Source organism: Grus americana, chromosome 29 (genome assembly GCF_028858705.1).
Source record: "Grus americana isolate bGruAme1 chromosome 29, bGruAme1.mat, whole genome shotgun sequence".
NCBI classification, from domain to species: domain Eukaryota; kingdom Metazoa; phylum Chordata; class Aves; order Gruiformes; family Gruidae; genus Grus; species Grus americana.
Window position 1 is genome coordinate 1,657,515 of NC_072880.1, and position 133,364 is coordinate 1,790,878.

A 133,364-nucleotide genomic window follows, 5' to 3' on the forward strand; every position below is an offset into this window, starting at 1 on the left:
GTTGAATGGTATCACATCCATGTTGCATCCTACGGAAATCTTTCATCTCAAAATAGGGACAGTATTCACCCTTAGTTTCTTTCTACTCATTAACTTCCTCCTTCCACTTGCCCAAGCTTCAAAGCGCATAGCTCAGATCAGTAAAACAGGATTGCTGATTTGGCAAAACAGACTTTTGTTTGGAACTGATGATTGATCTTGTCAGGCTTGAGGTAAAGTTTTTCAAACCTTTTAGTTGCAAAGGGAGATGAAACTTGGAGACCTTTACACCTACTTTGTCAGGACACCATTCTGCTGCCTTTCTATCCCCACTTTCTTTTTCTTCAATAGGTGAAAAAAAAGTCTATAGACCACAACCCTTGGGTGCTTCAGTTATGGTAATCATCCTGTTCATGGTTACGTCGAAGCAGCTCTGTGATATAAGGGCCTTTCTGATGTTAATAGTGAGTTTCTATGGTGTATTTTGAAGGGGTGGTGGAGGGAGGGGAAACGGGACTTAACATGCTGCAGGAATCTTCTTATCCCACTTCATTCCTGGTGAATATTATTATATATTGACCTAGTGAAAACAAGACAGAAAGGGCAAGGAAACCCTTGCTTAGAAATGCTAGGAAGGAATTAGTCTCATGCACAAGTTACTCCAGAATGTACTGCTTTTGACAACTCCTTTGCTCTGAAACATCACGTTGGGTCCTTTCAGACAGTGGATCCTGGTCTAGCTATGTACAGCAGTTTGTAATAAATAAATTTACAACTCGAAAATGGTACTCAACTCCTCACCTGATGTAACAGACCATAGATCAAAGTGAGTGGTCAAATTCTGGGGTCCTCCTGCACCTATGTTTAAATTTGATGACCTTAAAGGGTTTACATGTTAAGAATATTGCTTACAACATTTAGTAATTGGAGGGCTGAATTAGATTACACATGATGATTCCGTCCTGACAGCAAAACTCATTTGAGGAACAGTGTCCCTGCTCTACTGGGAGCTGTAATGTGTACTCCTGTGGATTTGTCAGGTGGGATGGAAATGCTTTTTCTTTACTGTTTATTATAAACAGAGACATTGCCCTGGTCTCGCTCCTGAACCTGCTAGGGAAACTACAACGTGGGAAATAGAAAACAACATCAAGTCTAGACCCAGGGCAAGGTAAAGATGTCCCAGTTGAGGCACAGTGGTCTGTAGCAGATTTCCAGTGTAACATTTGCCAAGAATTTCAGGGGAGGTTTTTAGATGCCCTCGCTGTCCTCCGTGCATTGGGGCGAGGGCAACCCTCCCTCTGCACTCGCTGCAGGATGCTGTCTCCAGTGGGGATAGTAATCCTTCCTTTCACCATACCTAAAACTAGTTGGTTTCGTCTATTGGTTCCTGACAGCAGTGACTGTCTGAGCTCTCTGTTTTCATGGTATCTGGGCGCCAACCTCATTTGCATAAGCTAAGAGATAATAGAATTATAATTACAAATAATAACACTAACAAGTACAAGACATGCCCGAGATCTCCTCCCAGAGGCTGACTTAATTGCCAAGAGATATTTGGTAAATTATTTGGCCTCTGTCTTAATCATCTCTTTTAGAAATCATCAGTAGTAATTTCCCATTTCATGTAGGCATTACACAGGCTTACACAGTGCAGTATTTTACTGCTGGGTAAAATGCTTAAGATAGTATGAAATTGAAAAAGGGAAAAGTTAACTTGGAGGCAGAAGAAATCAGATGAGAATTTGGCTGTGGTGTGCACCCAAAGCGTGCAGTGATCCATGAGATCAGTTTAAATGAAATGAGTTTCATGGGCAAAACCCCAAACCCCCAGGATGTGGTCAGACCTGGAAGGCAGTAGCAGGGAGTTCTCACACTGGACTCTCCAAGTCTTGAAATACATTTGCCTTGGTCCTGCCTCAGGAATTAAATCCTTATAAAGCCAGATGGATGATAGTTAAGGTTGCCGATACAATGTTAATGATCATCTGAGTTAGGGCATACTCTCAAAGGGATAATGAAATAACAAAGGCTGGTGAAGGATGTCTGTAATCTGGACATCTACAATTTTTTTCTATCTGTGTTTACAAGGTGGATACTACGCTATGAAAATGACTGTGAAAAGTGACCATCTGCAAGTCTTTCTGATGCACACTGTTTAATACAGACCCACGCTGCCATCACACTTGAAGGTCTGAGGAGCAGGCAGAGCCAAGTCGTAGTTTCTGCTGCCAGAGTGAGCACGGTAGAGTGGCAGAGCAGTGGGGAATGGGACATAATAAACCTGTATTTTCTGGTTTCTAGCACACGCCTTGTGGCTCAGCATCTTTAGGAGGGCAGGTCTACACCAGGCAGAGTTCTCCTGAGCTAGGGGTGACCAGTCTCCCTTCAAAAAGGAAAGCAGTGACCAGATGGTGCATGACCTGTGCTAATTACTTTTCCATCAAACCAGGCACTTCTGAATCAGTATCTCCTTTTCATCCTCACCCAACAGTCATCTTCCTCCTAGGAGTCTGGAAGTGCTCTCAGTCCGTGGAGCCCTTTTTAACTCCTTCCCTGAAAATCACATTTGCTTTGTGATGATGCCAGTTTAGTTGCTGGCCATTTTAATACTCCCATTCTTATTTCTCCATCTTAGTCTTTTTATAACTCAAGAGAATGCAAAATCCTTGTTTTTTCAATGCATTATACACAACCACTCATTTGTACAACACCCAAATGAATTGGGTAATTTTTATTGTTGCTTTCTTGATGGGATTATTAAAAGACTGAGGCTGAATAATGCACTTCATTCAGTGGGAGAGCTGGGAGGAGCACTGCACATCACATCTTCATTCTTTTATCTCCTGCACTGTGACACTGAGTCAAGGACCATTGTTTGGAGAACTTTAAGAAACAAAATAGGAGTTTGTCCAGCTCCAAGGCCCTGACAACCTAAATATGCATCTCCAACAAATACTGTCTACACAACACAGTAGAAAAGCTCATTTACAAGAAATTAAGGCTGCGCAATCAGTACCCTCAAACATAATTGACAGACTTTCTGGCGTGTCTCAGTCTAGAAAAAAAACAGGACAGGGACATGGTGGCTAACACAGGTTGCTGAGATTTAATCATATTATTTTTGCACTTCTGTTTCCAAATACCATAAGCGATGCATGTTGATGTATGAAATCTTTAGGATTATTAAAGGGCATTCCCTAAGTCAAGGCCGATCATCATGACAATACTTCTGCCTCGATTGTAAGCCCAGTTACATTAGCTGATAGCTGGATATGAATTTCGACATTTCTTGTGTAAAAATTAAGATCTGTCATTAAACAGAGCACAATCTAATACCCTGTTTTGCAGTGCTCAGTTCTGGGTATTGCAAAAGTATTCGCCATGATGGCAATTTGTAGCTAACAGTCCAATGCTGAAGATGGACTGTGAATTTAAAAAGAAGGATTTACAATTACTGCTTCCAAAATTCAAATTTTCTTTCTCTGTAAATGCAGTGCTACAAAAAGCTAAAAAGTTAAACTGAAATAGTAACAGAAGGATCCAACAGACTACTGTGGCTTTGGACAAAGGTCTGAGACCTCTACCTCTGGTTCTGACTTAGTATTTATAACACTATGAAAAACAAGAAAACACCAATATTTGGACAACTCATACAGAGAGATATGCGTTAAGTTATAAGACAGCAACATACTTTGAAAAATTAATTTGCAGATTCATGGCGAAGTAAATCTTGATCTCCCTCTGTCTCCAATAAAGTGAACAGAGTTATAACAAAGATAGAAATCAGCCCGTTTGACATGCAAGATGTCTAAGGGTTATGATGCAGATGCAAAACCATTTGAGGTGGTTTCTTAGGAGATACAATATGCAAAACAATTACCTTGATTGAGTGACATATGCATAACAGTATATTTGAGGGACAATGAGTACAAAGGAGGACAAGAATGGTTCACTTCCCCCAGGGCAAACTGAGAAACTGTATAAAAGCACCTGTAGCCCAGAGTCTTCAAACCACTTCTCTTCGATTCTCACTTCTGCTGTTCAACCAAGTAAGTCATGTTCTTTGCGGGGCAGGGGAGGGTTTGAGCTAACATGTCGGCTCAACTTCTAAGAAATTCAGACAAGGAGTGTTGTAAGAACTATTTCAAGATGCGAACCAGGGTAAGAGGAAAGAGAGTAAATAGAATAAAATGTATTTTGTCATTCTCACCTTTAATTCTAAACAGATTTACCTCTGGCACTTGCTCTCTGAATGCGTTCCTGCACTGTCACTGGTCTGAATGCATGAGGGCTCCCCTTTGCAAACACACCTGACCCATGCTCTCCACACCCTCTGTGTTTCAGGCTTACTTCCAGCCAGAAAGATGTCTTCCAACAGACTGGCCTGCAACTACGGCAGCTACTCGCCCTGTGATGTGAGCTGCCCCGCACCGTACGCAAACGCCTGGAGCCAGCCCTGCGTCACCTCCTGCGGGGACTCCCGTGCCGTGGTCTACCCACCACCCGTGGCCATCGTCTTCCCAGGCCCCATCCTCAGCTCCTGCCCTCAGGAGAGCTTTGTGGGCTCCTCAGCCCCACTGGGGCTGGGCAGCTCCTTTGGCTATGGGAACTCCCTGGATGCCCAGAGCTCCTCCGGGTCCAGCATCTCACAGGGTGGCAGGTACTCCTACCCCTGCTATTCCCGCAGCTACGGGATATACCGCCCTGCTAAGCCCAGCAAGGTTTCCCCGAATGGCCAGACCCAGCAGGAACAAGAGCAATTTCGCAACCTGTGAGTGAGCGGAGGGGCATGGCTTTCAGAGGGGCAGCGGGAATCCTCAGGATCCAGGCACACTCAGCCATCCTGCAAAACAAGCCCAGACACTCTGCTTCCCATTTGTATTAGATCTCTGCTCACCATGTTCTGGGTCTCTGCTCAAACCCTTTTTACTTTGCTGCTTTGTAAATTTAACTTAATTCCTTTGTATTGTTCCCTGCAGTATCACTGTAGTCTGATAAATCTCATTTGCCAGTTCCAATAAAATCCTTTCTGCATCACAATATCATGTTTTCTGCTTTTATTTGTACGGTTTCTAAAACTACAGCTCACTGATGCTAAAATAATCCTTGATGACTAGTCTCTTGCACTAAATAAGGTGTTAAAAGGAAATCCCAGAACTTGATATAGATCCAAATGTTTCATAGCCACATAGTTACACAAGTACTATGTTTTTGCTGTGCTTGATAGCCTTGGGATCCAGAAGAAAATCTGGTGTGGGCACATACATGACAAATGTTAACGCAGACCCCTATTTCCTCCATTTTGGTGGTGAAAATGCAACTGTTCCTGTAAGCATGGTGAGCCTCAACACCTCACAAACAAGGCAGCTGTGGAGCCCTTCCTTTTCCCTCCTGGCAATAGTTTTGCCCATATCATTTCTCCCAGAAAGGTATTGGAAAGGAAAGGAAATGAGGGTCAGGCACGGCTACTAAAAATTCAAGGGCAAGGGGAGCCTGGAAGGCTTGGGCATAGCTCAGGATTCAGTGTACAGCAAAATGATCTCTATTCACTCCTTGTCACAACAAGCTCACAGAGGCGTTTTCCCCTGAACAGAGAAATAAATGCATCCTGAGACAGTAAGCCTGATGAGCCTTACTGACTTCTTCCTCTCCTGAAAGGTCAGTCAAAATCTCTGATAGTCTGGCTTGTGCAGTCTTGAAAATGGTAAGTTTTCCACATGCTGAAGTGCATGAACTCCTGGCATAGCTGGGCTTAAATAACCACACTGTTGCCATGCTTATCAGCCAAGACAAAAATCATGAGCCTCATCAGGCTGTAGCCTTGTTTTAAGGGGTCAGCACACAATACGGCCTTGGAGACCCAGGACAGCAATGCTGAGCGTAGTGCATGGCGCAGATCATGGATACCGTGGTAGAATTCCAGCTTCTTCTCATTGCTGATGAAAAAAAGCCGGAGGTTTTTCAGACTTATTGTTCCCTCTACCACCTATCCCATGGGTTTGTCCACCTCCTAAAATTCCTGGAGTAAGCAGGTCCAAACACACCCAGGGCACTATTCTGGGGCACACGTGCCGTTGTGACGGATAGCAAAACATAGGCGAGTGGGACATACATCTGTCGGTCTGTCTTTTGGACACCAGCCATGGAGCAAATCCCACTGGGAAGCACTCCAAGCCCGGTCTCGCTGGGACCTCACCCTGCACAAAGCCAGCTGTCAGGCGGGTGCAGGTGTGGCTTTTCCCAGCCGGAGACTACGCAGTTAGGAATGCAGCTCTCACTTTAAAAGACAGCATTTTCACAACACCCCTGCAGTCTAGTTGGTTGTTACAGGAAAGACAATTGAGACATCAGGGCAAAGTGTTTGTCTTTGCATCAGTTTCTGATTCAGAGGAAGAGCTGAGAAGGAAAATACAGGTGTGCCTATTCCTGCCATTGTAACAGTTAGAATTTGGGTGGGTTTTGCATTCAGCAGCATGTCCTCCCCTCCCAGGCTGGAGGAAAGGCAGAAAACCTGTCTCCATCTAGAAGAAATAAAATAAACGTGGAAGGAGAAATACTAGGTCATGCAACTTTACAAAAGGGTCACAAAGGGCAAGGAGAAGCTACTGATGCAGCCCAGCATTGCATGCACCAGGCCTCACGCATAGATGATCTGTCACCACTAAGTCCACGGGGATCACTTAAAAGAGCAAGAAATGTTTTCAGGATAAAGCCAGAAGTAAGAAAAGAGCAAAGCAGATCATTCAAAATCCCAGCAGTCTGCACCTCCACCAGCTTCCTGCCTTGTGCCAATTCTATTTTTGTTTTGTTCTTCACCATTTATTTTTCTACCCTGCATTTCCTTCAAACATTTTGATGAAATCAGCAAAAGCAATACGAACACTGGGATTGAGAAAAACAGAGAACGTGGGGTATTTGTGCAAGGATAGCTGTTTTTCTCCTGCCAAAGCTCAGCAGAGGACAGGGACAGGACTGTGGTCACTGGCTCCCCCCTTAGATTTACTCAGCGCAGCTGAACCACTTCTGGCACTTTGAAGATGTAAATAGTACTTCCTGCTGTGTAATCCTTAGCCATCTTTCCATGAAATGTCTGGAGAGATGATAGAGCTTAGATGCACCTTTTGATACGGTTTTCCTTGCTCATCTCCCAGCGTCAGCTAAAGATCTGCAAGTGGAGCTGTTACGGGTCTATGGCACGGGTCAGACATCTCATCTCTGATGCCTCTGACATTTTCTTTTTCCCCCAGACAGACCCTAAACGGTTACAAACTGCCTATGCCCACCTAACACCCCTGAATTGCCTCTGATTCTTCTGACCAGTGAAAGGTTAAACAAAGCATCTAGTGATGTTACACTTCAAAATGGCTATATAAAATCCTTCCTTCTCTATACATAGAAAATGCAGGGGTTGTGTGAGTTGTCAGTCAGCTGGTAAAGTCTATTGAGGATACTCACAACCTTATACCAAAGCTGAACATACAAAACTAAGGTCGAAAAAAGTTTTCAGGTTTGGGGATTATGAAACTATTTAAAGATTATAGAAGCATAGAATCATTTTGGTTGGAAAAGACCCTTAAGATCATCAAGTCCAACCATTAACATTATGCATAAAATTTAACCCATGTGAAGATAAGACCAACAGGGTATCCTAGGCAATCTTCTGCTGTCAGAGAAGTCCCTGCCTAATAATTTATAAACTCATTTTCACAGACTGTTTCAAGTTGAAAAGGCAGAAAAGGCTTCCCTGGAGATAGACTCATGTCAAACTCTTACAAGAATCATGGGTTTAGCTGAATACACAGTTAATAATTAAAGCTGCTCTTCTATTTGCAATTCAATACTTGGGAAACTATTGAATAAACTTAATCTTAACCAAGTCAGCAAGGATCATATAACATGAGGAGTGTCCAAAAAAAAGATTTGACAATTGAGCACTATTTTCCACTTAAACTCCTTGTGTATATGCAACGACCTTGCTCATGAGGATCTGCTGCTTTACCAACTGATATTTGTTGCATATTCAGCTCATCTTGATGATGCAAAATTTTTTCTGACTTATCCTAATTACTATGGTGTTCCCTACTTCATCATGTTGTTACACAATGTTACATCTCATTGTTCATTTCCTTTCAAAACTTCAATGACCAGGTCCTTCCTGGTATCAATCCACTCCCTTCATTGGTTTTGGGTGGCAATGAAGCTCCTTTTTGGTGATTATTTGACTTTTATATCCTTCTCTGTCCTAAGTAGTGTTAGGCACCTGACTTCACTGTCCATGATGCCATGATAATGTCCAATGGAATTTATTGCTGTAATTAATTATATGCTGAGAGTCTGTGAGCTGAATCCTTTGCATCCCCACAGATAACTGACCACTGTCAATCTGACTGATTGCTGTATTGGTCAAGGATTCGAGCTCCGATGGCCATCAGGTCGCTGCTACTTCAAGTCTTGCCCTGGAGAATCCTGTTAGAGGGCAGCGATAATAAATAAAAATTTAAAAAAGGATGGACTTTCACCTCTCCATATGTGTCTCCTGTACTGTATGGGTTGCAGGGAGTTAAAGCATTTATTGGTTTCTCAGGATCACTGAGTTCCTTCTAAAGGACATATTCTAGAATGACCATTGATTTTCTCACTCAATTTGAGACATCTTGAACAAATTGTGATTCCCTCCTGAAAAGTCCTCTGTGTCCTTCTGAGAACAAGGCTGCCTGTGGCCAAGAATACAGATGTTACCCAGTTCTGACAAATCTTGAGTCTTGGAGTTCAGACATGCACTGGAGAGACAGCTAGATGCAAAGTTAGAGTTGGAGTGTTTTAGGGAAACATTGCTGAAATCATTAAAGAGAGCATAATATAAACTGAGACCAGCTAAATTCAGTGGGGTCACATTCAACTGGAGCAGATGAGGGTCTGGCACCTAAGTTTGGAAAGAAGTTTGTCCCAGAGTACACAGAGAGCTAACTGTAAAGCAAAGATGAGGCGGGGGGAAATGAAAGAAGGGAATAAACAGCAGCTCTTCGCAGCGTCTGAGCAAAGCCTCCCTTCAGACCAGAAATTGTCCTTTGCTCTGGCTGTTGGGGTGGCAAGATCCGTACAAGAAATGCATACAGGTCTGGAGTGTAATTTAAAGTCAGCAGTGTTTCTACTATGCATTAACTAAATGCTTATTTTCTGCTTTACAGTGAATTGCACAGATTTGCTGGCTTGTCGGTGCCGGCACGTCAGACCCTGACTGAGCAGCTCAAGTAGGGATTTGAAGCAGGCAAAATAAGTAGACTTGCACCCTGGAGCTTCAAGGTTAATATTTACAGTCCGTCCCTCATCTCTGAATGGATTTAAAATATAAAAGATATAAACTATCATACAGTCGTCAAGCAGATGGTTTTATCTTAACCGAACTATCTCTCTTTTACTGCAGAAGGGTAAAGCCTGGGGATTGTTTCAGAGAGGCTGAAATCTGATGAATCTGAACATGATCAAAAAGTTTGGAGACGGATGACGTAGTAAGGTGTAAAGGGAAGCTGGGAATTGCCTAATAACTGTAAACAGTGAGCAAAATGATTATATGCTGTGAGGTGTTACGTGTAATCGCTTCTGTTTTGAATCTAATCAAACATCATGTGCAAAGCATGTCTCAGATCCTCGAGGCTATCCAAGCAGCAGTATAAAAGCACACGCTGCTCACATCTCCCTCACCAGCTTCTCCTGACTTCTCCTCTGAGACTTGAGTAAGTTTTTAATTCTTTGTGCCTTTTTCATATGCTTTTTTAATAACAACTCTAACTGAATCCTACATAGATGTCCACTGTGCCACTAACAGGGCTAGCCTCTCTGTACGAGCAGCTTCGCTAATCCTGCAGAGAGCTTGGGGCTGGCGTTATCCAGCTTCTTGAGGGAATACCGCAATCCTTGCTAAGTGCTTCAAGGATTTGCGACTTGTAGTTCCTAAAGTTAGTTTAGAAATGAGCTGCAGCCTCTTCTCAGCTTTAGTAGAAGGTGAAGCTCAGTTTTGAAGCCCTGTGTCCTACAGGTTAACTGCTGAGAAAAGGGGGCTGGGTGAGATGGCCATTGGTCTCATGAAGCACAGAAATGTTTGTGCTCCTTTACAAGAGAATACAACTGAAGCAAGCACTGCTTACGATGTAGCCCTTTGGGGTATTTTCTGGCACATTATGTATAGACACGTCATAAGCGTAGGTTGCTCGATGCACACAGGAAGGTTAGGGAGAGTTGAGAGTCTGGCAAGGACAGAAGGTAAATGTAACTCAAGTGGTGTTACTAGACGGTGGGAGAGAGCGCCAGGGACTATGAAGCCACCCCATCTCTGCTCAGGAAGCTACTCAAGTGTGTAGCTTCCTCATTGAATATGTTTGAGTGCCTGAACATAAGTCTCTGACCTATCATTGAATTGCTTTACACATCGTCTTCTCTCTTTCTGTGTTTCAGATCCACTTCCACTATAGAACAATGTCCTCCTACAGACAGCTGTGCAGCTACCAGTGCTCCACACCATGTGAGGTGACCTGCCCGCAGCCCATCGCCAATGCCTGGAACGAGCCCTGTGTCACATCATGTGGTGACTCCAGGGCGGTGGTCTACCCACCCCCTGTTGTCATCACTTTTCCTGGGCCAATTCTCAGCTCCTGCCCTCAGGAAAGCATAGTGGGATCCTCAGAACCAGCTTCTATTGGGACCTCACTTGGCTATGGGGGATCTTATGGCTACAGAGGCTCTTTTGCTTATGGGGGATCACAGGAAAGCAAGTTCTCATACCCTTATTGTTCTCAGAGGTTCAGTGGTTATCGCTTTAGAAGGTGTGAGCCCTGCCAACCCCGGCAGGAGTATACTTGCAGCAAGAGCAGTCAGGATACTGATTGCAAGATCCAAACTCAGGAATAAGATGGGGTTTTAAGATGCTGGCATTAAAAGGCTGATTCTTGCTCGCATTTTACATTGTATTTGTGCTTGTACCTGCTTATGTACTTCTCCTTTCTTAGCTATAAATGTGTTCTTCTAGTCTTCTCATGGTCCAAGTTTTCAAATGCATTAATACTGCTTCTACATTCAACCTAATAACATCATGCAGGAAGCATAATGGAAAAGTTTCTATACTGTGATTTCTCCCACTTGAGACTGCCTGATGTGGATCAAGAGTTATGTTAATGGATGAAAACAGGACTGCATCATCAAACTTATAGCTACAAAAGAAGAAAAGAACACTGTGCTTGAAATGAAGCTTCCTGAAACAAGAAACCTCACTTGTAAAAGCCTCAAATTCCTCATTTTCTGTATGATCATGTTTTGCTTTTGTAAACTTTCCTCCTCTATCACCCATTAAAAAAAAATAATCATGCTGCATCATAATTTTAGCATTCTGGTTTTGCTTTCTGTCTGCTTTTATGAAATAACACAGTTGAGAGAATCTCCTGCACAGAGTGTTGGTGCTTCCATCCTAGTTAAGCCCTGTAGCAAGAGGGGAGCGAAGGGTTTAACTGATCAAAACCATCCTGTTAGTCCTCCTCTCAGGAAGGAGTTTTCCCACATTGCATGCCTGCTTTAGACCTTGTACTGCACCAGTTCGCACTGCTAGAAAATTACTGGAGGCAGAAAAGAATACAGAGAATGGGAGACTTACCATCATTTTCAGGCCCAGACACCCACATGCAGGAAGCACAACAAGAGAGTGTAGGACATTTACTGGAAAATAGCAACTAGCCAAGCACGCCTGCCACAGCCCAGGTAACATCCAGCTGACCCATGGGAAGGCATAGTTGGCTATGTTATCATTACATGTTCAATCCTTTCCATTTATTTGTTCTTAAAAAACTATGGGATAATCCAGATCTGGAATTCCAATGAAGTGCTGAAAAGAAAAACCAGGTGCTCTGCAGTACTCTGCTAAATAGCACTAATATAACAGTGAGCAACAGCTGAGGGCTACTTGCCTAATTATCTTGCAGCAACTTTTTAATGCTTCCAGCTGGTCCCTGAGCACTGCTGGATCACTGCTCCCTATTTATTGAGAATTCTCTATATCTACTTTCCTTTGTTGCAGGCTTCTTCTGGTCATCTAAGCTGATCTTTGCAATGTGACTCTGCTGACTTTCTTCAGGCTCCAATTTCTGCTTCCCTATTTCATAGGATTCTACCAGGCAGCTCCTTTACTTTGCACAGTAATAAGGAGTTAAGCGAGCAAAAGATATCTGCTCTTGGGTATTTATGATCCTAGCTGAGGCAGTTTTATGATCTCAGAAAGCTAAATAAGAACATCCAGAGTAGGGAAGTGGATTAGAGTTTCCTGTATCTCAGACTGGGGGTTCATCACTAGCTAATTTTTCTGTCTCTGAATGTCTCCGGGAAGTTCCCTCTGCTGCTGTGCTCTGTCTAATATTCATTCTCTCTTTACTTCTCTGTGTTCTATGGAATGATGGCATAATCTAATATTCTTTTTTTATTTCTTTATGGTATATGGAATTACAATAGTTCCAGTAAAAACCCAGGGAAAGGCAGGGGAAGTAAGGATGAGCTATTAAAATACCTTTGGAGTGGCTATTTAGTAATTCACACTGGTCTTGAAAATTTTATCTAAGGGTTGGGCAGTTCACTCACACCTGTTTCCTTGTAAAGATTAAATCAGGCACACAGGCAAGCTCTGCATGTTGTAAGCAGAGTTTCTGATGAATGAATCCATAGGCCTTGTATAAACACTCTCTATAAAAGCGTAACACTCATCTACAAAGCTCTAAGATAAAAGGATGGTTTGGTTCAATTGGTTTGCAGAGTCTGCATTACCACAAAACAGCAAAGAAAGCAAAAAGATGAATGTTATTTGGATGCAATCATAAATGTTTATTGGGAGAAAAAAGTATGCATTTTAAGCAAATTAAAGGAAAAATACAAGATGAACATCGGTATTTTAAAAAAGGGCCAACAATAATCTGCACATCCATGTCTTGCTGTCAGTTCCCCTGCTGTTTCTCCTGCCGTCCACATCTTCTGCCGTGCTTAGCATGGCCCACAGCCCCTGTAGCGCTGGCTCCACACCTGGCTGGAAGAGGAGGACAAGGAACCCCCATAGACAAGGGAGCCCTGCAGCCCCCTGGGGCGGCCCAGCTCCACCGGTAACGAGGTGCCCACAAAGCTCTCCTGAGGGCAGGAGCTGAGGATGGGGCCTGGGAAGGTGATGACCACGGGCGGTGGGTAGACCACGGCACGGGAGTCCCCGCAGGAGGTGACGCAGGGCTCATTCCAGGCATACGCGCATGGGTCTGGGCAGGTCACCTCGCAGGGTGGGAAGCAGCGGGAGCTGAGCTGCTGCCTGGAGAGGGACATCCTTCGGGCAGACAGGTGAACCTGCAAACACACCGGGAAGCCCGAGTCAACCCACTGCTCACAAGCCCCCACGCAGACCCACCCCGCTCTGCCTCCCCGGCAGCTGGCAGGGCTCAGGACGTGCCCCATGGCACTGCTTTGCTGAGGCTCAGGTGCTTTTTCTCTCCTTTTCTCTTCCCCCTTCCCTGCCCTCCTTCCTCCCTCCCAGGCAGCTCCTCTGTGTCCTCACAGGCTCTCCGCAGGCTGAGCGCTGCCCAAGCCAGCAGAGTAGCTGTGCCCAGGTACACCAGTCCCTTCTCCTTGAGCTTGAGAGTAAAAGCACCTGGACCGAGCCCCATCCTGGCTGAATCCCTCTGACCTGTTTTGCAACTGCAGGGCAACTTGGACAGATCTGCAGCTGCCCTGTTTACCAGTAAGAATATCAAGGAAAAAGGCCTTCATGCAAACCATTGTACTGACACCATTGCGGTTCTTACTGCTTGTGCAGGAGCTGGTTAAAAATAACACAAACCCACTGTATCTAACTATAAAAGAGATAATGAAGCAATCAGACTTACTTGGATCAACGAAGAGGAGAAGTGAGGACCTGTGATCTGAGGACTTCTGAGCTAGAAGCCCTTATATACCATCTCCTGGATTGCCTGGGGGGGTTGAGACATCCTTTGTGTTTGAGGTTTATTTGGTTACAAAACACATCAATGCCCGTCACTCCCCAGGCTTCTATGATTGTTTTATTCATCTTTGGACAATTATCAGTTTCTTCCAACACCCTCTTGTTTCTTCCTTAATCTGTCTGAAGCAGTTTCACTTCCCGCAGCATTTTACTGATTTTACCAATGTGACAAAAATGTTGGAAAACTACGTCATTTACGCAATTGCTTTGCATAGCCAGCATTTTTCAAGCACTCCTCAGCATCACAAGTAGTGCAATGCACTGTGGGCTGATTTTCTTCTCGAAATCCCTGCTGATATTGCGCTGAAGCACCGCAGGGTTTATACTTGGAATAAAGATGGGAGATTTACTCCATCTGCCTTGTTCCTTGTCCCAGCTACACACTGCAGGTCTGGTACAGCACACTAAAGCATAGAGGTGATTTGTTTTGCGAACTCTTGCAGATCTTCTGTATTTTCTTTTGCCTCTGAACAGAAAACCACAACTACACATTCCCTCCCATGTCCCTCTGAAGCCTTCGCACCACAGCCCCTATCTATGCAGGCTAGCACATCCTTCTGTCCGCGGCGATATTATGACTCTGTATCTGAGGTGAGGAAAATCCTTCAATAACTATTAAAATAGTGTTTGGGGGTTTTTTTTGTTGTTTTTTCTTTTTTTTTTTTTTTTTTTAACTTGGATGTAAATAGAATAGAGCAAGACAATCCTTTAAAGCCACTCAGGGGAGCAGGATGCTTTGTCCTTTGTTACAGGGACACCCGAGGTTAGAGTCTAGCCCCCGGTGCTTCCTTTTGTCCCCAAGGAGACACCCTACTGCAAGAGCAGAGCTCGAGGGCCGTGGATGAAAGCAGAGGGAGCTGAAGACGAAACTCCTACGGGAGATGGTTGCAATGCCGCACCTCGCTTAGGTGTTTGCAGTGTCCTCAGTGATTCAGTGTCCCAACATTGACCTGCATCAAGACAGGAAGGGGATTACAAGTCTTGCATATTTCTTGACATTCCCAGAGAAAATTTAATAATTATCCCCAAGAAGGTAATAATATATCCGGAGTTAAAACATTGTCATGAACATAGAGTATGAAAACAGCTTTGGAAACAGAAGCTTCAGTATCTGTAATAAATTAAAAAAAAAATAAAAAAATAGATATACGGGAAACCTGGGGAAGTCAGCTGGGTGATTCCTAAGAAGGAAGAACCTGGGAGACACTGAGGAAAACCTGGGCTGAGTAATACTTGTTAACAGTAAGGAAACTGTTTGCATGAATGAAGAATTGAGGCGTGATGTGTAATCTGTGTATCTGGGAGATAATTAAGATCTTGTTCAGGAGGCGTCATAGACCAGCAGGCAGCCCGAGAAACGGTATAAAAAGGGCTCACAGCACAGACAGCCTCAGACAGCTGCTCTTCACTTCTCTTTGGTGTCTTCAGTAAGTTTGACCTCACTTAATCTTTCTGACTTAAAGCATCGCGCTTGAGTAGATTTAACTGAATCTTTCAGAAATACTCTCCTTGCCTTGCTTATGCCTCTTTTTCCTTGAAAATGCAGTCCTTTCACAGGTGTTGGTAGATGTAGTGGGTTTTGCTGCAAAACTTGGTGATGGGTGATCTCCAACTTGTTTGCTATAGGTCACTTTGGGGGTGGCCAGCTTGGGCAGCGCTCAGCCTGCGGAGAGCCTGTGAGGACACAGAGGAGCTGCCTGGGAGGGAGGAAGGAGGGCAGGGAAGGGGGAAGAGAAAAGGAGAGAAAAAACACCTGAGCCTCAGCAAAGCAGTGCCATGCGGCACGTCCTGAGCCCTGCCAGCTGCCGGGGAGGCAGAGCGGGGTGGGTCTGCGTGGGGGCTTGTGAGCAGTGGGTTGACTCGGGCTTCCCGGTGTGTTTGCAGGTTCACCTGTCTGCCCGAAGGATGTCCCTCTCCAGGCAGCAGCTCAGCTCCCGCTGCTTCCCACCCTGCGAGGTGACCTGCCCAGACCCATGCGCGTATGCCTGGAATGAGCCCTGCGTCACCTCCTGCGGGGACTCCCGTGCCGTGGTCTACCCACCGCCCGTGGTCATCACCTTCCCAGGCCCCATCCTCAGCTCCTGCCCTCAGGAGAGCTTTGTGGGCACCTCGTTACCGGTGGAGCTGGGCCGCCCCAGGGGGCTGCAGGGCTCCCTTGTCTATGGGGGTTCCTTGTCCTCCTCTTCCAGCCAGGTGTGGAGCCAGCGCTACAGGGGCTGTGGGCCATGCTAAGCACGGCAGAAGATGTGGACGGCAGGAGAAACAGCAGGGGAACTGACAGCAAGACATGGATGTGCAGCTGAGCTGTGGAGCTCTCCAAAGCCTTGGGCACCCATGACTCCTACCTAATCCAAAGGGACCTATGGGTGTTACTCAGCACCCTTTGGAACCGCTCTTCTGCTTGTCCTTCTTATGCTCTTTTTGCTTGAGATGTTGCTGTAAACCTGCACTGGTTTCTCAACGTTTCTCTTACATTCTGACATGGGTGAGCAATTGGGTCATTTTGTGCTTTAGCCTCTCTGTGAACACATGTGCTGGTTTTATGTTCAACCTAGAAGATGTAACAAAATTTATCAGAGAAGTTGCTTTTCTCTCCTATGTGTTAGGGTTTTATGCTCAACAAAGCCTTCCTGCATGCTGCAAAGTAGAACTTGGTTGCAAAAACTGGATTTGCCATAGGGAAAAAGAGCACCTTCTGTGGAATATTCATTCCTTGGTGATGAATTGCTTGTAATCGGGTCTGAAAAACTGCAAACATTCCTTCAATCTTTTTGGTTTGTTATTGGTGTAAATGACATTTCTTGTTCCTAATAAAAATCATGATGCATCTTAATATTAGCATTCTCTTTTTGTTTTATTCCAGCCTTTCTGCACACCTCTCTCCCTTACATCCTTTTATTAGCTGATGATTATAAATGCACCTACCTGCATAGGGCCGGGATAAGTCCTGTGCAATGCATAATTGCTTCTTCCCAGAAGCTGGAACCAGAATCAGCATTTTACATGGTTAATGCCATCATAAAAATGCCTTTGCATTGTGTGTGTCAGGACTCAGTCAAAGAATACACATGCAGAGTGTTGTTATTAGGATTAGAATATGCCAATATTTAGCATCGATATATTTTTTATATTAAAATAAACATATCCACTTTTGTCCTTACTTTATATCCATGTTGTCACTGTGCACAAGGAGCTGGCTGAACCTTGTACACTATGTTTTGAAGAAAATACCAAAATCGTGTCTTTGGGACACATGGGAATATCACCTAGAAGTATCTAATATCAGATGGCATTAAAGACAGCATCCTGTGCCTGATTAGGCTGTTAGGGTTGTATTGTACTGATATCAGACAAGAGAGTCGGTTGTTACACAGTCATATAATCAGAATTATACAAGCAGCTCTGATATTTAAGGAAGATTTTTTAAAAATCAAAGCCTCCAGGAAAGGAACTGCTGGAAACTGCAGAACCTCTCTGCTCCCAAGGAAGTTGGGGACAGTTTGGTGTCATCTCAGAAAAAAACAACCACCCCTCCAAAAAAAAAAGATACTTTCATCTTGACAGCAGTGCTATCTCAGGAGGTCCCAGATATGCATCAGTAATTCTGATCTGGAAATGGCACCACACTTTTCAAGACAAGTTGAGAGTATGCCAACACTTCAGCTCGGAGACGTGAATTTACCTCATCTAGAGGTGTCTGAAATAGGTCTGATTTACTCAGCTGGAGTCACACTCTCAGCTAAGCCACAAGAGCGCAGTGCTGAGTCCTTGCGTTATCCCTATGAATATTTATTTCACAGTCCCAGGTAGGTTTTATGGCCATTCCAGCAATAGAGTTTAATGTGTCCACATCAACAGCAGTCATGCTTTTTGGCTTGAAGTATAGTCATAGCAAGGCATAAATATTATTTCTGAAGAACTTAGAAATACTGTTCCTCAAACAGAAAGTGCTACTCAATCCCTCCTTGTTGGCAGTTAGTACTTTTTCATTGCATTCTCCTTCTCTCATATGGCTCATCCACTTGTGTGCTGTTATTTGACTCCTCCTAGGGTGTAGTAGACATGCCAGTACAACCTGGGTGTGCTGTGCTACCAGATGAGACAAATTCCACCCACACTGTATGAGGTGCACTCTTGGATGGATGACTTCAAAACCATCCACCATGGGCTTGGAAGAATTACACAGAAATACCTGGGCATCCTGAGCCCAGGATTTGGGTTTCAATTACAAACTGAAATGAAGGATGTCCCTTTGCTATTCTTCATTGTGATGGTCATTCAAGCCCATCAGGAAGAGTTTTTAGTCACACTTGCAAAGATATAATCCAAAATCAATTCATGGCAGTTTTTGCAGATACATTTGAACGTCTTTTTTGATGGTATTACAATAAAGTTACGTGCTTGATATAGATAAAAATATTTTATGCTAATTTAGTAAATGGGTTTGATGATTGTTCCCATAAAACGGATCCATATGTGCCACAGCAGTGCTGTGATTTGTCACATGAGGAATCCATGCAAAGGTAGTCCATATGTCACGCTAACTTTGCTTTTCATAGAGCTCTTCGTCTCTGAATATTTTACTATACCGTATTTGCACTGGCAAAAATGGTTGTGAGTGGTTTAAGTCAGTAAAGCACATGAAGCTTCCATTATATGGGAAAAAACATTAAGGTGGCAGCCAGATGCCACTTTGTGGGTCTGCAAAATTACAAAAGCAAAGTATGCAGCTGTAGCCCTGAACATCGTGAGTCAAAAGCAGCAGTTTGAGGTGTCAGCAGTATTGATACTAGTATGTAGCTCCCTTTGCCCTTTCAGGAGGGCAGGATGGTTAGAAGAGGGACGCATGTCCAAGAATTACATGATTCACCTGCAGGTATCTGTAGATATATGTCATTACTGTCATCACATGCTTCCAGACAAAGTGAAACCAGGTGTGGTTTGGGCAGGAGGAGCACATTGGGTGGGTTGTTTCCCCACAACATCTTCTTCCCTTTGTTTCTATTCCTGTTCCTCGTTTATGTGAATCGTCTACCGTAAACTATTAGTAGCTTTAAAGGGTGTCTCTACAGGCATTGCTAGGAAACAACAACGAGGGAAATCCCAAGGCGGCCCCGGAAAAGAGATTTCCTCAGCCTTCTTGCATGGGTCACCTGCACAGCATTACACTGCAGCATTGGTAACAGTCACCAAATGCCCATGGACAAACCGGAATAAAATTAACATTTTAGAACAGAAGTCTGGAGGTTACTCAAAATCAGGCATTCAACTTTAAATTCTGTAGGAGGGGCTGGATTTTAGAGGGGAGGAACTCATCTTCTTGATGTTTCTTAAAAAAGTGTTTGTAAATGATGTCAGCTTGGGCACACAAAATGGATAGACACTGAAGAACTGAAGACAGGGTACTGGATCTGAGGAAGAAATCTGCTGAAGTAAGCAGCCAATCTTCTGCATCAACTGAAACTGCACTTTAATATTGCAGCCCAAGGTTTTCCTAGGGTGATGCATGGATTCACTCCCTGACCTGTTCCATCCCAAACCATGAATCGTTCATCACTCAGGAGCCCTGAGGTCTTCAGCAATGATCCCATGGACTCTCTGACAATGAAAGCTGGACATTAATTTCTCATTTTCTGAGGCTCCTGTCCTTCATGCCAGGGCTAGATAACAGCATCTCCCTGCATATATGTTACTCCACATGGGCTCTAAGCTTGAAGTGGAATACGTGCTTTGTGTTTGTTTCTTGGCCGGGAGGATGGGAGCAGACACTGCTCATTTCCAAACCTATAAGTCAGTAGGAAGGTGTCTATGGAGTCTAATGTGCCTCATATCAGAGTCATAGGAATTAATGTGCGTGGGTATGATGGGATAAATTGCACAATGCCCCCTTACTGGAGCATGACTTGGAAAAGTGGGGTAGTATCTTGGGTATGTCAGCATATTGTGTTTATGGATAAACTTCTGAGGAATCTTTGATCAATGAGGCAATCAGAGAAAGAGGAAAAAGTAATAAAAGAAAAAAAAAATTACTCTGACAGATTAATGACAAGAACGCAATAGTAATCACCATCACTGAGCAAAATAATTGCATTATCTGGGGCAGTTACAGGTGGAGTGAATTTTTATTTGATAACGCATTAGGACATCATGCATGAAGAATGTTTCATATCCTCCTGATTGCCTAAGAAAAGGCATAAAAGCACTCACAGTTCTGGGCTGCTCTAACTATTTCTCCTGACTTGCTCTTTGCTGTGAGGTGGTAAGTCTGATGCTATTACTACTAGTATATTGCTGTAACAATGCAGGATTTAAACTGAAAAAAACCCCTATGATTCTTAGAAATGTGTGAAATATTTGAAACTTTCTTTCAGTGGCAGGCTGTGAAAAGAAAGGAAAAGAGTTTTCAGAGCAGTTGAAAGTCTGGGATATGCAAACTTATTTTTACTGAGATTTAATGAATTACTGCTTCCTCCAGCCTGACTCTCCTGTCTTTATGAATCTGCCTTACTTTGTTTGTATTGACTTGTAATGGTCACTACCAAGAAAAGTTAACTCTCAGACTGAACTAGGAAGCCACCATTAGAGATAATGTTTTGTCCTGTCCTTTGCAACTATTTCTGAATTAATTCGAAGCCTGTCATGCATTATATTATGTACTTGTTATGGTCAGAACTTTATTCCTTATCTTTATTCCCAGCCTTTCATTCTATTGGTTTTAGTAAGGCAAGACAGAGATCAAGAGGAGCTGCAAATTGATTTTATGAGTGACCAAGTGATCTTACAACTAAAGAAAAGGACTTGACAAAATTACACTCAGTTCCTAGTTCTGCCAATCCTCTGTCACCTTGGTCATCTTTAACAGGTCAGCTGGGACCATGTTGAGAGGAGTCCTAGTTACACTGGAAACCTCACCGATACTGAATTCCCACCCAAATGTGGGGTATTCTGCCAAGCAAACTCTCTTTATGAGCTGTTCAGGGATGTGGCTGCTGCTCATTTTATCTTTGTACAGAACATGCAAGAGGGCCCTGGTGCCAGCTGTAGCATCTGAAAGACTGGGGAGTAACACTGTCGTTAACAACCAGGATTGCCTGAATTTTAACTCCGCCTCTCCTGTTACCTCACCAAATGGCTCTGGGCAATGCATTCAGGTCTCAGCCTCAGTTACCTCTTCCTTAAAGCTGGAATAACAATGACTTGCCTCATACAGTTGTAATGATTATAGGTGGTGCAGAACCAGCACGGGATGTTACTGTACAAGCGCTAGCCAGTGATTCTGTTCTCTTCTGCAGTTATTTATCAAAGAAATGATCAAGTGTCACAGTAAATCAGATTCAAAAAGGAATGGTGGAAAGGAGAAGTGGTAAAGGATAGAGGGATAGCTTGAGTTTAAATGCAAAAATTCTTTGGTTGTTAATGATATTTTTATGTATCAAATTGGCTCCACAGTTAGGAGCCAAAAGAAATGGAGATTATCCCTAGGGAGAGGAGGAGGGCATGAGAAGATGAGAAAAGGGACATGGCTGCTGAGACAAAACTGAAATCTCCATCCGCCTTCTGGTCTTCTTGCTATGTCTGATTCTTTCTCTTCCAAGCACAATCTCCTTTATATTGTTGTCTGAGCTTTCAGCCTTGTGTTGTCTCGGTGTTGTGTGTTTCAGACTTATCTCCATCCCCAGAAGATGTCTTCCTACAGGCAGATGATCAGCTCCCGCTGCCTTGCACCCTGTGAAGTGACCTGCCTGCAGCCCATTACAAACGCCTGGAACCAGCCCTGTGTTACATCCTGTGGCGATTCGAGAGCTGTGATCTACCCACCGCCCGTGGTCATGACCTTCCCAGGACCCATTCTCAGCTCCTGCCCTCAGGAGAGCTTTGTGGGCAGCTCAGCACCATCCAGCATTGGGAACATATTTGGATCCATGAGCTCTCTGGGTCCCAGTGGCTCCTATGGCTCTAGGAGCTTGTACAATTATGGGAGGACATATTCTTCTTATGGATCCAGTGGTTATGGTTTTGGGAGCTGCAGACCATGTTAAATGTGCAATGAAAGAGGAGCAAGGAGCAAGAACCCAACACGGAGGAAGATGTGCCTCCACAAACCCTGTTACTGGCATTGCTTTCCTGAGGTGTGAACTGTGCATCTCTGAAAATCACACTTACATGTAATTCTCAAGCTAACGATTTTAGTTTTCTGACTATTCTTTCCAGTGGCTCCTGATAAAAATGGCCTCAAATTAGTTATATCAATGATCTTTGGCAGGCTGAAAGTGGGACGAGATTGTGTAAGTCTTCCCATGCCATAAAAAAAAAAAAAAGAGCAACGTATGTAGAATGCATAGCCATGGAACAATTCTTTGCTTGCAGCCTTCAATGAGACCCTGGCAATATTTTCCCTTTTTCATTCTCAATAAGATCTATTACTTCCTACTTTGTCATTAAATTATTGTGCATCCAAATTCTGAGCTTTCTTGTCTTTTTTAGTTTACTGTGTTTTGTTTATATATCATTCTGGGTGAGCATCAAGCTCTGTAGTGGAACATGACAACGTTTGCCTTCTTTCAACACCTAAAGTTGGAAGGTGACCAGGCCCTTTAAGCAGGAGCAAGCTTAATGCCTGTCTTCTGCACAAAAGTAATTTCATTCTGGATAAACATGCTTTGTAACCCTTACAGCTAAGTTTGAAATTTCCTCCAGGACAGGTGTGGTTACAGTGAGTATTTGCTACATGCTAGCAAAGAAAGTTAAACACACAAGTAGCTTTGAAGATCTTCCTCGTGTCTCATTCCTTGCCTGAGGGTTCAATTTAATTACGCCCCCATACCTTGGTTTTATGGTATTTTTCATTGTTTAAAAATAGCATGTAATGATCTGTGGGTAGAAATTTCCTTTGAATAGCCAACAGGAATTTTTAACTGAATGGCAAATCTTTGCTGGAATTCTGTGAGTTCTTTGAACTTTCCCATTAATACCTCTAAATTCTTGGCAGCTCCAGTTAAAATAAATAAAACAATTATTAAGTTTGCAGAGCAACGCATGTCATTCAGGCCAAATGTTATTTTCCATCTCAGGAACTTTACACCTAAATTTCAGGCTACTCATGGATGACTGTGAATACTGGGCATGTTCAGTGCTTTGTTCAACAGCAACAAGGTTCCAGGCTGCTCAGTATGTCCTGTAGAGCTGTTTTTCTAGTGATGCAATTTGCGTACTATTAGTACAGCTATTAAGAGGCATTCACCCCCACCCTATGTTTGCAATGCCGACCAGGACTCTGATAGACCAGACATCAGACACTGCTCAGCACTTCCCTGTGAGAAGCTGCTGTTCCTAGGAATACCAGCAATGCACTGACAAACTTCGCAATGCCTGAGCAATTCCACGCAAATCCCAAACTCACGTTGCAGAAATTTGTTTGGACAGGATGAAGTATGTGGTAATAACTTCAAAGGGTTTGGAGGTGTGACTTTGCTTGTAAAACTAGCTGAACTGAGATGAGGTTGCAATGAGGTAGCCAGGCAACACCTCTTTCTTGTTAGGATGTGTCTGAAGGCTTTGTCTTGTTTTCATGCTTCCTCTATCTCCAATGCACTGCATGATTATTCTTGGAGTCACTAGGGTGCTGCCAAAAAAACAAAAAAAAAAAACCTTTAGTGCAGGTATGCAGGGCACTAAAGCAACCAGATCAGGTATTTTCAAGACATATCGCTATGGTGTTGATCATAGCAGAAGTCCTGTTTTCAAGATTTTTGCTTTCATCCCACACAGAACAGTAGAATTACACCAATCCTCAGTCCATCTTGCCGCACCTCTGCACTGGACTTGCAATAGCAGCTGGTTTCTCACGTGGCGTTTAAAGGGTGCAGTCAGACATCCTTCAGTGTGGATGTTGTCATCATACCTGGATGAAGCTGCATTGCCTACGTACTCGTTATACTACAGCAAAGGCGCACGTGGGAGCCAGAAGTTAGAGCCCAGACTGTAAACAGATAACTGTATTAATTGATCAATGGACTTTAGGGATTTCAAGTGGTGCTTGAAGACATAGTACTGCACCATTATTTAGTAAAGTGACTTGTAGAGATTGTCCCTTGGAGAGCAGGAACTGAAAAATTTGCATTGCTGATTCTTATCTGCCAGCCTGAATTTGGACCATAGACCAGAGCAAACACCAAAGGACAGTTCTTTAACTGCCTTCCATTGTTCTGTACCGCTCCTGGCCATCAGCAATCTGCCACTTCCCAAATGCACAGCAGGCCAAACTTGGATTACACTTTCATGTAAGTGTAATCACAGAAGAACACAATAGAAGATAAAGAGAACTAATTTCACTGGAAGATCCAATGCATCTCAGGTCACACCACATGCAGATTCAAGATGGGAGGAACACCAGCTGCTGTTTCTTATGGTAATATGGAAGCAGTGCTGAGATCTTCACAGTTTCCTGGCCACTGCAACATAGGGACCACATCTGACTTGCGAGGTCTCCTGCAGTTCTTGGTCAGCTATGGGAAGTCCAGGCTGTTGACAGCACTAGGAACTCAGACTCCTGTTCCTCCTGTCGGTGAAACAAATAATTACCAAGAACAGGAAGCAAAAATAAAAGAAATCACACTGTCTCATCTTGAACTATAGAGGTCACTACACCCTGTCTTGTCTAAATGTGCTCTGAGCATGTGTTTATATCCTAGTACAATGTCACACTATTGGTAAATGAAATGCAATCAGAAGTTGATTCATAAAGATGTTGTAAATGCAGCCCGAAGTATACGTCCTCCCCACGCACTAAATTACCATTCAAGACAGATATCTGTGGGAGTTAAGCCTTTCATGTTTGATTTAAATAGGTGGATTCACTAAATATTTAGTCACTACTAGAGCCTAATGGTTTTTTATGTGGTTCAGACTCACACCACTGGTAAATAGCCTGCAGGCACAATGGCTCAACATAACAGAACTAGAAGTATGCCCTGATGAATGCCAGCTACCTTCCAGGGTTTGATTCTGGAGGAATCAGCAAAGTTACTACTTGCAGTCTACCTTTTATCAGTTTTGCAATTGGAGGATCTGAACTTGAATGTTTCAGATGTTTTTCATAAAATGCTCTATCAGAGAAACCTGAAGAAAGGAATCCTTTTTTAGCTCATTCTCCCCTTTTACTTAGAAAACAAATTGTAATAAGCCATGTCTTGAATCCTTAGGTCACTGGTTCTTGGAAGTGTTCAAGGTCAGGTTGGATGGGGCTTTGAGCAACCTGATCTAGTGAAAGATGTGCCTGCCCATAGCAGGGAGGTTGTACTAGATTATCTTTAAAAGTTCTTTCAAACCCAAATCATTCCATGATTCCATAATTCTATGACCTGTTAAATTTCCTATGTTCTGTATACTACTGGCCATGTAGAGTCTTTCAGATAAAATAAGCAGAAGTCCACAGAAACCTGTCAGTTTGACTGATTATCTCATTTTCAGAGTTGTCTGAAAATTAAAAAAAAAAATTTTTTAAAAAAAAGGATTTTTTCGGTTTTAAACACCATCATTATTGACTCACACATAGCAGTCAGAGTACTGACTCAGATTACAGGCAAACTGGAATATTAACATGGAAGTTAGCATTCCTGAAATTCTCCCCAATATATGTCAGTGTTCCTGACACCAGAGCAAAGAGACAGACAGGAATATTCCGCAGTGTGCTCCTCAGCTGCTGCTATTTTCCTCTTTTCCTAAAGGAGGTGAGAATAACAGTGAAAAGCAAACCTGAAGCTATCCAGTGGGACAGAAAACTGGAAACAGAGACCGTATGTCAATTGTGGGCATATGGGGAAAGGAATTCAGTTCTGGGCTTTGCCAAGTGATTCCTTTGTCACCTGGGGAAAATATTTACTCTTGTGTGTATCAGTATGGGAAACACAGCCTTTAATCTCTGTATAAAAGATGCCTATCTGCAAAAAAAAGGGAAAAAAGCAATGATGCTCATGCTTTGCTTGTCTATTTACTCTGAAAGCACTTGAGGGCAGGGATTGGCTTTATTCTTTGTTTGCACAGCACCGAACATGCCTCATTTGTAGCTTCATTACAATTTGAATTGGCTATATTACCAGAAGCTTAGAAGCACTGAGTCTCTGCTGCTCCTGATACTTATTGTACTAAAGTTACTTCTTAGAGGGAACAGGGATTATTCCTCTTTCTTACTGAGGTGGAAAGGCTGACGACTGCAAGGAGGAATAAGAGCGATGTATCACCTGCTTGGGATGTCTGGAGTTTAAGTACTGCTGAGTGTCAAAGCCATAGATTGAGCATTGTATCTGTGAATTTATAGGTGCAAATTTACATTTGGAAAGTAGTCTGCTGGGCATCACCTTGGTGACATTTGTGGTCATGCTGAGCTCGACATGGAAACCCACAGTTCTTTGTCTGGATGCTAAAGGAAAGGCCCCACTGAAATCATATTTAAATAACTGGAGTTTAGATACTATGTTATTTTAAAGTTTTCATATCTTCAAAGGATGGAAAGCTGCTACTCAGGAGTGTAATTACGGAAAGATTTGTGACACCATGTAAATTCAGTCTGTGCTAAAATGTTCTGCAGTATTACTGCTTAGTTAGCAGCTTGATCCTGGGAAGGTATCACCCAGGGCAGGCTGCAGAGGAAGGGAGGAAGGGAAAACAGAAGGTTGCTTTGTGATGCAACAAAATTTTAATGAGCAATGTTTGCAAAGCAAGTTATCACAGAATATGAAAAATCTGTTTCCAGGCAATTTCAGAGAATGTTCAACAAATTCTTGTTTTCCTCAGCTGGCTTTCTTCTGTCTGTTGTGCAATTACTGATGAAAATACTTGTCATTATGAGCGATGTCCACACGGAATAGGCTGCCCCATGATAGTTAAAAAAAAAATATGAGAAAGCTGGAGCAGGCAGCAATAGCGAATGACAAACTAGATACTGAAGGGTAAACAAAAATTAGAAGAAAGATCAGAAATGCGAAGTGGCAGTAGCTCCATTGCAGGGCTGCAGGAACGCTGAACCCACATCCTCACTGCTTTGTGTTTGGGCGTTCATGCGTGGCTCTTCTGAGACCTCTCTGCTGCCTTTAGCATGGCCCACAGCTGCTGCGGAGGAACCGGCTGTACCGGCGGGAGGAATACGGGCTGCAGTACCCGCTGCCGAAGGTGGAGAGGGCTGAACTCCCATATCCGTACTGGGCCCCGTACCCCAGGGAACCCCGATAACCGTAGAGGCTCCCAGAACTGTAGAGACCCCCCAACCCCAGGGAGCCCCCAAAGGCGGGTGCTCCAGAGGAGCCCACCACGGCTTGCTGGGGGAAGGAGCTGAGGATGGGGCCGGGGAAGGTGACGACCACGGGGGGTGGCTGGATGAGGGCTGTTGAGTCAGGGCACTGCCGGACACACGGCTCGTTACAGCTGTTAGCGATGGGCTGGGGGCAGGCGATGCTGCTGGTGGTGGGGCAGAGGTCGTAGCAAGACATTTCTTTGCAGGGGTGAAGGCGATCCTGAAACACAGAGCACAGAACTGTGTAAAGACAAAGCACAAGATCTGCTGGAACAACAGGTCAAGGTTTGGTGCTGGGTTGTTGGGGAACAGGCAAAATGATCACCAGATGCATAAGCAAAATTGATGATGCTGTTCACAAACTTTCCTGTCAACCACCGTTGCTCTGATATTCCCCATCCAGTAACCCCTCATTGTCATATCCACCAAACCTTCTGAAATTGCTGCTGCTTTTTTTTTTTTTTTTTTTTAATTCGTGTTCCCTCCCAGAGGAACAGAGTGTTGGTGGCACATTTTTTACTAAAACACCAGTGCTCCTCCCACGTGAATGTGGGTTGAAAGCCAGGAGCTGCAGGAGCTAGACCAGAGCTGACCTCCTCGTTACACCAAATGGGACAGAAGCAATTTTTTTCTTGGGAGAGATGGGATGGAGTCAAGAAGCCGGCACTGCTTTAACCACACATTTCCTCCTCCTTTCCTGGTCCCTGTTTCTTTTCAAGCTCTTTCAAATCTTTCAATTCTTCCCTTGTAGTTCTATGTTCTCTCAATCTCTGTAATCCCTCTGGTAAAACACCCAAAGCATTCGAGTCTGAGGACAGATTCATATACTTGATGTAATAAGTAAATATGCCCCATAAAATATTTATATCCAAATATTCCTTGGCATAGCAGTGTAATTTCATCTGGAGTGTGAAGCAGGTTGGTAAAGTGTAAGGAGCCAATGTCCTTTATCAGATAAAAATACAGTTTGCAAACGATCATTTTGGCTAAATGTCTGGTCACAAAAGCTTCTAGCTTAGCACTTTTTCCAGTAAAAAAGAGGAAAGACTATTTTGTTCATAAAGTAGCCCTGAAATGCAGAGAATCAAATCGCTGAACTCAGTGTATCTGAACAGCTAATCTGGATCTGGATTTACAAACAGATATATGACAAACATGCTGGATCAGACCACCAGTCTACTTCCCTTATTATTGTCTCTGGTGAAAATAACTAGGGTTTAAAATAAGCAGGATTTAGTTTTTACCTGTCCATAAAACCTAAATACAAGCTAGGATTATTCTGCAATAAAATTCCCATGTAGATAACCCTCTTTCTTTAGCTGGGTTGTTAAACAGCTTAGGATATGGCCACATCTCTCTGATTCAGTCATTAACTGAAATGGTGCAGGAGAATCCTGCATTTCAAAGCTTATGCCATCCTACATTTTCAATCTGCTAACAATACAAGAATGCCCAAATATGAATTACAGTGAAATAAATGCCTCAAACCCTGGTCTTGGCTCCTAAAGCTTAGACAACCTTCCAACACACTAAAAGAAAGTAAGAAAAAAAAAAAAAAGGAAAACAAGGAGAGAAAAATAAAAAAAATTAAAAAATAGTCCTAAAACCTCTAATGTAATAGTAGTGAGCAGCATTCTAAGCTCCAGCGCAAAGGCATTGTGGCATTTAGAAAGAAATGAAATGGCATCAGACTTACCTGATGTAGAGTACAGAAGAGAGGGAGATGGAATAGGTCTGTGTACCTGCTCCTTTTATAGTGCTTCAGATTGCCTGGGGGCTTTGAGACACACTGTACACATGAAGTCATAATCACCAACCAGCCCAAATTTGAAGCACATATAACTTCCCAAAGTGATGAAACTGTTTTCGCTTGCTGTTTGCAAAATCACCCTAAATCTCTGAATAGCATGATATGCACATTCCAGCTCACAGTTCTCTTTCATCTTGAAACCTAATTGACCAGCTTCGTTGCTGGTATCATTCCACCCTGCTCACTGGCATTGCAGGAGGAATTAAACTGGTTCTATTTATTTAGCTCTTCCTTCATTAACTTCCCGTAATGATTTTAATCAGAGCTATAACCTGCTGTCATATACATGCTTGTATTTAAGTGCTTTAAATCTAGGCTGTAATCTAATCGACTCACACATTTTGCAATTAAATGTTCAGTGAGGTGGAAGACACCTTCTGATCCTTTTCCCACCTACAGCCACAAAACATTAGAGAGGTCCTGGACCTAAAGTAATCATGAACATTGTCTAATGGTCTTTGATTTAGAAATTCTGAATTTTCCTTGCTGCTTGGCAAAACCAGCAGAAAATGTACTATTTTAGTACCTGAAACAGTGTTTAAACAAAAGGCTAAAGTTCTCTCTGAAGGCATATCAGTATTTTTTCTCTCATTTTGCACCTGGAATCTGCAAAGGCACACAGAGATTATCTCGCAAGTTCAGCAATGTAGAATGGCTGCAACAGGGTAATAATTACTAGCTACTCTGTGTTGGCATTGCACAGCTCCAAAATAAGACAGAACACAAGACAGTGGTGAAGCAGGTGCAAATTTCTCAGTTTCTTTGTGAAATTATATGTTTCTGTCCACCACTGCATTCATTCAGTCTATAACTTCTCTTTCTTTTTGTTCATATGATGGAGTGTATTTTGTCCTTAGAACTACTCCTTTACCTTACAAAGGAATTGAACCAAAGATTCACTGGAGGATGTCACAGAAACAATTTTGAGCGTTTCCTTCCCAGACTTACCGGGTAAGTGGCAGGAAAAGCAACGGAATTTTCAAAGGAATAGTTATTGCAAGAATGGGTTGGGGGTTTTTTTCTCTTCTTTCTTTCCTGACCAGCAGGACATCACCCGCAGAGCGCATATTATTGCAGAGCCCAGTTTTGACTGCCAAGATTTTAAGTGACTTGTCACTTGAAATTACTCAGGCTTCCCCAATACTTAGTGGGGAGGGACAAGAATTTCAGCAAGACAGTTCGTCCGGTCTTAGATGCTTACCTTACCAGAATTGGTATCGCCCTCAAAGCATAACAATTTTGCTTTCATTGACTATGGAGACAGACAACAAACTCAACTGAAACACCCAGCTTTTAAGAGGGAAGGTTTGATGAGATGTGTCCCACCCATATTCCCATATTCTGAAATTCTATGTAATAAACAGCTTCTGGTCTGGCCTCAGAAATCCTTATTTGCCTATGGATCAGTTGTTTGTCAGATAATAACCACTGCAACGTTTCTACCAGAAGTTATACTTAAATTATGAGGGGTTTTTTGCCAGAGTTTGAGATGGCCCTAGGGGATCAAAGAGCAATAATACTCATGCAGGTTGTTTAAATCTCTTTTGTGTGTTTTTTTAAGCACTGCCCAAACCCTCCTTAGTAGTTTACGCATGCATCATTATTGTAATATAAGTATGCGGTTGGATTCAAGCTGCCCAGCATTTTGAAATATATTTATTAAATTGTACTGGTCAAGAGCACTCTTCCTGTTCCCTTTACCAGCTCATGATTTCTAACCGTAGGATTTCAGTTGATTTTTCTTTTAGAATTTTGGTTTTCATTTATTTGTTTAAGTTTGCGAATCAGCTCCTCCAGTGCTGATGTTGTGTTAATTCACATTCCCTTCAGCGTCTGTGGCGCAGAGATCTGCAACATCTGCCTCTGTCCTCATGTTTCTAAAGCTTTTCCTAGGACTTTCCTAGTCTAACCATGAGCGGTCTACCTTTCTTGTATGTTTTAAACACATGCCAATCTTCCTAAAAATATTTATTTAACAAGTTGCCTGTAATCTAGCTAAGAAATTGTTCACCTTTGACTAACGAATTTACCTTTAAAAGGAGAAGAAACCGTACAACTGGGTAGTCTGTGAGACAAGGCACGGGATGATTTTAAAAAGTACTTTGCAATGTATCTTTTGATATTTTTCCCCTGAAACGTGCAGGATGGTCATGTCCAAATCTTAATTCCAACTTCATATGAGTGTTGCTGATTTCACAAGAAAGACATTGTGTTTTGTATCAATTATACTTTATCTGGCATGGATAAGGAAGGATGGAAAGAAAACCTGCATATGAAAGCAGATGGCAATTATGATTAGCATTTGAGCCACCATCATTATGTCAGCCAATAAAAGAAGAGGTAAATAAATGAAGCCAGCATAATTCCTCCTCTCATTCTAATGTATTTAATGGAATGTTACCAGGAATTAATCTCGCCAATTAAGTGCTAAGATGAAAGAAATATTTCTTTTGTAATTTGCATTTCATGCAGCGTGAGAATTTGAATCAACTAATAAACATAAATATTGAGCAAAAGTGTTTCATCATTTTGAGGTGAACCATGTGTGATAAATGTGGGCTGGTGTTAATGGGAGTCTCAGGTTCTTCAGGCAGTTTGAGGAAATATATAAAAAGTTCCTCCTGAAAACTACCTTGTGTTTACTTCTCTTGCCACCTTCTTTCCAGAGTCAGCTATTTTCTAGATATCAAAATGTAAATTTAAATTAGTCCTCTTTTGTCATTTATGAGGAGGCAACATTACATGCAGGTTTTAAGGGCTAAATGGTATTTTCCACAACAGATTGTGTAGGATCTGTCAGCTCTCCACTAGTTCAAATCGCAGGGTTGTAATCTACTAAACAGATACCGAAACCCCAGACTGTGGTCCTACAAACTGCTGTGTGCTCCTGCAACACAAAGGCCTCAGACGCAGACAAGTTTAACTGAGGATATGTCCTCTTCATAGTTAATTACTTGGTCTTCCAGATGCTGTTTCGAATTAGTTTGTATGGAAGGAAGCCAACGCTTGAAAGGGATGTAAGCAAAGTTTTCTCACTCACAGCAAAAAGAGCCTCCAGGGTGTTAGGAATCAGGTGAGCCTTTGGACAGTTCATTCAATAATGCATCAGGATTTTTACACTAAACTTTAGATGACGTGGAACTGATTTTTATCAGAGCAAGGTATAGGGTAAAAGCAACCATTTGTCTGAGCACGCATGTGACCACCTGTATTCCTGTGTTTCCACTAAGCAATGATTAACTATCACTTAAAAAGCTTTTTTTTTTTTTTTTCCACAGGTCTTATACAAATTTGAGGAATTACATCCAAACCAGCAAGTAGATCTTGGTGGAGTAGCTACAACTAGGTGGCATGGATCTGAAACTAAATTAGTGTGGCGGATGATCCAGACTGCTGTGCCTTTCCCATTTCCACAAGATCCAAGCTTTTCTTCCTGTTCCAGGGGAATTCGTGCTGTGTTACACTTACACTTAGTCATGTTTCCAGCTGGCCAATTCATGTCCATCACCAGCAGCTATAGCTGCAAGGAGCTGACTGCCCTGACCTGAGGGCAGTGGCTCAGGCACCATCATCGTCATCACCTTGCTAGCCCAGGTGCTTAGTTCCTTCCTTCAGGACAACATAGCGGGATCTCTGTTAGCACCTGTACTTAAGGTACTCCCTTTGTTACAGGAGCTTTTGTTATGGTAGTCTTTACCACAACAGATTTTCTTACAGATTTTTCAGGTCCTGGCGGCAAGTAGAACATCCCTTCTGGCTGTTGTTTTGATACTGGATACCACTGTGGAAGCTGTGGGTCTTGCTGGAAGAGCTATTCAATTTACCAGAGATAACTAAATGAAAACAAATAAAGGGCAGATTTATAGCTGACATTTTAGGTGACGGGTGCTGAGAAGGGTGCTGTACGCACTGTCCAGTGACAGAGAGTGGAGCTGGGCAGGTGCAGCAACTCTTGCCTTTCTTTCTTCGTATTCTGCTTTCAGCTTCTGGTCGGATGTTCTCTGAACACTGTTTACATTATGCTTAGCCATACTTCTTGTTGTAGTAAAATACGTAGCCTAAGATCTTTTGGCAGCTGAATCATATAAAGAAAACTATCCTGCAAGATAAGCATCTGCTTGAATCAGGAGATGGTTACACGCTTTACTGATAAGCTAAAAAGATATGTCATATATGGTGCAGTGGTTTTGTTCGGTTTTAGGCTACCTATATAATATTTACACAAATTCTATTTATATTTAATATACACATAACTTAGAATCAAAGCAGTCTCAAATCCAGGAACTCAATCAGATATACTGTGAAATTATGTACATGGTCCTTACTGGGGTTTTGAAGAAGTGACATCTGCTCACAGCCAGAATTTTGAAGAGTGAGATCATTTAATAGCATAGATCTAGGCCAGTCTGTGCAAGAGAAACACTGAATCTAGAATTCATTTAACATGAATGACAAATCTTCCGTTAAGAGCCGTGGTGGTGAAAGTATTTGTACAACATTGGAAGCCTGCAGTGGAATAAGCAAGAGCTTAACTTACAGAGTGTGAACTGTCACTTTTATTTCAAAGAATTATCACACAAACTCATGAGCAGGGAGTCTAATAAAGTAATGTGTAGAGAAGGCTGCTGTTCATCTATGGCCAGCACATTGTGACCACGTTGTTGCAATTCCGTGGTGAAACAAGCCTGGCAAGGGCTCCTCATGGAAACTTTCACTGTGTGGGCAGGGTTTGCGCAATATTATTGCAGCCGTTTGTTCAACAGGCAGCTTTATCCAGAAAAGTTGGCAAGTTCAGAATGGATGAGAACACAAAACCACAAAACACTTATTTTCAATGATGCAACAGAATTTTAATGAGAGTGAAAAGAGCAAAAATATATTGCGATATCAAGAATGTATATCCAAGATGTCAGAGTCAAATGCATTTTGAAAGACGCTGTTAATGTCTCACTGCATTCAGTCACAAGTATGATAAAGAAGAAGATAACAAGGAATTGAACCCATGAAGGTATCAGGAAAAAATTCAAAGGAAAAAAAGGAGAGGTGCGGAGCATGCAGGAGGCACTGCACTGAGCAGGATTTGTGAGTGCATTCACAGAGCCGTCACTCATCTTCTCACTGGTGAATCTGCATTTTGTTTTTCACTTGTACATTATTCAGTGGATTTTCCTGCTGTGTTTAGCAGGGTCCGCAGCTGCCACGACCGTACCTGTTGTTCCAGTAGGAGTAAGGGCTGCAATAGCTAGAACCATAGGATCTACCATAGCCATACAGACCCCCGTAACCCAGAGAGCCCCCATAGCCGCACAGACCCCCGTAGCCCAGGGAGCCATAACCTCCATAGCCATACAGACCCCCGTAGCCCAGGGAGCCATAGCCTCCGTAGCCGTACAGACCCCCGTAGCCCAGGGAGCCATAGCCCCCATAGCCCCCAAGGACGGGTGCTCCGGAGGATCCCACAACCGAATCCTGGGGGAAGGAGCTGAGGATGGGTCCGGGGAAGGTGACGACGACTGGAGGCGGCTGGATCACAGTCGTGGAGTCAGGGCACTGACGGACACACGGCTCGTTGCAGCTGTCAGCGAGGGGCTGGGGGCGGTAGACGCCGCAGGCAGAGGTGGAGCACAGGTCATAGCAAGACATCTCGCAGGGATGGAGGTAAGCTGCAATGCACACTGATGGGTAAAAGAGAGACACAAATTCAACGGGAATAAGAGTTTGAAAGTTGGACACGTGGACTAGAATAATGGCTTTATCTTTCAGGTCTTGATTGTCCTTCCCTCCCTTCAATATTTTTCACGAGACATCTCTCCGTCTTGTAAATCAGCATTGCCCAAATTGCACACTGAGCAGTCATCTCTTCTATGGTCTCATCCCTAACTTCTTGTACTTGGTTCCCTTTAAGAAGTAGTTCTTTGTTCTACCCCACTGCCAAACACTGCAAAAATATTATCCAGCACTTTACTTTGCAAATTACTTCCACTATACTTTGCAGCAACCCTTACAATACCTGTGTCTTAAAGGTCATTTTATGTTTGTTTTATACTAGCAAAACCAAAGCAGTGTAACCTGACAACCAGCAAAGCTCATGCGGTAAATTAATGGGTAGCTGGAAGAACAACTCTGGCATATTGACTTGTAACATGCTTCCAGCAGCAACAGCTAAAATAATGCTGCTGGTATCCTGAACCTGCTATGCACGTGGATTAAATCAGGCATTCCCTGCACTGAAGTGCTTGCAAAGTAGCCTGACAGTCACAGGGTGGGTGAAAAGATTATTTGTCTGATTTCCCATATGGGAAACTGGTACACTCGGATAACTAGGGCTAGGTTTCTACTGCAGATAGGTACGCTGGGATCTGAGCTCTTCAGAAAGATTATCACCATAAGATCTGATCCAATCTAAAAGAAAACTCATGGAAGGACTAGGAATCAGTATCGCCTGTGCACAATTTTTTTCCCCACTAGAACCAATAAAATATTAGATTAAAAGAGACTTCCGGAGGTCATCTAGTCCAACTCCCTGCTCAAAGCAAGGACAATTTAAAGAGTAGGTTAGGATTTTGTATTTTCAACTCTGATTTCCAATACTTCTTTATACAATACTTCTATATTCTTTCTGGTTAAGCCTGTCCCTTCAACAAATACATACATATACACAGACACATATCAAAAAGTTACATGCAAAATCCTTAAAAAAATCCAAGTGATTGAGCAAGCCTTCTGCTGATGTGTTGGAAGCTGCTTTGATAGCTCAAATTTTAGGAAAAAATAATTTTTGGAAAACCTAGTTTTACCATTTTAATACATGGATGTCCAACACCAAATAAGAAAAATAAATTCATGGTGAAATAATACAACATTATTAAGAATCTTATAATACTCATGGATGATTCTGACGTTAATCAAAACCAGTAGAAAAGAGATACTTCAGGTTTAGGAAAGAGATCACATAGAATGATACTTACCCTTTTCACAGAGGTGAATAAAGCAAGCAAAGTGGAATGAAGAGCCTTGAGTTGGGAGAGCTTTTATACAGTTCCCTAGATCATGGGGATCACCTAAGGTGCAATTTGTGCGTGTGCATAATTGGGGCAAACCCAAAAGTAATATGACACGTAGGTCCTCAAAGTTTTGCTGACTATTTGTTTATTTGTTGGTTCGAAGTCTCATGAAAGAGACTCTCGTGAAAGAAGCATCTTTCATCTCAAATGGTTACATGTCTTATTCATTCCTGTTATCATTCCATTCACGTCCTTGGCGTTACAACAAGAATTATACTAACGCTCTTCCTTAGCTTCTCCATTATTAATGGCAAAACCCAACTGCTGACTGCGTGGTTGTGGTCACCTGATGTGCACAGATCTTTCCATTAAATCCAGACTGTAAGACGCTTGGAGATAAAATGGAGTTCATTAGAGCAACTTTGGGGTCGTCATTTTTATCTTTATCATTTGCACTGTCAGCTACTTAATGTGAGACCAATATTGCACCCAAAGAAAGCCATAGAAAACATCCTGTGGTCCTTACACGGTTTTCTATTGTTTGGCTTTTGCTCCTGAACATGTTCATCTAATGAACAAGGGACTTGGGGAAATAAGTCTTGCTTGCTTTGTTGTGCATTCAGCCGTGGATTATTCTTCCTGTCCTTTTCTTGAACACTGGCAAGTCCTTTGGACCATTTAAAAGCAGAAGGCAGAGACAGAAGACCCTTTTAAATTACTCAGATTTTTCTAACAGGTCTCTCTCACTCTATTTCAACCCAGGTTGGAGTCTAGAGGCAGACCCTTTCTGTTCTCAAGATTGCAAAGTGCTTTCTTTGTGAGGCATTTGTCACCCACATTTTCCCATCTTCTGTCTCCTGATACAAAACCTTCAGGGATCCATCTTTAGTTCCATCTTCAGATCAGGCAATATTGAAGACTACTGAGAAAGGAGATTAAATGAAATGTGACTGGTGGCAACTTGCTGAAGCTATCTGGAGATACACCATGATAGAGACAGAGAAATCATTTACATGGATAAAAGCTGATCGTTGATAGAATTGTAACATCTGGAGAAAATAAGCAAATTCTCTGTTTCTGTGGTCTGATGTGCAACTGAAAATGGTAAAGCTACACTGATTAATCAGCTTATGAAATGCTGTATTTTATTTAAAATTTTATATTTCATTCTATGCTTCTGCATCGAAAAATCCACAGTATTCAACCATGAACTGATTATACCAAGGACACAAATACCTTGACTTACATATTTTAATGCGATGTCATTCCATAATTGCTAGGCACCTAAATCCAGGTACATGCCTTTAATCTAATTGTAAGAATGCATTCTCAAACCATTAGTGGATAGTTTGCGGCATTTGAAAAGACCAGATCCCTGGAAGCTTGAAAATATTATTGTCCAAAAAAACTTCTAACCACCTCAAAGGCTGAGAAACCCACCTCATAATTTAGAGGTAATCTATGGCATAGAGTCTGCAATATGAAAATAACACATCTGTAAACAAGGGAAGAACCAGCCTTTGTTTTATGTGGTGCATTCCAGGTTCATAATTGTTCCCTGTTCCCAGAAAATGCCGGCTCAGCCCTGTTCTGGACTTATGGCTTGCAGCAACAATAGCGTACTACAGGAGGTCATGGATTCCTGGGAATCAGAGTCAATAATTCAAAGCACTTCTGTCACATTTCCATTTTTTGCTCCAGAGGATCCACTTCTACTGAAAAAGCTTAGGTTTCCTCAGGCTAATTAAATATTCTCAAGTACCATCTTTGTACTGACAACATTGAACCAGCAATACCTGGAAAATGTCTCTTTGGGATGTCCAATCCCTTTGTAGCATTAATTAACTTCAGAAACTCTTTCCTTGTTTATCTCCTAAAACACAAAAGTAAGCCCCAGGAAGTTAAAGACTTTCTCTTTGTCTCTTATGTGAAATTCTGCAGACTTAGCCCTGCGCATTTTTGTAAGAGAATAGAGCTGTTTGAGTGACAGATAGATGGAAAACTGATTCAGCTCATATCTGCATGAAAAGAGTTTATATTACTCCAAAATGAAGGATTTCACCATTTTTCTGCTCAAGGTCAAATTTCGATTTCCACATAAGCCTTATTTAGAGACTGAATCACATGTTGCAGGTTTCTGGAGTTGCTGCTGCTTCTGAGTTGCGTTGTCTCCATTACAGCCAGTGTCAAATACCACTGGAAAACATCATTGACTCCAAAGGGTGCTGTGTCCCTCAACCGTAGGTGGGGAAGTCAAACATGCAGAAACCACCCCCAAGCTTCCTGCATATCACATTAAGAGTCTTTAACTTTTGTCCTGGCAGGTTGTAACGTGAATTATATGTACTTAAACAAAAATCTTGTCCATGACAGCAGTTTGTAATTCTGATAAACCCATGAGACACTCTCCAGGTGTTAATATAAGAGGAGCTGGCTTAATAATTTCTGTTGTAATTTCAAGGAAGTGACTGGAATAATGCCAGGTATTAATTTTCCCCAAGTCGTCACATGATGAAAGAATTCTCTACAGTCTAAAGTAATGTTTAGGTCCTTATTACAAAGAAATTTGAAAGGACTCAATAACGAACACCGCAATTTCATCATCTCGATGGGTTGCACGTGTTTGAAATTGGGGCGGGCAACCAATGTTGATCTTGTACGTCCGGCTGCTCCGATATAAAAGCTCTTCTCTCTCATAGCTCTTCCAAACACTTCCTTTGACTTCTCGGTGACTTGGGTAAGTCTGATTCTTCTCTATTGCTGTCAATGTAACTTTTTATTGCTGATTTCAACTTCAGTTGATGTCCTCCATCCATACTGTTGAGTGTATCTGCATTGCCTTTTGACAGAGATTCTAATGTGGGCTCTGGGTGGCAGATACACCTATATTTGGTGTGTGGAGCCCTCTCCAGAAACACTGGACCGTGAAGTGACTGGAGGACACTCTTAGTCATCTGGTTTAGTTTTAGGTAGTCCTGTGAGGAGCAGGGAGTTGGACTTGAAGATCCTTATGGGTCCCTTCCAACTTGAGATATTCTATGATTCTATAATTCTTACTTCAATGCATTTAACCAATTCCAAAGTTTGCATATGAGGTTCAACGTTTAATAAGGGCGTCAGCACTGCAGCCATTCATGCAACCTGAGATGAATAAGCAATGCATCTGAGAAAGTTGTGTGTGTTGTCCTGGTACAGAAAATCTTCTGGATTTCCTTTACTTTCTTGCTTTCATATTCTTCCTCAGAACCTTGCTAAGGACTTGCAGGACATAGTGAGTGGAGAAGAGTAAAATCACCCTTGAAGAAAATAACTAAGCTTAGAGGAGAGAATATAGACTGAATTTTTGGGTTTACCGAGGAGTCCTGGTTTGTCTTGGGAATAATAATTTCAAGTGAGTTTTTCAAAAGATGTTAGGGACTAAAACACTATTTATATTGAAATTTTCCAGGCTATATCTATACAGTGGCTTCAAAGGTGGGAACTGGGATAATAACTCTACCATCAGTCCTTTATTGTCTTGTCAAATGACTTTCTGAGCAATCCAGGCAGTGACAATCCTATAATCTGTTGTTCCAACAACTCTCAGCAAAATTGGAATGAGTGGGAAGAAGAAGCTACTGTAATTAAGTTACATATAAACTACATCTCATGTAAACCTGCTGAACCCAAATCCAAGTTTTCCTATTGACTCATCGAATGACCTTGGACAAAGTCACTTTACTCTCTCTGCTTTTGCTTTTCAGTTTTTAGGTTAATGTGTAGAAATATATCTAAGTTCTTCGCAGGATATTCATGAGGGACAACACTTTCAGAGCTAGGCATAACGTTTCCCATATACTTTTGAATGGGTAGACATCTTATAGAGAATTTTTGAAAATTTGCTTTTTAATTTTTTAAACAATCCTCTTTTTAGAGGATTATGATTGCAAAATGAGAAATCGATTTATTTACTCAAAATCCTGTACTTGACTCTGACTTTGAAGTCTTCCACTTAGTCTAATCATCAGTGTGCATTGCAGCTTACCTCCATCCCTGCAAGATGTCTTGCTATGACCTGTGCTCCACCTCTGCCTGCGGCGTCTACCGCCCCCAGCCCCTCGCTGACAGCTGCAACGAGCCGTGTGTCCGTCAGTGCCCTGACTCCACGACTGTGATCCAGCCGCCTCCAGTCGTCGTCACCTTCCCCGGACCCATCCTCAGCTCCTTCCCCCAGGATTCGGTTGTGGGATCCTCCGGAGCACCCGTCCTTGGGGGCTATGGGGGCTATGGTTCCCTGGGCTACGGGGGTCTGTACGGCTACGGAGGCTATGGCTCCCTGGGCTATGGGGGTCTGTATGGTTATGGAGGTTATGGCTCCCTGGGCTATGGGGGTCTGTGCGGCTATGGGGGCTCTCTGGGTTACGGGGGTCTGTATGGCTATGGTAGATCCTATGGTTCTAGCTATTGCAGCCCTTACTCCTACTGGAACAACAGGTACGGTCGTGGCAGCTGCGGACCCTGCTAAATCCTACAGAAATATCCCTTGAGTAAGGAATGACCGGCAACTAAGAGATACAATCTTGATCCACAGCAGTGGTCCCAAAGGAGATGTTGTGAAGTCCTGGTCACTGCCACTCCACTGCAGTGGAGCCGGGAGCACACAGCACATCCTTAATTTCTTCACCCTCTACTCATGGTCTTTTGGGCTTTTTTCCATCTATGTGTATCATGGGCATGACAAAGCAAGTAATTTATATTATGAAATGGCACTTCACTGTCCAGCTAAAGAAGAAGAACAATTATGGAAGGAATTGTCTGCACTCTGATGCATATTCTTGATATTCTACAATGCTTTTCTGTGAATGTTTATTTCTCATTAAAGTGATTCTACTCTGCATCAAACAAATCAACTTTTAGTTTCAATTCCTTCTGCTATGGATATACAACTCTCTGTAGATGGGGAAAGCTCACATCCTTACATAGGATAAGGCTAAGACTTCAAAAACACAGCTGAAATGGCCCAGCTATCAGTGAAGTCAGTCACCCTTTGTTGTACTCAGTGCACATATCTGGGAGCAGGAATCGTCCCTGCCTAGCTGGCCTGGGTTACAATAATAACATTATGTTTAGAAAGAAACCACACTAAATGTCCTTTGCCTAATGAGCCACTTGAGCATCTTCCCTGATCACAGCAGGAGAAGAGCCAGTGGCTCAGCTGAGACTGGATTCAAAGCAGATTATGGGGAAAAGGGTGGCAGCTGATGGGCCTCAATCAGGGGAGGTGCTCCTGAGTCAGGAGGGATCTAGGGGGGTGGCCAGAGAGGGGTAAAGGGTATTGGCATGGAGCTGCTGAGAGGGAGAGGGTTGGAGGACATGCAACAAGGAAAAGAACTCTTCAGAGGTGGGTTGACTATCTAATGTACATTTTAGATGAGGAATATCAAAGGAGGTGTTGAAAGTTTGAGCTGCTGAAAGCAAGGGTTTGTTGTGAGGACTTCCTGTGCTAGAGGAATTGGGAAACACAACAGTGTTGAGGATATGTATCTGGAGTTATGATTTTTTTTTTCTACCTTTTGAGCTTTCCAGGCACTGTAACTCTGTTCTATCTGTTCCAGCTGTTCTTGCTGGCATAGTTGAATTAGCCCTTGGAGGAGCTACATGGAGTAGCTGTTCTTCCATCAAAAAGCATCCACCACCTTAGACTTCATGATTATACAGAAGGACCATTGCCCACACTTCAGATTTAAAAGTTCCATTTTATGGCCCAGAAAACTTTATATCTTAAGGATTTGTCAGAAAAATTATTTCAACTTTCTGCAGAGACTGTTTCTGAGGACAGTATTTAAGTATTTGCATGAGAACCTGAATTTCCAAGAGATGAATCAGAGACTTACTTGGAAGAAATCCTTACTAAAGTCTAATGTTTTTAGGAAAGAGTTTAAAGCTAGTAATCTACTGTTTCCTTTCTCCACCACTACTAATCTGTAACTAGTGGGTGTACAACCAAGCCAAATTCTTCAAAAGAATCTTCATCTGAAAAATGGGGAGGGCAGGACAGTAGTTCCTTCTGTGCTGAGGGCTTCACATTGCTTTTGCACATTTGAAATCCCTGATTTTTGGGGCAGGACATTCATCTACATAGTTTAAACTGTTACTGACAGCTGCACAGGTTAGATTTCTCCTAAGACAAATGACATGGGTAAAAACATGAGAAAAGACCACCAGAACATGGCAACTTTGATGCAATTAACTTTTAATGATAGTGAGAAAAGGAATACATTTTCAGAATCTGCAAGAAGTAAGAAACTGTTCTCCAGTCACGGATACATTCCCATAGGACTGTAGCTGTTGATTTGAACAAATAGGAACAATTTTGAGCAACCTTGTTATATGTTTACGCTAGACAATATGGAAATGTGAGAGGAGAAGCATTAAGGCAGAAACTGAAAGTAGAAGTTAAGAGGAGAAATTCAAATGGGGCTGAAGGGGTACAGCTCCATGGTCTTGGAACAGAGCAGTGGAGGTTCAGATGTCTTTAGCTGTGAAACCATCAAATTTCTTTTGCTGGTTACACCTCACTCAGGATATTCCTGTAGGATTTAGCAGGGTCCGCAGCTGCCACGGCGGTACCTGCTGTACCGGTAGGAGTAAGGGCTGCAAGAACCAGAACCATAGGATCTACCATAGCCATACAGACCCCTGTAACCCAGGGAGCCCCCATAGCCATACAGACCCCCACAGCTCAGGGAGGACCCACCATATCCATACAGACCCCCTTGGCCCCCGTAGCCCAGGGACCCCCCGTAGCCCAGGGACCCCCCGTAGCCCAGGGAACCCCCATAGCCCAGGGAACCCCCAAAGCCCCCAAGGACGGGTGCTCCGGAGGACCCCACAACTGAACCCTGGGGGAAGGAGCTGAGGATGGGTCCGGGGAAGGTGACGACGACTGGAGGCGGCTGGATCACAGTCGTGGAGTCAGGGCACTGACGGACACACGGCTCGTTGCAGCTGTCAGCGAGGGGCTGGGGGCGGTAGACGCCACAGGCAGAGGTGGAGCACAGGTCATAGCAAGACATCTTGCAGGGATGGAAGTCAGTCTGTAAAACATGGTCATTTATGTTAACATTAAAGAAATATTGAACATTAGGTTATGATGAAGCACTCCATCAGAGTATCAGTAATAAATCTGGGAAGTAAACTTATTTTCTATTACTATTCTTCCTGGCACTGTAATCTGGCAGTCAGTTTTGACTTTAGCATGACAAAGTCACGTATTGTTAAATTGTATCTTTGGTATTTCCAGATGAGCTAATTTTGGTAGCATTATGTTACCCTTAGTTGATGATTTCTACTTAATAAGTTTCATCTTTCCTGTTATAAACTCACCAGAACTCTGCTAAATGCAGCCATATAGAACCATATATATGATCTATTCTTTATCTCTTAAAACAATCAAGGAATTCTTTGAAGCGCTAAAATGTTACAACTTCAAGAGTCAAAACTGCTTGATAGACCCTTCTTCTGGAGCCTATCTTTACAGGGCCTGGTAACGAATGAGAAACCAAACACTATTTCTAGCAGCAAATAATCTACAGATCACTAGCAGCCTGGCAGTAACTGAAGAGGACTTGGTCCTAAGTTAAAATCAAGAGTTCTTGACAGCAAGTATAGCAAAGTTTTTGAGAGAAATCTGACTTACCCAATTCACGAAGGCGAGTAAGGTGAGAGAAGTGGATAGAAAGACTTAATGCAGAGAGCTTTTATACAGCTCTGTCGATCGCCTGGAGGACATTAGGCATCCTGTGCGTGAGCTCATAATTAGGTACCAACCCCAAATTGTAGGACACGTCGTTCCCCAAAGTGCTGAAATTGTTTTTGCTTATTGCTTGTGCGTTGCAGGCACTTCAAACCCACACATAGCGTGACATGTACACTCCACCACAGACCTCTTTATTATCTCCAGGCTTTATGTGTGGAATTATTTTTTATTATTCCATTGCTTTCTTTAGCATTAGAGGAGGAAGTAGGCTGACTTGATTTATTTAAGAGACCTGCATAATTAGGATGACAGGAGGACAGTCATTTCTTCTGTCCAGTTACAGGTCTTTTAGTGTAATCAACAGTATACCTGGAGACAAAATGGAATTTCTTTCAAGATCTCAATGAAGGCTGGAGACAAATAACAAGGGTAAAAACATTCTTTCTGCAGACTTAGCACTTCTACCTCCAGCTACTCAATACAAGGCAAACACAATAATCGGGAGCATCTTTTAATGGCTTTTGGACGGTTCTCTACTAGTTGTCTTTCAGTCCTGGGAACAGAGAAATATTTCAGCTGGCAGTTACAAGTCAATTGAAACTGATTTTTCTGAGTTGTTTCATCAAGCTTTGCTTTCCTTTATATTTTATTGTGTTTTCTCCTCCTGTTCTTACATGTTAGAGAGATGTACCTGGGAATGCAGGACTAAGAGAAGCAAGTAAATCAGGCAGTAAGATATGACTACTGAAAGGGATTCTAGCCCTGACACAATGAAGACAGACCCCATTGTACACTGGGGTTTGGTGTTTTGGGGTTGGGGGTTTTTTTGTTTGCTTGGTTTGCTTGGTTTGTTTTTTTTTTTTGGCTAATGGTTCAGTTAACTCAGACTTTTGTTTCTGGACCAATGTGCATTTTAATGGGAAAGAAGGTAGAATGCAAACCCAACACAACTGTCAAAGAAAGGAAGGTCCAAAAAAGTGTTATAAACCATGAACTGATTACGGGAAAGACCTAAGTGACCTTAACTTACTTACTTTAATATGATAATCTCTCATAATAGTGGGGTGTATGCATCTAGGTATAGTTTTTATGTAATTATGACACAGTATGTACAAACTGTAATGGGTGTTCATGAGGTATTTGAAAATCCCTTAGAATATTCTTGTAAAACTTTGAGATGGCTTTTTTCCAGTATTATAGCTCAGGAAATCTCCATATGTGTCTCCAGATTTGGAAAAGCTCATCATTTAGAAATAATGTGTGGTCTGAAGATAACGACGTTGATAATTATGATAACCATGATAATGATATAGTATTACAATAATGCCATAAGCAAAGAAAGAAACCTCAGCAAAAGCCAGCATTTGCCTTTCCCGGTGGATTCCTACCTCATAATTGCTCTCTGCTGAAAGATGCCATGAATGTGATGAGGCTGGCTGCAAGATCTGTTGTAGGCCACGATCAAGGACTCCTAAGGAGCCAGATAGAAATTAATGGAAACTTCAGGAAAATGTACCCTCTCAAACTTGTGGATCAAACTGAGCTGAAAGTTTTGAGTATCCCTGATTGCTTATGATTTCAGATATTCACTGGGAATCTGCCCACTTCTTGATGTTACTTCGATGGCACTTTAGATGCTTCTATGTCTAAAAGATTGCTTTTACCTTTGGGATATGTAGTTGAAATAAAAGCTACAGAAATCTAACGCCTGTGAAAGTTCTTTGATTTAAGAAGGAGGTCTTGGCAGTTGTGAACAGCCAAAAGGAGCTTGTTCAATGTACCTGCAGACATGTTAGAAGAAGGGCAGAGATACACGTAGGAGATGAGCAAATGGGACACCAGTAAGAATTGCATATTCTGGGATGAATCCATTGAGTTGTTATATATCGTCTAATGTTATTAGACTGTGGCTTAGTATGTTACTCTGAAATCTCACTTCATAGCGTTCTTCTTCCTTTCAAAAAAGAAAGGCTTTTTTGTAACACAGTTAAATTTGGGGGTTCTCCTATATACTTTCTACAAAAACACACAGCTATCTCAGTAAATCACAAATTTAGATATGAATTCAGTGTACAATTTGATTATTTTGAGCTTTCAAGCCAAAGCATTAAAAATATAAATATGTCTCTTTTCAGAACTAAATCCAGCTTTAAGCTGTAGTTTGAGGGTCAGATAAAACCTAAGGCTGTCTTGGACATCTGCCACTGTGTTCGGGAATGCTCGCAATATAATTCGATTCAGAGAGTATTGAGAATCCTCCATGGATTCCAATATGAATCGTATCACATCTCAGAAATAAACGTAAGCACACAAAAAATATTGCCCGCCTTACTGAGGATTTAATGATAGGATGTATTTTATCTTTCAGAATAGACAAGACTTACATAAGGGACTTCAAAAGAAACACCTCACAGCAGGTCATCTCTGAAAAATGTCTGCGCATCGTTGTCATATAAGGCAGCAAAAGAAAAATATCTATGTATAAGCAGCTTACTACATGGTGTAACTCCAAAGAGAATAGAAAACTGATATTAATTTCATGAATCATGTTTTAGGATGAAAGATGTATTAATTTCACCCATCACCCTTAGATGAAAGAACCTTGCGTGATGTAATGCATGTGTTATGTTACATGATAATTGAAATCAAGTAATAAACAAAAACAGAAAGCGAAACAATTTCATCACTTTGAGGAGCTATCGATACAAAAAATGTGCTGTGTCAAGTAATTAGATCCACATTCACAAAACCAGCCTCTCATCCCTCAGGCACTCTGAACTGTATAAAAGCTCTCTCCACTCTGGGTTCTTCCAACTTCTTCTCTTCATTCGTTCTCCTCGGTGAATCAGGTAAGTCTGAATCTGCTCTTTACAACTATTGGAATAGCTTTTTGCTACACAATTTAATCTAGGATGGTCTCTTCCATTAAAAATTACTGGGTGAAATTTTAGGTGAAAAGGTAAAACTTACAAATATGATTAGAAGTTTTATGGACAGCTGTTCTCTGCATTCAGGGTTCGCATTTAGTTTCAAAGCAAACTGAAAGTTTCTTGATATGGCAGAAAATTATTAGTTCACCTCCAACAGCTGAAGAAATGGTGTGCCTAGTTCAATATGCATTCCTCTTCTCTGTTTATATAGATAACTGGAAATATTTGAAAATGTTTAAACCTTCATGGTTCACAGGGAAATGCTGAGCTTAGAAGCAGACCTTCTATTAAACATCATTCAAAGTGCTTTTATTTTAATTCAAGATAAATGGGCATTAATACTACCAGAAATCAGGCATTGGCTTAGACAGGGTAGGACAAAGAGAGGAACTGAGAGCTGTTGAAAATGTTCTGTAAGAAATTTATTTAATTAAGAGAAAGAAGGATCATGGAGGGAATCTAAGGAGCTGACAGGTGAAATGCTGGTTTTTCATTTTGATGGGTGCAAGTTGTTTGAGGTGAGATTTTTTTTTTTTTTTCAAAGAGTTTGGAGCCCAGACTCAAAACACTGTGTTGTTAAGCTAGTTGCAAATATCTCAGTGCCCTGATTCAATGTCTGAAAATTGGGGACAAGAATATTTGCAATTCCCTTGTAATGGTCTCAACAAACAAGTTACTGAGCAAATCTGAATAGACAATGACTTATAATCCCTGTTCTCACAAGACTCAGCACAAAGGAGATCAGTGGGAATGAAGAGTTAGAGTCATGAAATCATGCATAACAACACACTCCATCTTTGGAGTCCCAGTCCTTGCTGATCCACTGACTCACCAAAGCATCTGAGCGACTAATTTTGCTGTTCTGATTCAATTTTCATTTCTAATAGACATGGGTAAATTGGTGTACTTCAAAGCACTCTTGTCTGAGGAAAGGCAGTGAACTGTATAGGACATTTATGTATGTAAATAATGTCTTGTACTTGCTGAAATCAACTCTTGTAGACTGACGTCCATCCCTGCAAGATGTCTTGCTATGACCTGTGCTCTACTGTCGTTGGTGGCATCAACCGCCCCCAGCCCCTTGCTGACAGCGGGAATGAGCCGTGTGTCCGTCAGTGCCCTGACTCCACGACTGTGATCCAGCCACCTCCAGTCGTCGTCACCTTCCCCGGACCCATCCTCAGCTCCTTCCCCCAGGGTTCAGTTGTGGGATCCTCCGGCGCACCCGTCCTTGGGGGCTATGGGGGTTCCCTGGGCTATGGGGGTTCCCTGGGCTATGGGGGCTACGGGGGCTCCTTGGGCTATGGGGGGTCCCTGGGCTATGGGGGCCAAGGGGGTCTGTATGGATATGGTGGGTCCTCCCTGAGCTGTGGGGGTCTGTATGGCTATGGGGGCTCCCTGGGTTACAGGGGTCTGTATGGCTACGGTAGATCCTATGGTTCTGGTTCTTGCAGCCCTTACTCCTACCGGTACAGCAGGTACCGCCGTGGCAGCTGCGGACCCTGCTAAATCCTACAGAAATACCCCTTGACTAAGGAATGACTGGCAAATTCACGATACAGTCTTTATCCTCAACTGAGCTCCTGAGTAAGGGGCAGAGCATCAAAGACTTCCACGTAATACAGTGGAGTCAGAATAGCTCCATAAATTACACTTCTCAATTCCTTCTTTATTTGTTTCATCTCCTCTTCCTTGCCCCTGCCGGTGGCCAAATGTGCAACTCCACCATCGTCCCAGCGGACGCTTGCTTCTCCCTGAAACTACCACCGCCTGGGAGAAGCCTGAAGGAACACCTCGCTTGAAGCCCGGGGTGACAACCTGACTGCCTCTGCCTTATGTGTCTTTCTCCAGCGCATGCTTTCCTGCCCTTGCAATAAAACAATCCTGCATCCAACACCTGCCTCTCCATTGTCCCTTTCAAGACCCTGCATGGGCGTGAGGGCTCCCTCGCCCTGCACGTACCCTGCACCCGAGCCGAGACAGACTAGTCGCACGGCCCCGGCAGAGCCAGGCTCAACTGCCTTTGCGGAGACCCCTCAGCCCTGGCCACGCACAGCCCTGCTGTTTAGCAACCCCTCTGCCCTGTCTTTCATTGCTACTGAGCTGAAATTATCATCTTCCCTACGCTAATTTTTTTAGCTTCCAGACTTCCAGTAGTTAGTCCAATTTTCACTATTTAAATTTAGTGCTAGTATTCCTTTGAATTTGACATCTTCCCAGATGAAGTACTAGAAATCATCAAACTGTCTTCAAAGACAAAGTAAAAAAGCGTGGCCTGAAGTTCTGTCAAAGCATATTCTGAAAAGAAACAATAGAAGGAAGGTAAACAATGGGAAACAATTTTTAAGATAGGTATCTGATGAGCAAAGATCAAGCACTACCTCTTCTTTTTTTGTTAATCACTGCTGTGATAACAGTTGCCTCAGGGAAGTTTTGGCTGAGTCTGTAAGTCAGCTGGTTGAAGTAAAAAGAATATGAACTAATGCATTACAGAGTATTTACCTATTGCTTTTCTGAGAATCTCAAAGCAAAGGTCTATGCATCAATGTACAATTTCTTGATCTCCACCTTCTGTCAGTGTCAAGGAAAAGCAAGTCTGATTTTAAGAGTTAACTTAAATGCTTGCACACACACCCCCACCCCCACTGTAGATGGATATGTCAGATGGGTGTGTGCTATTACTAGAAAAAAGTTGAAATGAAAATTAGTCTATTGTACTCAAGAATATTGCTTTTATTTTAAGAAAATACTATTTTATTTTTACTGATTAACAAATGCTTACTGAGAATATTTTGACCAAAAAAAGCCTTCAACTGAAAGGTTCTCCTCTCTCTGCCTGCTTCATCCTCCCTTTCGCAACACTGCCTGCCCTCATTGCCCCTACCCTGTGAGTGCCTGGGATGTGTGGAAAGTCCAGGCAGCTGAGATGGAGAAGGAAGGTTCCTGCCTTTTTAGCTCAAGGAAATGGTTCTCTGTCCCTGCTGCTGCTCTCCATTCTCACGTGGCTTGAGGCAAGGATGCTGCTGCCATGAATTCCCAGCAGCTCAGCAACCAACCTCCTGGCTTGTCCCGCACCAGCCCTGCGTCTCCTTGGCTGAGGTACCTCTCTTGTGCTGACCAAAGCCCTCTTTCCTCCCAGCTGGTTCAGCCCAGGGCAAATCCTGGGACAGCTTTACAAAACACAGATGCCTGATTTCCTCTCGTTACTTTCCTGCTCGACACCCGGATCCTTACTCTCCCATACAACCTCTAAGATGTACTTCAGTCATACATCATCACAGCTGAACTCCCAAGCTCCAACTGCAACTTTTCCACTGATTCTCTCAATGAGGCAGTGTCAGGCAGGTACAGCCAGCACCCAATTACAGGTATATTATGTCAGACAACAAGTGCCTTGCCCAAGATAACAAGATTGGTGAGAGCTATTAGCACCCAGCTAACATGATTATGTAGCTTCTATTTGATCTGGATGCCTGTTCAGGGTGAGGTCATGTCTGATTGCAAAATAGTGCATAGAGATACCCTTTCTGTCAGTGTCCAATGTTATATGTGATTTATAGGAATGGAGGGAGTTTACTACATTGGTTACTCAGGACCAGTCTCAGAAAACCTATAACTATTTGTTTGCATTAACGGCATTGGGATGTAATTTGGAAGCATTCTGTTTATGTGCTGATAACTTAAAAGCTGAGTGACATTAAACAGGAGGGAATCAGACTTTAAGACCTGAAAAACAAGGTGACTTAACTGATGGGAGTAATAGTAACGGTAGATCTTAAGTAATAACAGTGCAAAGCCATGCACCTACTGCCTACGGAGAAAAGATCTGGTGTAACACAGGCTATAATCAGAATAAAGTGACAGAAGAGGAAAAATTCTCTGAATAGCCCAAATAGGTGACGGTAAGGTATAGGGAGATTGAAAGCCCTTGGGTGATCTATTGTAAATACAGAATACCAGGGAGTAGTGGTAATTTAAGCAGAACCTGTAAAATCAAGGGGAACAGCACACTCAATTTAACTTTTACTACCAATACATAACTAAATCTTCCAAAGACAGGGTGAATCAAAGAAATTTCAATGGGACTAATCTTAAATTAATTACTCTCACAAGTACTATGCTAAGGGGTAAAATAATGTTGTGGGAAGGATCATTTTAAGTAAAACTAAGAAAAACATTATTTGTGTTTGCTATTGACCACAAGGGAGTTACAAATAACCTGAATGCAACACAGTAGCTGTTTTTGGAAATACCAAGGTTTGCAGAGTGATAAGACAGCATCTTACCTTCTTCTGAATGCTCATGAACACTAGTTATAAAACAACAATCTAATATATGGATATTATGGCATAAATTTATATCTGTACACATATCTATAAATATATATGTTTGGTGCAGAGGGATCTGTAGTCCTGCTAATGCCACCCAACACATTAATACACTTCCCTAACTGAAATGTTGCTCTCGCCAATTAGGAAAAAGAAGATGCTCTGTGGAGATGATGATTACTCATCCAGAGCTGGAGAAGGGGGAAACAAAAATTATTTATCTCCTAAGTATACAAAAAAGGAAGGTATCCACTGGTGCAATATAGAGACGAGCATTTCCTCTACCACACCTACAGGCAAAAAAACAGTGGACAAAAAGAAAGGGAGGCAGGACTTGGATGCAGGAGAGCTTTATTGTGCCCAGAGGGGCAGGAGAGATTGTCAGAGAGAAGGTGGGCAAGACGCCGAGAGGCTGGTTGCCCGGTGTTGGGGGAGGCAGAGGGATCTTCTCCAGAGCATGGCTTCTGGCTGCGCGAGCCCCCTTCCAGATGCCCAGGACTTGTGGCACGGTCCACGCAGAGCCTTTTGGGTGCAGCTCCTGCCCCGTCTTGAGAGCTGGGAGGAGAGTGGAGGGGAGGAGAGCAGAGGGCAGGAGAAGAGGGCAGGGAAGGGCCGAGGGTGTGCGGCACGGCCAGCGGCCCAGGCGTTGTCTGGGGCTGGGGATGCTCAGCAGCCCTCAGCGCCCCGTGCCCGCCAGCTCAGGCCTGCACGGGTGGTGGTAGCGTTGGTGTTTGGGCTGGGGGCAGCGCCTGGGGCTGGGCTGGGTCTAGCAGGGCCCACAGGTGTCCCAGAGCTTCTTGCTGTAGCGGGGCAAGACGCAAGGGCTGCAGGCGGGAGAAGCGTAGGGTCTGCCAAAGGTGCAGAGGCCCCCCGAGCCCAGGGTGGCCCCGGCGCCGTAGAGGCCTCCCAGCCCCAGGGAGCCCCCAAAGGCGGGTGCTCCGGAGGAGCCCACCACGGCTTGCTGGGGGAAGGAGCTGAGGATGGGGCCGGGGAAGGTGACGACCACGGGGGGCGGCTGGATGAAGGCCGTCGAGTCGGGGCACTGCCGGGCGCACAGCTCGTTGCAGCTCTCGGCGATGGGCTGGGGGACGGCGACGCTGGTTTTCGGTGGGCACAGGTCGTAGCAAGACATCTTGGTGCGAGAGAGCTGAGCCTGAAACACAAGGCCCCAAGGCCAGGAGTCAGGAGCCAGCAGGAGATGCCCCGGCCCAGCAGTGCCCTGTTCCTATTGCCAGGGCTGCCCTGGAGCTGGAGGGGCCAGAGCCACCGCCTTGCCCGCACTGCCTGCTGCTCGCCCTCTGCCCAGCCAGCCCCCCTCAGCGCCCAGCTCTCCGCACCCCTCGCCTTGCCCTCTCTCCGCATGCATCCCGAGGGCACACAAGCCCTCGCCGCGAGCCCATGCAGGGCCCGGCTCTGCGTGTCCCAGCCACGGGGCTCCTTCCTCCTCCCGCCGGGGCTCAGCCCGCCCTGGCCGTCCAAGCCTGCTGCCGGCTCGCCCGCTGCCGGCAGAGCTCTCCTGGCCAGGGAGGCCCCACGCCGGCCCCTGCCAGAGGAGGCAGAGAGCCGCAGGCACCCACCTACCCTTTTCCCGAGCAGAGCAGAGCAGAGCAGAGCGAAGCAGGAGCGGCGGATGCCAGCGCTCAGCCAGGGCGGCGCTTTTATGCCGGGCTGGCGAGCGTGGGGAGGAGCTGGTCATGCTGGGGGCACGTGGCCCGTGGCGGCCGAAGCCCGGCCTCCTCCCTGCGTGGCACGGGGCTGTTTTGCTGACGCCGTTTCCTCACCAGCCCCAACCCGCTCTATCAGCCCCTGCAATTACCCCGCTCGGACGCTTGCCAGCTGCCACCAAATGGGCCAAATGAGCCCCGCTGTCTTTTCATTATCTCGGTGTGTAAGAGGGCACGCAGCGTGACAAAGGCCGACTGCAAGCGCCCTGCGTGCCATAGCTCTTCCCCAAGGGCTTGGTCTCGGGGCGGCCCCATGCCTTCTTTGCAGACAGACCAACAGGCAAAACCAGGGTCCGGGCGCTGGCCAAGAAAGCAGCCTAGCAAAGGCTTCCCGCGTGCCAGCGACTGCATGACTTATGCCGTGTGGCTATTATCTGCAGAGGCGCGAGCTTACGAAATGCCAAATCAAAGGCACTCCTCTCGGGCACTGCTCGCTCAGCACCAGGCATGGCTCGCCAGCCCAACGGAACCGGCTTCCATCCGCCTGCAGGTGTTGTGCTGGCCATCGATGTCTGCAAGGGTGGGGGAGAAAGACCCCTGCTGCTCTTGCCCGAGGCACGTGATGCAAGGAGCACAGACCCCCCCGGGCCCATGTGGCACAGGCTCCTTCCAGGCCTCTCCCAGCCCCGCCGGCCCCTCGCAAGTCTCCTGGGAGCTCCACTGCTGGGGGACGGTGCTGGGCAGGGACTTCCCTCAGGGTGCTGGGGAGATGGGAGCCCTGTCTGAACACACAGCCGTAGCAGCCCTGGCTGGGCTGGCCCCGCTGGCACTCGTGGCGGCTCTCCGCCCCGCAGAGCCTGGCTGCCAGCACGGGGCAGAGGTGTCCTCCAAGTACGAGACAGGCAAGGAGGATGCGCAGAAGCACGGCCCTCTCCTGCCGTGCGCAGCCCCAGCAGGGAGATGCCTGCTGTCATTGAGCCCACGAAGCAGGAAGGGGAGGAAAGCCTCGGAAGCGGCATGTGCTGGTCTGGCGAGGGGATGCTGACTCAGGGAGGGGCAGGAGCAGGACAGCCCTGTCATCGTAGTCGGCAGGAGGGAGTGCCGCCTCTGCAGATTGGCCCAGGTGGTGCTGAGCAATGGCGGGGCCACTATAAAACCTCTGCCTCCTCCAGGCTCTCCCTATCACTGCTCTGGCCGCCTTCTCCTCGAGGAACAGGGTAAGTCTGCGAGCGCTTCTCCTCCTGGCCCCCTGCTCTGGCCCCGGCCCCTGCGCCTGCCTGGGGCGCTCCCCTCTGCTGCTCTCTTGCAATCTCTGCCCTCTTGCAGAGCACCCACCCATCCCGCGCACCAAGATGTCTTGCTACGACCTGAGCCCACCGAAAACCAGCGTCGCCGTCCCCCAGCCCATCGCCGAGAGCTGCAACGAGCTGTGCGCCCGGCAGTGCCCCGACTCGACGGCCTTCATCCAGCCGCCCCCCGTGGTCGTCACCTTCCCCGGCCCCATCCTCAGCTCCTTCCCCCAGCAAGCCGTGGTGGGCTCCTCCGGAGCACCCGCCTTTGGGGGCTCCCTGGGGCTGGGAGGCCTCTATGGCGCCGGGGCCACCCTGGGCTCGGGGGGCCTCTGCACCTTTGGCAGACCCTACGCTTCTCCCGCCTGCAGCCCTTGCGTCTTGCCCCGCTACAGCAAGAAGCTCTGGGACACCTGTGGGCCCTGCTAGACCCAGCCCAGCCCCAGGCGCTGCCCCCAGCCCAAACACCAACGCTACCACCACCCGTGCAGGCCTGAGCTGGCGGGCACGGGGCGCTGAGGGCTGCTGAGCATCCCCAGCCCCAGACAACGCCTGGGCCGCTGGCCGTGCCGCACACCCTCGGCCCTTCCCTGCCCTCTGCCCTCCTCCCCTCCGCTCTCCTCCCCTCCGCTCTCCTCCCAGCTCTCAAGACGGGGCAGGAGCTGCACCCAAAAGGCTCTGCGTGGACCGTGCCACAAGTCCTGGGCATCTGGAACGCCGCACCAAGGGGGCTCGCGCAGCCAGAAGCCATGCTCTGGAGAAGATCCCTCTGCCTCCCCCAACACCGGGCAACCAGCCTCTCGGCGTCTTGCCCACCTTCTCTCTGACAATCTCTCCTGCCCCTCTGGGCACAATAAAGCTCTCCTGCATCCAAGTCCCGCCTCCCTCTCTCCTTCTGCCAAGTTGGGAAGATCCCCGGGGTGGGTTCCAGCAGGTGTGGGAGGGCAACTGCTGGTCCCGAGATGCCCAAGCGAGGTGAGGGGCGTCTGTGTTGGGAGAGGGAGGATGCAGGCAGCAGGCTAGCGGGGGGAGAGAGCCTTTTGGTGGGGCTTGCAGGGGCTGGGGAAAGGGCAGAGAGCAGGAGAGGCACTGCCAGTGCTCCTTTGCCTGGCCGCCTCAGCCCGGGAGCGGCACCAGCTCCGCCAGGACCCGCAGCTCCGCAGAAGCACAGCAGCATCTCCGGGCGTCTGCAAAGAGGAGGCTGGACGAGAGGCAGTGCTAAAGCCGGCGCTTGGGAAATGGCCGTCGATTGCTGGAGAGCAGCTTGTCGGGAAAGGCCCTGGGGCTGCTGGGGGACACCAAGGTGAGCGCGAGCGGCAACCTGCCTTTGGGCAAAGGGGGCCAGCGGTGTCCTGGGCTGCCTGCGGAGGCGTGTGGCCGGAGGCGGAGGGAGGGGATCCTTGTCCTCCACCCAGACCTGGCGAGGCCACCCCTGCGGTGCTGTGTCCAGTGCTAGGCTCCCCAGCACAGGAGAGACGTGGAGCTACTGGAGACAGTCCAGCAAAGGGCCCCACGCAGATAGGGAAAGGGAGAGGGAGCTGGTGTCCTCTGGGGAGAGCCTGAGAGAGCTGGGACTGTTTCTGCTGGCCCCGAGGAGGCTCAGGGCATCTCATCAATGGCCACACGTGCCTGAAGGGCATCAAGGCGTCAAGCAGATGGAGCCAGGCTCTTCTCAGAGATGCCCGGTGCCAGAGGGCACAAGAGGCAATGGGCGCCAATTGAAACACCAGAGGCTCAGCGTCAACATCCCAAAAGAGTGCGTGACCGTGAGGATGAGCGAGCACTGGCACAGGTTTCCCCGGGAGGTTGTGGAGTCTCCGTCCTTGGAGAGGTACAAAAGCTGTCTGGACATGGTGCTGGGCAGCCAGCTCTGGGTGACCCTGCTTGAGGCAGCAGCATGAGAAGATGCCCAGCAAAGGCTCCTGCCACAGTAATCCGCCTGTGATTTCTGTGCTTGAAGGTCTGCGGCAGAGAACCAGGGAGCAGTGAGCGTGTTGGTGTGCACGCTGTGGGTGAGATGTGGAAGGGGAAGTATAAGAGGGCAGGGGAAGGGGCAGAAGAAGATGCAAGGGAAGGGGGAGGGGAAGGAGAAGAGGGAAGGGGAGAAGGAAAAGGAAGGACGAGAAGGAGAGAAAAGGGAAGGAGAAGGAGAAGAAGGAGAAGAGGAGGAAAAGGAGAAGGGGGAGAAGAAGGGGAAAGGAAAGGGAAAGAGGACAGGGAAGGGGAAGGGGGAGGGCAAGGGCAAGGGCAAGGGCAAGGGCAAGGGCAAGGGCAAGGGCAAGGGGAAGGGGAAGCCTCCACATTGCTTTCTCTCCCCGGGCCTTTAGCAGAGCTGTGGAGGCACAAAGGGGCTGGAGGCGTGGCAGCCATTGCGCCTGGCTGGCTCCAAGCCCCTGGGGCAGCCCCACTCATGCCCAGGGAGGCTGCGGGTCTGCAAACGCCCCCAGGCTGCATGTCCTGCAGGCAGGGCCCTTGGAGCTCAGCTGCAGGGCCTTGTGCGGCCAGAGCTGCCAGGGCTGAGGGGTCTCCGCAAAGGCAGTTGAGCCTGGCTCTGCCGGGGCCGTGCGACTAGTCTGTCTCGGCTCGGGTGCAGGGTACGTGCAGGGCGAGGGAGCCCTCACGCCCATGCAGGGTCTTGAAAGGAACAATGGAGAGGCAGGTGTTGGATGCAGGATTGTTTTATTGCAAGGGCAGGAAAGCACGCGCTGGAGAAAGACACATAAGGCAGAGGCAGTCAGGTTGTCGCCCCGGGCTTCAAGCGAGGTGTTCCTTCAGGCTTCTCCCAGGCGGTGGCTGGTGCAGAGACAAGCAAGTGCCCTGTGGGACGATGGTGGAGTCATGCACCTGGGCACGGGCAGGAGCAATCAGGAGGAGAGGCGGCATGGAGAGAGGAGGGGAGAAAGGAGAGAGCGTGTGAGGCTGAGGTAGCCCAGGGCCTTTGGGGTTGTGGGAGGTGGGTCTAGCAGGGCCCACAGGTGTCCCAGAGCTTCTTGCTGTAGCGGGGCAAGACGCAAGGGCTGCAGGCGGGAGAAGCGTAGGGACTGCCAAAGGTGCAGAGGCCCCCCGAGCCCAGGGTGGCCCCGGCGCCGTAGAGGCCACCCAGCCCCAGGGAGCCCCCAAAGGCGGGTGCTCCGGAGGAGCCCACCACGGCTTGCTGGGGGAAGGAGCTGAGGATGGGGCCGGGGAAGGTGACGACCACGGGGGGCGGCTGGATGAAGGCCGTCGAGTCGGGGCACTGCCGGGCGCACAGCTCGTTGCAGCTCTCGGCGATGGGCTGGGGGACGGCGACGCTGGTTTTCGGTGGGCACAGGTCGTAGCAAGACATCTTGGTGCGAGAGAGCTGAGCCTGAAACACACGGCCCCAAGGCCAGGAGTCAGGAGCCAGCAGGAGATGCCCCGGCCCAGCAGTGCCCTGTTCCTATTGCCAGGGCTGCCCTGGAGCTGGAGGGGCCAGAGCCACCGCCTTGCCCGCACTGCCTGCTGCTCGCCCTCTGCCCAGCCAGCCCCCCTCAGCGCCCAGCTCTCCGCACCCCTCGCCTTGCCCTCTCTCCGCATGCATCCCGAGGGCACACAAGCCCTCGCCGCGAGCCCATGCAGGGCCCGGCTCTGCGTGTCCCAGCCACGGGGCTCCTTCCTCCTCCCGCCGGGGCTCAGCCCGCCCTGGCCGTCCAAGCCTGCTGCCGGCTCGCCCGCTGCCGGCAGAGCTCTCCTGGCCAGGGAGGCCCCACGCCGGCCCCTGCCAGAGGAGGCAGAGAGCCGCAGGCACCCACCTACCCTTTTCCCGAGCAGAGCAGAGCAGAGCAGAGCAGAGCGAAGCAGGAGCGGCGGATGCCAGCGCTCAGCCAGGGCGGCGCTTTTATGCCGGGCTGGCGAGCGTGGGGAGGAGCTGGTCATGCTGGGGGCACGTGGCCCGTGGCGGCCGAAGCCCGGCCTCCTCCCTGCGTGGCACGGGGCTGTTTTGCTGACGCCGTTTCCTCACCAGCCCCAACCCGCTCTATCAGCCCCTGCAATTACCCCGCTCGGACGCTTGCCAGCTGCCACCAAATGGGCCAAATGAGCCCCGCTGTCTTTTCATTATCTCGGTGTGTAAGAGGACACGCAGCGTGACAAAGGCCGACTGCAAGCGCCCTGCGTGCCATAGCTCTTCCCCAAGGGCTTGGTCTCGGGGCGGCCCCATGCCTTCTTTGCAGACAGACCAACAGGCAAAACCAGGGTCCGGGCGCTGGCCAAGAAAGCAGCCTAGCAAAGGCTTCCCGCGTGCCAGCGACTGCATGACTTATGCCGTGTGGCTATTATCTGCAGAGGCGCGAGCTTACGAAATGCCAAATCAAAGGCACTCCTCTCGGGCACTGCTCGCTCAGCACCAGGCATGGCTCGCCAGCCCAACGGAACCGGCTTCCATCCGCCTGCAGGTGTTGTGCTGGCCATCGATGTCTGCAAGGGTGGGGGAGAAAGACCCCTGCTGCTCTTGCCCGAGGCACGTGATGCAAGGAGCACAGACCCCCCCGGGCCCATGTGGCACAGGCTCCTTCCAGGCCTCTCCCAGCCCCGCCGGCCCCTCGCAAGTCTCCTGGGAGCTCCACTGCTGGGGGACGCTGCTGGGCAGGGACTTCCCTCAGGGTGCTGGGGAGATGGGAGCCCTGTCTGAACACACAGCCGTAGCAGCCCTGGCTGGGCTGGCCCCGCTGGCACTCGTGGCGGCTCTCCGCCCCGCAGAGCCTGGCTGCCAGCACGGGGCAGAGGTGTCTTCCAAGTACGAGACAGGCAAGGAGGATGCGCAGAAGCACGGCCCTCTCCTGCCGTGCGCAGCCCCAGCAGGGAGATGCCTGCTGTCATTGAGCCCACGAAGCAGGAAGGGGAGGAAAGCCTCGGAAGCGGCATGTGCTGGTCTGGCGAGGGGATGCTGACTCAGGGAGGGGCAGGAGCAGGACAGCCCTGTCATCGTAGTCGGCAGGAGGGAGTGCCGCCTCTGCAGATTGGCCCAGGTGGTGCTGAGCAATGGCGGGGCCACTATAAAACCTCTGCCTCCTCCAGGCTCTCCCTATCACTGCTCTGGCCGCCTTCTCCTCGAGGAACAGGGTAAGTCTGCGAGCGCTTCTCCTCCTGGCCCCCTGCTCTGGCCCCGGCCCCTGCGCCTGCCTGGGGCGCTCCCCTCTGCTGCTCTCTTGCAATCTCTGCCCTCTTGCAGAGCACCCACCCATCCCGCGCACCAAGATGTCTTGCTACGACCTGAGCCCACCGAAAACCAGCGTCGCCGTCCCCCAGCCCATCGCCGAGAGCTGCAACGAGCTGTGCGCCCGGCAGTGCCCCGACTCGACGGCCTTCATCCAGCCGCCCCCCGTGGTCGTCACCTTCCCCGGCCCCATCCTCAGCTCCTTCCCCCAGCAAGCCGTGGTGGGCTCCTCCGGAGCACCCGCCTTTGGGGGCTCCCTGGGGCTGGGAGGCCTCTACGGCGCCGGGGCCACCCTGGGCTCGGGGGGCCTCTGCACCTTTGGCAGACCCTACACTTCTCCCGCCTGCAGCCCTTGCGTCTTGCCCCGCTACAGCAAGAAGCTCTGGGACACCTGTGGGCCCTGCTAGACCCAGCCCAGCCCCAGGCGCTGCCCCCAGCCCAAACACCAACGCTACCACCACCCGTGCAGGCCTGAGCTGGCGGGCACGGGGCGCTGAGGGCTGCTGAGCATCCCCAGCCCCAGACAACGCCTGGGCCGCTGGCCGTGCCGCACACCCTCGGCCCTTCCCTGCCCTCTTCTCCTGCCCTCTGCTCTCCTCCCCTCCGCTCTCCTCCCAGCTCTCAAGACGGGGCAGGAGCTGCACCCAAAAGGCTCTGCGTGGACCGTGCCACAAGTCCTGGGCATCTGGAACGCCGCACCAAGGGGGCTCGCGCAGCCAGAAGCCATGCTCTGGAGAAGATCCCTCTGCCTCCCCCAACACCGGGCAACCAGCCTCTCGGCGTCTTGCCCACCTTCTCTCTGACAATCTCTCCTGCCCCTCTGGGCACAATAAAGCTCTCCTGCATCCAAGTCCCGCCTCCCTCTCTCCTTCTGCCAAGTTGGGAAGATCCCCGGGGTGGGTTCCAGCAGGTGTGGGAGGGCAACTGCTGGTCCCGAGATGCCCAAGCGAGGTGAGGGGCGTCTGTGTTGGGAGAGGGAGGATGCAGGCAGCAGGCTAGCGGGGGGAGAGAGCCTTTTGGTGGGGCTTGCAGGGGCTGGGGAAAGGGCAGAGAGCAGGAGAGGCACTGCCAGTGCTCCTTTGCCTGGCCGCCTCAGCCCGGGAGCGGCACCAGCTCCGCCAGGTCCCGCAGCTCCGCAGAAGCACAGCAGCATCTCCGGGCGTCTGCAAAGAGGAGGCTGGACGAGAGGCGGTGCTAAAGCCGGCGCTTGGGAAATGGCCGTCGATTGCTGGAGAGCAGCTTGTCGGGAAAGGCCCTGGGGCTGCTGGGGGACACCAAGGTGAGCGCGAGCGGCAACCTGCCTTTGGGCAAAGGGGGCCAGCGGTGTCCTGGGCTGCCTGCGGAGGCGTGTGGCCGGAGGCGGAGGGAGGGGATCCTTGTCCTCCACCCAGGCCTGGCGAGGCCACCCCTGCGGTGCTGTGTCCAGTGCTGGGCTCCCCAGCACAGGAGAGACGTGGAGCTACTGGAGACAGTCCAGCAAAGGGCCCCACGCAGATAGGGAAAGGGAGAGGGAGCTGGTGTCCTCTGGGGAGAGCCTGAGAGAGCTGGGACTGTTTCTGCTGGCCCCGAGGAGGCTCAGGGCATCTCATCAATGGCCACACATGCCTGAAGGGCATCAAGGCGTCAAGCAGATGGAGCCAGGCTCTTCTCAGAGATGCCCGGTGCCAGAGGGCACAAGAGGCAATGGGCGCCAATTGAAACACCAGAGGCTCAGCGTCAACATCTCAAAAGAGTGCGTGACCGTGAGGATGAGCGAGCACTGGCACAGGTTTCCCCGGGAGGTTGTGGAGTCTCCGTCCTTGGAGAGGTGCAAAAGCTGTCTGGACATGGTGCTGGGCAGCCAGCTCTGGGTGACCCTGCTTGAGGCAGCAGCGTGAGAAGATGCCCAGCAAAGGCTCCTGCCACAGTAATCCGCCTGTGATTTCTGTGCTTGAAGGTCTGCGGCAGAGAACCAGGGAGCAGTGAGCGTGTTGGTGTGCGCGCTGTGGGTGAGATGTGGAAGGGGAAGTATAAGAGGGCAGGGGAAGGGGCAGAAGAAGATGCAAGGGAAGGGGGAGGGGAAGGAGAAGAGGGAAGGGGAGAAGGAAAAGGAAGGACGAGAAGGAGAGAAAAGGGAAGGAGAAGGAGAAGAAGGAGAAGAGGAGGAAAAGGAGAAGGGGGAGAAGAAGGGGAAAGGAAAGGGAAAGAGGACAGGGAAGGGGAAGGGGGAGGGCAAGGGCAAGGGCAAGGGCAAGGGCAAGGGCAAGGGCAAGGGGAAGGGGAAGCCTCCACATTGCTTTCTCTCCCCGGGCCTTTAGCAGAGCTGTGGAGGCACAAAGGGGCTGGAGGCGTGGCAGCCATTGCGCCTGGCTGGCTCCAAGCCCCTGGGGCAGCCCCACTCATGCCCAGGGAGGCTGCGGGTCTGCAAACGCCCCCAGGCTGCATGTCCTGCAGGCAGGGCCCTTGGAGCTCAGCTGCAGGGCCTTGTGCGGCCAGAGCTGCCAGGGCTGAGGGGTCTCCGCAAAGGCAGTTGAGCCTGGCTCTGCCGGGGCCGTGCGACTAGTCTGTCTCGGCTCGGGTGCAGGGTACGTGCAGGGCGAGGGAGCCCTCACGCCCATGCAGGGTCTTGAAAGGAACAATGGAGAGGCAGGTGTTGGATGCAGGATTGTTTTATTGCAAGGGCAGGAAAGCACGCGCTGGAGAAAGACACATAAGGCAGAGGCAGTCAGGTTGTCGCCCCGGGCTTCAAGCGAGGTGTTCCTTCAGGTTTCTCCCAGGCGGTGGCTGGTGCAGAGACAAGCAAGTGCCCTGTGGGACGATGGTGGAGTCATGCACCTGGGCACGGGCAGGAGCAATCAGGAGGAGAGGCGGCATGGAGAGAGGAGGGGAGAAAGGAGAGGGCGTGTGAGGCTGAGGTGGCCCAGGGCCTTTGGGGTTGTGGGAGGTGGGTCTAGCAGGGCCCACAGGTGTCCCAGAGCTTCTTGCTGTAGCGGGGCAAGACGCAAGGGCTGCAGGCGGGAGAAGCGTAGGGACTGCCAAAGGTGCAGAGGCCCCCCGAGCCCAGGGTGGCCCCGGCGCCGTAGAGGCCTCCCAGCCCCAGGGAGCCCCCAAAGGCGGGTGCTCCGGAGGAGCCCACCACGGCTTGCTGGGGGAAGGAGCTGAGGATGGGGCCGGGGAAGGTGACGACCACGGGGGGCGGCTGGATGAAGGCCGTCGAGTCGGGGCACTGCCGGGCGCACAGCTCGTTGCAGCTCTCGGCGATGGGCTGGGGGACGGCGACGCTGGTTTTCGGTGGGCACAGGTCGTAGCAAGACATCTTGGTGCGAGAGAGCTGAGCCTGAAACACACGGCCCCAAGTCAGGAGCCAGCAGGAGATGCCCCGGCCCAGCAGTGCCCTGTTCCTATTGCCAGGGCTGCCCTGGAGCTGGAGGGGCCAGAGCCACCGCCTTGCCCGCACTGCCTGCTGCTCGCCCTCTGCCCAGCCAGCCCCCCTCAGCGCCCAGCTCTCCGCACCCCTCGCCTTGCCCTCTCTCCGCATGCATCCCGAGGGCACACAAGCCCTCGCCGCGAGCCCATGCAGGGCCCGGCTCTGCGTGTCCCAGCCACGGGGCTCCTTCCTCCTCCCGCCGGGGCTCAGCCCGCCCTGGCCGTCCAAGCCTGCTGCCGGCTCGCCCGCTGCCGGCAGAGCTCTCCTGGCCAGGGAGGCCCCACGCCGGCCCCTGCCAGAGGAGGCAGAGAGCCGCAGGCACCCACCTACCCTTTTCCCGAGCAGAGCAGAGCAGAGCAGAGCGAAGCAGGAGCGGCGGATGCCAGCGCTCAGCCAGGGCGGCGCTTTTATGCCGGGCTGGCGAGCGTGGGGAGGAGCTGGTCATGCTGGGGGCACGTGGCCCGTGGCGGCCGAAGCCCGGCCTCCTCCCTGCGTGGCACGGGGCTGTTTTGCTGACGCCGTTTCCTCACCAGCCCCAACCCGCTCTATCAGCCCCTGCAATTACCCCGCTCGGACGCTTGCCAGCTGCCACCAAATGGGCCAAATGAGCCCCGCTGTCTTTTCATTATCTCGGTGTGTAAGAGGGCACGCAGCGTGACAAAGGCCGACTGCAAGCGCCCTGCGTGCCATAGCTCTTCCCCAAGGGCTTGGTCTCGGGGCGGCCCCATGCCTTCTTTGCAGACAGACCAACAGGCAAAACCAGGGTCCGGGCGCTGGCCAAGAAAGCAGCCTAGCAAAGGCTTCCCGCGTGCCAGCGACTGCATGACTTATGCCGTGTGGCTATTATCTGCAGAGGCGCGAGCTTACGACATGCCAAATCAAAGGCACTCCTCTCGGGCACTGCTCGCTCAGCACCAGGCATGGCTCGCCAGCCCAACGGAACCGGCTTCCATCCGCCTGCAGGTGTTGTGCTGGCCATCGATGTCTGCAAGGGTGGGGGAGAAAGACCCCTGCTGCTCTTGCCCGAGGCACGTGATGCAAGGAGCACAGACCCCCCCGGGCCCATGTGGCACAGGCTCCTTCCAGGCCTCTCCCAGCCCCGCCGGCCCCTCGCAAGTCTCCTGGGAGCTCCACTGCTGGGGGACGGTGCTGGGCAGGGACTTCCCTCAGGGTGCTGGGGAGATGGGAGCCCTGTCTGAACACACAGCCGTAGCAGCCCTGGCTGGGCTGGCCCCGCTGGCACTCGTGGCGGCTCTCCTCCCCGCAGAGCCTGGCTGCCAGCACGGGGCAGAGGTGTCCTCCAAGTACGAGACAGGCAAGGAGGATGCGCAGAAGCACGGCCCTCTCCTGCCGTGCGCAGCCCCAGCAGGGAGATGCCTGCTGTCATTGAGCCCACGAAGCAGGAAGGGGAGGAAAGCCTCGGAAGCGGCATGTGCTGGTCTGGCGAGGGGATGCTGACTCAGGGAGGGGCAGGAGCAGGACAGCCCTGTCATCGTAGTCGGCAGGAGGGAGTGCCGCCTCTGCAGATTGGCCCAGGTGGTGCTGAGCAATGGCGGGGCCACTATAAAACCTCTGCCTCCTCCAGGCTCTCCCTATCACTGCTCTGGCCGCCTTCTCCTCGAGGAACAGGGTAAGTCTGCGAGCGCTTCTCCTCCTGGCCCCCTGCTCTGGCCCCGGCCCCTGCGCCTGCCTGGGGCGCTCCCCTCTGCTGCTCTCTTGCAATCTCTGCCCTCTTGCAGAGCACCCACCCATCCCGCGCACCAAGATGTCTTGCTACGACCTGAGCCCACCGAAAACCAGCGTCGCCGTCCCCCAGCCCATCGCCGAGAGCTGCAACGAGCTGTGCGCCCGGCAGTGCCCCGACTCGACGGCCTTCATCCAGCCGCCCCCCGTGGTCGTCACCTTCCCCGGCCCCATCCTCAGCTCCTTCCCCCAGCAAGCCGTGGTGGGCTCCTCCGGAGCACCCGCCTTTGGGGGCTCCCTGGGGCTGGGAGGCCTCTACGGCGCCGGGGCCACCCTGGGCTCGGGGGGCCTCTGCACCTTTGGCAGACCCTACGCTTCTCCCGCCTGCAGCCCTTGCGTCTTGCCCCACTACAGCAAGAAGCTCTGGGACACCTGTGGGCCCTGCTAGACCCAGCCCAGCCCCAGGCGCTGCCCCCAGCCCAAACACCAACGCTACCACCACCCGTGCAGGCCTGAGCTGGCGGGCACGGGGCGCTGAGGGCTGCTGAGCATCCCCAGCCCCAGACAACGCCTGGGCCGCTGGCCGTGCCGCACACCCTCGGCCCTTCCCTGCCCTCTTCTCCTGCCCTCTGCCCTCCTCCCCTCCGCTCTCCTCCCCTCCGCTCTCCTCCCAGCTCTTAAGACGGGGCAGGAGCTGCACCCAAAAGGCTCTGCGTGGACCGTGCCACAAGTCCTGGGCATCTGGAACGCCGCACCAAGGGGGCTCGCGCAGCCAGAAGCCATGCTCTGGAGAAGATCCCTCTGCCTCCCCCAACACCGGGCAACCAGCCTCTCGGCGTCTTGCCCACCTTCTCTCTGACAATCTCTCCTGCCCCTCTGGGCACAATAAAGCTCTCCTGCATCCAAGTCCCGCCTCCCTCTCTCCTTCTGCCAAGTTGGGAAGATCCCCGGGGTGGGTTCCAGCAGGTGTGGGAGGGCAACTGCTGGTCCCGAGATGCCCAAGCGAGGTGAGGGGCGTCTGTGTTGGGAGAGGGAGGATGCAGGCAGCAGGCTAGCGGGGGGAGAGAGCCTTTTGGTGGGGCTTGCAGGGGCTGGGGAAAGGGCAGAGAGCAGGAGAGGCACTGCCAGTGCTCCTTTGCCTGGCCGCCTCAGCCCGGGAGCGGCACCAGCTCCGCCAGGTCCCGCAGCTCCGCAGAAGCACAGCAGCATCTCCGGGCGTCTGCAAAGAGGAGGCTGGACGAGAGGCGGTGCTAAAGCCGGCGCTTGGGAAATGGCCGTCGATTGCTGGAGAGCAGCTTGTCGGGAAAGGCCCTGGGGCTGCTGGGGGACACCAAGGTGAGCGCGAGCGGCAACCTGCCTTTGGGCAAAGGGGGCCAGCGGTGTCCTGGGCTGCCTGCGGAGGCGTGTGGCCGGAGGCGGAGGGAGGGGATCCTTGTCCTCCACCCAGGCCTGGCGAGGCCACCCCTGCGGTGCTGTGTCCAGTGCTGGGCTCCCCAGCACAGGAGAGACGTGGAGCTACTGGAGACAGTCCAGCAAAGGGCCCCACGCAGATAGGGAAAGGGAGAGGGAGCTGGTGTCCTCTGGGGAGAGCCTGAGAGAGCTGGGACTGTTTCTGCTGGCCCCGAGGAGGCTCAGGGCATCTCATCAATGGCCACACGTGCCTGAAGGGCATCAAGGCGTCAAGCAGATGGAGCCAGGCTCTTCTCAGAGATGCCCGGTGCCAGAGGGCACAAGAGGCAATGGGCGCCAATTGAAACACCAGAGGCTCAGCGTCAACATCCCAAAAGAGTGCGTGACCGTGAGGATGAGCGAGCACTGGCACAGGTTTCCCCGGGAGGTTGTGGAGTCTCCGTCCTTGGAGAGGTGCAAAAGCTGTCTGGACATGGTGCTGGGCAGCCAGCTCTGGGTGACCCTGCTTGAGGCAGCAGCATGAGAAGATGCCCAGCAAAGGCTCCTGCCACAGTAATCCGCCTGTGATTTCTGTGCTTGAAGGTCTGCGGCAGAGAACCAGGGAGCAGTGAGCGTGTTGGTGTGCGCGCTGTGGGTGAGATGTGGAAGGGGAAGTATAAGAGGGCAGGGGAAGGGGCAGAAGAAGATGCAAGGGAAGGGGGAGGGGAAGGAGAAGAGGGAAGGGGAGAAGGAAAAGGAAGGACGAGAAGGAGAGAAAAGGGAAGGAGAAGGAGAAGAAGGAGAAGAGGAGGAAAAGGAGAAGGGGGAGAAGAAGGGGAAAGGAAAGGGAAAGAGGACAGGGAAGGGGAAGGGGGAGGGCAAGGGCAAGGGCAAGGGCAAGGGCAAGGGGAAGGGGAAGCCTCCACATTGCTTTCTCTCCCCGGGCCTTTAGCAGAGCTGTGGAGGCACAAAGGGGCTGGAGGCGTGGCAGCCATTGCGCCTGGCTGGCTCCAAGCCCCTGGGGCAGCCCCACTCATGCCCAGGGAGGCTGCGGGTCTGCAAACGCCCCCAGGCTGCATGTCCTGCAGGCAGGGCCCTTGGAGCTCAGCTGCAGGGCCTTGTGCGGCCAGAGCTGCCAGGGCTGAGGGGTCTCCGCAAAGGCAGTTGAGCCTGGCTCTGCCGGGGCCGTGCGACTAGTCTGTCTCGGCTCGGGTGCAGGGTACGTGCAGGGCGAGGGAGCCCTCAAACCATGCAGGGTCTTGAAAGGAACAATGGAGAGGCAGGTGTTAGATGCAGGATTGTTTTATTGCAAGGGCAGGAAAGCACGCGCTGGAGAAAGACACATAAGGCAGAGGCAGTCAGGTTGTCGCCCCGGGCTTCAAGCGAGGTGTTCCTTCAGGCTTCTCCCAGGCGGTGGCTGGTGCAGAGACAAGCAAGTGCCCTGTGGGACGATGGTGGAGTCATGCACCTGGGCACGGGCAGGAGCAATCAGGAGGAGAGGCGGCATGGAGAGAGGAGGGGAGAAAGGAGAGGGCGTGTGAGGCTGAGGTAGCCCAGGGCCTTTGGGGTTGTTGGAGGTGGGTCTAGCAGGGCCCACAGGTGTCCCAGAGCTTCTTGCTGTAGCGGGGCAAGACGCAAGGGCTGCAGGCGGGAGAAGCGTAGGGTCTGCCAAAGGTGCAGAGGCCCCCCGAGCCCAGGGTGGCCCCGGCGCCATAGAGGCCTCCCAGCCCCAGGGAGCCCCCAAAGGCGGGTGCTCCGGAGGAGCCCACCACGGCTTGCTGGGGGAAGGAGCTGAGGATGGGGCCGGGGAAGGTGACGACCACGGGGGGCGGCTGGATGAAGGCCGTCCTGCCCCAGCCCCAACCCGCTCTATCAGCCCCTGCAATTACCCTGCTCGGACGCTTGCCAGCTGCCACCAAATGGGCCAAATGAGCCCCGCTGTCTTTTCATTATCTCGGTGTGTAAGAGGGCACGCAGCGTGACAAAGGCCGACTGCAAGCGCCCTGCGTGCCATAGCTCTTCCCCAAGGGCTTGGTCTCGGGGCGGCCCCATGCCTTCTTTGCAGACAGACCAACAGGCAAAACCAGGGTCCGGGCGCTGGCCAAGAAAGCAGCCTAGCAAAGGCTTCCCGCGTGCCAGCGACTGCATGACTTATGCCGTGTGGCTATTATCTGCAGAGGCGCGAGCTTACGACATGCCAAATCAAAGGCACTCCTCTCGGGCACTGCTCGCTCAGCACCAGGCATGGCTCGCCAGCCCAACGGAACCGGCTTCCATCCGCCTGCAGGTGTTGTGCTGGCCATCGATGTCTGCAAGGGTGGGGGAGAAAGACCCCTGCTGCTCTTGCCCGAGGCACGTGATGCAAGGAGCACAGACCCCCCCGGGCCCATGTGGCACAGGCTCCTTCCAGGCCTCTCCCAGCCCCGCCGGCCCCTCGCAAGTCTCCTGGGAGCTCCACTGCTGGGGGACGCTGCTGGGCAGGGACTTCCCTCAGGGTGCTGGGGAGATGGGAGCCCTGTCTGAACACACAGCCGTAGCAGCCCTGGCTGGGCTGGCCCCGCTGGCACTCGTGGCGGCTCTCCTCCCCGCAGAGCCTGGCTGCCAGCACGGGGCAGAGGTGTCCTCCAAGTACGAGACAGGCAAGGAGGATGCGCAGAAGCACGGCCCTCTCCTGCCGTGCGCAGCCCCAGCAGGGAGATGCCTGCTGTCATTGAGCCCACGAAGCAGGAAGGGGAGGAAAGCCTCGGAAGCGGCATGTGCTGGTCTGGCGAGGGGATGCTGACTCAGGGAGGGGCAGGAGCAGGACAGCCCTGTCATCGTAGTCGGCAGGAGGGAGTGCCGCCTCTGCAGATTGGCCCAGGTGGTGCTGAGCAATGGCGGGGCCACTATAAAACCTCTGCCTCCTCCAGGCTCTCCCTATCACTGCTCTGGCCGCCTTCTCCTCGAGGAACAGGGTAAGTCTGCGAGCGCTTCTCCTCCTGGCCCCCTGCTCTGGCCCCGGCCCCTGCGCCTGCCTGGGGCGCTCCCCTCTGCTGCTCTCTTGCAATCTCTGCCCTCTTGCAGAGCACCCACCCATCCCGCGCACCAAGATGTCTTGCTACGACCTGAGCCCACCGAAAACCAGCGTCGCCGTCCCCCAGCCCATCGCCGAGAGCTGCAACGAGCTGTGCGCCCGGCAGTGCCCCGACTCGACGGCCTTCATCCAGCCGCCCCCCGTGGTCGTCACCTTCCCCGGCCCCATCCTCAGCTCCTTCCCCCAGCAAGCCGTGGTGGGCTCCTCCGGAGCACCCGCCTTTGGGGGCTCCCTGGGGCTGGGAGGCCTCTACGGCGCCGGGGCCACCCTGGGCTCGGGGGGCCTCTGCACCTTTGGCAGACCCTACGCTTCTCCCGCCTGCAGCCCTTGCGTCTTGCCCCGCTACAGCAAGAAGCTCTGGGACACCTGTGGGCCCTGCTAGACCCAGCCCAGCCCCAGGCGCTGCCCCCAGCCCAAACACCAACGCTACCACCACCCGTGCAGGCCTGAGCTGGCGGGCACGGGGCGCTGAGGGCTGCTGAGCATCCCCAGCCCCAGACAACGCCTGGGCCGCTGGCCGTGCCGCACACCCTCGGCCCTTCCCTGCCCTCTGCCCTCCTCCCCTCCGCTCTCCTCCCCTCCGCTCTCCTCCCAGCTCTCAAGACGGGGCAGGAGCTGCACCCAAAAGGCTCTGCGTGGACCGTGCCACAAGTCCTGGGCATCTGGAACGCCGCACCAAGGGGGCTCGCGCAGCCAGAAGCCATGCTCTGGAGAAGATCCCTCTGCCTCCCCCAACACCGGGCAACCAGCCTCTCGGCGTCTTGCCCACCTTCTCTCTGACAATCTCTCCTGCCCCTCTGGGCACAATAAAGCTCTCCTGCATCCAAGTCCCGCCTCCCTCTCTCCTTCTGCCAAGTTGGGAAGATCCCCGGGGTGGGTTCCAGCAGGTGTGGGAGGGCAACTGCTGGTCCCGAGATGCCCAAGCGAGGTGAGGGGCGTCTGTGTTGGGAGAGGGAGGATGCAGGCAGCAGGCTAGCGGGGGGAGAGAGCCTTTTGGTGGGGCTTGCAGGGGCTGGGGAAAGGGCAGAGAGCAGGAGAGGCACTGCCAGTGCTCCTTTGCCTGGCCGCCTCAGCCCGGGAGCGGCACCAGCTCCGCCAGGTCCCGCAGCTCCGCAGAAGCACAGCAGCATCTCCGGGCGTCTGCAAAGAGGAGGCTGGACGAGAGGCAGTGCTAAAGCCGGCGCTTGGGAAATGGCCGTCGATTGCTGGAGAGCAGCTTGTCGGGAAAGGCCCTGGGGCTGCTGGGGGACACCAAGGTGAGCGCGAGCGGCAACCTGCCTTTGGGCAAAGGGGGCCAGCGGTGTCCTGGGCTGCCTGCGGAGGCGTGTGGCCGGAGGCGGAGGGAGGGGATCCTTGTCCTCCACCCAGGCCTGGCGAGGCCACCCCTGCGGTGCTGTGTCCAGTGCTGGGCTCCCCAGCACAGGAGAGACGTGGGGCTACCTGAGACAGTCCAGCAAAGGGCCCCACGCAGATAGGGAAAGGGAGAGGGAGCTGGTGTCCTCTGGGGAGAGCCTGAGAGAGCTGGGACTGTTTCTGCTGGCCCCGAGGAGGCTCAGGGCATCTCATCAATGGCCACACATGCCTGAAGGGCATCAAGGCGTCAAGCAGATGGAGCCAGGCTCTTCTCAGAGATGCCCGGTGCCAGAGGGCACAAGAGGCAATGGGCGCCAATTGAAACACCAGAGGCTCAGCGTCAACATCCCAAAAGAGTGCGTGACCGTGAGGATGAGCGAGCACTGGCACAGGTTTCCCCGGGAGGTTGTGGAGTCTCCGTCCTTGGAGAGGTGCAAAAGCTGTCTGGACATGGTGCTGGGCAGCCAGCTCTGGGTGACCCTGCTTGAGGCAGCAGCATGAGAAGATGCCCAGCAAAGGCTCCTGCCACAGTAATCCGCCTGTGATTTCTGTGCTTGAAGGTCTGCGGCAGAGAACCAGGGAGCAGTGAGCGTGTTGGTGTGCGCGCTGTGGGTGAGATGTGGAAGGGGAAGTATAAGAGGGCAGGGGAAGGGGCAGAAGAAGATGCAAGGGAAGGGGGAGGGGAAGGAGAAGAGGGAAGGGGAGAAGGAAAAGGAAGGACGAGAAGGAGAGAAAAGGGAAGGAGAAGGAGAAGAAGGAGAAGAGGAGGAAAAGGAGAAGGGGGAGAAGAAGGGGAAAGGAAAGGGAAAGAGGACAGGGAAGGGGAAGGGGGAGGGCAAGGGCAAGGGCAAGGGCAAGGGCAAGGGCAAGGGGAAGGGGAAGCCTCCACATTGCTTTCTCTCCCCGGGCCTTTAGCAGAGCTGTGGAGGCACAAAGGGGCTGGAGGCGTGGCAGCCATTGCGCCTGGCTGGCTCCAAGCCCCTGGGGCAGCCCCACTCATGCCCAGGGAGGCTGCGGGTCTGCAAACGCCCCCAGGCTGCATGTCCTGCAGGCAGGGCCCTTGGAGCTCAGCTGCAGGGCCTTGTGCGGCCAGAGCTGCCAGGGCTGAGGGGTCTCCGCAAAGGCAGTTGAGCCTGGCTCTGCCGGGGCCGTGCGACTAGTCTGTCTCGGCTCGGGTGCAGGGTACGTGCAGGGCGAGGGAGCCCTCACGCCCATGCAGGGTCTTGAAAGGAACAATGGAGAGGCAGGTGTTAGATGCAGGATTGTTTTATTGCAAGGGCAGGAAAGCACGCGCTGGAGAAAGACACATAAGGCAGAGGCAGTCAGGTTGTCGCCCCGGGCTTCAAGCGAGGTGTTCCTTCAGGCTTCTCCCAGGCGGTGGCTGGTGCAGAGACAAGCAAGTGCCCTGTGGGACGATGGTGGAGTCATGCACCTGGGCACGGGCAGGAGCAATCAGGAGGAGAGGCGGCATGGAGAGAGGAGGGGAGAAAGGAGAGGGCGTGTGAGGCTGAGGTAGCCCAGGGCCTTTGGGGTTGTTGGAGGTGGGTCTAGCAGGGCCCACAGGTGTCCCAGAGCTTCTTGCTGTAGCGGGGCAAGACGCAAGGGCTGCAGGCGGGAGAAGCGTAGGGTCTGCCAAAGGTGCAGAGGCCCCCCGAGCCCAGGGTGGCCCCGGCGCCATAGAGGCCTCCCAGCCCCAGGGAGCCCCCAAAGGCGGGTGCTCCGGAGGAGCCCACCACGGCTTGCTGGGGGAAGGAGCTGAGGATGGGGCCGGGGAAGGTGACGACCACGGGGGGCGGCTGGATGAAGGCCGTCGAGTCGGGGCACTGCCGGGCGCACAGCTCGTTGCAGCTCTCGGCGATGGGCTGGGGGACGGCGACGCTGGTTTTCGGTGGGCACAGGTCGTAGCAAGACATCTTGGTGCGAGAGAGCTGAGCCTGAAACACACGGCCCCAAGGCCAGGAGTCAGGAGCCAGCAGGAGATGCCCCGGCCCAGCAGTGCCCTGTTCCTATTGCCAGGGCTGCCCTGGAGCTGGAGGGGCCAGAGCCACCGCCTTGCCCGCACTGCCTGCTGCTCGCCCTCTGCCCAGCCAGCCCCCCTCAGCGCCCAGCTCTCCGCACCCCTCGCCTTGCCCTCTCTCCGCATGCATCCCGAGGGCACACAAGCCCTCGCCGCGAGCCCATGCAGGGCCCGGCTCTGCGTGTCCCAGCCACGGGGCTCCTTCCTCCTCCCGCCGGGGCTCAGCCCGCCCTGGCCGTCCAAGCCTGCTGCCGGCTCGCCCGCTGCCGGCAGAGCTCTCCTGGCCAGGGAGGCCCCACGCCGGCCCCTGCCAGAGGAGGCAGAGAGCCGCAGGCACCCACCTACCCTTTTCCCGAGCAGAGCAGAGCAGAGCAGAGCAGAGCGAAGCAGGAGCGGCGGATGCCAGCGCTCAGCCAGGGCGGCGCTTTTATGCCGGGCTGGCGAGCGTGGGGAGGAGCTGGTCATGCTGGGGGCACGTGGCCCGTGGCGGCCGAAGCCCGGCCTCCTCCCTGCGTGGCACGGGGCTGTTTTGCTGACGCCGTTTCCTCACCAGCCCCAACCCGCTCTATCAGCCCCTGCAATTACCCCGCTCGGACGCTTGCCAGCTGCCACCAAATGGGCCAAATGAGCCCCGCTGTCTTTTCATTATCTCGGTGTGTAAGAGGGCACGCAGCGTGACAAAGGCCGACTGCAAGCGCCCTGCGTGCCATAGCTCTTCCCCAAGGGCTTGGTCTCGGGGCGGCCCCATGCCTTCTTTGCAGACAGACCAACAGGCAAAACCAGGGTCCGGGCGCTGGCCAAGAAAGCAGCCTAGCAAAGGCTTCCCGCGTGCCAGCGACTGCATGACTTATGCCGTGTGGCTATTATCTGCAGAGGCGCGAGCTTACGAAATGCCAAATCAAAGGCACTCCTCTCGGGCACTGCTCGCTCAGCACCAGGCATGGCTCGCCAGCCCAACGGAACCGGCTTCCATCCGCCTGCAGGTGTTGTGCTGGCCATCGATGTCTGCAAGGGTGGGGGAGAAAGACCCCTGCTGCTCTTGCCCGAGGCACGTGATGCAAGGAGCACAGACCCCCCCGGGCCCATGTGGCACAGGCTCCTTCCAGGCCTCTCCCAGCCCCGCCGGCCCCTCGCAAGTCTCCTGGGAGCTCCACTGCTGGGGGACGCTGCTGGGCAGGGACTTCCCTCAGGGTGCTGGGGAGATGGGAGCCCTGTCTGAACACACAGCCGTAGCAGCCCTGGCTGGGCTGGCCCCGCTGGCACTCGTGGCGGCTCTCCTCCCCGCAGAGCCTGGCTGCCAGCACGGGGCAGAGGTGTCCTCCAAGTACGAGACAGGCAAGGAGGATGCGCAGAAGCACGGCCCTCTCCTGCCGTGCGCAGCCCCAGCAGGGAGATGCCTGCTGTCATTGAGCCCACGAAGCAGGAAGGGGAGGAAAGCCTCGGAAGCGGCATGTGCTGGTCTGGCGAGGGGATGCTGACTCAGGGAGGGGCAGGAGCAGGACAGCCCTGTCATCGTAGTCGGCAGGAGGGAGTGCCGCCTCTGCAGATTGGCCCAGGTGGTGCTGAGCAATGGCGGGGCCACTATAAAACCTCTGCCTCCTCCAGGCTCTCCCTATCACTGCTCTGGCCGCCTTCTCCTCGAGGAACAGGGTAAGTCTGCGAGCGCTTCTCCTCCTGGCCCCCTGCTCTGGCCCCGGCCCCTGCGCCTGCCTGGGGCGCTCCCCTCTGCTGCTCTCTTGCAATCTCTGCCCTCTTGCAGAGCACCCACCCATCCCGCGCACCAAGATGTCTTGCTACGACCTGAGCCCACCGAAAACCAGCGTCGCCGTCCCCCAGCCCATCGCCGAGAGCTGCAACGAGCTGTGCGCCCGGCAGTGCCCCGACTCGACGGCCTTCATCCAGCCGCCCCCCGTGGTCGTCACCTTCCCCGGCCCCATCCTCAGCTCCTTCCCCCAGCAAGCCGTGGTGGGCTCCTCCGGAGCACCCGCCTTTGGGGGCTCCCTGGGGCTGGGAGGCCTCTACGGCGCCGGGGCCACCCTGGGCTCGGGGGGCCTCTGCACCTTTGGCAGACCCTACGCTTCTCCCGCCTGCAGCCCTTGCGTCTTGCCCCGCTACAGCAAGAAGCTCTGGGACACCTGTGGGCCCTGCTAGACCCAGCCCAGCCCCAGGCGCTGCCCCCAGCCCAAACACCAACGCTACCACCACCCGTGCAGGCCTGAGCTGGCGGGCACGGGGCGCTGAGGGCTGCTGAGCATCCCCAGCCCCAGACAACGCCTGGGCCGCTGGCCGTGCCGCACACCCTCGGCCCTTCCCTGCCCTCTGCCCTCCTCCCCTCCGCTCTCCTCCCCTCCGCTCTCCTCCCAGCTCTCAAGACGGGGCAGGAGCTGCACCCAAAAGGCTCTGCGTGGACCGTGCCACAAGTCCTGGGCATCTGGAACGCCGCACCAAGGGGGCTCGCGCAGCCAGAAGCCATGCTCTGGAGAAGATCCCTCTGCCTCCCCCAACACCGGGCAACCAGCCTCTCGGCGTCTTGCCCACCTTCTCTCTGACAATCTCTCCTGCCCCTCTGGGCACAATAAAGCTCTCCTGCATCCAAGTCCCGCCTCCCTCTCTCCTTCTGCCAAGTTGGGAAGATCCCCGGGGTGGGTTCCAGCAGGTGTGGGAGGGCAACTGCTGGTCCCGAGATGCCCAAGCGAGGTGAGGGGCGTCTGTGTTGGGAGAGGGAGGATGCAGGCAGCAGGCTAGCGGGGGGAGAGAGCCTTTTGGTGGGGCTTGCAGGGGCTGGGGAAAGGGCAGAGAGCAGGAGAGGCACTGCCAGTGCTCCTTTGCCTGGCCGCCTCAGCCCGGGAGCGGCACCAGCTCCGCCAGGTCCCGCAGCTCCGCAGAAGCACAGCAGCATCTCCGGGCGTCTGCAAAGAGGAGGCTGGACGAGAGGCAGTGCTAAAGCCGGCGCTTGGGAAATGGCCGTCGATTGCTGGAGAGCAGCTTGTCGGGAAAGGCCCTGGGGCTGCTGGGGGACACCAAGGTGAGCGCGAGCGGCAACCTGCCTTTGGGCAAAGGGGGCCAGCGGTGTCCTGGGCTGCCTGCGGAGGCGTGTGGCCGGAGGCGGAGGGAGGGGATCCTTGTCCTCCACCCAGGCCTGGCGAGGCCACCCCTGCGGTGCTGTGTCCAGTGCTGGGCTCCCCAGCACAGGAGAGACGTGGGGCTACCTGAGACAGTCCAGCAAAGGGCCCCACGCAGATAGGGAAAGGGAGAGGGAGCTGGTGTCCTCTGGGGAGAGCCTGAGAGAGCTGGGACTGTTTCTGCTGGCCCCGAGGAGGCTCAGGGCATCTCATCAATGGCCACACATGCCTGAAGGGCATCAAGGCGTCAAGCAGATGGAGCCAGGCTCTTCTCAGAGATGCCCGGTGCCAGAGGGCACAAGAGGCAATGGGCGCCAATTGAAACACCAGAGGCTCAGCGTCAACATCCCAAAAGAGTGCGTGACCGTGAGGATGAGCGAGCACTGGCACAGGTTTCCCCGGGAGGTTGTGGAGTCTCCGTCCTTGGAGAGGTGCAAAAGCTGTCTGGACATGGTGCTGGGCAGCCAGCTCTGGGTGACCCTGCTTGAGGCAGCAGCATGAGAAGATGCCCAGCAAAGGCTCCTGCCACAGTAATCCGCCTGTGATTTCTGTGCTTGAAGGTCTGCGGCAGAGAACCAGGGAGCAGTGAGCGTGTTGGTGTGCGCGCTGTGGGTGAGATGTGGAAGGGGAAGTATAAGAGGGCAGGGGAAGGGGCAGAAGAAGATGCAAGGGAAGGGGGAGGGGAAGGAGAAGAGGGAAGGGGAGAAGGAAAAGGAAGGACGAGAAGGAGAGAAAAGGGAAGGAGAAGGAGAAGAAGGAGAAGAGGAGGAAAAGGAGAAGGGGGAGAAGAAGGGGAAAGGAAAGGGAAAGAGGACAGGGAAGGGGAAGGGGGAGGGCAAGGGCAAGGGCAAGGGCAAGGGCAAGGGCAAGGGCAAGGGGAAGGGGAAGCCTCCACATTGCTTTCTCTCCCCGGGCCTTTAGCAGAGCTGTGGAGGCACAAAGGGGCTGGAGGCGTGGCAGCCATTGCGCCTGGCTGGCTCCAAGCCCCTGGGGCAGCCCCACTCATGCCCAGGGAGGCTGCGGGTCTGCAAACGCCCCCAGGCTGCATGTCCTGCAGGCAGGGCCCTTGGAGCTCAGCTGCAGGGCCTTGTGCGGCCAGAGCTGCCAGGGCTGAGGGGTCTCCGCAAAGGCAGTTGAGCCTGGCTCTGCCGGGGCCGTGCGACTAGTCTGTCTCGGCTCGGGTGCAGGGTACGTGCAGGGCGAGGGAGCCCTCACGCCCATGCAGGGTCTTGAAAGGAACAATGGAGAGGCAGGTGTTAGATGCAGGATTGTTTTATTGCAAGGGCAGGAAAGCACGCGCTGGAGAAAGACACATAAGGCAGAGGCAGTCAGGTTGTCGCCCCGGGCTTCAAGCGAGGTGTTCCTTCAGGCTTCTCCCAGGCGGTGGCTGGTGCAGAGACAAGCAAGTGCCCTGTGGGACGATGGTGGAGTCATGCACCTGGGCACGGGCAGGAGCAATCAGGAGGAGAGGCGGCATGGAGAGAGGAGGGGAGAAAGGAGAGGGCGTGTGAGGCTGAGGTAGCCCAGGGCCTTTGGGGTTGTTGGAGGTGGGTCTAGCAGGGCCCACAGGTGTCCCAGAGCTTCTTGCTGTAGCGGGGCAAGACGCAAGGGCTGCAGGCGGGAGAAGCGTAGGGTCTGCCAAAGGTGCAGAGGCCCCCCGAGCCCAGGGTGGCCCCGGCGCCATAGAGGCCTCCCAGCCCCAGGGAGCCCCCAAAGGCGGGTGCTCCGGAGGAGCCCACCACGGCTTGCTGGGGGAAGGAGCTGAGGATGGGGCCGGGGAAGGTGACGACCACGGGGGGCGGCTGGATGAAGGCCGTCGAGTCGGGGCACTGCCGGGCGCACAGCTCGTTGCAGCTCTCGGCGATGGGCTGGGGGACGGCGACGCTGGTTTTCGGTGGGCACAGGTCGTAGCAAGACATCTTGGTGCGAGAGAGCTGAGCCTGAAACACACGGCCCCAAGGCCAGGAGTCAGGAGCCAGCAGGAGATGCCCCGGCCCAGCAGTGCCCTGTTCCTATTGCCAGGGCTGCCCTGGAGCTGGAGGGGCCAGAGCCACCGCCTTGCCCGCACTGCCTGCTGCTCGCCCTCTGCCCAGCCAGCCCCCCTCAGCGCCCAGCTCTCCGCACCCCTCGCCTTGCCCTCTCTCCGCATGCATCCCGAGGGCACACAAGCCCTCGCCGCGAGCCCATGCAGGGCCCGGCTCTGCGTGTCCCAGCCACGGGGCTCCTTCCTCCTCCCGCCGGGGCTCAGCCCGCCCTGGCCGTCCAAGCCTGCTGCCGGCTCGCCCGCTGCCGGCAGAGCTCTCCTGGCCAGGGAGGCCCCACGCCGGCCCCTGCCAGAGGAGGCAGAGAGCCGCAGGCACCCACCTACCCTTTTCCCGAGCAGAGCAGAGCAGAGCAGAGCAGAGCGAAGCAGGAGCGGCGGATGCCAGCGCTCAGCCAGGGCGGCGCTTTTATGCCGGGCTGGCGAGCGTGGGGAGGAGCTGGTCATGCTGGGGGCACGTGGCCCGTGGCGGCCGAAGCCCGGCCTCCTCCCTGCGTGGCACGGGGCTGTTTTGCTGACGCCGTTTCCTCACCAGCCCCAACCCGCTCTATCAGCCCCTGCAATTACCCCGCTCGGACGCTTGCCAGCTGCCACCAAATGGGCCAAATGAGCCCCGCTGTCTTTTCATTATCTCGGTGTGTAAGAGGGCACGCAGCGTGACAAAGGCCGACTGCAAGCGCCCTGCGTGCCATAGCTCTTCCCCAAGGGCTTGGTCTCGGGGCGGCCCCATGCCTTCTTTGCAGACAGACCAACAGGCAAAACCAGGGTCCGGGCGCTGGCCAAGAAAGCAGCCTAGCAAAGGCTTCCCGCGTGCCAGCGACTGCATGACTTATGCCGTGTGGCTATTATCTGCAGAGGCGCGAGCTTACGAAATGCCAAATCAAAGGCACTCCTCTCGGGCACTGCTCGCTCAGCACCAGGCATGGCTCGCCAGCCCAACGGAACCGGCTTCCATCCGCCTGCAGGTGTTGTGCTGGCCATCGATGTCTGCAAGGGTGGGGGAGAAAGACCCCTGCTGCTCTTGCCCGAGGCACGTGATGCAAGGAGCACAGACCCCCCCGGGCCCATGTGGCACAGGCTCCTTCCAGGCCTCTCCCAGCCCCGCCGGCCCCTCGCAAGTCTCCTGGGAGCTCCACTGCTGGGGGACGCTGCTGGGCAGGGACTTCCCTCAGGGTGCTGGGGAGATGGGAGCCCTGTCTGAACACACAGCCGTAGCAGCCCTGGCTGGGCTGGCCCCGCTGGCACTCGTGGCGGCTCTCCTCCCCGCAGAGCCTGGCTGCCAGCACGGGGCAGAGGTGTCCTCCAAGTACGAGACAGGCAAGGAGGATGCGCAGAAGCACGGCCCTCTCCTGCCGTGCGCAGCCCCAGCAGGGAGATGCCTGCTGTCATTGAGCCCACGAAGCAGGAAGGGGAGGAAAGCCTCGGAAGCGGCATGTGCTGGTCTGGCGAGGGGATGCTGACTCAGGGAGGGGCAGGAGCAGGACAGCCCTGTCATCGTAGTCGGCAGGAGGGAGTGCCGCCTCTGCAGATTGGCCCAGGTGGTGCTGAGCAATGGCGGGGCCACTATAAAACCTCTGCCTCCTCCAGGCTCTCCCTATCACTGCTCTGGCCGCCTTCTCCTCGAGGAACAGGGTAAGTCTGCGAGCGCTTCTCCTCCTGGCCCCCTGCTCTGGCCCCGGCCCCTGCGCCTGCCTGGGGCGCTCCCCTCTGCTGCTCTCTTGCAATCTCTGCCCTCTTGCAGAGCACCCACCCATCCCGCGCACCAAGATGTCTTGCTACGACCTGAGCCCACCGAAAACCAGCGTCGCCGTCCCCCAGCCCATCGCCGAGAGCTGCAACGAGCTGTGCGCCCGGCAGTGCCCCGACTCGACGGCCTTCATCCAGCCGCCCCCCGTGGTCGTCACCTTCCCCGGCCCCATCCTCAGCTCCTTCCCCCAGCAAGCCGTGGTGGGCTCCTCCGGAGCACCCGCCTTTGGGGGCTCCCTGGGGCTGGGAGGCCTCTACGGCGCCGGGGCCACCCTGGGCTCGGGGGGCCTCTGCACCTTTGGCAGACCCTACGCTTCTCCCGCCTGCAGCCCTTGCGTCTTGCCCCGCTACAGCAAGAAGCTCTGGGACACCTGTGGGCCCTGCTAGACCCAGCCCAGCCCCAGGCGCTGCCCCCAGCCCAAACACCAACGCTACCACCACCCGTGCAGGCCTGAGCTGGCGGGCACGGGGCGCTGAGGGCTGCTGAGCATCCCCAGCCCCAGACAACGCCTGGGCCGCTGGCCGTGCCGCACACCCTCGGCCCTTCCCTGCCCTCTGCCCTCCTCCCCTCCGCTCTCCTCCCCTCCGCTCTCCTCCCAGCTCTCAAGACGGGGCAGGAGCTGCACCCAAAAGGCTCTGCGTGGACCGTGCCACAAGTCCTGGGCATCTGGAACGCCGCACCAAGGGGGCTCGCGCAGCCAGAAGCCATGCTCTGGAGAAGATCCCTCTGCCTCCCCCAACACCGGGCAACCAGCCTCTCGGCGTCTTGCCCACCTTCTCTCTGACAATCTCTCCTGCCCCTCTGGGCACAATAAAGCTCTCCTGCATCCAAGTCCCGCCTCCCTCTCTCCTTCTGCCAAGTTGGGAAGATCCCCGGGGTGGGTTCCAGCAGGTGTGGGAGGGCAACTGCTGGTCCCGAGATGCCCAAGCGAGGTGAGGGGCGTCTGTGTTGGGAGAGGGAGGATGCAGGCAGCAGGCTAGCGGGGGGAGAGAGCCTTTTGGTGGGGCTTGCAGGGGCTGGGGAAAGGGCAGAGAGCAGGAGAGGCACTGCCAGTGCTCCTTTGCCTGGCCGCCTCAGCCCGGGAGCGGCACCAGCTCCGCCAGGTCCCGCAGCTCCGCAGAAGCACAGCAGCATCTCCGGGCGTCTGCAAAGAGGAGGCTGGACGAGAGGCAGTGCTAAAGCCGGCGCTTGGGAAATGGCCGTCGATTGCTGGAGAGCAGCTTGTCGGGAAAGGCCCTGGGGCTGCTGGGGGACACCAAGGTGAGCGCGAGCGGCAACCTGCCTTTGGGCAAAGGGGGCCAGCGGTGTCCTGGGCTGCCTGCGGAGGCGTGTGGCCGGAGGCGGAGGGAGGGGATCCTTGTCCTCCACCCAGGCCTGGCGAGGCCACCCCTGCGGTGCTGTGTCCAGTGCTGGGCTCCCCAGCACAGGAGAGACGTGGGGCTACCTGAGACAGTCCAGCAAAGGGCCCCACGCAGATAGGGAAAGGGAGAGGGAGCTGGTGTCCTCTGGGGAGAGCCTGAGAGAGCTGGGACTGTTTCTGCTGGCCCCGAGGAGGCTCAGGGCATCTCATCAATGGCCACACATGCCTGAAGGGCATCAAGGCGTCAAGCAGATGGAGCCAGGCTCTTCTCAGAGATGCCCGGTGCCAGAGGGCACAAGAGGCAATGGGCGCCAATTGAAACACCAGAGGCTCAGCGTCAACATCCCAAAAGAGTGCGTGACCGTGAGGATGAGCGAGCACTGGCACAGGTTTCCCCGGGAGGTTGTGGAGTCTCCGTCCTTGGAGAGGTGCAAAAGCTGTCTGGACATGGTGCTGGGCAGCCAGCTCTGGGTGACCCTGCTTGAGGCAGCAGCATGAGAAGATGCCCAGCAAAGGCTCCTGCCACAGTAATCCGCCTGTGATTTCTGTGCTTGAAGGTCTGCGGCAGAGAACCAGGGAGCAGTGAGCGTGTTGGTGTGCGCGCTGTGGGTGAGATGTGGAAGGGGAAGTATAAGAGGGCAGGGGAAGGGGCAGAAGAAGATGCAAGGGAAGGGGGAGGGGAAGGAGAAGAGGGAAGGGGAGAAGGAAAAGGAAGGACGAGAAGGAGAGAAAAGGGAAGGAGAAGGAGAAGAAGGAGAAGAGGAGGAAAAGGAGAAGGGGGAGAAGAAGGGGAAAGGAAAGGGAAAGAGGACAGGGAAGGGGAAGGGGGAGGGCAAGGGCAAGGGCAAGGGCAAGGGCAAGGGCAAGGGGAAGGGGAAGCCTCCACATTGCTTTCTCTCCCCGGGCCTTTAGCAGAGCTGTGGAGGCACAAAGGGGCTGGAGGCGTGGCAGCCATTGCGCCTGGCTGGCTCCAAGCCCCTGGGGCAGCCCCACTCATGCCCAGGGAGGCTGCGGGTCTGCAAACGCCCCCAGGCTGCATGTCCTGCAGGCAGGGCCCTTGGAGCTCAGCTGCAGGGCCTTGTGCGGCCAGAGCTGCCAGGGCTGAGGGGTCTCCGCAAAGGCAGTTGAGCCTGGCTCTGCCGGGGCCGTGCGACTAGTCTGTCTCGGCTCGGGTGCAGGGTACGTGCAGGGCGAGGGAGCCCTCACGCCCATGCAGGGTCTTGAAAGGAACAATGGAGAGGCAGGTGTTAGATGCAGGATTGTTTTATTGCAAGGGCAGGAAAGCACGCGCTGGAGAAAGACACATAAGGCAGAGGCAGTCAGGTTGTCGCCCCGGGCTTCAAGCGAGGTGTTCCTTCAGGCTTCTCCCAGGCGGTGGCTGGTGCAGAGACAAGCAAGTGCCCTGTGGGACGATGGTGGAGTCATGCACCTGGGCACGGGCAGGAGCAATCAGGAGGAGAGGCGGCATGGAGAGAGGAGGGGAGAAAGGAGAGGGCGTGTGAGGCTGAGGTAGCCCAGGGCCTTTGGGGTTGTTGGAGGTGGGTCTAGCAGGGCCCACAGGTGTCCCAGAGCTTCTTGCTGTAGCGGGGCAAGACGCAAGGGCTGCAGGCGGGAGAAGCGTAGGGTCTGCCAAAGGTGCAGAGGCCCCCCGAGCCCAGGGTGGCCCCGGCGCCATAGAGGCCTCCCAGCCCCAGGGAGCCCCCAAAGGCGGGTGCTCCGGAGGAGCCCACCACGGCTTGCTGGGGGAAGGAGCTGAGGATGGGGCCGGGGAAGGTGACGACCACGGGGGGCGGCTGGATGAAGGCCGTCGAGTCGGGGCACTGCCGGGCGCACAGCTCGTTGCAGCTCTCGGCGATGGGCTGGGGGACGGCGACGCTGGTTTTCGGTGGGCACAGGTCGTAGCAAGACATCTTGGTGCGAGAGAGCTGAGCCTGAAACACACGGCCCCAAGGCCAGGAGTCAGGAGCCAGCAGGAGATGCCCCGGCCCAGCAGTGCCCTGTTCCTATTGCCAGGGCTGCCCTGGAGCTGGAGGGGCCAGAGCCACCGCCTTGCCCGCACTGCCTGCTGCTCGCCCTCTGCCCAGCCAGCCCCCCTCAGCGCCCAGCTCTCCGCACCCCTCGCCTTGCCCTCTCTCCGCATGCATCCCGAGGGCACACAAGCCCTCGCCGCGAGCCCATGCAGGGCCCGGCTCTGCGTGTCCCAGCCACGGGGCTCCTTCCTCCTCCCGCCGGGGCTCAGCCCGCCCTGGCCGTCCAAGCCTGCTGCCGGCTCGCCCGCTGCCGGCAGAGCTCTCCTGGCCAGGGAGGCCCCACGCCGGCCCCTGCCAGAGGAGGCAGAGAGCCGCAGGCACCCACCTACCCTTTTCCCGAGCAGAGCAGAGCAGAGCAGAGCAGAGCGAAGCAGGAGCGGCGGATGCCAGCGCTCAGCCAGGGCGGCGCTTTTATGCCGGGCTGGCGAGCGTGGGGAGGAGCTGGTCATGCTGGGGGCACGTGGCCCGTGGCGGCCGAAGCCCGGCCTCCTCCCTGCGTGGCACGGGGCTGTTTTGCTGACGCCGTTTCCTCACCAGCCCCAACCCGCTCTATCAGCCCCTGCAATTACCCCGCTCGGACGCTTGCCAGCTGCCACCAAATGGGCCAAATGAGCCCCGCTGTCTTTTCATTATCTCGGTGTGTAAGAGGGCACGCAGCGTGACAAAGGCCGACTGCAAGCGCCCTGCGTGCCATAGCTCTTCCCCAAGGGCTTGGTCTCGGGGCGGCCCCATGCCTTCTTTGCAGACAGACCAACAGGCAAAACCAGGGTCCGGGCGCTGGCCAAGAAAGCAGCCTAGCAAAGGCTTCCCGCGTGCCAGCGACTGCATGACTTATGCCGTGTGGCTATTATCTGCAGAGGCGCGAGCTTACGAAATGCCAAATCAAAGGCACTCCTCTCGGGCACTGCTCGCTCAGCACCAGGCATGGCTCGCCAGCCCAACGGAACCGGCTTCCATCCGCCTGCAGGTGTTGTGCTGGCCATCGATGTCTGCAAGGGTGGGGGAGAAAGACCCCTGCTGCTCTTGCCCGAGGCACGTGATGCAAGGAGCACAGACCCCCCCGGGCCCATGTGGCACAGGCTCCTTCCAGGCCTCTCCCAGCCCCGCCGGCCCCTCGCAAGTCTCCTGGGAGCTCCACTGCTGGGGGACGCTGCTGGGCAGGGACTTCCCTCAGGGTGCTGGGGAGATGGGAGCCCTGTCTGAACACACAGCCGTAGCAGCCCTGGCTGGGCTGGCCCCGCTGGCACTCGTGGCGGCTCTCCTCCCCGCAGAGCCTGGCTGCCAGCACGGGGCAGAGGTGTCCTCCAAGTACGAGACAGGCAAGGAGGATGCGCAGAAGCACGGCCCTCTCCTGCCGTGCGCAGCCCCAGCAGGGAGATGCCTGCTGTCATTGAGCCCACGAAGCAGGAAGGGGAGGAAAGCCTCGGAAGCGGCATGTGCTGGTCTGGCGAGGGGATGCTGACTCAGGGAGGGGCAGGAGCAGGACAGCCCTGTCATCGTAGTCGGCAGGAGGGAGTGCCGCCTCTGCAGATTGGCCCAGGTGGTGCTGAGCAATGGCGGGGCCACTATAAAACCTCTGCCTCCTCCAGGCTCTCCCTATCACTGCTCTGGCCGCCTTCTCCTCGAGGAACAGGGTAAGTCTGCGAGCGCTTCTCCTCCTGGCCCCCTGCTCTGGCCCCGGCCCCTGCGCCTGCCTGGGGCGCTCCCCTCTGCTGCTCTCTTGCAATCTCTGCCCTCTTGCAGAGCACCCACCCATCCCGCGCACCAAGATGTCTTGCTACGACCTGTGCCCACCGAAAACCAGCGTCGCCGTCCCCCAGCCCATCGCCGAGAGCTGCAACGAGCTGTGCGCCCGGCAGTGCCCCGACTCGACGGCCTTCATCCAGCCGCCCCCCGTGGTCGTCACCTTCCCCGGCCCCATCCTCAGCTCCTTCCCCCAGCAAGCCGTGGTGGGCTCCTCCGGAGCACCCGCCTTTGGGGGCTCCCTGGGGCTGGGAGGCCTCTACGGCGCCGGGGCCACCCTGGGCTCGGGGGGCCTCTGCACCTTTGGCAGACCCTACGCTTCTCCCGCCTGCAGCCCTTGCGTCTTGCCCCGCTACAGCAAGAAGCTCTGGGACACCTGTGGGCCCTGCTAGACCCAGCCCAGCCCCAGGCGCTGCCCCCAGCCCAAACACCAACGCTACCACCACCCGTGCAGGCCTGAGCTGGCGGGCACGGGGCACTGAGGGCTGCTGAGCATCCCCAGCCCCAGACAACGCCTGGGCCGCTGGCCGTGCCGCACACCCTCGGCCCTTCCCTGCCCTCTTCCCCTGCCCTCTGCTCTCCTCCCCTCCGCTCTCCTCCCAGCTCTCAAGACGGGGCAGGAGCTGCACCCAAAAGGCTCTGCGTGGACCGTGCCACAAGTCCTGGGCATCTGGAACGCCGCACCAAGGGGGCTCGCGCAGCCAGAAGCCATGCTCTGGAGAAGATCCCTCTGCCTCCCCCAACACCGGGCAACCAGCCTCTCGGCGTCTTGCCCACCTTCTCTCTGACAATCTCTCCTGCCCCTCTGGGCACAATAAAGCTCTCCTGCATCCAAGTCCCGCCTCCCTCTCTCCTTCTGCCAAGTTGGGAAGATCCCCGGGGTGGGTTCCAGCAGGTGTGGGAGGGCAACTGCTGGTCCCGAGATGCCCAAGCGAGGTGAGGGGCGTCTGTGTTGGGAGAGGGAGGATGCAGGCAGCAGGCTAGCGGGGGGAGAGAGCCTTTTGGTGGGGCTTGCAGGGGCTGGGGAAAGGGCAGAGAGCAGGAGAGGCACTGCCAGTGCTCCTTTGCCTGGCCGCCTCAGCCCGGGAGTGGCACCAGCTCCGCCAGGTCCCGCAGCTCCGCAGAAGCACAGCAGCATCTCCGGGCGTCTGCAAAGAGGAGGCTGGACGAGAGGCAGTGCTAAAGCCGGCGCTTGGGAAATGGCCGTCGATTGCTGGAGAGCAGCTTGTCGGGAAAGGCCCTGGGGCTGCTGGGGGACACCAAGGTGAGCGCGAGCGGCAACCTGCCTTTGGGCAAAGGGGGCCAGCGGTGTCCTGGGCTGCCTGCGGAGGCGTGTGGCCGGAGGCGGAGGGAGGGGATCCTTGTCCTCCACCCAGGCCTGGCGAGGCCACCCCTGCGGTGCTGTGTCCAGTGCTGGGCTCCCCAGCACAGGAGAGACGTGGGGCTACCTGAGACAGTCCAGCAAAGGGCCCCACGCAGATAGGGAAAGGGAGAGGGAGCTGGTGTCCTCTGGGGAGAGCCTGAGAGAGCTGGGACTGTTTCTGCTAGCCCCGAGGAGGCTCAGGGCATCTCATCAATGGCCACACATGCCTGAAGGGCATCAAGGCGTCAAGCAGATGGAGCCAGGCTCTTCTCAGAGATGCCCGGTGCCAGAGGGCACAAGAGGCAATGGGCGCCAATTGAAACACCAGAGGCTCAGCGTCAACATCCCAAAAGAGTGCGTGACCGTGAGGATGAGCGAGCACTGGCACAGGTTTCCCCGGGAGGTTGTGGAGTCTCCGTCCTTGGAGAGGTGCAAAAGCTGTCTGGACATGGTGCTGGGCAGCCAGCTCTGGGTGACCCTGCTTGAGGCAGCAGCATGAGAAGATGCCCAGCAAAGGCTCCTGCCACAGTAATCCGCCTGTGATTTCTGTGCTTGAAGGTCTGCGGCAGAGAACCAGGGAGCAGTGAGCGTGTTGGTGTGCGCGCTGTGGGTGAGATGTGGAAGGGGAAGTATAAGAGGGCAGGGGAAGGGGCAGAAGAAGATGCAAGGGAAGGGGGAGGGGAAGGAGAAGAGGGAAGGGGAGAAGGAAAAGGAAGGACGAGAAGGAGAGAAAAGGGAAGGAGAAGGAGAAGAAGGAGAAGAGGAGGAAAAGGAGAAGGGGGAGAAGAAGGGGAAAGGAAAGGGAAAGAGGACAGGGAAGGGGAAGGGGGAGGGCAAGGGCAAGGGCAAGGGGAAGCCTCCACATTGCTTTCTCTCCCCGGGCCTTTAGCAGAGCTGTGGAGGCACAAAGGGGCTGGAGGCGTGGCAGCCATTGCGCCTGGCTGGCTCCAAGCCCCTGGGGCAGCCCCACTCATGCCCAGGGAGGCTGCGGGTCTGCAAACGCCCCCAGGCTGCATGTCCTGCAGGCAGGGCCCTTGGAGCTCAGCTGCAGGGCCTTGTGCGGCCAGAGCTGCCAGGGCTGAGGGGTCTCTGCAAAGGCAGTTGAGCCTGGCTCTGCCGGGGCCGTGCGACTAGTCTGTCTCGGCTCGGGTGCAGGGTACGTGCAGGGCGAGGGAGCCCTCACGCCCATGCAGGGTCTTGAAAGGAACAATGGAGAGGCAGGTGTTGGATGCAGGATTGTTTTATTGCAAGGGCAGGAAAGCACGCGCTGGAGAAAGACACATAAGGCAGAGGCAGTCAGGTTGTCGCCCCGGGCTTCAAGCGAGGTGTTCCTTCAGGCTTCTCCCAGGCGGTGGCTGGTGCAGAGACAAGCAAGTGCCCTGTGGGACGATGGTGGAGTCATGCACCTGGGCACGGGCAGGAGCAATCAGGAGGAGAGGCGGCATGGAGAGAGGAGGGGAGAAAGGAGAGAGCGTGTGAGGCTGAGGTGGCCCAGGGCCTTTGGGGTTGTGGGAGGTGGGTCTAGCAGGGCCCACAGGTGTCCCAGAGCTTCTTGCTGTAGCGGGGCAAGACGCAAGGGCTGCAGGCGGGAGAAGCGTAGGGTCTGCCAAAGGTGCAGAAGCCCCCCGAGCCCAGGGTGGCCCCGGCGCCATAGAGGCCTCCCAGCCCCAGGGAGCCCCCAAAGGCGGGTGCTCCGGAGGAGCCCACCACGGCTTGCTGGGGGAAGGAGCTGAGGATGGGGCCGGGGAAGGTGACGACCACGGGGGGCGGCTGGATGAAGGCCGTCGAGTCGGGGCACTGCCGGGCGCACAGCTCGTTGCAGCTCTCGGCGATGGGCTGGGGGACGGCGACGCTGGTTTTCGGTGGGCTCAGGTCGTAGCAAGACATCTTGGTGCACGGGATGGGTGGGTGCTCTGCAAGAGGGCAGAGATTGCAAGAGAGCAGCAGAGGGGAGCGCCCCAGGCAGGCGCAGGGGCCGGGGCCAGAGCAGGGGGCCAGGAGGAGAAGCGCTCGCAGACTTACCCTGTTCCTCGAGGAGAAGGCGGCCAGAGCAGTGATAGGGAGAGCCTGGAGGAGGCAGAGGTTTTATAGTGGCCCCGCCATTGCTCAGCACCACCTGGGCCAATCTGCAGAGGTGGCACTCCCTCCTGCCGACTACGATGACAGGGCTGTCCTGCTCCTGCCCCTCCCTGAGTCAGCATCCCCTCGCCAGACCAGCACATGCCGCTTCCGAGGCTTTCCTCCCCTTCCTGCTTCGTGGGCTCAATGACAGCAGGCATCTCCCTGCTGGGGCTGCGCACGGCAGGAGAGGGCCGTGCTTCTGCGCATCCTCCTTGCCTGTCTCGTACTTGGAGGACACCTCTGCCCCGTGCTGGCAGCCAGGCTCTGCGGGGAGGAGAGCCGCCACGAGTGCCAGCGGGGCCAGCCCAGCCAGGGCTGCTACGGCTGTGTGTTCAGACAGGGCTCCCATCTCCCCAGCACCCTGAGGGAAGTCCCTGCCCAGCAGCGTCCCCCAGCAGTGGAGCTCCCAGGAGACTTGCGAGGGGCCGGCGGGGCTGGGAGAGGCCTGGAAGGAGCCTGTGCCACATGGGCCCGGGGGGGTCTGTGCTCCTTGCATCACGTGCCTCGGGCAAGAGCAGCAGGGGTCTTTCTCCCCCACCCTTGCAGACATCGATGGCCAGCACAACACCTGCAGGCGGATGGAAGCCGGTTCCGTTGGGCTGGCGAGCCATGCCTGGTGCTGAGCGAGCAGTGCCCGAGAGGAGTGCCTTTGATTTGGCATGTCGTAAGCTCGCGCCTCTGCAGATAATAGCCACATGGCATAAGTCATGCAGTCGCTGGCACGCGGGAAGCCTTTGCTAGGCTGCTTTCTTGGCCAGCGCCAAGAAAGCAAGAAGCTCTGGGACTCCTGTGGGCCCTGCTAGACCCAGATGGAGATCTTTCATATCTGTTCATGAATGAAGAATCTTTCTAGAATCTGTTCATCCAAAATGTTGCAACTCTTAATATTTTGTATAAAGCTTTTATTTTTCTTTTCTTAATTCATTACTTTCACTCTTTTTTCACAGATCTCTTCCCTAATATGCATTTTTGTAAATCTTCTATAGCTTACAGCTCCATTGTTCTTTCACTTAATACTTGTCTTTAGTTTTTGTTACATGTATATCATGTTAATTGCCATATTTATTTAGCTTTTGTTGAAGTTTAATCTTGACAACTTTAAGAGTAGATATTTTTAGCTTCATTTTTTCATTTCCTGTTCCCTTTTCTTCCTTGTTTGGTGTACTCTGTTTTATTCATCATGTTTTTCCCAATAAATCTTTTTTGCATCATTTATTTATGTATTTATGTATTTATTTATTCATTTTTATACTAAGCATTGTTGAGGATTCATCGTACTTTATACCTGTTCATCATACCGACAATATTATGCTCCACTGCTAGTCCGTATTCTCTGTTTACTTCAAAAGATGTGGTATATTCCCTCTTCCTATGTGTTCCATACTACTGATTTTTTTGAGTAATATTTTTCATTCCTGGCCAATTACATACACATTTAGTAGAGAGAGCAACAAAGTTAAAGATTAAAAATAGTTGTTGCCAGCCTATCCGTATTTTCTTGCTCTTAAGTTTTTTCTTTAACTTCAAAAATGATCTCCTGCACCTTACTCCTGTAATACTTTTTTTTTGTCTCTTCTGCTTAGTTGATATTAATTAGCATCTGATCCTTAATATATTTTAAAATACAGTATGAATTTTCTGAATTTTTTGATGCTCTCTGCTGTCGTGATATTAAACCTTCTCTTTCTTTCCTTTCCATTAAAATACATTCTAAATTCTCTCTCATGATAAATTTTGTCAGACTTTCTAATTTTTAAGAGGTACTTTAAGACACTAATAAATCTCCACGCCAGTGAAATACTCCTGTCTCTCATTTAAAATTTAGAAATTACAATTAATTTTGTAAATATCACCTTTCAACTCTCTTAATGTCCTGTCTTTAACATCTAGCCTTTCAAGTTCACCCTTTCTGGTTTCTTAAATTTCAAGAAGAGACGCTGGAAAGAACAGGAAGTTTTTATCGCAGTCCTCCTGACGAAGAGAGCTGTAGACACTCTGTGAAAGGAGCAGACTACCCTGGATGACACAGCAGGGAAAGTTGGGCAGGGACAGAGCTGGCCAGCCCCAGCGGCTATGAACCACAACCTGATTAGGGGAATGATATGACTGACAGTGACTCCCTGTTTAGTCTGATGGGATTAATCACCACTGGGACAGGCAAGTCACATTATAACAACAAAACAGCATGCATAAATCATTAGTCAGTGTTTCTAAAGTGCTTTGATATCTTTTGTTCCTGAGTTGCTTGAGAAAATCTGCAATAAGCACTTTTTTTTCCCACGGGAACCCCCAAAAGACATTTTGTAATTCAGAGACCATTTAAATCACAATGTTATTAAATACAAAGTAGTGCTACCAAGTGGAGAGAGGAAATAGAGGACTTTGATGTGGAGAGGGTTTGTTGTCCTGAGGCAGAGCAATGACGCACAACTTGCTCTGACTTGCAGACTTTGTGGTAAAATGTAAATCTAGGCAAGAAAGTCACCCCCAAGCTGGGAGAGGTGGATTGTAGTAATTCACTTTCTATGCCTGGAGAGTGTTTTTTGTCTTCCCCTGCAATAAATGCAGGGCATTTTTTTTGTTGGGGAAACAGTCCCTTTAGTGAGCTGTTGTTTCCATTTACTTCCCCAGTCACAACTCCTCTCAAACCACAAGAATACAATACAGAAAAAAACCTACTCAGAAATCTAAACACAATTCCTTCATCACCTGAAGAGAAAACAAAAATATTGGGGTGAAACTGTATCACAAAAAGAAATATTCAGCTTAGACATTGCAGGAATTAATACCAGATATTTCAGCTCTGGGGGCTTCTCAGAGATGACAATGAAAAGGGTCTGTAAAAACATGGGTAAAAACCTAAAAATTGGAATAAAAGAAACCAACTGTCCTCTGAAAAAGCACAGAAAAAGGGTAAATAATCACAAATGTATGTAGAATTTTTTCTGAAAATATAGTTTGAAATAATTACGTATTTTCACCTGATATACAGCAAATGTGACAACTTATTCTAACAGAGAATTTGATCAAGAATGTTGAAAGGATTTTCTTTAATTAATGAAAAGAAGAGCTACGTTAATATTGACCCATGACTTCTAATGGCACAAATCATGATCTAATTAAAGTAATAGTGAGCACCACCTTGTTTCCTGTACATTAAAGCAAATGTGATTGTGTAACACTGAAGCGTCTAAATCACTCACACATTTTCATACATTGACACAACACCAAACATTAGCTGGGTTGAACACCAACTAATGAATGTTTGTGAAATCATTACAAAGTACTTTTTTCTCAAGAAGCCCTAGAACATACTTGATAAGAGTTAACACCCACAACATCTAACAAAAAACCTTTATCTGCTGCTTGGATTTTTCCTCAAAATTGTACATCTTTTGGTGGATCATGGGCAGGGGTGGGACTTCATACATTTCTGGATGGTGATTTCTTTGACTTCCTAGCTCAAATCACTGTCAGCAGAACCATGGGCCCCTTTAAAGCTGAATTTCAGTTCCCACTTAAACTCTTTTAGTGAAACAAAATGATTTTTTTACATTGGATTAAGTTGCTACTCAAAAGACTGTTCCTCTCAATGGAAAGGTGTTGGGGAATTGTCATGTGTGTGTGATGATCTCAGCTGATATTCATGACCACTTGAAATCCATCTTAGGTAAACAAGGTTTATTTAAGGGATGGAAAAGACGAATTCCTGGGTAGTCCTAGGATAAGATGCTCTCTGTCTCCAATTACTTCACCAGATAAATTTAGGACTGTTAAGAAAAAAATGTACATGTCAGCCAAAGATGAGTCTTACAAAATCTCTGAGCAGACAAGCTTGTGACAGCTCTGTAAAGGAAGAAGTAACATGTGGAGTCAGCTTAACACACATGGTAATTTCAGTGAGGTCACTATAATGATACCAAGAATTACAGTAGCCAATTAAGACCCAAGATTAAAGAAATCATGATGGTGTAACACAGACATCACACGATTTGAATAATATCATAACCATGATAAAGACAAAATTTTCATCACTGAAAGCTGTTAAACAATTTCTGTTAGGCAGCCAAAGGCAACCCCTAGCACCAAGCAAGATTCAAACCTCATAGGAATGCTGAGAAACTCTATATAAGCTCCAGCCCCTGAGTTCATCCAGACACTTCTTTTGGCTTATTCGCCTTACTGACCTTCGTGAGTATGGGTTTTTTATTTCTATTTACTTAATCGGAAACTGTATCAGAGTAGTTGTAGAAGATTCCTATAGGTACGCTCAGATTTTGGGCAACATTAGATTGTTTCTGTCTGTAAACACTCTTCATGAAAGCAGTGGTAAATGCAGGATTTGGGAGGCTGGGTGTGAGAGCAGAAACTCTGAGAAATTGATTCCACTTCCTAAGCCAAATAAAAGCTTAAAAATCAAAGAGGAAAATACTGTTAATTCAGATAATTATTTTAATATTTTATAAAATTTAAGATAAATGTATAAGATGGCCATCTTCTCAGCTGTGTTCAGTAGCATTCTTGAAGACATAAATTAACCTTTGCATTTCAAGCAAAGCCACATCTAAATCGGTCTATTTCCCCACTTTGGGGAACTCTGTGGTAGGTGAGACTGAGGTTCTTAAACTGTTCTTCAGAGTGTGTGTTTGCACGTAGTGTAAGACACATCCATGTGAAGCTAGAAGAAAGATCCATCTGTGGGGCCTGGTCATTCCTGGGGTGGTTTTATACAGTCAGAGACTTTGGATCTAGGTGCTCAGCTAGTCATAATGAAGTTGATCCAGGCTGCACATGGAACATACGCTAGAACACAGGAAAGAACATAGTAATTTTACTCATATCAGCATTTTAAACTTTATCTCATAAATCTTCTACCTTTTTTTTAGTCTTTTCCATCTCTTCCCATTGCAAACCAATCTCCACACCTGCAAGATGTCTTGCTACGACCTGAGCCCACCGAAAACCAGCGTCGCCGTCCCCCAGCCCATCGCCGAGAGCTGCAACGAGCTGTGCGCCCGGCAGTGCCCCGACTCGACGGCCTTCATCCAGCCGCCCCCCGTGGTCGTCACCTTCCCCGGCCCCATCCTCAGCTCCTTCCCTCAGCAAGCCGTGGTGGGCTCCTCCGGAGCACCCGCCTTTGGGGGCTCCCTGGGGCTGGGAGGCCTCTACGGCGCTGGGGCCACCCTGGGCTCGGGGGGCCTCTGCACCTTTGGCAGACCCTACGCTTCTCCCGCCTGCAGCCCTTGCGTCTTGCCCCGCTACAGCAAGAAGCTCTGGGACACCTGTGGGCCCTGCTAGACCCAGCCCAGCCCCAGGCGCTGCCCCCAGCCCAAACACCAACGCTACCACCACCCGTGCAGGCCTGAGCTGGCGGGCACGGGGCGCTGAGGGCTGCTGAGCATCCCCAGCCCCAGACAACGCCTGGGCCGCTGGCCGTGCCGCACACCCTCGGCCCTTCCCTGCCCTCTTCTCCTGCCCTCTGCTCTCCTCCCCTCCGCTCTCCTCCCAGCTCTCAAGACGGGGCAGGAGCTGCACCCAAAAGGCTCTGCGTGGACCGTGCCACAAGTCCTGGGCATCTGGAACGCCGCACCAAGGGGGCTCGCGCAGCCAGAAGCCATGCTCTGGAGAAGATCCCTCTGCCTCCCCCAACACCGGGCAACCAGCCTCTCGGCGTCTTGCCCACCTTCTCTCTGACAATCTCTCCTGCCCCTCTGGGCACAATAAAGCTCTCCTGCATCCAAGTCCCGCCTCCCTCTCTCCTTCTGCCAAGTTGGGAAGATCCCCGGGGTGGGTTCCAGCAGGTGTGGGAGGGCAACTGCTGGTCCCGAGATGCCCAAGCGAGGTGAGGGGCGTCTGTGTTGGGAGAGGGAGGATGCAGGCAGCAGGCTAGCGGGGGGAGAGAGCCTTTTGGTGGGGCTTGCAGGGGCTGGGGAAAGGGCAGAGAGCAGGAGAGGCACTGCCAGTGCTCCTTTGCCTGGCCACCTCAGCCCGGGAGCGGCACCAGCTCCGCCAGGTCCTGCTGCTCTTTTGCTTCCAGGCATGACTTTGGATTGAGGAGCCCCTTCAGTTACCTGCAAGACTCCAGGGCCCCTCTTGGCTATGGGATTTCAGCCTTGTCACACTCAGAAGCATGTAGTGCAGCCCATGTTCTTTACACCAGTACAACCGATTCCTCTGCAGTAGCTGTGGGTCATGCTAAAGTTTGGTGCTTCATCTCCTGAAAGTGTTAATCTCCTTTTTCTTTGGATTAATGATCTACATTCTTCCTGTCTTGGTTCTTATTTTATGCTGTTTGAGGATATTTGTCATGGAGCAATTTAAGAAATGTGGGGATTTTAAACTCTCTCAACAAAGGAGAGGTGGTTTGTAGTGTTATTTTCCTCTAACTTTCATTGTTACTAAAGTCCTGCTGCATAATACAATCAGATTTCTTCTTCCTCTCCTTTTAAGTGTGGCTTTGTTAACAGTCTTATAGGTTGTGAAGTTCAGCTTTTGGTATCCGGTTTCTGTCCGACAGACAAAAGCAGTTCACAAACCCTGCAGAAATCACACTCCTACATTTCATGGGGTTTTCCCCTTGTTCCCCTAGCTGCTGTGGTTTTATGGTAACAAGAACATTTAGAGCTAAGAAAAGAACCCACATTTTCTTCATCATTTAATTGAGTTATTTTGTCAAAGAGATCAGAGTCCATGAACTCATCCGAGCTCAACGCTCAATTCACACTGTACATCCCATCACGGCATCTATGAACGATGGCTCAGGAAACCACCCATTCAAAGGAAAACATACCAAACATGTCAATGAGAACTAGGAATGAATTTCAAATACCACAAAGTATTTCCCACTCAGGAAAGAAACTCATCACTGTGAGATTTTCATTTTACCATAATAAGGTATTTTGATTTTTTAAACTTATTTGTAGAGTTTAATTGAAAGCAAATCTGTACAGCAATGTGGTTCAACATAATGACATGAATACAGAAAACTATTTTCAAGCCATTATTCGGTCACTTTGCACTGACAGAAAACTTCTTCAGAGTACCTATTGAATAAAATCGTCCAAAAATAAACACTTAAGCCACACTTAAGAACTGCATGAAGGGCTGAAAAAAAGTTCATTTTTTGTCATGAAACCTGGACTGCTGAGGAAATCCAGGCTCTTCTTCCCTACACAACATTGAATATCGCTCCGAGAGGAGGCTGAAGAACAAATGAAAAGCAGAGAGGCTCTTGTGCAACACCATGGGGTTTTAATGTGAAGGAGAAGCACAGTACCCAATTACAGAAAATGAAGGCAATACAAGGGGAAATGTGTGAGGCAGGTATCACACTGTGGTACCAGTGCCCTGCTCAGGACCCAGGGGACAGCCGAGGTGATGGAGGGATGCAGGGGATACCGAGGCTCAGCCGTGCAGCCAGGGCACGCCGTGGCATAGAGGAGTGGGCTGCTGGGCACACACAGCTTCCTCCTCTCCCCATGCCGGGGCAGCTGATGCATGCTGCTGGTCCCCGTGGCTCTTGCTCCATGTCCTCATGCCACGGGCCTTGCTTCAGGGCTGTTGCTGGTGCTGGACACCACCCTGGGGGCTTTAGAAAGACCCACAGCTTCCACGGCGGGACCTGCCCCACCTCTGGGCACCAGGGAGGTAATATCCCGTGCCACAGGAGGAGAAGCCAGAGCTGTAGGACCTCCCGCAGTTGCCAAAGCTGCTGGACCCATATTGGCCCCCATAGCCCAGGGAGCCCCCGTAGCCCATGTCATCTCCATAACCTAGAGAACGGCCACACCCGAGTGAGCCCCTACGGCCTCCATAGCCTCCCAAACCAAAGGAGCTGCCATAGCCCCGGGAGCCCCCATAGCCAAAGGAGCCCCCATAGCCCAGAGAGCTCCCATAGCCCCCCAAACCAAAGGAGCTGCCATAGCCCCGGGAGCCCCCATAGCCAAAGGAGCCCCCATAGCCCAGAGAGCTCCCATAGCCCCCCAAACCAAAGGAGCTGCCATAGCCCTGGGAGCCCACATAGCCCCGGGAGCCCCCATAGCCAGAGGACACCCCCAAGCCCAGGGAGCCCCCATAGCCGCCCAGGGAGCCCCCATAGCCACCCAGGGAGCTTTGGGAACTGAAGGATCTCCCCAACCAGGCTGGGCCTGATGATCCCACAACACTCTCCTGAGGAAAAGAGCTGAGTATGGGTCCTGGGACTGTCACCACAGCTGGTGGTGGGAGAATCACTGCTCTGGAGTCGGGGCATTGCTGCACACACAGCTCATTGTAGGTCTCGGCATTTGGCTGAGGGCAGGTCACCCCACAGGGTCTGTAGGACTCGCTGTAGCAAGACATCCTTCTTGTGATGGCTGTGAATCTGCAATGCACAGCAGTAAGGAGGTTTGAGATGCAGAACTTTTCAACTGACTCTAGATGCCTGTGTTTGGTTCATAGTCAGTGGTAACTGTGACAGCTCAGAGTTCATTACCTTGCAAACTATACCTACATCTGGTCACATAAATCACATCCTAGACTCTGTTTACTGTCTAGATTCCCTAGATGTCATACACAAATGCAGACATCTAGTGTCATGTATGGTGAATCCCACACTTGACATCACTCGTGTTGCTTGTAGCATGATGAATCTAATTTATTAAGACCACCTGAAACAGACTGAAGTTTGGTGATGTATTTCCAGCAAGTTAAGAAGAGTTAGATATAACCAGCTATTTCTACAGTTTCATATTGCTTCCTCAGTAACACTTAACTTCCAAATAGGGATATTTGCCCTTATGGAGCAAGTACTACCGCAAGGTGGTAGATACTATGATCACTCTGATATTTTTAAATTTTATAACACATATAGATCCTGAACTGGAACTAAAATGTGTGAGAAATGGTTATTCAAAGTGGCATAGTAAAACTTCCCATTTTGTTCTAAGAATAACACCTTCTGACACCCACAGTTCTCTAACCTGGCAATCCATAGCATCATGTAGAATTCAGCATCAACAGAAAAAAAACTTAAGAAGGAGAGTGGTTGAGCCAAATCAGACTTACCCTGTTCACCAAGGAGAATAAGCCAGGAGATGTGGATAGAGAGGCTCAGAGTGGAGACAGCTTTTATACATTTCTCAAACTGCTTACAGGTATGAAACACCCTTTGTGCCTCAGGTCCTACATAGTAACAAAACAACCTTCACATTGAGGGATTTAATTTTGCTTGCTTTGCACTGCCACTCCCCACCTTCAAAACCAGGTGTGATACAATGACAGTACCAACTTATGGGCACTGGTCTGGTGAATGACAAGATCTCCCAGACATCTAATACCCAGCACCAGCATTGGGGCATCTGCTATTTAATTCCACTTTAAGTCTTAAGATACTAAGTTTGATTTTTAAGGTAGATGAGTAAGGATCAATTAAAATTATCTGTCTTTTAAAAATAGTTCCATTTAAGTGAATACTACAAAAATACATGCAAGCTAGATAAAAAGAGGGAGAGGTAATAGAAGGAATTTTAGGTATCTGCATCTGGTTTAGAAACATAGGGGTTTTAACATCTGTATTTGCAGATCAAATACCATTAATTACTTATGAATTAAAAGGTGGATTCCACTGTTATTTTTACTGCTGTCTTTGAAATGTCATTGAGGCAGAGACACTTCAGAGGTGTTCCAGATCCTCCTAGGAATGATAAAAGGCTTCACAAACACCCACTAAAAATTCATATTTGATGTGTCGTACCATTGTTATACACAAACACGCAACTGTCAACATGCAAATCTTCTGTAAGAGCATCAATTTAGAGATGTGTGAATGAAGCACTCTGTGTCATTAGGCACAGCTTCATGCATAAGAGGGGGGTCATTTAGAGGTGAGAACTAGTTATCTGGAGAGGCTAAGTGCAGAGATTTTAGGACATCAGTTTGAGAACCCATGTTTTTCAGAACATGGACAGATAGCTAGTTAAGTCTGAAAATTCAGATAATTTTTAATGGGGCTCTTTCCCACCCACCCCTAGAATTTAAGGCAATAGACATTTCAGGCATATTAGCAAAATACTGGCTCATAAAGGGAGATGAAGCTACTATCTATAGTCTGTAGCATGGACATGTCATAACCTTCCCAAACATATTAATACTCAGTAAAATAAAGAACTTGGAATCATGAATGAAAATCAAATCATTGTGAGCATTGAAGTTGCAAATCACAGTGTGGTTAGGGAATCAAAAGGAGTCACATTGGCTGACATATTTTTAAATGATGCTGTTTCACAACAAGGGAGCTTCTAAATCCTACCCTTCTTCATTTAATATGATAATAGCAGAAATTGCAAGCACTAAGTATTAATGAGTATTTGTGAAGCAGCTTAAAGTCATTATCTTCCAGGTGCCTCTCATTATTACCAACAAATCCTGATGACACTTCAAAGGCACAGCTATCTGACAATTTAGAGGTAATTTATAGGCTATCTTTTGCAATATTGTAAAATTAGAAAACAAGCAATTTGCAAATAACTGTGTGATGCCACAGACTCATCCCATTAAAATATATCCTTTTAAATACTATTTTATGAATTTCCTACTTTTTCTTAAGTGGTCAGTACTTCAGGAGCGTGAGGAAAGAAAATTAGGATTGTTTTTAAATGTATATCTAACTGAACTTCCAGAAGTAGAGATTTCAAATGAAATTTTGAAATGTTTGGTATTAGCTTCAGACAGAGACCCTGCCAGCGGTTCTGGCTATATCAATAATGCCTTTTCTGCCTCTTTGGAAGTGCCACTTAGCCAGCCATTCCTCCGCTAACCTTAGTGTCATCTGAATTGTCTCAGAAGACTTGAAAGAAGGATGTTGGGAGAGGTTTCAATGGGCCGATGATAGTTCCACTTAGGTTGTCCCATCTAGTGATGATGGGACTGTACCATTCCCCTCTGTCATTTGACACATGCAGTAAATCAGACACAGATCTCTCAGCCTGGGTTAATTGTAGGTAAACTGAAAAGCTCAGAGCACAAGCTAAAAACTTTGCCAGGGCTTACTGCTTTCACGCTGCTATTAGCAATAGTGATATCCCATCAGGAGTGAGGCTGCATCATGTCAGCTCTTTGCTCTGCTCTATAACAACATTTATAGATCCCTAGCCAACTGCAAGGAGAACTTGGGTCCTCTCAGAGCCAAAGTTCTAGCTCATGTTGGATGACCTTCACCTGGTTTGCGCACGTGGCACCAAAAAGGGCTCCACACCATGTAAGTACTACCTTGAACGTTAAAATGGGACTCATGTGACGCATGACTCTTGTTTTGGCTTTCAGTTGATGACTGTATGGCAACTCTTCGGCTTCAAGTTCCTCAAATCCCCTAAAATGACAATCACAGATAACTGATTGTCATCAGCAGTTGTATCACACCCACACTAACATTTGGGAGGGACAGTGCTGAGGTGGCAAAATAAAAGCTCCCACTATCATGTTTGTTTTGTACCAAATTAGGACCAGAGGCACAAAGGGTGGCTTAAAGAAGCATATAAAAGCTCGTATCACCCACAGTCCTTCTATCCACTTCTCTTGTCTCAGTCTCTGCAGTGAACAAGGTAAGTGTGATTTCACTCTTTTTTCTACTATTATTAGCATTTACTTTAACAAAGCTTTTGTCACAGAGATGACTCCTGCCTGTGTTTTTACAGACTTATATGCTTTGTTTCCTACTGAAAATGTGTCTTTGTCCAGATGCAGCATCAGGAGTCACTGCAGTACGATAGGAAGTAGATCTCCAAGCTATAGAAATACTCGGGGTGACTTACACCTCTGGAAGTCTGAATTAATACATATAGTCAATGAGCCTTTTCTCCTATTCCTGTTGGCTTCTTTTTTACTGGTTCTTACACTTTGGGAGTGCATTCTTGCCAGTCCAAGTTGCTACAGACAAATCTGTCTAATTTATCCAGTACTGAATTTCTGTTTCACATCAAATTATTTACAATGGTGATCATGATGAGATGAAAGAAAGGATACAGGTTGAGTTAATACAAGAATGAATTTTATCTGTTAGCATGTATAAATTTATCTGTTTCCCTGTTAACTTCTGATACTTGAGACATAGTCATCGCTTAATAATCTTGGTTCATCTCCTTGCAGCCTGGTATTGGTTCATTTACCTGAAACCTCCTTACTGCTGTGCATTGCAGATTCACAGCCATCACAAGAAGGATGTCTTGCTACAGCGAGTCCTACAGACCCTGTGGGGTGACCTGCCCTCAGCCAATTGCCGAGACCTACAATGAGCTGTGTGTGCAGCAATGCCCCGACTCCAAAGCAGTGATCCTCCCACCACCAGCTGTGGTGACAGTCCCAGGACCCATACTCAGCTCTTTTCCTCAGGAGAGTGTTGTGGGATCATCAGGCCCAGCCTGGTTGGGGAGTTCCTTCAGTTCCCAAAGCTCCCTGGGTGGCTATGGGGGCTCCCTGGGAGGCTATGGGGGCTCCCTGGGCTTGGGGGTGTCCTCTGGCTATGGGGGCTCCCGGGGCTATGGCAGCTCCTTTGGTTTGGGGGGCTATGGGGGCTCCCGGGGCTATGTGGGCTCCCAGGGCTATGGCAGCTCCTTTGGTTTGGGGGGCTATGGGAGCTCTCTGGGCTATGGGGGCTCCTTTGGCTATGGGGGCTCCCGGGGCTATGGCAGCTCCTTTGGTTTGGGAGGCTATGGAGGCCGTAGGGGCTCACTCGGGTGTGGCCGTTCTCTAGGTTATGGAGATGACATGGGCTACGGGGGCTCCCTGGGCTATGGGGGCCAATATGGGTCCAGCGGCTTTGGCAACTGCGGGAGGTCCTACAGCTCTGGCTTCTCCTCCTGTGGCACGGGATATTACCTCCCTGGTGCCCAGAGGTGGGGCAGGTCCCGCCGTGGAAGCTGTGGGTCTTTCTAAAGCCCCCAGGGTGGTGTCCAGCACCAGCAACAGCCCTGAAGCAAGGCCCGTGGCATGAGGACATGGAGCAAGAGCCACGGGGACCAGCAGCATGCATCAGCTGCCCCGGCATGGGGAGAGGAGGAAGCTGTGTGTGCCCAGCAGCCCACTCCTCTATGCCACGGCGTGCCCTGGCTGCACGGCTGAGCCTCGGTATCCCCTGCATCCCTCCATCACCTCGGCTGTCCCCTGGGTCCTGAGCAGGGCACTGGTACCACAGTGTGATACCTGCCTCACACATTTCCCCTTGTATTGCCTTCATTTTCTGTAATTGGGTACTGTGCTTCTCCTTCACATTAAAACCCCATGGTGTTGCACAAGAGCCTCTCTGCTTTTCATTTGTTCTTCAGCCTCCTCTCGGAGCAAAACTCCCTCATGTGCTGAGATAATTTATCAAACAATCTGCCCTGCTCAATCTCTCTTTAAAATGTGGAATGAAAGTTTAATTGGGATCCTTAAGGCATCAGCAGCATTGTGTTAATGAATGTTTGTTTAGCAATTTAGCAGTCATTATCTTCCTCAAGGTTCGGAACAGGCAGGGTAATTGTTATTGCTCTGAGGATTTCTGGTGACACCCCAACGGCCCCCAAATCACCACATAATTTAGCAACCAATTACCACATAATTGCAGCATTCCTAAACTAGCAAGCCAACAAAGGAAGAATCATACATAATTTTTTCTTTAATTTGTTGATTTTTTAAATGATCTTCCCAATATTTACTGTCATTCTATGTTAATGGCAAAATCTTCTTCATAATGTAAAAAGTGATTATGAAAATAATACCAGAGATTGCTGGGATTTTATGAGCTCCAAGGAATTAGAATACCAAGATATTGCCTGTAAGACAGCATTAGCTTTCCCACCTCTTTCTCCCCATTGATTGTTAGCCAGGAATTATTATTTCATATTGTACTTAAAAGAAATGTGACTAAGGGAAAATATATCCTATCGAAAGAGGGGTATTACTCATTGCTTACATTTACTTATGATTCCCTCCTTAACTGGTATGGTATGATTTAAATGAAGATCTGCCTAGTGCTGACAATTTACGCGTAGGCAAATTTCTCCCAAAGGCTCCAAAGAGGAAGAGAGAGGAAGAACATTGCAAGACACATATTATGATGCACCATAAATTTAATGAGAAGTAGAATTTTTAAAAAATGTACAGCATAAGAAAGCAGTAGGGTTGAATATGGATAAAACTAATCATCCATTTCAAGGCAATGCTTTACAGCTGGACACCCAACTCCTATATGCAACGATAAAAGTTACATTTTTCACCTCATTGGTAACAGAGAAGGGCATTAAATCAGAAATGCCAAGCTCCTGCAGTCCCATTAGCTTAGGGAAAAGCTGAGGGTGGTCAGCAAGCATATGACCATGGTCATGAACTCAGTCCTGCATCCGAATCACACTTTTAAGCTTCTGGTCGTTCCTTTGTGGTTTTTCCCCAACGCATTATCATGGCCCACACCGGTTGTAACGACGGTAGGACCTCCCATAAAGGCCCCCTAGACCTGAATATCCAAGGCTCCCGAGTCCCAGGGAGCTGCCAGAGGAGATAGGGACCCCTCCAGCACTGAGAGCATCCCCTACAGCTGCAGATGCTGAGGATCCCACAGTGGTATTTTGTGGGAAGGAGCTGAGGATCGGGCCGGGCAGGGTCACCACCACAGGAGAGGGCTGGATCACGTATGTCGAGTCCTGGCACTGCCTGACACAGGGCTCGTTGCAGCTGTTTGCCAGCGGGGTTGGGCCGCAGGTGGTGGGAGCACACAGGTCGTAGCAAGACATGTCTGCGGGATGGAACGAAGTCTGAAACACAGGGGAGGAAGTAAATACAAGAAGTTGTAATTACAGTCATGTAATTAAGATGCTAAGATGATGAAGAATGCAAGAAACTAACTAGAGACTACCTGGAGAATGGAATAATGTGTTAGTCTTAGATTGAAAGGAGACTTCAGTGAAGCCCAAGCTCCTCTGTGCTACAGAGGACAGCTCAAGGGGTAGCTCTACCTGCTCCTGAGCAGCTTGGACAGCTCGTTTCCCACAACACTCCTCCAGCACGTATGCAGCTCTGCAATGGGTGAGAAGCGAGGGACAAGTCTTATGATCTCCCGTATGAGACAACTAGGAGAAACTTCACCCCACAACAGAGGGAAGAAGAAAAAACTTCTCAGCAGGTAGAAGTGAGGAGCATAGTCTGACAATGTGGCACTTCCTTGTGAAAGGGAGATGTTATCCTCCCCACAGATAGGCTTATCTCTTAAACAGCAAAAGAAAAAAATATTCTGCCTAATTCTTATTTAATGACACCCCCTCCTCTTTTTTTTTTTTTCCTTCCTTATTTCCTCTTACATCAGTCTTACAGAGAAAGCAGCTTTCTGTCTGTTTCTGAAAGAGGTGGAAATGGGAGTTGACGGTGTCCAAAATAATTTGATAAGCAAATAGAGCAGATAGAAGCTTTACTATTGATATTTCAGTTACAGGTTGCGGAGGTGCTGCAATGGAGGTCTAGTGCCAAAGTATTCAAAGCATTTTAGAAGGAGATGATTCAAATATTTCTGGTCCCAAAGTTCTTAGGAATGGAGGAGGATTATTTTCATGGTATCCTGGTGCAAGAAGGGATATACTTTCAATATTGCTCAGCACACTTTGGAATAATTGACCCCACTTATCTACAGAAAAAATCTCTGAGAAAGCCAAAGCCTCTGTACAGATTCTCCACATTCACTTCTAGTTGCTGAGTAAGTCACACGCAGAGGTTTGAACATCTTAGAACAGACTGATTCAGTGACACAAACGAAAACTGAGTCTGAAGTCCTATGTCCAGCAATTGCCACCCTTCAAAGAACAGCTACCTTCTTTTAGAGAAAGAGCTACTTGCAAGTCTCCCACACACACTGATAAAGAGCATAAACTTTAGACTGCTACAGACAAGACAGCGTAAAAATAAAATACAATGAAAGCAACAATTCAGGGCACTGAAGGATAGTAAGGAGATTCACTTACCCTTTTCGCCAAGGAGGATAAAGCAGAAGTGGATGGCAGCAGCTCTCTCTGTGCTGGCTTTTATATTGTGTCCTAGACTGCCTGAGGACCCAAGACATACTTTGTGCATGTAGCTATTTACCAGCCAATTGCTAAAGACTTCTTGTATGCAAAATATTCCCATCTGATGATTTACTTTTTCCTCACTGTTTGTATTTTTTTACCTTGATTTAATTTCCTCACCATAATGTATGCATTCCACTATAGAGGTTTCTTTTATCTTAAAATTTTATGAGCCCAGTTAATTCCTGGTCAGATCAGCTGATTCATCTGGGTTACTAAAGGAATTATTTTGCATTCTAAGAACAATATATGCAATGTAGGTCATTTGACACAGATGACTACATATATTAGGAAAGACACATGCCAACTCCCCTGTGAAATCCCCCTTCCCTCTTCATGGAGGGCATAAATTTTTGACACGTCACGCTCTGAAAAACCCAGAAGTTACTATTTCTGACTCTGAAATGGACTGTAGGTTTGCCAAAGTCCTCTCAAACAGCCAAAAAAATTCAGAAAATAATATTGTTACAGAAAGCACTTTGCAGAGCTGATTGCACTTTACCAGTCTCAAAGGTATTTACTGGAGAATAGGTTATTTGAGGGACCATATAATTTTACTTTCTTGACTCAGGAGATAGGATGAAAGAGTATCAGCAGTCTGATCTATTCATTTAATATTAAACTACTACACTTCCATGAAGGAATTCGAGACACAGCTCTTCAATTTGGGAACTGAGCGTCAAAGTCCTTAATCTAGGAGTCTGCAGGTTTAGCTTTCTTCCTACATCAAACTCCAGGAAAACAATTCAGGTCAGATTGAGGATGCATATGAATTTTAGGCTAGTCAGAGACACTGGTGCTCAGAGTCTTGCACAAGCTTACCTACAGGGTCATTAAAGTCACCAAAGAGTTTTACATTTGCCCTTAAATTATTATTTTCCCCTACTGTGTCGTGCACTATTATACAAAATTATACTCCAAATTAATGGCAGCTACTTAGAGAAGTTTATAATATTCTTGTTCTTTTTTCCTCTTTTGAAAGCAAATAATGTTGTCCTCATTTTGCATGATCTTAAAGAACATTGCAATGTGCAACAATTCAATTTCTTTTTCAAAGACAATTTCTAGATTAAAAAGTAATTGCATGCAATGCATAAGCAGACTTTAGGGCAGGGATCAGTATTCCAATCTCTCCTAATGTTTAAATCACTTAGCTAGAGACATGCAAATTATCTCTGAACTGTGAGTATCTTCATGAAGATCTCCTGGGAAATAAATGCTGATTGTACACTTTTGAAGAACAAAAGTCTTCAAAGTTCAGAACATATTTTCATCAATGTCTCAGACATGCAAATAACGCACTATCAAAAAAAGTGAAAGTATGTGACACTATTTGAACATGATCAGCATTTAAAATTTGTGACCAGGATTACTAATGAATTTCATGAACTTCCTCATGTTTTTTGATGTAATAAACTGGAGTCCATCCATTCTTTACTTGAAATACAAATACGTATTTGCACAAAATCACGTGTTAAAAACCCCATTCCAATCATCAGTCACTGGATGTCTTTAGATATATGATGACCCCCATCAGTGACACCACTGGCAGAGCTCTCCTATCCCTTGAGATTTACCAGTCTTTCCCCAACGCACACACACAGACACACTGCTGTGGTATCAAAATGTTAAAACATATATTCCTTTATAGCAATAACTATCTATTAACCATAAGAGAAGCATGTGGTTTTGAAAACAAACTCATCAAAAGGTATAATGAAGATTAAAAAAAAAAAAAAATCACAGGTCCCCTCCTGAAGGTGATCATATGTCAGGTTAGCCTGCCTGGCTCAATCCCCACATCCCAGGAGCTGAAGCTTTGGGATATTGGTCATTGGAATATTACAAAGAGTAGTGATCCTAAATCTCACAGTCACTTATCAGGGATGAAATTGCACACTCAGGACTTAAATTAAAAGCTCTTGCTGTGACAGCAGGTGGTATTCCCATGGGCCAGTGTGACGAAAATGCTAAAGAGCAGACAAAATTCCTAACCAAATTGAATTTTGACTCATCCACATTTTGGGAAGGTGGAGTCAGTAAAATGGAGCCACACATATTTAATGATGCAAACCAAAAAGATGAAAGAGACACCACAGATCGTGGTTTTCATCCAATGCCAGGATAAGTCCAGGCAATAAACATAAACAGTAAACAAAACAATTTCACTAGTGGGAACCCTGCCATATGAGGGGGAAAAAAAAAAAAAAAAAAAAAAAAAGCAGGAACTAGTCAGTAAATGTGTAAGAATGTCTCAGATCCTCCAGGCAGCCTGAGGAAGCTATAAAAGCTCTTGCTCTCTTCAGAGCCTTCCTGCCTCTTCCCCTATCCCTGTGTGCACAACAGGCACTACAATTCTGGTTTCAGCTTTAAAAAATTTGGTATTGAAATACATTTTCTCTGTCAGCAGTAGCAAATACTTAGTGTCCTGCAAAAACATCTCATATTATTCTTTTTCCTGCAGGACCAACTTATTCCAGCTATTCAGTGACAGATATTAACAGATGCAAGTTTATAAATCAAGGAAGAGAAGATACAGATGGTTCTTTTGTTTGGAGCATGTGTACTCTACCATGCACTGGTTTTTATGGTGCTGTTTTATTGTCTAGTTCTATGTGTTCTTGCATACACGCTGCCTGAATACGTAGAACCTAGTCTAAGATGGTATGACATTTCCAAAGCAAGCACAGGAACAACTTGAGAGGCAGCACCTGAGCTTGTCCTGCCTAGAAAATTTTCTCTGTAACATGATAATCTAACTCATATTCTGCAGCAGTGAATAAAACACTCTCTGATTAACTACAAAACCAAACAGAGAAACCTTTTACTTTGGGACTGTGCTGTACTTGTTGCTACGATAAGTTTTAACCCAAAGGCACCAGTTTGGGGCAGAAATGAAGGGGGAAAATGATGCTTGAAGATTGCTTTTCTTTCTGTTCTGTAGAAGTGAGCTGCATACCAGGCCTTTCTGCTACAGTTTCTGAATGCTTGAAGGAAAGAGCCCAACGTTGGAAAGGGATTACCTCTATGGAGAGGTTTGGTGCAGTTGATTAGAAGAAAGCTTAACAGAGAATTATAGAAGGGGATTGCAAGAGTAGGAAAATTTACTTTGTCGTGAGAAATGTCATTATCTGCCCACCTGAATATGTTAAAGATACCTTTACTGTAGTGCCCCAGCCATAAGTCTTTGCACCCATGTCGATACTGTGGAATTTTAACTTCTCTGCTGTGTTAGATACATAGGTTGACATCCATAAGAGAAAACTATTTTACAACAACTACAAATGAACGACAACTTCTCTGGAATGCATCCCCTTTGATCAAGCAAGAGCTTCAGTTGAGATAGCAAAAAAATATATTACACATTTAATTCAGACCAACCTTCTGCTGTATTATAATATCAAACTGCTAACTTTCCATTCTCCTCTGTTGTGTATTAATAAAAGCTACTCCTTACAATTATTAATTCTTTCATGGAACTGATGTACCACCTTTAATTTAGTTCCACTAATGACTATAGTCAATATAACTTTGTCAACATCTTTCCCTGACTTTAATTACAGTTCAGCATCAGTCTACAGACACAGACCAAGACTCCAAGCAAGAAATTTCGCAGATATCAGGCTGTGAGCCATATAGGCTAGCAGGACACTGAATCATCCAGAGCCTTCAGGTAGAACTTTTCAAGCCTTCTTCCTTTAGGGACCAAAGCTTCTAGTCTCCAGAGACTACCCTTATTAGAACACAGATGATCAAGCTAGAACAAAGCAATGCCTGATAAAGTTTACATCTACTAGGCACAAGAGGTAGGAGTCAGTTTATAGAGACACACTGAGAAAAGGTTAGAACTTAAAATCTTTTAATCTCTTTCTCCCAGACCAGCAAATTTTAAAGTCCAATTTCCCTGCAAAAACACCACAAAGCCTTCTCTTCCTCCCCTCTAACACTTACCAGGGCTTGATCTCAGCTGCCAAGAGGTGCTGCACCCATCAGAAAGGTCTGGGCTGCACTCCAAGGGGTTCACCAGCTTGCTGCATCCCTCCCACCACTTCTGCTCTGAGCAAGCTCAGCTGTGCTCAGGAAAAGTATAATCTCTCTTTTCTTTTAAAGGGGTCTTCCTAAGTATCACAGATAGGGTAAAGAAAGCCATAATCTTGTTCCAGGTTGCCCAGGTAATAGCAGATATATCCTATTTGTGCAGCAAACTGAAAACAGACGGGTGGAGGTAGCACTTCAGAAAAAGGTTTATCCCTATAATTTCTAGCATTCCTCATGCCCCTGTAGATTTTCCTGCTGCATCTCTCTGTCCTCTTCTCTTGTCTGCTACATCTGCAGCAGGATAAGAAGCAGTATTTCCCTCAGTGAGCTTTTCACTGAAAAAAAGGCTATTCCACCTCTCTTTGAAGGGGAGCTAATCCCCCTTCTCAAATCAGCTTATTGCCCCATTCTCATCCCTCTTCAAAGACATCCAGTTCAAAACAAACATTTTCTCATGAAAGAGCAATCTCAAAACAGTTAAGGGGCCTTTTTCTATCTCCATGGTACATAGGTAAAGGGTCTTTAAAGTGTAAACAGAAGTAGATCCCTTACTTTACGATTTCTTGCTTATGCAACAACAGGGGAGACACCCATTGCAGGCGAACATCATCTCCTTCTAGCCTTTAATAAATTGTCTCGGGCTTGATTTACTGAGTATAGACAAAAGAAAAACTTTTTCCACAACTGAAATCTGATTTGTTCTCCTTTGGCAATTGGCATGAAGTTATTTGCACCGTTTTTTCTGGAACTGATGACTTGCGAAGGGACCTGTTTCACCACAGACAAGTTGGAAAAGGGGCTGGGAGAAGAAAGAAGTACAGGCAGACTCGGAGTATGATGCAGCACAAATTTAATGAGGCTGAGGAATGGAAGGAAGCAATGTAAAGTGTAAGGAATACATTTCCATGGTCCACTAAGGACAGTACCCGCTCATCCCTCTCACAATGACACACTCAGCAAAATGAGATCTTCCTTCTTCATTAAGTGGACTGTACTAATTCAGTCATGCAGAACAATTTCTGATAATTACATATGTTACCTAGTCATTGTCAAATATAAAAAAGCATAAGAGAACAAGACATTTGATCAGAAATATAAAGTAAAGCATAACAAAGACAAGCATAGGCCTGATTTTAGGAGATGCCAAACTCCCACAGCTCCATTAACTTCAGGTGGGGTTGTGGGTATCTAACATCACATCTGAAAACCATGGCCATGAGCTCAGTCCTGCATCGGGTCGTGCTTCAGCGTTCCTGGTCATTTCTTCCTGCTTGCTCCTCACGCTTTAGCACGGCCCATAGAAGCCACTGCGGTAGGTGTTGTAGCGACGGTAGGGCCGGCTGTACCCACTGCCCAGGCCTGAATAGCCAAAGCTCCCAAATCCCAAGGAGCTGCCAGAGGAGATGGGGACCCCTCCAGCACTGAGAGCGCTCCCAACAGCTGCAGATGCTGAGGATCCCACAGCGGTGTTCTGGGGGAAGGAGCTGAGGATGGGTCCAGGCAGGGTCACCACCACGGGAGAGGGCTGGATCACCACTGTCGAGTCCTGGCACTGCCTGACACAGGGCTCGTTGCAGCTGTTTGCCAGCGGGGTTGGGCCGCAGGGGGTGGGAGGACACAGGTCGTAGCAAGACATGTCTGTGGGATGGAGGTAAATCTGAAACACAAAAAAGAAAGAAAAACAATAGAAGAATTTAAACAAAACTCAATTTGTACAGCTGAAATTCTCTGACAAGGGCAGTATATAACAAACTAATAGATTCACAGGGAGCAAGATGTCATTTTTCACCAGATCCAGAGGAAGTACTTTGAAAACAGGGTTGAGCTTGCACTTTCTTTAAGGAGTCTGCTAGGGAAGGTAGCACTAGTGCATCTCAGTCAGGAACTCACCTTGAAGCCTCTATGATTAGTCAACTCACGCAGGAACCAGGGTACACGCTGGTGTTGATAACCTCTTCGTTCACATTGCAGAGTGCCCTAACCACATGGCCATAACGCTATCCTGGGAAAAGGCACTTTAAACACTTCCCTTTGCAGTTGTGGCTGCACACAGGAAAACTATTAGGGCTCTGTGTGTCCTAGAGAAGTGGAGGTAGCCTTCAGATGAAGGCGCTCTGCTGGAACAGGTAAGACTCAGCTTGTTATTCCTGATCCAAGGCTTGCCTCTTTGCTAAACAGTCAATAATTACAAACATCCTACCTAATGTTAATACAGCAAATAACCCTTCAGGTTTCATTCCTATTGCTTCCTCTCATGCATGTTCTATCTTGGTGGTCCCTTCTCCCAGTTTTAGAAAGTGGAAAACAGAAGCTTAAGCACTTAAAATTTGTTCATTAAGAAATGGAAGGACAGGCAGTTGAATTCAGGAACACTTTTAGTTTTGTGTATTGCTATTAATAGTGAAAACATCAGTAGATCTCAGAAGCTGCAGTGCACCTCTGTCCACAGTTGTTTGGAAGATGGAGAAGCAACTGGTTAAAGTCACTCTTTGCCTGTGGAAGAACTACAAATTGAGTTTCAAAGGCAGGCATGGACTGATGATAGTTTTCTGTGTGGAGAGCTGGTGACCCAGGACTGCCAGTATCGGCCAGCATCCCCATGTTCTTCTGATCTTCTGGCCTTAGCTGAATTTTCCAGACCAGCACACTACTCTGAACAGACCCAAGAATTTCTACAGATATTTTGTGTTCAGCTGCAGGATCTGAAAACTTGTTTGGATCCCAAAGTGGAATAAATAGACCTAACTGGCTAATTTGTGTCTAACTGCCCCATTCAATGATTTCGAAAACTGACCACCAACAGAAAATTTCATCTTTCATATGAAAACCCCTTCCTCTCTCAGAGGAAGAAAGCTGAACTTACTACAACATTAGTGAGGAAAAGCTACAAAATCTTCAAGGCAACAGTTCAACCTATAAAGAAAGAATAAATAGGTTCAGACTTACCTTATTCACCAAGGCAAAGAAGGCAAAAGAAATGGATGGAAGAACCTTCAGTTGCTCAGGTTTTTATACTGAGTCTCAGGTTGCCCAACAACTTGGGACATTCTTTGTGCATGAAGTTATTTATGAGCCACTACTGATTACATGGTTTTTTGCCTCAGTATTTGTGTTTATTACTGCTTCACTTCCTTATCTTGTGGCACGTATATCTGACCACAAGTTTCTTTCATCTTAAAATATTCTGGGCCGAGTTAATTTCTGGGAACACTACAATGATTAATTCAGAAGAATTTATTCTGCCTTCAAAACCCTTTTGGATCTGCCTGGTGTCATTAAAGGAGATTAAGCATAATTTACATAATGCAGTCCCTTGTAGCCTCCTCTGCAAGGTAAATACTGTTGGAAATCATAAAGAACTTCAGCTTTTGGAATTCAACCCATAAGCACTTGTAGTTTAGGAATTCAAGCTGCTTTTAGGGAAAAGAGAAGACAGACTGATTTTTTTATTTCCAGAAAATGGCCAGGAATACACACACAATTTTCACCCTACTCCAGCCTCAAAATGAAAGAAGCAGCACAAATACTGTTAAAAGTGAAGGACATTGAATAACCCTGTGGGAGTCGGAGGGGAACTGAAAAGCGTTATGGCTGTGTACAAAGGCTGAGACATAACTAGCAAAACACTTAAGATACTGCTTCTTTGACATGGAAGAAGAAACAAAAAAGTATTAGAAGTGCAGTCTAAGGAGATAATATCAGATGATACCACTTCTGTGGAAGAGTGTGAAGCACAAATCTTATTAATATAGGATCGTTCCTGGATGCCTCTAATTCTGGGCCTGATCTCTTAGGAGTTCTTTAGCTAAAGAACCCACAAATCTACTTTTATTCTTATCTCAGAACCTCAAAACTTCAGCAACAACGTCCACATCCATAAATACGTTGCATTGCTTGGTGACGTTCGTTCTCAAGGAAGAGTTCTGCAACAGATAAGGCTCTGCAAAACTCAGCTGTGGAGGCAGAAGTCACATACAAGAATTCTTCCTCTCCTGTTGCAGCATTCATTTCTCCAGCATGTCTCTGCAGCGTCTGGTACAGATGTGTATAGACACAATGGTAGCCAGTCGGAGAAATGTCAAAAGTATATAAAGTATCAGTAATTTCTTCACTTGCAGCCAATTTTTCTGCAGTCTTTGGATTGCACAATGATATTGAGCCTCTTCTACAGGGGGGGCTTGCGGGATAAATAATAAAGGGGTAAAATGCATAAGCAATCCTAGACACAGAGATTAGTAGTGAGATTTTTGCTCTCCTAGCACTTTAACTACTGAGACATGTAAATCATCTCTAAATTAGGAGCACCTTTGTGAAGATCCCCTGGGAACAGAAACTTGTTTGGCTTGGTCATAGGTTCCTGAGAACTTCAAAGTTTATCAGAAGCTTTTATTAAAGTGCTAGGCATGCAAAGTATCATATTATGTGCAAATTTAAGATATGTGACCCATATATGAATTCTCATATCACTTCTGTAATAATATATTATTAAGATTTGGGAGTGCAGGTCAGTCATTGGGTTCTAAAATTTATGTCATTGTTCCTGGCTGCAGAAATTACAGCTATTTTATTTTTAATTAAAAAATAGCTTAAGGTTTGGTTTAAGCAATCTCGTATTTCAAGGAGATTCTCAAATAAATTGCCCTAGTCTTTTTTAGCTTCACCAACCCTGTCCATTCCTCCATACTTCTCCATATTCTGAGGGATTAGCAGGCTTTTCTCAAAAATAATTTCCTCTATAGCAGCTGGTATATAGCAGCTATTTGAGGAATTAATTTGCATAACAGTATCCATAGATTATTTTAATCTTTTTATTATTATTATTCCTTCATTCAAGCTTGGAAAACACAAAATACTCTTAAAATCAGACTATGAGTTTAAAAAAAAATGTAAAAATGTTTTCAGAGATGTCTATAGCCTTCCTTGAAAATAATTACAATAATTATTGTTCTAACTCCAGCCACTTTGTTGTACAGTCAGAATGACTTAATGGCCTGATCTTTGAGATGAATTAAAGTGAGTGAATCAGAAGTTCACAGCTTTTTTTATATAATCAAGGGCAGACCTATATATTCAGGTTATAATTAAAACTTTTTGCATAATGGGAGAACATCCTCCTGAGACACCTGTGAGTGACTAAATGTCTAAAAACAAAATTCTTAATCAAAATGGAACTGGAAGCTTACTCACAATAACCCCCACCTAATGGCTCCAGACACAAAAGCGACTCTAAAAATCTGTGCATAGAGAAACAGGCACACAGAAAATGGAAGTTTCCCTGGCAAGAGGCATGCCATTTGCAAAAAAATTTTGAACTATAATTAATTAGCTTATTATAAGGAAACAGATGCCTCAGAGGCTTTGAGCAGTTGAACAAATCTGTAAAAGTTCTTGCAACTCAGAGCCCTCCTATACCATTCCCTTCTCCCACCACTCACAACAGCTCTGATAGTTCTCACTTTTATCTCAGACCTCATTCTTAACTAATTGCACTAATATAGATGCTTATTAACAGCAGCTCATCAACAGCATTAGCAACAGCCTGTGTATCCTACACAGCCATTCGTAGCTCACACAATAACCTAGGGCACCTGGTTCCAGGCCACGGAGAGTGGATGCTGCTAATGCCCTCACTGTATTACCAATTTCTGGCTTACTGCTTAAAACAAAAGATGTAGCTGTAGCTTAAGGTTGTTTTGTTCAGTCAGGCTGGATGCCTCTGCGTAGCGTTGCTGTTTCTATTGCAACCCATCACTTGTTATTTGCTGTAATTTGCTGTTTGGCCCAGGCAGCTGAATAGTACAGGCTGTGTGTGTAATCTGAGTTGCCTTTTGGAGTAGGCAAAGCCTGTGACTTGAGCTTCACAACTTCTTGCTGCTCAGATAGCTCCCCTGAAGGCAAAGGTGTTCAAATACAGGTAGATATGCAGCCCTCAAAGTTCATACCTTAACATAGCTATTTTCATTGTTAATGTTATTCAAATACTGTTATGAAGCACTTTAAAATGACTGAAGTTTGAGGTTTGGTTTTGCATCTTACTGTGGTCTAATAAGCTTAAACAATTTATGTCACAATTTCCCTTTTTGTCAAAAAGTAAATGTAACTAACTACTGCATACAGATCTGTGGAGTATTTCTGTAAAGAATCAGGTGTAACGTGGTCATTATGCTGGAATTCAATGGGGAACAGTAGAAGAAAACAACAACAAAAAATAATTTACACTGGAGGGAAGAAATTATCTACTCACCAGAAACTCTGCGAAACACCACACCCACAATGGGTGGGCTTTAGTTAGTTTTCAAATATGTTTGAATAATTTTTCAAATGCAGATTTTAATTATAGTTCACATTGTAAGAGTGCGATTAGTATTTCTCTGCCCGTGGCCCTGTGTGTCAGATCCACCTTCCTTGCAGAACGATGTTTTGGTGCCACCAAGGCTGATGGATATGTACTTGTAATCCATCGCCTCAGAGGAAGGGATTGCCTATAATCATTGGTATAAACCCTTTTCACAAGGCATCTTTTCTTTCTGACAAGGGTTACATGAGATATCACTCACCTGCATTTTGCTGCAATTGCATGCCAGGTTCCTGATTTTACCTTTATTTCCATTAGTCATTTAGGAAGGAAAGGACCACAGCCTACTTGTTTGGAGCTGGAGACCCAGGACTAACACACATTCATTTAAAACCTTTCCATCCCAGTAAGAAAACAAGGCTTTTCATACTCAAAACAAACTTTGAAATTACAGACCTTTGCATGGAGTGAAAATTCAGCCTGTCCTTTAACTCCACAGATGCCTGCAACCTGTGAGCGTACACGAGTACCTCTGCCAAACCCAACTATTTCAGCACCAGCCCATGAAGATCCGCGCAGGAGCTCGGTTTACAACATGAGACGCATATCTTCATTTAAGTAGCCTTAGATAGGTTGGCATTAATTGCAAAAATATTCAATAAAATTTGCAGGGGGGGAGTAGGTCTTCTCTTAGAGCATTCCCCCCAAACTCCCTATGATCTTTCTTCTTTGGGGTCCCACTTTGCTCAGACCGTGGCCATCAGAAACGCTTTCTGATGAACAAGAGGAAATTGATACCAAGCGGTTTAAGTGCAGTGGTGAAAGGGAAGGAAATGTAGCAAATCCATAGTACTTGTAGCCAAAGTACCCACTCTGTGTCTGCTTTGCTACAATATCTCTAATTTATTTCCGCTACAAGCATTTACTGTGTTACAAAGCATGTACTTTGTTTATATATTGTTCCCAAAGTTTCCTGGCGGTAAAATGATTTCTTGGCATAGAGGTCATCAGCCAAATCCTTACTTCTAGTGAACTTGGAAAAGTAGCTTTCAATTAATAAAAGAGAGGAACAGTAAGATATTTTACAAAAAGCGAGCTGCTAAAAGTTTTTCAAACAAAGACCAGGAGACTTGGATTGTGATGCAGCATAACTTTAATGAGAGCAAAAAGCAGAATAAAAAAAGTACAAAGTATAAGTATATATTTCTAGGATTCAGTAAGACAACAACTAATATGTCTTTACATCCTGGGTTTCTTTTCTCAGTGCTGCTGTGAACTGGGACAATAAGGTTCCATCTACAGCAACAGAAAAAAAAAAATGTTTCATCAGAAGTATGAAGTATTCAAAGAATAAGACAAGCAAAGGCCTGATTTTAGGAGATGCCAAACTCCCACAGCTCCATTAACTGGGGTTGTGGGTATCTAACATCACATCTGAAAACCATGGCCATGAGCTCAGTCCTGCATCGGGTCGTGCTTCAGCGTTCCTGGTCATTTCTTCCTGCTTGCTCCTCACGCTTTAGCACGGCCCATAGAAGCCACTGCGGTAGGTGTTGTAGCGACGGTAGGGCCGGCTGTACCCACTGCCCAAGCCTGAATAGCTCCCAAATCCCAAGGAATTCCCAGAGGAAATGGGCACTCCCTCAGAGCTGAGGGTGCTGCCCACGGCTGCAGAGGTGGTGGATCCCACAGCGGTGTTCTGGGGGAAGGAGCTGAGGATGGGTCCGGGCAGGGTCACCACCACAGGAGGGGGTTGAATCACATACGTCGAGTCCTGGCACTGCCTGTTGCAGGGCTCGTTGCAGCTGTTTGCCAGCGGGGTTGGGCTGCAGGGGGTGGGAGGACACAGGTCGTAGCAAGACATGTCTGTGGGATGGAAGTAAATCTGAAATACAGGGAAGAAAGTAAACGCAATATAAAAGCTGTATTGAGTTTATAAAAGTCATGTAAGAGGACAACATATATGAAAGTGCCCAGGGAAGGTGGTCAGAGAGATAATCACTTATTAAATCAAAATCCACAGCAGGCAGTCTGTAAATAGCATAGAGGTTTCTCTTATTTTTAGAAGGCTGCTGGAGGATGTCTCTGCTCTGCAGCTGGCCTCTGAGTGGTGGTGCCAGTCATGGTAAAGTTTGCCCTAACCCTCATCAGCAAAGGTATTTCCCATTCTTTGGGAGCTTCCCTTTGCACTGTCTCTCTGGAGAAGGTGTAATTGCGCCAGGAGATGGAGAACAGCAGCTGGAGCTCTCATCAGGCGTGGAAATGAGCTGAACATTGACACACAACTGGGTTTAGTGCCTTAATGCTAGAACTCAGTGTCTAATAGCCCAATCAGCAACATTTGCAGATCTATAGAAAAGTGTGTAGAGAAGCATCCTTTGCTCCCAAATGTCATATGACCAGAACAGGCAAACTTGGAGTGCGCAGAAGGATTATTCTCCTGATCGGGGGTTTCTGCCTTGATTTTAATTCGATGTATTTGAGGGATCTGCTGGGATCCCTGCTTTTCTGCCTGTGGAAAACAGGACTTGGCGATAGATCCTGGAACTCAGCACAATGGTGGTTGGTGGGGTTTGGGTGGTTGGTTGTTGGTTTTTTTCCTAGTCCCAGTTTCTTAAGATGAGACTGTATTTCCAACCAGGTTCATTAGCGTTGGTCTCTAAAATGGAGCATGAAGCTGCTTGTTTTGAGAGACAATATTGCCAGTATCCTCTAAGTCCTGTCTCATTACACCCAGCTTCAAAAGTAAATAACGCCTTTCTTTTTCATAGAAGTAAGCCTTTCTAATTTTCCTTCCCAAAAGGAAAAAAGCTAGCAATATTTATAAAGAACTAAGAATAACAAACAAACAACAAAAAAAGCAGTCATCAAAGTAAGATTTTAGCATTTAAAAAGACACTGAGTAGATTCAGACTTACCTGTTCACCTGGGCAAAAAAGGCAAGAGAAGTGGATGGAAGAGTCTTGTGTCGTATAGGCTTTTATACCATGTTCCAGACTGCCTGCAGACCAGAGACATATGTTATGCATGAAATTATTTAATGATCCGTACTTTTGCATGCAAAATCCACCAAACTGATCAACCCTATTTTTTTTTTTTCCTTTCAAAATCTCTTTTAGTATTGCTCTACTTCTTCCCCTCCCCTTATTACATTCACATTCCAGTATAAACAAAGCTTTCATCTTCACCAACGTGCACCCACTTAATTGCTTGGAAGACTGTGGTGACTCGTTTGAATTACAGCAGTAATTATGTTGCCTCCTAAGGCCAATGTACATTTTGTGTTTCATTTTAGTCATCAAGACACTGCTTAAGGGGAGTGTATGTGATGCATAGCCCTTATTCAAGACTTTACTCCTTTAGGTGAATAATCATTTAGCTCTGAGGTGGGGGCCTGAGCTCAATTCACGACCATTTCCATTTCAAGGATTCAGCTTTACCACAAGACAAGATCTATGACAGATATTCCCAAATTTTGCACTTCTGCACTCTTTCAATCCCACACAGACATACAGATGAGAAGAGCACAGAATTTCAATGATTATTGCAAAGGATAAAAATAATTAAGACTGGTGTGAATTGCTGACCAGAGACAATAAAACACGATCTAGAACTGCTTGGGCTAACCCATAGTTTTCCCAGTTTGCATGAATACAGCTAATGCAAACACATATAAGACTGCATTTCTTTACCCAGTCATAAATTTTAACTTCATTTTCCACGCCAAAGTCAAACAATCACACTTTTAACGAAAGAGCTAGATTACTTGATCTTATTACTTTGTGATATTTATTAACTGCCTCTAATTCTCGATACAATTTCTGTGCAGTCTCTCATCTGAGGAATCACCCTTATTCCTACCTGAAATCCCAGTAAGTCACTGGGATGAGCAGCAATTTTCACATCAAATAAAGCAGGAATGTGCGTGTTAAAGATTGCTTTCAAATATGGGTTCTCAGAGGCAATGCTCTGCCTGAGCCAAACTACGGCGTCAGTAGAAGTTACACCCAGCAGTTCTCCATTGCATTTATCGTTACATGATTTGTTTCACCTCTGCAGCCTGCAGTGGCCTGCCCTGGCTGTACTCCAACCTGCTGGAAATACTTGCACAAATGGAAAGTATGCAAAAAGCAGGAATCAGGTCTCTCGGCACCACTGTCCCTCAGCGAAAGATATGAATTAACTCTAAATGAAGAATGTCTTTATACATAGGTTGGTCTTGGTCTTCAGAAGAACAAAGGACTTCAAAGTTCAGAACAGCTTTTCACTAATGGCTCAAATATGCAAAGTTTCGTGCTAGCTAATGTTCAAGGTACGTGACAAGATCTCAGCATCACCTGGCTAATAACCTAATTTCAAAGTGTGTGAGTCAAGATCGTTCAAAGGACTTCTCAAACTAACTTGAAGTAAACACCTTCAGAAGTTTTAATTATTTTATTAAAATTTTTCATAATTGATTTTAAAAAATAAAGCCAAATCCTCATCTTCTGTAAAAATCCTATAACTTTACATGTTTTAATCATTCTCCACAAGAAAATTCTCCTCTACTTTTCTATAAAAGGAGAGAGTATTTTTCCGCCCTTTATTCAAAATCTGTATTATCCAACATACTATCTATAGTGTTTTTATGTATTTTTAAAAATTATTTCCCTGTAGTAGGTGAAAGCTATCACTCACCTGGAGAATTCACTTCTCTCTCATCTGTAAAATGAGATAGCCAAGGAATGCTAACTTTTCTTCATTCTTCCCTCTCGGGACATAAACAGTTTTTCTTGGAGGGTATATAATATTTTAGAAACAGACTCATTAACAGCCTGGAAATGTTTTCATTGATATTCTGCCAGTTTAGTCTCATTAGCACCTAGAGTTCAACCCATAAGGTTGAGAGACTTTGGATCTTGCTTTTTGGGATTGTTAAGGCTGGTGAACCAGGACACAGCAGCTCTCACTTATGGATCAGTAATGGAGTTTCACATTGATAGAATCATAGAATCATAGAATGGTTTGGGTTGGAAGGGACCTTAAAGATCATCTAGTTCCAACCCCCCTGCTGCGGGCAGGGACACCCTCCACTAGACCACGTTGCCCAAAACCTCATCCAACCTGGCCTTGAACACTTCGAGGGAAGGGGCATCTACAACCTCTCTGGGCAACTTTTTCCAGTACCTCACCACTCTAACAGTAGAGAATTTCTTTCTAACATCTAATCTAAATCGACCCTCCTTCAGCTTAAACCCATTACCCCTTGTCCTGTCACTGCACTCCCTGATAAACAGTCCCCCACCATCTTTCCTGTAGGCCCCTTCAGGGACTGGTCAGCCGCAATTAGATCTCCCCAGAGCCTTCTTTTCTCCAGGCTGAACAAGCCCAACTCTCTCAGCCTGTCCTCACAGGAGAGGTGCTCCAGCCCTCTGATCAGCTTCGTGCCTCCTCTGAACTCTCTCCAACAGCTCCATGTCTCTCCTGTACTGGGGGTCCCAGAGCTGGATGCAGTACTCCAGGTGGGGTCTCACAAGAGTGGAGTAGAGGGGCAGGATCACCTCCCTCGACCTGCTGGTCACACTTCTTTTGATGCAGCCCAGGACACGGTTGGTTTTCTGGGCTGCAAGCGCACACTGCTGGCTCATGTTGAGCTACTCATCCATCAATATCCCCAAGTCCTTCTCCTCGGGGCTGCTTTCAATCCATTCCTCGCCCAGCCTATAGCTGTGCTTGGGATTGCGCCGACCCACATGCAGGACCTTGCACTTGGCCTTGTTGAACTTCATGTGGTTCGCACAGGCCCACCTCTCCAGCCTGTCAAGGTCCCTCTGGATGGCATCCCTTCCCTCCAGCATGTCGACCACACCACACAGCTTGGTGTCGTTGGCAAACTTGCTGAGGGTGCACTCGATCCTGCTGTCCATGTCGCTGACAAAGATGTTAAACAGTGCCGGTCCCAGTACCGAACCCTGAGGAACACCACTCGTCACTGGTCTCCACTTGGATACTGAGCTGTTGACCACAACTCTTTGAGTGCGACCGTCCAACCAATTCCTTATCTACCGAGTGGTCCATCCATCAAATCCATGTCTCTCCAATTTAGAGACAAGGATGTCGTGCAGGACAGTGTCAAATGCCTTGCACAAGTCCAGGTAGATGATGTCGGTTGCTCTTCCTTTGTCTACACACTCAATTAAAACCCTTCGTGTAACAACAGAGTGCTCCCATGACAGGCTGGTGAACAACCAAATTGCCAAAGAGCTGACAAATTACTTACATGAATTGAAATTTGTATCATCTTTATGTTGACTTCAGAGGCCTGAGTGTAATAGTCCAAGGCATTCAAATGATCCACAGGTCTTTGACATGAAAGAAGCTTTGAGGAAGGCTTTTCATCTGATGCCAGCATGAGACTAGACTGGTACATAAACCATAAGCAATTTAATGATTGGGGACAATTTAACCAGCTGCAGCAGAATTTATATAACTCGAATTACACGAATGCCTCAAACCTTCCCAACATGAGAATCCCTTCAATTTTCCCCCAAAATCTATCGTTTTATTAGTTTCAGTGGCTGTTGCAAATCTAGGTCCTCACTTTTAGCAAAAACAATTTACTTCTGAGGATTTCTAAAAGTTTTCATGCCTACAATGTCCTATATTTATTTTACATTAGCATGTTTCATGCCTTGACATGAGCTTTTTGGTGGAATTCTGTAGGGCTGCAGCCAAGACAGTAAAGACAGCCAGGCTTTTATAAGGAGCCCTAAAATACACAGTACTTACGCAGTAAATAACAAGTAAATAGAAAGGAAAAAAACAGCCGAACAAACAATAAAACCCCCACAAACCAGTTTTGCTCTCTGTCACAAAAGGCTACGTGTATACCTCCTTTGAGACTTCTGCTGCTTTTGATGTCTTACTTCACAAATCCAAGCATTCAAGCAGTGTTTTGATGGTAAAAGACTGTAAATCTTTCTTTGCACCCTGCAGCTCCAGGTCAGAGTTATTGAGAGTGTGAATCACAACAGGATTCCTTAAAACAAATACCATTACACGCTAGATTAGATACCCTGCCATTCTGTTGGATCATGAAACGCTTCCAGCCTTGAGAATAATTTCTTGGCAGAGATGCAGAAAGCCATGTATTTTGATGAGTCAGTGCGCAATCAATATGCATTTCAGCTGCAAAATTAAATATGTTCTTGATCTTGAGCTCTAAACATATTTCTTCTCCTCTTATTAGTGGCCCCAGTAGTATTCATATCACGTCTCTGCCTGGTAGTGATGATCTACACAGTGATGAATTTCACCCAGAAAAAATTTCAAAAGAAGGTGAGAGGGGAAGGAAAAAAAATAACAGAAGACTGGAGATATGATAAAAGCGTAATTTTAATAATACCAGAGAGTGGATTAAAATACTGCAAAGCAACAGGCTTCAGTATGGGAAGAATGGCACGTCTCATGGTGATGTATTCCACAGACAGAGCTCTTCTTGCAATGTAGCATTGAACCTTGACAATCAAATCACATCTACTGTCTAAATTATAAGTTTTACACCAGGCAATATCAAATACAGTGATGCGCAACAGAAGTACATAGTTGGTTAGAAATATAAAGTAGTATAACAAGAGTAGGGGCCTCATTTTAGGGAATGACTAACTCCCACAGCTCCATTAACTTCAGGTGGGGTTGTGGGTATCTAACATCACATCTGAAAACCATGGCCATGAGCTCAGTCCTGCATCGGGTCTTGCTTCAGTGGTTCCGGTTGTTTCTTCCTGCTTGCTCCTCACATTTTAGCACGGCCCATAGAAGCCACTGCGGTAGGTGTTGTAGCGACGGTAGGGCCGGCTGTACCCACTACCCAAGCCTGAATAGCCAAAGCTCCCAAATCCCAAGGAGCTACCAGAGGAGATGGGCACTCCCTCAGCACTGAGAGCGCTCCCAACAGCTGCAGATGCTGAGGATCCCACAGTGGTGTTCTGGGGGAAGGAGCTGAGGATGGGTCCGGGCAGGGTCACCACCACGGGAGAGGGTTGGATCACCACTGTCGAGTCCTGGCACTGCCTGACACAGGGCTCGTTGCAGCTGTTTGCCAGCGGGGTTGGGCCGCAGGGGGTGGAAGGACACCGCTCGTAGCAGGACATGTCTATGGGATGGAGGTAAATCTGAAATACAGGACCAGAAGTGAATGCAATGTAGGAGTTGTATTGCACTTACATTTACTCAGCTCAGGTATCAAGACAACAGGAGCTTTCCAGGCATCCTTTAAGGAGTTGAGTGGGGAGCGAGTTGAGAAGGAAACTGAATTCTTAAGTATTCTACAAGAAGACGGAAGCTGAAATAATCCTCACTCAGTTGTTAGTGATCCAGTGGAATAGCTGGCAGCAGAACAAAAGGACACATACCTGTATCATTACTTTAATTTCAGTATTTTGATTGGCTGTGTGTCTGCAAAGAGACTACTGAGATCCAGCACCAGGTATTCAGAGCATTGTAGAACTAGTAATTATGAGTAATACCCAGCCACAAGTGAATGGATAGAATTCAATAGACATTTGGAAAATGAATTATTTTCCAGGTTCCAACTTTGCCTATGAAGAGGTACAAATTTCAATATGGTTAAGCATACCTGAAGCTGAGGTCTTTGGAAATCTTTCCCAGACAACTTGTCCACAGACATGCCATTCTATGATTCTATACACCATCTATGATAAAGCTGCATACTCCCTCTGTCTGGTTCCAACACACCAATAAACACAAAGTTTGCTGTTTCCTATGCCCATCTCAGTCTGTTGGGTGCTCAGCTTTCCTCTACTTGTGCTATTCTTTCCCCTTGTCCTCACGGCTCCTGAAACCATTTCTCAAAACTTGCAGGAGATGTCATTGCACCCTATAACAGAATTTCAAAACTTTACAACTGCAAGACACCAAGCAGAGCTTTTTGATGATGTCTATCGTGTTGAAGTCCATGTTGATTACTACAGCAGAAGGTGGCTGAGGATATGCGATTAGAGCCAATATTGTTGCTGAACTTGGAATGGCTATTCTTTCTAATCTCAGTATGCAGCTGCATTTTGTCTTCATTTAGAAACTGGTATTTAGAGCTCAAAAGTTTTATTTTTAAAACACACAAACGTCTGCTTTAAGCCTTCCTAGTTTCCTTGCTTTCTGACTGTTTCTTTTAGTATCTGGTTCATTTCACCCTCTTGTTTCCCACTGTGCCCAGTAATAGATTCACCATACCAAAAATGGGAACACTGAAGAAGCCTCCCATGGAATAAACAGCAAAGAAAAGGATTTTTCTGGATGACATTTCTGAAGATAAATGCATCCACATCCCTTATGAACACTGTTTTTTTCATATCCACCCAGCTGAAATTTCAGGCACTACAGATGATGGATACAGCCCTTAAAGATATAAAATGCACATTGCTGAGCACATAAATCTATTTAGTCATAGAATGATAGAGTGGTTTGAGTTGGAAGGGACCTTTAAAGATCATCTACTTCCAACGCCCTTGCACAGGTATTCTACCCACTCAGTTTGTTAATCTTTATTATTATTATTATTGGGATTTGCTAAGTTACTTAGCATGTCTGAAATCCTACATTTGAATAAATTTATATCACCATTTCAAGGATCTATATGTACAAGTCAGAACTCCACAAATACCTGCAATTCTAAAAGCAAAAAAAAACTTTTTAAAGAGAAAAGTCTTCCCCCCAACCAATCCAGCAACTAGCAGAATACTGTGGAGAAAAAAAGAACAGCAATCAAATTGTTAGGAAGGCAAGAATTCAGCAGAGAGAAGTAGATTTGAACTAACCTTGTTCGCAAAAGAGGAGAAACGTAAGAGAAGTGGTAGGAAGGACCTTGAGTTGAGTTAGCTTTTATACTGCATCTTGGATGGCCTGAGGACCACAGACATCCTTTGTGCATGAAATTATTCACCAATGAGTATGTCCTGAATGCAAAATGCTTCCAACTGATTAAATGTCTTTTTCTTACTGTTTATTACTTTTTCATTTCCTTATCTTCTGACATACATATTCCGTCACACAAGTTTCTCTCATCTTCTGGTATTATGGACCAAATTTATTCCTGTGCCACCAAAGTCAGTCACAACAAAATTTATGCTCCAGTGTCTCTTTCACTTTAGTCATAAGGAAAAATATTAAGAAGAATTTATACAATGCATAATTCATCATTCAAAGGTGTTTTTATTAAGAATATGAGTGTAAATCCTTAATAAATTCTGGTGTCCACCAATTTTTACAAAGCTCTGACCACATCCAAGCATAAGAACAATCTAGACTGAACTTGTGTTTTCTGAAGGCCCTGCAAAAAAAGCACAGGCATATGCACACCTGAACTACCACCGAATCCAATGAGAAAGAATCAGAGCCCTGTGTGAAATTCAGAGAAAAATACTACTATATCATATCAAATTTGGATAGTATCATCCTATTACACTTCACTAACACAGTTTGAGGCACAGCTGCTATCACATGGGGACATTTAAACCTGATTTATCAGTTCTTTTATGAAGGGAACCTATAACTGCCTTCTGTACTATCTCAGACCACAAATATGAATAGCGCTTCACAAGTCGTCCTGAGGACACATAAGAATTTTAAACTATTTTGAAGTATTATCCTTGCACAAGCTTAACTGTGGAATCATTGGGGGAGGAAAAACCCCAACACACAAGGGCCTGTTCACCATTGCATTTTTTTCCCTTACTACAAACTGCAGTACAACAGTGATTACACTGCAGACTGATGGAAGTTCATTGCAAAAGTGGAATATATATACAAAATTTTAATGTTTTTTAACTTTACTTTGAAATCTCTCCTGTACAAGCTTCAGGGTTTGAACATCTCCTTGCAGAAATTATTAAATATTATGCATGAGGATTCATAGACATCTGGGAAATAAAAGTTCTTGGTCTTAGGTTCCTAAAGAAGAAGGGCTTCAAAGTCCTTCACAATTTTCATTAACAATGTGCATATTCACAGAATTAAGTTATCAAACTATTCATGGTATTTGATGAGGTTTTAACACTCTCATTATCCACCTAATGGGATGTCTTTAAAACCTCTGAAACAAGATCATTCTTTGCCCTCTATAAGCCCACACATAGGTTTACACCTTCACAAAGTGAAGCCATTTGTATTTTAACACACTCTATGAAAACCATCCCTAAAAAAAAAATAAAATCAACCTTTTAAAAATTTTTAAACTGCTTTTCATATTTCAGTAACATTATCTAAAGTGACCCACATAGGCTTTTAAATATTTCCCTTCCTTTCCAGATAAACAATGCTATTGATCCATAAACATGTAAACACATATATTTTTGAAATAGAAAATCTTCTGTAGCATCAGGTGCTTATTGGCAGCCTGGAGAATTAATTTTCCTGTAAAACTTGCAACAATATCCACAGAAGTTTTCAACACTTCTGTTCTGCTTCCTTCTCTTAATACAAGAGCTTCTACCTGGTATACTACCTCTTATTTTAAAAACAAACTCATCAGAGATCACTGCAGTATTTTCAAAAAGACTCCAGAACTGTCTCCTGATCATGGCTCAACTCCAGATTGGTCTGATTGGCTCAAAGAACTCATCCAAGAGGCCTGAAGTCCTTGTTGGAGATCTCCTTGGAGACATTTTTTAAGGATGGTGAACAAGTTAACTGGCAATTGTTCATAAGTGGATCAGGCAGGGAATTGCACAAAAAGAGCTTTAGTAAATGTCTTGAATGCAATCTTAGATTGTGCTCTCGAGACACCCACAAGCTAACAAATTGCTGAGGACCTGAAAAGAAATCTTTATTAGACTGAGCTGAGAGTAATTTCATATTGACATTAATAGAGTCAGTATAAAAGTACCAGAAATTAAAGGTACCTACAAATTGTAAAGATGAAAGAATTTTTTATGGGCAGAGTATGCTTCTTATGCAATGCCAGGGTGAACCTAGACTGCAAAACAAAGCAAAAAAATTGTATTATCAAGAAAGGTTCCACCTGCAAAAATGTATGTGGGAACTAATTCATGCAAAAAAGGATGCCTCAATAGTCTCATAAGTTTGTAAACATCCATATGCATAGTTATTTTACCCATTTTACCCAGGAGATATGGCTTTCAAATTGATGTTCACATTCTTCAGGAACTGTCTCTCTAATGATACATTTCATAAAGGCTTCAACATCCTTGTTGATGCAGAAACAGTCTGTGATGCCATGCTGTCTGATGATGGCTAGTTTCCAGGACACTACTTTCTTTTTTTCTTTTAAAGCAACAAGAACAGTCTTAGGGGCTTCTGGCAGAGAGTAGTTCTCCAAGCTTTTTCATTCACAACAAGCACCACAAATGTACCTTTCAGGACATGCTGTTGTTGGACACAGGCCACTTAAGCAGACATTTCATTCTCCTGAAATTAATTTCCGTACTCTTTATGCTACATGTCCATTTGCATCATAGAAAGACGCCTTCCTGCCACCAACAACAAAGCCGTTCTTTGATGTACATCAGAGTGCAATCAGCGATTCCTCACAGATCTGAGTGAATAACTAATTATTTCAGTCATACCAGTTCTGTCAACAGGGCACCATATGCTTGTGTATGCATTCCAGTCCCTTCAATTATTTGTTTAGAAAATACATGGATGGAAACCAATTTTTAAGGAGACACTCCACTCAGTCTAGTACCTATTGATTTACCATCTTTCATACTTGGCTTTTGCTACCTCAAGCCACAGCCTAAAAGGGGACATATCACATCTTATCTCTAAAGTATTTTTTCCCCTAATTTAGTAACTTTGCAAGTAAGCAATTCTTAAGTAAAGAAAACTTAGAACATAAGCGTAAAATGACTGAAAAAATCAACCTACTTCTTTTTCCCCCAATATGTGGATATTTCAACTGGTACCAGCACTGAACCTGAATAGCAGATATCTTCCCTCTGGTTACTCCACTATTTTTATCTCAGTACTATCATACTTTAATTTTCAAATATATTTTAGAGGGCTCTAAAAGAGAAAACCCTGCATGATGTATAGAGTAATCAAAAATTACACAGATCTAATTCTTATTGCTTTCCTGTGTGATGTCCTGCCGGACCTAACGTAGCTCCAGTGGGAGAGTAAAAGAGTCAATACAATTAAAAACTTGGATAAATTTCTTGAAGCTTATGTACTATAGACAAGGGTATTTTTTTATTATTCTTTGACGTCTCTTAGTTGAACACAATGTGTTGAGTTTAACACCTTTGAGAAAATTCCTAGATGGTAACAGGATTAAAAATGAACTGTTCTTAAGGGAAACACCTATGGGCATTTGTCTAGTTCTTAACTCATACGATTTTTTCCTCTAGATTAAGCAAGTTCTTGTGTGGATTAGCTAAGGACTAAGATTTATTGGATTTTGTTTAAGGCTTGAAAGAGAGGGCATCAAAGCCCGTCATAAAAATTTATTAATGAAACAATCATATAAAAAGTCTTATTACTTTGATGAAATGTGAACACTCACTTCACCTTTGAAAACTTGAGTCAAGATCACTCTGTCTCATGATTAAGTTTCAGAGTCTGATAGTATTCATTCTAACCAAAAATAGACCCAAATACTGTTTCTGAAAATATTTTTATGCGCTTTCAAAATCACAGAGTTTCAAAGATGCCAAGTAAGTGATAAGATCAGAACAATCCCAATGTGAAATACCAGAATTGTGCTTGTACACAATGATGTGGAAAAAATTTTGGAAAAAAAAAACCCCTAGCAAGACAAATATATATGTAAACCTGTTCAATGCTTCACAATACTATAAACAGCAATAAAATTACTGTTCTGAGCTTGAAAGTGGTTAAATGATTCAATTCACATTTTTCACTGAGAAGGTAATCTGAATAGATTTTCCATATAATGACACAATCCACTTCAAGGGGATGAAAAGAGGAGGAAAAAAAACCAAACCGCTAAAACTCAAATTCAGATGCAACATCAGTTTAATGATAAAAAATCAAGTAGAATTCTGCAAAAGAAAATGAATATAGATATATATATATCAGGGAAAGAAGCCATTTAAACCACAACAAGTGAAACACAATGAGAAAGAATCCACATATTTTATACTCCCGAATACAAATCCCTCCACTGCTCATTTAAAATTAAAGCAAGATGTTAAGTCGACGTCAAATTCAAAATAGCAGATACAAAGAAAGACATCAAAAGCAGGAACGTAAAGAAGAAAATAATTATTGGCCATGTTTCCAGACAGCAGAGGCTGGCACCTTGCTCCCCTCCTTCCTTTGCAGGAGGGCGCGAGGCCGCTCAAGCCCTCCGGAAACCCTGGCCAGCAGCTCCGTCCTCAGTCCAGCACCTGGCTTTGGGCTTCCTGGTCGATGCACTCGCTGGACGTCCAGCCCGCCTTTAGCAGGGCAGGCACCTTCTGCCGTAGTAGCGGCCACCAAGGCCAGAGAGGCCAAAGCCTCCGGAGGAGATGGGCACTCCCTCCTCACTCAGGATGCTGCCAACGGCAGCGGAGGTGGTGGATCCCACAGCGGTGTTCTGGGGGAAGGAGCTGAGGATGGGTCCGGGCAGGGTCACCACCACGGGAGAGGGCTGGATCACCACCCGGGAGTCCTGGCACTGCCTGACACAGGGCTCGTTGCAGCTGTTGGCAAGCGGGGTTGGGCCACAGGGGCGGCACAGATCGTAGCAGGACATGGCTGCGCGACGGAGGTGCACCTGCAGGGAGAGAGGGCAGGGAAAGCACAGGCAGCGTGTGAGGTGCAGCCCGACAGCCTGCTGGGCAAGAGAAAAGGCATAGGCTGGGGAGGAAGGACAGGCTGCGTGGGGAGGAAGGCACAATAAGGAGCCCTGGTCCCCAAGGTGGCCCCGCAAAGAAACCCCAACACCTTCTCCCACCTCCCACCGTGCTGGCAATGAGACAAGACTCAGGAAAACCACCAAAGAGCAAGGCTCTCGGCAAAAGCTATACCAAAGCCCAAAGACAAAGAGGAGGACAGGAGAAAGAGCCGAGCCGAGCCGAGCCGAGCCGAGAAGAGAAGAGAAGAGAAGAGAAGAGAAGAGAAGAGAAGAGAAGAGAAGAGAAGAGAAGAGGTGAGGCAAAGGCGGTTGCAGCTCACCTTGTTCACCAAGGAGGAGAAGGCAAGAGAAGTGGATGAGGGAGCCTGCTCTTGGACTGGCTTTTATACTGGTCCAGACCGCCCCGGGCCCCTGGGCACCCTTTGCGCATGTAATGTGTTTACCAACAAGCTCATCTTGCATGCAAAGCATCACAATTAAAGAAATGAGGGCACTGCTTGTGTTCCCTGCAACGCTGCCTTTTCATTTCCCTGTTCAGGACATGCCCATTCAGCCACGCAGGCTCCTTTCAAGTGACAGTATTAGAGGCCAAAACGTTTCCAGGGGAAATGACACGTCAGCACAGGAGATGATGCAGCCAGTGATGAGGAGCGTCCCACCTCGCCAGCTGATGCCAGCCTCTTGCCCTCCAGGGACGCACTTTCAAGTGTTTCCTGATGAATGGGGCAGCTCTCCTCATAACCCTGAGGCTTCAGCCTGGACATCCACAGGCAAAGGTCGGCACCATCAGGCCCTCTCTCTCATGCCCTGCTCACTCACGCCGTATTAAGCATCGCCGTTCTAGGCAGGGCACCTCTGCTCTTGGCTTTTAGACTCTCTCTCGGAGATTGAGCTTCGCTCTCGGCAGAACTTTCCCTGGCTCTACTGCCGTCTTCCCCCTCTCCTTCAGCCCTGCCGACTTGTAGCAGCAGACTACTCGTGTTAAGGATGAAGTCTATTCCTCGCCCAACACTCTTTGGTGGGGAATGCGGGTAAAGTTGCGGGCTCCCCAGTCACCAAGGCACGTGCTGGCCAATCCATACACATCCTTCTTCCTGCCCCTGTCTTTGCCACAGCTTCTGCTTTCGCCTTCCAGACCGCTGCCACGCCTGGCATGACCAAATACGTGGCAGGATCTCCACACGACATCCCACCCTGCGCAGGCTCCATGAGTCTTTGCAAGGACAGTCAGACGAGCACGGCACAAGACGTGTCTCCTACTCTACCTGAAGTACAAGAGCAGCAGTAGGACCACCAGAATATTGCCTGTGGAGGACAAGGGCGTGGGAAGGAGGGACTGAGAACCCAACTGGCAGGGTAACTCTCCCTCAGTCTCCCCAGCTTGAGGGCTGCTTGGAGGAACAACAGGATCACTGCTTGGGACCTCTCTGGGCACAGCCTGAACAGCACCTGAGTGAGGTTTCTGGACGACTTGCTGCACATCTGCTCCAGACACACGTGCCTTCAGGACACACTGACACACACAGAAGGACTGCACAACACTTAATGCTTTAGACCACAAGATGCCTCCAGTGGGGGAGAAGATGCTTTTCCTGCTCCCCTCCAGCCCTCCACGGAGTTCCCAGGACACCTCGCATACACCACCCATCCCTTTGAGAGGCGGGAGGACGATCCCTCTGTGTCCGTGCCCCTCCGCTACCATTTTACACACCCATGCTCCAACCTATGCCCATTGGGCCAAAACCTAGCAGAGGGCTCACACGTCCCTTTATGCAATTGCCCTGCCTGACACCTGTCCCTTCAACTCCTTTGGGACTCCCTCATGTTCCGGGGATGGGTACAAGCGTTTAGGGGAGTGAAGGGCAAGGGCACATTGCGAGTGACAACGTGCATGCAGAGCCTTGGCCAGGAGGGGGTTACCCTGCACAGAAGTGTCTTCCAGCAGTCAATGGCTTCCCTCATCAGCTGCAAGCCAGTAGCCAAAGCTGTTCCTTGCTCACATCTTCCTTGGGGGAGCTCCTGGCCACCCTTCCCATTCTCAGACAATACCACACACCCCACCGTGTCTCTTCCAACCACCGTGGCCCTTCAGGCTACTCGGCTCCTCCAGGCATGAGGCGGGTCCACCATTGGCCCTTACACACCCACCCCATTCCCCTCCAGGGCATCGCATCTCCCATTGAGCAGCTTGGCTGGGCATCCCAGGAGGGAAGGAACACGAGGAGACTCAAGCTACAATGCAGCACAAACTTTAATGAGTCTAGAGAGTGAAAGCAAGCAGTGCATGGTGGAAGGGACCCGGTCCAGGCTGCTACAAGGGCAGCTGACAGCCAGGCACCCCTTCACAGCAACGGGACAAGCGTCTGCCTCCCACACACAGGAGAGGGAGAGGGTGATGAGCAGGGCCCCTCTCGCATTGCTTCAGGATGAACCCGTGGCACAGGACAGCAGGAGACAACAGGGACTCATGACGCACAGACGAAAGCAGGAGGAGAAGAAGGCGGCATCAGTTGGCCATGTTTCCAGACAGCACAGGCTGGCACCTTGCTCCCCTCCTTCCTTTGCAGGAGGGCACGAGGCCGCTCAAGCCCTCCGGAAACCCTGGCCAGCAGCTCCGTCCTCAGTCCAGCACCTGGCTTCGGGCTTCCTGGTCGATGCACTCGCTGGACGTCCAGCCCGCCTTTAGCAGGGCAGGCACCTTCTGCCGTAGTAGCGGCCACCAAGGCCAGAGAGGCCAAAGCCTCCGGAGGAGATGGGCACTCCCTCCTCACTCAGGATGCTGCCAACGGCAGCGGAGGTGGTGGATCCCACAGCGGTGTTCTGGGGGAAGGAGCTGAGGATGGGTCCGGGCAGGGTCACCACCACGGGAGAGGGCTGGATCACCACCCGGGAGTCCTGGCACTGCCTGACACAGGGCTCGTTGCAGCTGTTGGCAAGCGGGGTTGGGCCACAGGGGCGGCACAGATCGTAGCAGGACATGGCTGCGCGACGGAGGTGCACCTGCAGGGAGAGAGGGCAGGGAAAGCACAGGCAGCGTGTGAGGTGCAGCCCGACAGCCTGCTGGGCAAGAGAAAAGGCATAGGCTGGGGAGGAAGGACAGGCTGCGTGGGGAGGAAGGCACAATAAGGAGCCCTGGTCCCCAAGGTGGCCCCGCAAAGAAACCCCAACACCTTCTCCCACCTCCCACCGTGCTGGCAATGAGACAAGACTCAGGAAAACCACCAAAGAGCAAGGCTCTCGGCAAAAGCTATACCAAAGCCCAAAGACAAAGAGGAGGACAGGAGAAAGAGCCGAGCCGAGCCGAGCCGAGCCGAGAAGAGAAGAGAAGAGAAGAGAAGAGAAGAGAAGAGAAGAGAAGAGAAGAGAAGAGGTGAGGCAAAGGCGGTTGCAGCTCACCTTGTTCACCAAGGAGGAGAAGGCAAGAGAAGTGGATGAGGGAGCCTGCTCTTGGACTGGCTTTTATACTGGTCCAGACCGCCCCGGGCCCCTGGGCACCCTTTGCGCATGTAATGTGTTTACCAACAAGCTCATCTTGCATGCAAAGCATCACAATTAAAGAAATGAGGGCACTGCTTGTGTTCCCTGCAACGCTGCCTTTTCATTTCCCTGTTCAGGACATGCCCATTCAGCCACGCAGGCTCCTTTCAAGTGACAGTATTAGAGGCCAAAACGTTTCCAGGGGAAATGACACGTCAGCACAGGAGATGATGCAGCCAGTGATGAGGAGCGTCCCACCTCGCCAGCTGATGCCAGCCTCTTGCCCTCCAGGGATGCACTTTCAAGTGTTTCCTGATGAATGGGGCAGCTCTCCTCATAACCCTGAGGCTTCAGCCTGGACATCCACAGGCAAAGGTCGGCACCATCAGGCCCTCTCTCTCATGCCCTGCTCACTCACGCCGTATTAAGCATCGCCGTTCTAGGCAGGGCACCTCTGCTCTTGGCTTTTAGACTCTCTCTCGGAGATTGAGCTTCGCTCTCGGCAGAACTTTCCCTGGCTCTACTGCCGTCTTCCCCCTCTCCTTCAGCCCTGCCGACTTGTAGCAGCAGACTACTCGTGTTAAGGATGAAGTCTATTCCTCGCCCAACACTCTTTGGTGGGGAATGCGGGTAAAGTTGCGGGCTCCCCAGTCACCAAGGCACGTGCTGGCCAATCCATACACATCCTTCTTCCTGCCCCTGTCTTTGCCACAGCTTCTGCTTTCGCCTTCCAGACCGCTGCCACGCCTGGCATGACCAAATACGTGGCAGGATCTCCACACGACATCCCACCCTGCGCAGGCTCCATGAGTCTTTGCAAGGACAGTCAGACGAGCACGGCACAAGACGTGTCTCCTACTCTACCTGAAGTACAAGAGCAGCAGTAGGACCACCAGAATATTGCCTGTGGAGGACAAGGGCGTGGGAAGGAGGGACTGAGAACCCAACTGGCAGGGTAACTCTCCCTCAGTCTCCCCAGCTTGAGGGCTGCTTGGAGGAACAACAGGATC

At 49.3% G+C, this 133,364-nt stretch overlaps 30 protein-coding genes across 30 annotated transcripts; 14 read left to right on the top strand and 16 right to left on the bottom strand.

Moving 5' to 3' along the window:
• Positions 1–4,346: 4,346 nt before the first annotated feature.
• LOC129197495 (beta-keratin-related protein-like) lies at positions 4,347–4,757 on the top strand. Its single transcript, XM_054805984.1, has one exon. The coding sequence runs from the start codon at positions 4,347–4,349 to the stop codon at positions 4,755–4,757; it is 411 nt and encodes a 136-aa protein (XP_054661959.1).
• Positions 4,758–15,898: 11,141 nt separating this feature from the next.
• On the top strand, positions 15,899–16,225 carry LOC129197496 (feather beta keratin-like). Its single transcript, XM_054805985.1, has one exon. The coding sequence runs from the start codon at positions 15,899–15,901 to the stop codon at positions 16,223–16,225; it is 327 nt and encodes a 108-aa protein (XP_054661960.1).
• Positions 16,226–21,675: 5,450 nt separating this feature from the next.
• On the top strand, positions 21,676–22,032 carry LOC129197856 (feather keratin 4-like). The gene has a single exon (XM_054806657.1). The coding sequence runs from the start codon at positions 21,676–21,678 to the stop codon at positions 22,030–22,032; it is 357 nt and encodes a 118-aa protein (XP_054662632.1).
• A 5,049-nt stretch (positions 22,033–27,081) lies between these two features.
• LOC129197635 (scale keratin-like) lies at positions 27,082–27,480 on the bottom strand. The gene has a single exon (XM_054806266.1). The coding sequence runs from the start codon at positions 27,475–27,477 to the stop codon at positions 27,082–27,084; it is 396 nt and encodes a 131-aa protein (XP_054662241.1). The 5' UTR covers positions 27,478–27,480.
• A 6,789-nt stretch (positions 27,481–34,269) lies between these two features.
• LOC129197627 (scale keratin-like) lies at positions 34,270–34,734 on the bottom strand. The gene has a single exon (XM_054806256.1). The coding sequence runs from the start codon at positions 34,732–34,734 to the stop codon at positions 34,270–34,272; it is 465 nt and encodes a 154-aa protein (XP_054662231.1).
• A 5,400-nt stretch (positions 34,735–40,134) lies between these two features.
• Positions 40,135–40,599, top strand: LOC129197808 (scale keratin-like). Its single transcript, XM_054806560.1, has one exon. The coding sequence runs from the start codon at positions 40,135–40,137 to the stop codon at positions 40,597–40,599; it is 465 nt and encodes a 154-aa protein (XP_054662535.1).
• Positions 40,600–42,673: 2,074 nt separating this feature from the next.
• LOC129197807 (scale keratin-like) lies at positions 42,674–43,150 on the bottom strand. The gene is made up of 2 exons (XM_054806559.1): positions 42,804–43,150; positions 42,674–42,752 (listed from the first exon to the last, which is right to left on the bottom strand). Exons 1-2 carry the CDS (start codon positions 43,148–43,150, stop codon positions 42,674–42,676), a joined length of 426 nt encoding a protein of 141 aa, XP_054662534.1.
• A 4,636-nt stretch (positions 43,151–47,786) lies between these two features.
• On the top strand, positions 47,787–48,272 carry LOC129197806 (scale keratin-like). Its single transcript, XM_054806558.1, has 2 exons — positions 47,787–48,142; positions 48,194–48,272. Exons 1-2 carry the CDS (start codon positions 47,787–47,789, stop codon positions 48,270–48,272), a joined length of 435 nt encoding a protein of 144 aa, XP_054662533.1.
• A 3,585-nt stretch (positions 48,273–51,857) lies between these two features.
• LOC129197811 (scale keratin-like) lies at positions 51,858–52,232 on the bottom strand. Its single transcript, XM_054806562.1, has one exon. The coding sequence runs from the start codon at positions 52,221–52,223 to the stop codon at positions 51,858–51,860; it is 366 nt and encodes a 121-aa protein (XP_054662537.1). The 5' UTR covers positions 52,224–52,232.
• A 1,835-nt stretch (positions 52,233–54,067) lies between these two features.
• On the top strand, positions 54,068–54,473 carry LOC129197810 (scale keratin-like). Its single transcript, XM_054806561.1, has one exon. It carries the CDS (start codon positions 54,108–54,110, stop codon positions 54,471–54,473), a length of 366 nt encoding a protein of 121 aa, XP_054662536.1. The 5' UTR covers positions 54,068–54,107.
• A 2,530-nt stretch (positions 54,474–57,003) lies between these two features.
• On the bottom strand, positions 57,004–57,378 carry LOC129197812 (scale keratin-like). Its single transcript, XM_054806563.1, has one exon. It carries the CDS (start codon positions 57,367–57,369, stop codon positions 57,004–57,006), a length of 366 nt encoding a protein of 121 aa, XP_054662538.1. The 5' UTR covers positions 57,370–57,378.
• Positions 57,379–59,218: 1,840 nt separating this feature from the next.
• LOC129197657 (scale keratin-like) lies at positions 59,219–59,624 on the top strand. Its single transcript, XM_054806292.1, has one exon. The coding sequence runs from the start codon at positions 59,259–59,261 to the stop codon at positions 59,622–59,624; it is 366 nt and encodes a 121-aa protein (XP_054662267.1). The 5' UTR covers positions 59,219–59,258.
• A 2,522-nt stretch (positions 59,625–62,146) lies between these two features.
• Positions 62,147–62,521, bottom strand: LOC129197591 (scale keratin-like). Its single transcript, XM_054806191.1, has one exon. It carries the CDS (start codon positions 62,510–62,512, stop codon positions 62,147–62,149), a length of 366 nt encoding a protein of 121 aa, XP_054662166.1. The 5' UTR covers positions 62,513–62,521.
• A 1,827-nt stretch (positions 62,522–64,348) lies between these two features.
• LOC129197588 (scale keratin-like) lies at positions 64,349–64,754 on the top strand. Its single transcript, XM_054806188.1, has one exon. It carries the CDS (start codon positions 64,389–64,391, stop codon positions 64,752–64,754), a length of 366 nt encoding a protein of 121 aa, XP_054662163.1. The 5' UTR covers positions 64,349–64,388.
• Positions 64,755–68,744: 3,990 nt separating this feature from the next.
• On the top strand, positions 68,745–69,150 carry LOC129197589 (scale keratin-like). Its single transcript, XM_054806189.1, has one exon. It carries the CDS (start codon positions 68,785–68,787, stop codon positions 69,148–69,150), a length of 366 nt encoding a protein of 121 aa, XP_054662164.1. The 5' UTR covers positions 68,745–68,784.
• Positions 69,151–71,668: 2,518 nt separating this feature from the next.
• Positions 71,669–72,043, bottom strand: LOC129197590 (scale keratin-like). The gene has a single exon (XM_054806190.1). It carries the CDS (start codon positions 72,032–72,034, stop codon positions 71,669–71,671), a length of 366 nt encoding a protein of 121 aa, XP_054662165.1. The 5' UTR covers positions 72,035–72,043.
• Positions 72,044–73,883: 1,840 nt separating this feature from the next.
• Positions 73,884–74,289, top strand: LOC129197660 (scale keratin-like). The gene has a single exon (XM_054806295.1). It carries the CDS (start codon positions 73,924–73,926, stop codon positions 74,287–74,289), a length of 366 nt encoding a protein of 121 aa, XP_054662270.1. The 5' UTR covers positions 73,884–73,923.
• A 2,524-nt stretch (positions 74,290–76,813) lies between these two features.
• On the bottom strand, positions 76,814–77,188 carry LOC129197655 (scale keratin-like). The gene has a single exon (XM_054806290.1). The coding sequence runs from the start codon at positions 77,177–77,179 to the stop codon at positions 76,814–76,816; it is 366 nt and encodes a 121-aa protein (XP_054662265.1). The 5' UTR covers positions 77,180–77,188.
• A 1,840-nt stretch (positions 77,189–79,028) lies between these two features.
• Positions 79,029–79,434, top strand: LOC129197659 (scale keratin-like). Its single transcript, XM_054806294.1, has one exon. The coding sequence runs from the start codon at positions 79,069–79,071 to the stop codon at positions 79,432–79,434; it is 366 nt and encodes a 121-aa protein (XP_054662269.1). The 5' UTR covers positions 79,029–79,068.
• Positions 79,435–81,952: 2,518 nt separating this feature from the next.
• Positions 81,953–82,327, bottom strand: LOC129197654 (scale keratin-like). Its single transcript, XM_054806289.1, has one exon. The coding sequence runs from the start codon at positions 82,316–82,318 to the stop codon at positions 81,953–81,955; it is 366 nt and encodes a 121-aa protein (XP_054662264.1). The 5' UTR covers positions 82,319–82,327.
• Positions 82,328–84,167: 1,840 nt separating this feature from the next.
• LOC129197656 (scale keratin-like) lies at positions 84,168–84,573 on the top strand. Its single transcript, XM_054806291.1, has one exon. The coding sequence runs from the start codon at positions 84,208–84,210 to the stop codon at positions 84,571–84,573; it is 366 nt and encodes a 121-aa protein (XP_054662266.1). The 5' UTR covers positions 84,168–84,207.
• Positions 84,574–87,065: 2,492 nt separating this feature from the next.
• On the bottom strand, positions 87,066–87,471 carry LOC129197658 (scale keratin-like). The gene has a single exon (XM_054806293.1). It carries the CDS (start codon positions 87,429–87,431, stop codon positions 87,066–87,068), a length of 366 nt encoding a protein of 121 aa, XP_054662268.1. The 5' UTR covers positions 87,432–87,471.
• A 5,126-nt stretch (positions 87,472–92,597) lies between these two features.
• LOC129197661 (scale keratin-like) lies at positions 92,598–92,963 on the top strand. The gene has a single exon (XM_054806297.1). The coding sequence runs from the start codon at positions 92,598–92,600 to the stop codon at positions 92,961–92,963; it is 366 nt and encodes a 121-aa protein (XP_054662272.1).
• Positions 92,964–95,255: 2,292 nt separating this feature from the next.
• LOC129197497 (scale keratin-like) lies at positions 95,256–96,005 on the bottom strand. Its single transcript, XM_054805986.1, has 3 exons — positions 95,803–96,005; positions 95,492–95,661; positions 95,256–95,437 (listed from the first exon to the last, which is right to left on the bottom strand). The coding sequence occupies exons 1-3, from the start codon at positions 96,003–96,005 to the stop codon at positions 95,256–95,258; spliced, it is 555 nt and encodes a 184-aa protein (XP_054661961.1).
• A 3,855-nt stretch (positions 96,006–99,860) lies between these two features.
• LOC129197628 (scale keratin-like) lies at positions 99,861–100,574 on the top strand. Its single transcript, XM_054806257.1, has 2 exons — positions 99,861–100,338; positions 100,393–100,574. Exons 1-2 carry the CDS (start codon positions 99,861–99,863, stop codon positions 100,572–100,574), a joined length of 660 nt encoding a protein of 219 aa, XP_054662232.1.
• An 8,478-nt stretch (positions 100,575–109,052) lies between these two features.
• LOC129197633 (feather keratin 1-like) lies at positions 109,053–109,725 on the bottom strand. Its single transcript, XM_054806265.1, has 2 exons — positions 109,687–109,725; positions 109,053–109,424 (listed from the first exon to the last, which is right to left on the bottom strand). Exon 2 carries the CDS (start codon positions 109,401–109,403, stop codon positions 109,053–109,055), a length of 351 nt encoding a protein of 116 aa, XP_054662240.1. The 5' UTR covers positions 109,404–109,424; positions 109,687–109,725.
• Positions 109,726–115,581: 5,856 nt separating this feature from the next.
• LOC129197663 (feather keratin 4-like) lies at positions 115,582–115,926 on the bottom strand. Its single transcript, XM_054806300.1, has one exon. It carries the CDS (start codon positions 115,924–115,926, stop codon positions 115,582–115,584), a length of 345 nt encoding a protein of 114 aa, XP_054662275.1.
• A 5,917-nt stretch (positions 115,927–121,843) lies between these two features.
• Positions 121,844–122,194, bottom strand: LOC129197643 (feather keratin 1-like). Its single transcript, XM_054806276.1, has one exon. It carries the CDS (start codon positions 122,192–122,194, stop codon positions 121,844–121,846), a length of 351 nt encoding a protein of 116 aa, XP_054662251.1.
• A 6,181-nt stretch (positions 122,195–128,375) lies between these two features.
• Positions 128,376–129,279, bottom strand: LOC129197601 (feather beta keratin). The gene is made up of 2 exons (XM_054806212.1): positions 129,198–129,279; positions 128,376–128,796 (listed from the first exon to the last, which is right to left on the bottom strand). Exon 2 carries the CDS (start codon positions 128,773–128,775, stop codon positions 128,479–128,481), a length of 297 nt encoding a protein of 98 aa, XP_054662187.1. The 5' UTR covers positions 128,776–128,796; positions 129,198–129,279; the 3' UTR covers positions 128,376–128,478.
• Positions 129,280–131,545: 2,266 nt separating this feature from the next.
• On the bottom strand, positions 131,546–132,355 carry LOC129197606 (feather beta keratin). Its single transcript, XM_054806218.1, has 2 exons — positions 132,274–132,355; positions 131,546–131,877 (listed from the first exon to the last, which is right to left on the bottom strand). Exon 2 carries the CDS (start codon positions 131,854–131,856, stop codon positions 131,560–131,562), a length of 297 nt encoding a protein of 98 aa, XP_054662193.1. The 5' UTR covers positions 131,857–131,877; positions 132,274–132,355; the 3' UTR covers positions 131,546–131,559.
• Positions 132,356–133,364: the final 1,009 nt, after the last annotated feature.

Bases quoted from the DNA above. Each gene is read 5' to 3' on its own strand.
- LOC129197606 (XM_054806218.1), bottom strand. From the start codon at position 131,856: ATGTCCTGCTACGATCTGTGCCGCCCCTGTGGCCCAACCCCGCTTGCC.
- LOC129197661 (XM_054806297.1), top strand. From the start codon at position 92,598: ATGTCTTGCTACGACCTGAGCCCACCGAAAACCAGCGTCGCCGTCCCC.
- LOC129197812 (XM_054806563.1), bottom strand. From the start codon at position 57,369: ATGTCTTGCTACGACCTGTGCCCACCGAAAACCAGCGTCGCCGTCCCC.
- LOC129197659 (XM_054806294.1), top strand. From the start codon at position 79,069: ATGTCTTGCTACGACCTGAGCCCACCGAAAACCAGCGTCGCCGTCCCC.
- LOC129197495 (XM_054805984.1), top strand. From the start codon at position 4,347: ATGTCTTCCAACAGACTGGCCTGCAACTACGGCAGCTACTCGCCCTGT.
- LOC129197601 (XM_054806212.1), bottom strand. From the start codon at position 128,775: ATGTCCTGCTACGATCTGTGCCGCCCCTGTGGCCCAACCCCGCTTGCC.
- LOC129197588 (XM_054806188.1), top strand. From the start codon at position 64,389: ATGTCTTGCTACGACCTGAGCCCACCGAAAACCAGCGTCGCCGTCCCC.
- LOC129197806 (XM_054806558.1), top strand. From the start codon at position 47,787: ATGTCTTGCTATGACCTGTGCTCTACTGTCGTTGGTGGCATCAACCGC. The intron at 48,143-48,193 runs GTATGGCTATGG...TGGCTACGGTAG, and splicing joins TCCCTGAGCTGTGGGGGTCT to ATCCTATGGTTCTGGTTCTT.
- LOC129197856 (XM_054806657.1), top strand. From the start codon at position 21,676: ATGTCTTCCTACAGGCAGATGATCAGCTCCCGCTGCCTTGCACCCTGT.
- LOC129197655 (XM_054806290.1), bottom strand. From the start codon at position 77,179: ATGTCTTGCTACGACCTGTGCCCACCGAAAACCAGCGTCGCCGTCCCC.
- LOC129197810 (XM_054806561.1), top strand. From the start codon at position 54,108: ATGTCTTGCTACGACCTGAGCCCACCGAAAACCAGCGTCGCCGTCCCC.
- LOC129197591 (XM_054806191.1), bottom strand. From the start codon at position 62,512: ATGTCTTGCTACGACCTGTGCCCACCGAAAACCAGCGTCGCCGTCCCC.
- LOC129197635 (XM_054806266.1), bottom strand. From the start codon at position 27,477: ATGTCTTGCTACGACCTCTGCCCCACCACCAGCAGCATCGCCTGCCCC.
- LOC129197811 (XM_054806562.1), bottom strand. From the start codon at position 52,223: ATGTCTTGCTACGACCTGTGCCCACCGAAAACCAGCGTCGCCGTCCCC.
- LOC129197656 (XM_054806291.1), top strand. From the start codon at position 84,208: ATGTCTTGCTACGACCTGTGCCCACCGAAAACCAGCGTCGCCGTCCCC.
- LOC129197654 (XM_054806289.1), bottom strand. From the start codon at position 82,318: ATGTCTTGCTACGACCTGTGCCCACCGAAAACCAGCGTCGCCGTCCCC.
- LOC129197627 (XM_054806256.1), bottom strand. From the start codon at position 34,734: ATGTCTTGCTATGACCTGTGCTCCACCTCTGCCTGCGGCGTCTACCGC.
- LOC129197628 (XM_054806257.1), top strand. From the start codon at position 99,861: ATGTCTTGCTACAGCGAGTCCTACAGACCCTGTGGGGTGACCTGCCCT. The intron at 100,339-100,392 runs GTTTGGGAGGCT...GCCGTTCTCTAG, and splicing joins GGGCTATGGCAGCTCCTTTG to GTTATGGAGATGACATGGGC.
- LOC129197496 (XM_054805985.1), top strand. From the start codon at position 15,899: ATGTCCCTCTCCAGGCAGCAGCTCAGCTCCCGCTGCTTCCCACCCTGC.
- LOC129197658 (XM_054806293.1), bottom strand. From the start codon at position 87,431: ATGTCTTGCTACGACCTGAGCCCACCGAAAACCAGCGTCGCCGTCCCC.
- LOC129197643 (XM_054806276.1), bottom strand. From the start codon at position 122,194: ATGTCCTGCTACGAGCGGTGTCCTTCCACCCCCTGCGGCCCAACCCCG.
- LOC129197497 (XM_054805986.1), bottom strand. From the start codon at position 96,005: ATGTCTTGCTACAGCGAGTCCTACAGACCCTGTGGGGTGACCTGCCCT. The intron at 95,662-95,802 runs GTTGGGGAGATC...GGGCTATGGCAG, and splicing joins GGATCATCAGGCCCAGCCTG to CTCCTTTGGTTTGGGGGGCT. The intron at 95,438-95,491 runs GTTTGGGAGGCT...GCCGTTCTCTAG, and splicing joins GGGCTATGGCAGCTCCTTTG to GTTATGGAGATGACATGGGC.
- LOC129197660 (XM_054806295.1), top strand. From the start codon at position 73,924: ATGTCTTGCTACGACCTGAGCCCACCGAAAACCAGCGTCGCCGTCCCC.
- LOC129197807 (XM_054806559.1), bottom strand. From the start codon at position 43,150: ATGTCTTGCTATGACCTGTGCTCCACCTCTGCCTGTGGCGTCTACCGC. The intron at 42,753-42,803 runs GTATGGCTATGG...TGGCTATGGTAG, and splicing joins TCCCTGAGCTGTGGGGGTCT to ATCCTATGGTTCTGGTTCTT.
- LOC129197590 (XM_054806190.1), bottom strand. From the start codon at position 72,034: ATGTCTTGCTACGACCTGTGCCCACCGAAAACCAGCGTCGCCGTCCCC.
- LOC129197657 (XM_054806292.1), top strand. From the start codon at position 59,259: ATGTCTTGCTACGACCTGAGCCCACCGAAAACCAGCGTCGCCGTCCCC.
- LOC129197633 (XM_054806265.1), bottom strand. From the start codon at position 109,403: ATGTCTTGCTACGACCTGTGTCCTCCCACCCCCTGCGGCCCAACCCCG.
- LOC129197808 (XM_054806560.1), top strand. From the start codon at position 40,135: ATGTCTTGCTATGACCTGTGCTCCACCTCTGCCTGCGGCGTCTACCGC.
- LOC129197663 (XM_054806300.1), bottom strand. From the start codon at position 115,926: ATGTCTTGCTACGACCTGTGTCCTCCCACCCCCTGCAGCCCAACCCCG.
- LOC129197589 (XM_054806189.1), top strand. From the start codon at position 68,785: ATGTCTTGCTACGACCTGAGCCCACCGAAAACCAGCGTCGCCGTCCCC.